Source organism: Dromaius novaehollandiae, chromosome 9 (assembly GCF_036370855.1).
Source record: "Dromaius novaehollandiae isolate bDroNov1 chromosome 9, bDroNov1.hap1, whole genome shotgun sequence".
Classification (NCBI taxonomy): domain Eukaryota; kingdom Metazoa; phylum Chordata; class Aves; order Casuariiformes; family Dromaiidae; genus Dromaius; species Dromaius novaehollandiae.
Genome location: NC_088106.1, coordinates 19,310,144 through 19,454,322, shown reverse-complemented (window position 1 = coordinate 19,454,322; position 144,179 = coordinate 19,310,144). Strand labels below are relative to the sequence as shown.

The 144,179-nt window shown below is 38.4% G+C and overlaps 4 protein-coding genes and 2 long non-coding RNA genes across 12 annotated transcripts in view; 2 read left to right on the top strand and 4 right to left on the bottom strand.

The window, feature by feature from the left end:
- The window catches only part of SLC16A14 (solute carrier family 16 member 14), a 16,667-nt gene extending 4,238 nt beyond the window's left edge, over positions 1-12,429 (bottom strand). The window contains exons 1-7 of one of the 5 annotated variants that reach the window (XM_026109741.2): positions 12,283-12,429; positions 9,962-10,065; positions 6,938-7,086; positions 6,406-6,545; positions 5,852-6,128; positions 4,820-4,963; positions 1-948 (exon numbers count right to left, since the gene is read on the bottom strand). The exon at positions 1-948 is cut by the window's left edge and continues 48 nt beyond it. In XM_026109741.2, coding sequence (XP_025965526.1) covers positions 1-948; positions 4,820-4,963; positions 5,852-6,113 — 1,354 coding nt within the window. In that variant the 5' untranslated portion in view covers positions 6,114-6,128; positions 6,406-6,545; positions 6,938-7,086; positions 9,962-10,065; positions 12,283-12,429. Of the gene's footprint in view, positions 949-4,819; positions 4,964-5,851; positions 6,129-6,405; positions 6,546-6,937; positions 7,087-9,961; positions 11,791-12,282 lie in introns of those variants that run through there. The other 4 variants (XM_026109743.2, XM_064516876.1, XM_026109744.2 and 1 more) reach the window with 4 other exon arrangements.
- Positions 12,430-40,181: 27,752 nt separating this feature from the next.
- Positions 40,182-46,879, bottom strand: LOC135329227 (uncharacterized). The gene is made up of 4 exons (XM_064517179.1): positions 46,215-46,879; positions 44,736-45,833; positions 43,198-43,303; positions 40,182-41,371 (listed from the first exon to the last, which is right to left on the bottom strand). Exons 1-4 carry the CDS (start codon positions 46,877-46,879, stop codon positions 40,349-40,351), a joined length of 2,892 nt encoding a protein of 963 aa, XP_064373249.1. The 3' UTR covers positions 40,182-40,348.
- Positions 46,880-47,029: 150 nt separating this feature from the next.
- LOC112984100 (uncharacterized) lies at positions 47,030-56,671 on the bottom strand. The gene is made up of 2 exons (XR_003259405.2): positions 56,549-56,671; positions 47,030-55,613 (listed from the first exon to the last, which is right to left on the bottom strand). It is a non-coding gene; the product is annotated as an uncharacterized LOC112984100 (long non-coding RNA).
- Positions 55,704-81,605, top strand: ZBTB38 (zinc finger and BTB domain containing 38). Of its 2 annotated transcripts, none has more exons than XM_064516868.1 (3): positions 55,704-56,097; positions 61,457-61,566; positions 75,585-81,605. In XM_064516868.1, exon 3 carries the CDS (start codon positions 75,585-75,587, stop codon positions 79,158-79,160), a length of 3,576 nt encoding a protein of 1,191 aa, XP_064372938.1. In that variant the 5' UTR covers positions 55,704-56,097; positions 61,457-61,566; the 3' UTR covers positions 79,161-81,605. The 2 variants fall into 2 exon arrangements, with proteins under 2 accessions (XP_064372938.1, XP_025957474.2); XM_026101689.2 differs by lacking the exon at positions 55,704-56,097 and adding an exon at positions 56,771-56,991.
- On the bottom strand, positions 67,392-69,785 carry LOC135329172 (uncharacterized). 2 transcript variants are annotated; one of them, XR_010390505.1, is made up of 2 exons: positions 69,538-69,785; positions 67,392-69,356 (listed from the first exon to the last, which is right to left on the bottom strand). It is a non-coding gene; the product is annotated as an uncharacterized LOC135329172 (long non-coding RNA). The 2 variants fall into 2 exon arrangements; XR_010390506.1 differs by having other exon boundaries at positions 69,440-69,553.
- A 2,996-nt stretch (positions 81,606-84,601) lies between the features above and the next one.
- RASA2 (RAS p21 protein activator 2) lies at positions 84,602-137,874 on the top strand. The gene is made up of 24 exons (XM_026101676.2): positions 84,602-84,837; positions 91,296-91,401; positions 96,613-96,716; positions 97,753-97,847; positions 104,808-104,884; positions 112,359-112,442; positions 114,290-114,362; positions 115,863-115,939; positions 117,361-117,459; positions 119,832-119,988; positions 121,088-121,236; positions 122,581-122,695; positions 123,164-123,238; positions 123,999-124,122; positions 125,488-125,594; positions 126,904-126,990; positions 127,072-127,149; positions 127,621-127,694; positions 128,944-129,050; positions 130,787-130,869; positions 131,764-131,972; positions 133,769-133,872; positions 134,476-134,665; positions 135,520-137,874. The coding sequence occupies exons 1-24, from the start codon at positions 84,777-84,779 to the stop codon at positions 135,548-135,550; spliced, it is 2,466 nt and encodes an 821-aa protein (XP_025957461.1). The 5' UTR covers positions 84,602-84,776; the 3' UTR covers positions 135,551-137,874.
- Positions 137,875-144,179: the final 6,305 nt, after the last annotated feature.

Sequence of the window (144,179 nt, the reverse complement as noted above, 5' to 3'; positions counted from 1 at the left end):
TGATGCCATAGGCATTTGCAAGGTGTTTAGTTCCAACTAAATCTTCAGTCACAACAGGCATTAGAGAAAAATAGCCACTAGAAAATCCTATTAGAGCACAAATCACAGCCAGACTAATGTATGTTTGCATTAATGGCAAAATAAGAATACAGGCAACCAGGGTAAAGTTAGCCATGAGGAAGACATTCCAAGTGCTGATGCACGGTAAATCAGAGATGATTCCAAGGATCACTTTACCAAATATATGAACAATGGCTATAATTGATGTCAAAGGAAATATATTATTCTGACTCGATAAATTGTACTGCTTGACTATTTCTGGAAGATGAATAAAGGGAATGACAAAGCTGCTATAGGCAAACAAAGCCCAAATTATAAAGGCCACAAACACTCTGTTGGTAAACAGTGATGCAGCTCCAAAGTAACTGGAGTACCAAACTCCAAACCCCTTCCTGACTGTAACTGTCAGCTGGCTCACTGTCTTAAGAATGCACAGTCCATACATATTCCTTCCACTTCTAGATTTACCTCCGCTTTCTATGCGTTGAACACTGTCAAGCACTTCTTCATTTGTTGCCTCTTCTTTTTTTTCCTGTTCTTCATTTAAGACTCCATTAGATTTTATAGTCTCTGTGGAATGGGACAGAGCTTTTGCATGATTAACTTCACTATTATTTCTCACAACATACTTTTCATTAACAAACTCTTTGGAAGAAAGAGGTCTCATGAGTGCCCCACAGACACAAAGGTTCAGAGAGATCGCACCCTGGATGAACATTGCATTCCTCCATCCAAATTCCACACAAAGGTACTTCAGTAACGCAGTCATTAAGAAAGCTCCAAACCCTGTTCCTGTTGTACTGAGTCCTTGTGCAAGTGCTCTTCTCTTCTGAAAATACTGTCCCACCATGACCACTGCAGGCAGATAAACCATGCCGCTTCCAACACCTAGGAAAATAAAAGTTGAAATCAATCTATCTGAACTTTCTGCCAGCAAGATAAAAAGCAGCAGCAAAGGTCGCATTAACAACAACAGATCAGATTTATTCCTAACTTTTGTGCAAGTAAAATAGTAAAATGAGGAACAGATAATCAATTCTCACACTTTCATTTGCTATCTTGTAGCATTTTCCAAAATTTGAGATATTCATTCCAGTGAGATACAGTACTGCTATTTAACTGCTGGAAAAACTGAAACACACTGAAGATAAAACCTTTATCTCAGTTCAGTGTGACATCACCAGAAAGCACCAGAGATCCCACAATAAGTCAGTGACAGTTAAATACGGAGACAAACATAAATAAACCCTATTTTGAAATATGTATATATAATACTTGAATCTGATTGTATCAGTGATCAGAAATCGCTTAGGGTCACGTATTGTTGCTTTTGCTTAAGTTCACCAGCAGCGAAAATCTACAGCTGATTTTTCTCCTTGCTTTGTAGTTAGTGAGGCACAGTGACAACGAGACACGTATCACGAGGGAGCAGGCGGCTTCCTCACAGCGATGGGACCCAGCGTAGCGGCCAGGTTTCTCTTTGGACACTCCTGAGCTAAAGAAATATAAGGGGTGGCCACACAGTTGCAAATATGATTCAGTAATCCTCAATGATAAATAATTATTACTATTTAATGATATTGGTTATTATTAATAAGCAATAGTAATAATTAATAGTATTTATTAACAAAAAAATAAATCCTCAATAATCTGATTCAATAATCCTCAAAAGGCATATTCTTGAAAGGCATATCTTGAATTTTGTAGGAAGTCTATCACTTGTAATTAGAAAAACAGGATATTAATGGTACTTATTTCAAGCAGAAAGTTTTGAGTCCTGCAAACACATCATGAATTTGCCAGTTTGTAACAGATGCACATTTTTTCTCACAGCAAATCGCTGACATTTATGGAGGACTAGAGTAGTGCTATATGAATAAAATGTTTTCAAATTCACTGTGGTCATAATTTAAAACAGTGTTTTGGGCTTAAAAGTTTTCCTAAAGAGCTGATAACCAAGCCGCAGGATACCCTGCAGGCAAAGCTGATGAAGAAGAGCTGTCATTCCAGCAAAGTCTAAAAAACACCTCAAAATCATCCCAACATACAGGGTCAGAGTTGACCTGTTTTGCCTGCTAGAAGCATTTGTTTCTTTACTATGCAAATACATTGTCAGGTTTTATTTGGCACAAGCTTTCCTGCACCAAATCCAGCCAAAACTTTTAAGGGAACGTCTCTGCCCCCTGAGACTCCCGGCTGGCCCACCACTGACCCACCTTTGCAACACACTGTGAAAAACCAGCTTTGCAGCCTCCTAGTTTCCCACCACCCGGCCTCCTACTTGCATTAATATTTACTGCACTTCCCTGAAGTCCTGAGAAATGAGGAATTCTGTGAATTGTTGCACGTTACTTTTCCACTCGGTGGGCGACGTGGCGAAGCGGGCGCGAGCTGCCTGTGGAGGCACCCCGCGTCGGCGTGTGACCGCAGGGCCGCGGGCGCCTCTGCTCCCTTCTCCTCGCAGATCCGACACTTTGCCCATAGCGGGAGCGAGCCGCCCTTGGCCCCGCCATGGGGCCTCTGGGGACATTTTGCCCAGACAAGGGGGTCTCCCCGGCAGCGGCGGCTGGTGCGGGGCAGAGACCGGGCCAGGCGGCCGATGCGCTGCGGAGAGCGGCAGTGCTGCCAGGCCAGGCCAGGCCACGCACACCGCCATGGGCCGGGCAGCCAGGCAAGAGCCGGAGGAGCTGGGGGAGAGGAGCCCTGGTGAGGGGACTGCGCTTTGGGAGAGGGAGCTCGGGGCGACCACGGGTCTGTGGAGGCAGCGGCCCTGAGTGAGCAGTTGGTGAGAGGAGGGGTGAGAGGAGGGGAGGGTGAGGGAGAGGACGGTGAGGGAGAGGATGGTGAGGGAGGGGACGGTGAGTGAGGGGGTGAGGGCGAGGATGGTGAGGGAGGAGACAGTGAGTGAGGGGAGGGTGAGGGCGAGGATGGTGAGGGAGGGGACGGTGAGGGAGGAGAAGGTGAGGGAGAGGATGGTGAGTGAGGAAGGTGAGTGAGGAGACAGGGAGGGGATGGTAATGGAAGGGGACGGTGAGGGAGGGGATGGTGCCTGGAAGCCTCTCAGAGAGGGAGGCAACACCTCAGGCACCTCTACACTGGTTTTCTGCCCAGAATTACTCTGGTGCCAGTATCTCACTTTTCCATCTCATGTGAAAAATTGCCCCAGATTTTTCTGAAAACATAGTATTTTACCTCACTTTTTAAATTCTCTACATATTCTCTGCCTTTTTGTCCGATTTTTTGGCACGTTCTTTCTGAAAAGCAGCAAGCGCTGAGAAGGGGAGTGTGCTGACTCCTGCCTGCCCGAATGTCGTCCACGTCCACGTACACAGACACTGCCGCACGGGCAGAACCTGGCCTGTAACTGCTGTTCTTTGCCCAGGAATTTAAAGTATGCTGGTTTAAAAAGTAAATGACAGTCATAACTGTGATCCTTGCTAGATTCAATTCTTGTCCGCTCAGAGAGCTACATAAAAAATTACATATAGAAAATCTGCAGAATTCTGTGAAATTCTGCTCAAGGCTTTTTTGAGGGGATTGGAGGGTCCTGAAGCTATTACCAAAATCACGAAGTTTTCTTTCATAGAGGTTCTGTCATATATAACACGGATACCATGCTTCATTTGCAAACGTAACTGGCCATATTACCTATGGAGTAGATAAGATTTCAAAGCTCTTTGAGCTCAGTGTTTCTCAGGTAATAATTAAAGGCCAAATTTTATTTTTCTTATTTGGAACTTTTTAACATTTTTGATTCCTATCTATTAATAGTTTCTTTTTCCAGAAAGGAACCATGAGTAATAGAGTTTACAGCAGGCTGCAAAATTTAGTAAAGCAGTTACCTAGTGATTGTTACAGCTATGTGTGACATAACCAAATAATCAAGTCCTCCAACAAAGCTGCAATAGGAAATTATGTTACCTGTTTCTCCCATCTCTCTTCCACAATCCTGTAGCAAAATCAGTTGTTATTTATTAGTGGTTATTGATCTAATCTGAATAAGCTTTATTAGAGACTACATATGAAAAAAGACTGCATGCATTGTCCTGATTCAAGCAGATCAAATCTACCAACAAGGATTCAGAAGAGAAAACAGACACAATAACCTATCTGCAAAAAAGACATGCTTATCTATTTAGTTTCTTCTTTTCATTAAAAACATAGAAGTTACACCCTTTAAAATGGGTTTTGAAACAGCACATAGTTATCACATTCTGGTATTTCATTAATGTGGAACAGTTCCTGTAGAAAATATTAGCTGTTTCTCTAAATGACAGAGGAGTTAGTTATATATACAGTTCAAAAGTATTTTAAGATCTTTAAATTGTTCTTTTTAGAGTTTTGGTTACATTAATTTTTCTGTTATCTAATATAATCATTTGGGAGAAACTGATAAAAATATCATCTTCATATGGTAGACTTCCATGACAACCAAAGCCATTGGGTCTGATCCACTGAGTAAATACAGAAGTTTTCTGGAAGGATAACAGGCTGTAAAAAGTGTGAAAGAAAAGCTGGAATAACTCCACTGAAATGAAAGGTGTTTCTTATGCCTATAAGTACAGTGGAACGCCAGACCATGTGAGAGCTGAATAAGCTAAAAACAAAAGTTAAGTTACATTACTTAATTAAATCTTTTTTCTTAATTGGGAAAAGTGATATAGGAACCAGTTTAACTTCCCTCTTTGCTCACCAGATGATAACTTCCAAAAGGCATTAGAAATAATTAAAAGAACTTTCAACTGTTAATACAGCTTACCGGCTGTCACTCCAAATGTAATGAAGAGGCAGTGCACATTTGAGGCATAGGCACTCAGTATCCAACCTAGGGCATTTAGTATCCCTCCAATTATTGCTGTCTTGCGGCACCCACACATGCTAATGAATAAACCAATGAAAGGACCTGTTAAATGACATGAAAAAAAAATGCTGAATTATTTTTATATTAATTCTTATCATATTACAGGTTTTAGACAAAATGTTAAACATCAGTCTACTCATGCAATTCGGTTTATTTTCCCTATTACTGTTCAAAATTGCAGAAAGAAAAATTCAACCAATCAACAAAATACTTAGCAAATACTCATAGGACCTAAAATCAAAATCGCTCTGTAATGAAGGAGCAGGTTTAAACAGAGGAAGAAACTGAAACTGTTGTTCCTGATACTAATACTGTGTGAGTGCAGACCTTTTTTACATATAACTAGAAAGTAAGCCTTTTCAGTTCATATTCACCGCAATATTTTAGGTAGACCTAAGCTCAACTTATTCAAAATTAATTTGGGGAGGAGGGGGTGTCTGCCTGTGTCTGTGTGTCTGTGTATACACACACACGTATATACACATCCCTATACATTTTATTTTGGTATGATCCAACCACAATTTAAAAAATAAATTTTAGTTCAGCTGGCAAGCTAAAATACAAATTAGTTCACTGTCCAAATTCAACATGACTCTCCCAGATAGAGTACAAAGAGGACTACAAGCTTCCCAGATGATCTGTTTTCTTCAGTCTACTGAGGCCTTGAAGTCACAAGCATCCTTCCCTGCTTGTGCTGACTCTTAGTCTAACTGTTTCTTCTACCATCTTCCCTGCTGTTTCCTGTCTCCCTCTAACTAAAATTTGTCCCTCTCTAAAATTTGTCCTGGTGACTTTAAAAAGGCAACTCAGGAGGACTTGTTCAGCTTCACTGCTAAACATGAAAACTGCAAAAAAATATTTGAGGGCTCTGAGCAGCAAACATATGCTAAAAATCTATGTAGTTCTGAAATAAATTACACTGGAACATACCTACGATAAGTGTAATGCCCATGCTAAGGGAGCTAACCCACGCTGTTAAGCCTCGACTTTGATTAAATTCTTCCAGCCATTCCATGTTGAGTATTCCAAGGGCCATCTGGGACCCCATGATAAGAATGTGTACAAGGAAAGAGGAAAGTACAATCATCCAAGCCCATCCTCCATCGATGTTTGGATTAGGCTGAATTGTCTTACTTCCATCTTTTGAGTCATCTCCAAAATCATATCCAATATCCTCTCGACTAGTATACATTTTCTCCACAGTATTCTGAAAAAAATACAATACCTTCAAAGTGCATATGAAATGATCGGATTTTGTAGTTTGCTTATAGTGAATAAGATAAATTACAACTATATTTCACCATTGGGTTTTAGTGCAATTCTCAGTTCACTACTGGGTTTTCATTGTTCAAATGTAAAATGTTTAGAAAACTCTCTAATTTATGCACTGCTTTAGGTTCCTTATTACCATGGCTGTCTATGCAGGAATACTTAGGAGTTTACAGGAGGTTGCATCGTTTCCATTATGATATATTTTTACTTACTTGTATATGGCTGAGTGCACTTACTCTTCATGGGTTGTCTGTGGTTACAAAGTAAGACTGGTCTCTGTATATGTATTTCTTCTTTATCACCTCTGCTATTCCAGTTAGATCATGTGCCTTTGTGTTCAGGTTGATAAAGCCTGGAATAAAAAAGGAGATGATGAACAGGCAGGTAGATGAAGTTACCATATTTTCTCAGAGGAAACCAGTTTTGAGAGGTATTTCTTCTTCAGTAGTGGAAGGATAAGAGTCATAACAGAGAAGGATAAAGATTATAAGATTCTTGATTTTCAGAATGCTTTGCTTACATAATTTACAAAGAAAGGATTGTTATTACCTCTCCGGCAAGCTTTAAACTTGTATCAGACTCAATTTGACAAATAGTTTGCTATTATGCCTTCAGTTTCCATAGTATTAATCCAAATAATCCTATTAAAATCAATGAATTCTTTCAAATTAATGCCAGTGCCTATCAAAATCACACCAAGTGGCAGAGTTATGTGCATAGGTATGTAGAAACAGGCCATAATACCTTAATTTGATTACTTCGATTTCTTCCATTGTTACTGCAATTGAAGATTACTACACAATGTGAAAATAGTCTCAAAACAATTTGCAAGCAATTTTTAATTGAGTAACAGCCAAGGTGTAGAACCAAATCTTCCTTCCATCTGATTTATCCTGCAACATATTGAAATGTTACATGACTGTGCAGCACGACAGGGGTTTCCATGGAGACTAGAAATGTAATGATACAAATTACCAGAGATGGTAATTTTTTTGTCTTCTTTCGGTCTCTGGAGAAACAGAAAGAGCCATCAGCTTCACAACAATCAAAAGAGAGAAGGAAACCAACACAGAAATTAGAAGCAATGAAACAAAATTTCTATTTAGTCTTCTGCAAAATTCACTTATTATAGCATTATGATTATTGAAGTAGCATTGAAATAAGAGAAATTAAATCCAATCATTAAGTACATATTTATTTTCTATTCTTCAACAGATAACACATTATTCAAAATTAATTAATGATATGCTAGATAGGTAAAATTCAAATAACATAATGCAATTAATTTTGCCTCAGTCAGCAGTATCCCTGGGTAAAGAATAATTCACACAGAAATACTACCACGCATTGAGACTACCATCCACTGAGGGCCTACAATGTGGTGAACCATTTTAACAGAAGTCAGTTGTAACACAAGAGAAGGCACAGCAAAGAAAGAGTATTTTCTGTTCTAGATTTAGGGAAGCCCTGGAAGAGGTTTCCTCTGTGCTAACTTGTGAGAAACTTCCAGTAAAATAAATTTTAAGTGTTCAATGACTACAGCTTTCGATGATGCCTAGCAAGAACTACTGAAAATGATATAGACCCAGGTGCAGCTATGCCAGACTAAAGGAGGGACAAGGGACAGCTCAGTGCAATCCTTTTCCCCTCCCATCTCTAGATCTGAGCTGTGAGTTCTTAGGATACTGTTTCAATGAAACTAACTGGGTAACCAAGAAGGTCAACTTGGGGAAAAAAATCAGACTTTCTAAGGTGTGCCTGCATGCCTTTCAGAAAGTTCATAGAGGCTAACCTGAACTGTCCAGGAGAGAGGGCCCTTGTACAGATTTTCCTCAATGGCTTAAGAAAGATAATTCTGTAGTGTCTAAATAATTCCATATTCCATTAATAGGTACTAATGAAAACTCTTGAGAAAGCAGCAAAACCACAAGATTTGTGACAGCAAATTACTTTGCATGTTTTTCTTCTGCTGTCTTCCTTTTAAACAAAAAGCCTTAGGAAATACTGTAATAATTGAATTAAGTTATCAAAAAATTTTTTAAAACCTATTACGTATTCTGTGAGCCCCCAAAGGTTTGCCTCATGATATAGGGCCAATTCCTGAATATTATAATTTGGCAGTGAATGGAATAACTCTGATTTTGTATTAACTGAAATGTGAGCTGTTGTCTTTAAATACATAATATTCTACTTCTCTAGTTATCGCCTTTCCAAACTATTTTACTTCTTATTGCTAGAAGAACATACACAGAAGGCCTTGAAGTATTTCATACTAGTATGAAGATGGAGTCAGAGCTGATTAGCCAAAGCCACTGTTTCTTTCACAAACAGCAATGAAAAATTGCTCACATATGTAACCTGTCCAAATGGGCTGCTAGGTAAGTCAGCTTCCAGTGAAGTGCCACGCGTCCCTTACTTGCAGTACAGGCATTCGTGGGGCTAAGGGCAGCTTGAACACCCCTGTTGCTTCAAGAGCACACTGATTTGCCTCATGCACTGAGTTGCAGCTACAGTATGTTGTGCTCCCGGTATAAATTTTTCATATGTGGATACTCCCTGTGGCCTAAACTATCACTAGCCCCAGCTTGGCTGTTAAGGAGAGAAGGGAGGACCTGTTGACACAGTGAGGAAGCACGAGAGCTGCACACATTTAACAGTTGCCCCACAAGCAGATAATCTGGGATGGATGAGCAGTAATCCCACATGTGCCACTGAGCAGGCATACTGAAATGATTTATTCGAGTGGCAGAGAGAAGGGGGGTTATGCTTAGACGGCTTTTTAGACCTCTTCCGGGGTGTTTGAGGCAGGATTGCACATGATGAGGAGAAGGGTAGCAGGGGGATCAGTCAGAGCCATGGAGTGGTGCAGACTTGCTTTTGTACATAAGGAGATAGCATGGGAAGAGCTTAATTAGAATTATATTTCATCTACCCTTTACAGGACTAATGTACCAGGAGCCATATTCCCCATCAATGTAGTTCATATGACTATTTATGGAGGACCCAGCCCACTCACAGGAGAGAGAAGTACTAACTGCATAAAGGTAGTAAAGATGGCGAATAATCATGCTAATGGAAAATAATGAGGAATAGTGCAATGAAGGAAAATTACAAGGTGTTAAACATAGTCTGCATAAGATTAGCAAAAATGTATGATGGATATTACAGTACATCTTAGATAATGGAATACAAAATTATGTAAGAAAAGACTGTTCAGAGTTAGGATTAAACGTGGAGCCTCACCTTTCTCTCTCCCGCTGTTGACTGTTTATCTGTGCACCTGAATACTGATACTGAATACAAAATTTTTCTTCTTTGGATAGGGAATAAATACCTCTTTTATATATTTTAAATAATTTAAATTTAAAATAATTTAAAGCAAAAATAATTGACATTGGGATCCAGAGATATGACACTCATCTTTTTTGCAACAACAGAAAAAGTGCAGACTTAATGACAGGATGAGCTAAGATTGATTAGATATACGTTAATGTCAGGCTCGCATCAACCCCACAAAGCCTGGGGAAATGCATATATTTTCCCTCTGAACAGGATTCTCACTTATCAGTACTTTTATATGATTAACTTCTCACTAACCTCACAAGTTCAGAGTTTGCTCCGTAAATATACTCAAAAGCAGGGAAGGTCATTTCCAATAATTGCACAAACTCTTGGCCACCAGTTAAAGCAACGATTGGATGTCTGGATCCTCTTCCCACTAATGACTCATCACCCCACAGCCTATGGCACCAGGAGAAATGCACTTACCCCCGCTCAGTCGTCGTCCTACACCACGGCACTGCCAAGCACACAGTATCCTGGGAGGGAGGGAAGCCCGGGGGGCTTTTTGCAACTGTGAAATCCTAGAGAAACTGCAAGGAAAATGACCAAAGAGCTGGTTTGTGAAGCCACAGACATTTCTCTCAATGAGCAAGGTAGTGAAGCCCACTCACAATAACAGTGTTTGAATACAGCCCCCCACGAGGGACAGTACTGAGAGACAGGAGAATCTGCTTTCTTGTTGCGTCAGCTAGAGAAGGACTAGATTTCTTTCTTCAGAAAAGCTTTTTATACTGTGTAAGAACTTAGTATGCTGAGCTCCTAGAAAACTGGCCCAAATGTTAGTGTCTACACAGACGTTGAGCTTTTTTGAAAATCTGATTCATGGGAAGAGATGAGCTATTTTAGGGACAAATGCAGGTACAGTAAGAAGATCAAAGTTAGCAGCAAAGTTCCCTGTACCATCAATGGAGTTAAGACTCTCTAGGGTGATGATTTAGAACTGTCTTCCAGTGTGCGATTTTTGCCTGTGTATTCATCCTCCTTCCCTGCAAATTTCTAAATGGATGAGTTTACTGCTTCTAGCCTTTGTATCTGTCATCGTCTGTACTGTCATGAACCGGAAAGAGGAAACAAGAATAGCAAAAGACAGGTCATAAGAGTCATCCTTCCCCGGAAGCCTCTCTCACGCATTCTTCTGTATTTTCCTCCTAAATCCAAAACCACTCTGACTCTTGAGTGACTCAGTTCAGATGCAGCCTCAAAGGTGCAGCTCACATCAAATAACTGCTTGTGCTAGATGGGCTTCATTGTATTTAAGAGGGGTTTTACTGCAGACCTTCTAGGAGTCTGCCTGTTCAATGCAGTGGAATGAGCTGAGCAATATGAATCAGATGAGTTTCACAGATTTTGAGGCCTGTGGAACCATCTAGTCTGACCAGCTACATAATCTCAGGTCTTACTCAGATATTTCTGCAACTAGCACAGTTTGTCGTTGAGCTGGATCATCAGAGAAACAATTGATCTTGATCTAAGAAGTCCATGTGATTAAAAACTTGCATATTCTTTCTCTTCTAGTACCTGACTGTCTCAGTGGTAAAAAGCACAGACCTAAACTGTACCTTAATGCCACTTCCAGTGGGTAAGTCTCAGAAATGCTTTCTAGATACTAATGAGTTTTGCTTCCCATTAAAGACATACGTATACTTATTTGTCTTTTGAAGACATACATAAAAAACATTGTTAAAAACAGTTTATTTTGGGTGTCTGAAGTTCCGGTAGTCTAACTTCAGCTTGCTAATATGACAAGCACTTCTTTCGTCAGTGACTTCACTGGAGCTGTGAATACTGGCCACTTCTGCAAATCAGAGCCCCGGTGCCCGAGCCTGCATGCCCAGCAATGAGAGGAAATCAGGGGTACCTTAAAACCTTCCCAGCTAGTTGCTAGGGTCACAAGCAAGCAGGAAGGAGGTCAGTGGCAGTTCAAAATTCAGGCTGGGGTTGCTGCTCTTCTGCCCCTGAGCAGAGTCCTGCCCCGTCCCTGCGGGGCTGGTGGAGGGACCCTTCTGCTGCCCGGCCCTCAGCTGCCGGGCGGGCGGGCCGGCAGCCCCGCAGCAGCGGGGATGGGCGCCGGTACCTGTTTGTCTCCTGCTGGTGCCTGGGGAATGGGCAGCTTGCATCTAGCGCTGCATCTCCATCGCCACAGGTTACCGGCTGTTACCGGGGAAGGCTGGAGGGGAGGGTGTGATTCCCTCGCCCGCCCCCCAGACCGTGAATTTGGGGGCTTCCCAGCCGGTGCCTCGCCCGGCACTTACACCCAGCTCCGCCGTGCAGAACACCGCCTCGCCGCCGCGGGCCGGCACGGAGGCGGGCGCTCCCCCGAGGCGGGGCGGGCGGGGGTCCCGGGGGCCCCGGCTGCCGGCGGCGGCCCCGGCCGGCGCGTGTCGCGGGCAGCGGCGCCGCCCGCGGCGCACAAAGGATGACCGCGAGTTACCCCGCTGCGGCGACGCCGCTGCTCCCGGCCGCCGCGGGCACGGCGGGGCCCCGCCGCCGGCAGCGCTGCCCGCGCAGCCCCGCGCAGGCCCCGGCTCCCCGCCGCCTACTCACTGCTCCCCGCGCCGCCGCCGCAGCGCTGCCGCGGCAGCCCGCGCCCGGGCGCGCTCGCCCCGCCGCGCCGCACCGCGCCGCGCCGCTCCGCCGCCGGCGCGGCGCTTATTTGCCGCGGGCGCCCGCGGCCGGTGCCTGGCCTTTTGCCCCCGGGGCGGCTCGTCTCCTGCACAGCCGTGTCTCCATCCCGTGCAGTTCCAAACCTCCACGCTCCCTCATTGCTGCGATACCGGCTAATTCTGGTTCGGCGGAGGGGATTTGCAGTCCTCTCACATGCACACTCTTGTGGCTGGATGAAGTTTATTGCTGCACAGGTTATCGCTGCAAATGTACATCTGAGCGAGTTGGATGATATAATCCAATAAAAGCAGCCGGTATCAGGATTTTAATAGCCGTGGGTTTCAGTGGATTATATTAACTTAAGTGAGACTGGTGGAGTTTGTGTGGCAGAACCACCTTAAAAATGAAGCTTGAAAGCTTCGTCATATAGTAGTTTATCAGCATGAGAAATAATTTTCAATAAATATTCCTCCCTTAGGGGAAAAAAGGAGTTGTAGAAATAGACTTCCAACTTTTCAAAGCAATATTTGGCCCTCAGTTGTACCTTTCGGAGTCAACTGTCCCATTCTCGTAGACATTAATGAGGTAGACATTCTCCAACATGAATATTGGAATATTTGGAGTGAATTTATCCAGGATACAGAGATTGCATTGCAGAGGTGCAGCAGTAGATGCAAGCTTCACATTCCCCAGGCACCAAGAGGAGAAAGATATTTATCTGAGCCTGTTCCCACTGTTCTTGGGGGGTGTCCAACCACTTGTAAAGCTGAAGGCGTAACTTTCAGCCTTCTACTTGAAGCAGGACCATGGCCTGTTATTTAAGGCCAGCCATGGCTTTGTTTATCCCTGTCTTGAAAACCTTCACGGTCAGAGACCCCATGGCCTCTCTGGGTAGCATGTTCCAGTGCAACACCATCCATGTGGTCCATTCTGAACCCAGCTTGTGGCCTCTGCCCCTTGTTTTACCATCTGCCGCTACCGAGAAGAGTGTGGCTCCATCATCTTTGTCACTCCCCTTCAGGTAGTTGTAGACTGCTACAATACACCCCCTTATTTTCTTGTTTTCCAGACTCATTGAGCGCAGCTTTTTCAACTTTTCCTCACAAATTCTGTACTCTAGGCCCCTTACCATCTCAGTAGCCCTCTGCTTGACCCTCTCCTGTTTCTTGACATCCTTCTTGAACTGTGAGTCCAAAACAGGACACAGTATCGCAGAGGTGGACTCACTAGCACTGATAAGAAGGGGGAATAATTTCTATTCACCTGCTGTCCATGTTCCCCTCCTAATGCAGCCCAGTTTATGATTTGCTTCATTCACAGTGAAAATGCCCTGTTGGCTGATACTCAACTTAGTGACCACTGTGACAACCACATCCTTTTCAACTGGGCTCCTGCTCAGCCAGCCTGTACTGGTGCGTGGCTCTACTCCACCCCACATGCAAAACTTTGCACTTCTTGTTAAACTTTGTGAGGTTTCTGCTGACCCAGTCTTTAAGTTTTGCGAAGTCCTCTACCCTGAGGCTCTGTTGTATTGGTTGTGAGAACCACCCCTCATAATTTAATATTGTCTGAAAATCTCCTGCGGGTGCACTCTGTCTTGTCATCTAAGTCATGGTGAAGGTAGTGGACAGTACTGGCCCCAGTATTGACCTCAGAGTGCTCTGCTTGCTACTGGCCAGCAGCTGTACATCAAGCCATTAAGTACTACCCTTGAAGCCCGGCATCTATCTGATTTTCACCCCATCATTCATCCAGACCATACCTCCTCAGCCTTTTCCTCACCTTGGGCGTTAACCACTTACTTGCCCTTGTTGCTCAAAATGGCAGCTGTGCTGGAGAGCATACAGAGACCACTTTCAGCTCTTTGAAAATGTGTATTGATGAAAATATAAAGTGCTGATTTAGCTTCCCAGCACTTCTCCAACACTATTGCTGCAGTGCTGATTGCTCTCTTTCCTAAGGCTCTGTCATTAAGTCCCCACCCTGCTTCCCATGAAATCATAGTACTGTAGAGATTGATAAAGAAATAAAGATATGAAATAACAGTGTGGTCACTGCAGCTTCAAGATACAGAAAATAGAAAGCATCTTGCTCTCAGTTTTGTTCAGTCTCTGTACTTTTTACCAGTGCTAGGCATCGCCAAATGAACTGGCTACCCCTTGTTACACAGATGTTGTTAAAAGAAGGATATTTTATGGCATTTAAAGATTTCACCTCCTCTTTCTTTCAGTTGCCCAAAAGAGTTACTGACGAATCCTGTATATTTTGAGGGGCATTTTATGTTGGGCCTGAGTTAAAAAAAAATAATAATAAAACAAGACAGTTAATATTTTCATGTTGTACAGAGATTGCACTGTACTGCAGTTTTCTGATGATGCCCCAAGAGCTTCTGTCTCCCCTTCATTACAGGGACTCCAGCCTGTCAAACACAACTCTTGCATATTTTCTTGTCTTTCCCACTGCCTTTCTGAAGAGGATCCTTGGCATCTTCTGAGGATTTCCTACAGTGCAATATCCTCAAAGAATATACTGGCACGGCATAAACTCTTTCAGCAATCCCCTCCTCCTCCTCAGACGATAGCTGCAGCCTCTTACCCAAGTGGGAAAGACTGTGAACTATCTTGCTATCTTCAAGTTCACCCAAGACTGAATGTAGATCATGGGAATGGAATTCCAAAGTGAAAGAAAAAGCAACATTTTATCATTGCTGGCATGAAGATTACCATTCTGACAACTAGTTGTCTCTTCTCTTTCTTCCCTCCCTGAGAGCTGACGCATTACAGCAGCTACAGATATGGGAGTGAACAGGAGAGTGTCCCATTTTCTTAGATTCTTCAGGGACATCATGTCCAAAAAAATCTTGCCTGTATCCTGAGAAAGATGTGGGAGAAAGCCTCCTGAAGTGTGTTAAAAAGACAAAAGGATGGTTCTCAGCAGATAGGGATGCTGAAAAGAGAAAAAAACCCTGCCCCGGAATGGGATGGCTGTTGATCAGATGTCATGCCCAGATTCACACCAGAGATTCCCCAATAAAACTGAATATTGCTGTTCCAAACGTGAGAAGTTGGGGCTGGGTTCCTCCTGCCACGGGAAGGGGGAGTGCGGCAAGAAAGCAAGGGGGAAGCGGTGGGAAAAAGACACTGAACCTGGAGAAGAAGCCTGCAGAGCTGGCAGAGGGACATCAGGCTGGGTAGGAGTAGGTGACTTCTGCTTCTGAATCGGACAGTTGTCACCCACATACTTTTAAATCCTGCAGGAGCAGCAGTTGCAGCAAGCCCAGGTTTCCAAGGCTTGGATAAGGAAGGCAATGGGAAAATGGCTCTTCTGCTACTCCTGATAGTTAATTCTCTGGTTCGGAAGTCACAGCACAGGGCAAATGGCACTTGCGTACAAAACAGAGGCAGATGCAATGGAACAGTGTAATCTGTGGTTTTCTCCAGGCTCCATCCACTTTTTGCTGTGTCCCACAGTGCACTAGGTGAGAGATGCAAGGACGTGTCCACAATAAGGCTACAGCTGATGTCTGACTTTAGTGCCAGACTCTTAAAAACTTAACTTTTCTGTGTGTTCAAGAAGATATAAGACAAGTACATTGATCACCGGAAAACAGTATGGTATGTAATGTACTCTCAGCAAAAGTTTTTAGAAATCACTTGATGTGCATATGACCTGCAGCCAGGTACTAGTATGGGCATGCCTTGAGGCCCAGTGAGTGTTCAGAGTGTTCCTTGCTCTGTCAGCGTTCTTCATAGAATTGGGGCTTACACTGCTTTTTGTGCAGGGTTTTTTTTTTTTTTTTTTTTTTTTTTTTGGTTTCAGCTTCATTCATTAGCAGTCAAAGTTGCATTTTGAGTAGGTAAAATAAACAATATTATCAAAAAATCCTATTAGTTTTGAGTGCTGCTGTAACACTAACATGTTTTTGCACATGCTGATATCTCACTTCTCTTGTTTAAAATATGTTAGCACAAGGGTGTGGTTGCAGGAGGTTAAACATCACAAGTACCCTAACAGCAGGCAGAGCTCTAAGGCCCTCCGCTTTGACTCACTCCTGTGCCACAGTTACTTCCTCTTCTGGGTCAAACCTCTGTGTTATAAAATACCTCGTAGTGTTCAGTGAGAGCTGTATGACTTGCTCATAGGTTGTCCCTGTTGCAGGTATACCGTATTAATTGCAGATTCCAGTAAGGTCAAATCTAGTGCTCAACTAGTCGATAAAAGTTTAAGTATTGATTTCATTGGTGCCAGGGATTAGTCCTTCGGGCTGTAGCATTCAAATCACAGGATGAATCTCTGTGCAGTAGCTTTTCAAATCTTCACTCTTTAAGTATTTTACTCTAGTGTGGTATGAAGTATTTTGCATATCTTTTGCCTATACCAATAAATTTGTTCTCACTGTAGTTTAAGGAAAGTGTTTTAGGCAAGTTGCTCGGCTTACTCCATAATTTGCTTTATTCTTGTCTTGACAGGCTCTTAAGTCAAAAGAATCTCCTGATATGCAAATAGTTTGAAAATATATGAAACATTATTTATGCTGGTAAACTTGGAGCTGTTCTGGGGTGGATTTGAGTTGTGTGATTTTTTTCTGGTACTCTGTTTATTCCCTGCAGCACTACTGCCAGAGTATTGCATTTTTTGATAAACAGTTAATGAAATACCATAGCTCTTATGAAATGCTAACATCAAAATTTTAATAACTTGAAGTTTATAAAATCCCCAAGCAATATCTTTTCAGAAAGGTATTCTTTTACCACAAAAACTGCAAAATGTAATAATTCATGAGGACAGAGGAAGTAAATGTGATCAGAGGCAGAGACAAGGGGAGACATACCTTGTTCTTCGCTGGAATGAAAGCTGTAAACACTTTAGCTACATTACAGCAGGTAACTTAGGCAGTTTGCAGCTAAACTACATGGTGCCATTAGCAGATCAAATCTCCTGGGGTAGGTATCTGGGGTAGATTCATTCCCTCCATCTCAATAACTGTTTTAATGTCACTTGCTTCTTTTATTCTTTTTTCCTTTTTTCTGTTCATGTAGTACTTCTTATATTTTCAATGGCCATCATTTCCCTGAACAGAGATAAAGGAAAAGACAATAACCCTTGGACAACTGTTTTTCAGTCTTTATTAAACTGCTTCTAGTTCTGTAGAAAATTTAATTAAATACAAACAAGTGTGCAGAATGTGAATATGTTTATTGTATTTGTTAGCATTTTATAAATTTCCAAAGGAAACTCAAACATTCCTAATAGGGAAGGCCTGATCTAAGTTTCTTCATTGGTTTTATATCTTGACCAGTAAATAGATGGGTTCCTTTGAAATTGATAAAAGCACAAAATAAACAATTGTTGCCTTGTACTCTGTCTGTCCATTTCTCAGCATATAGAGAAACACTTGCAGCTTTTCCAAGTCAATCAGAATTTCAGTGCTACATGATTACTGTGCCGATGCACATTGCTCCTTAACCCTCCTCTAGGACATTTCTGTGACGAGCGTTGAGTGCAGCTGGTGTTTTTTGGGGCTGTCGGTGTTTTTTGGGGCTAACAACTTTCGATGCTGTGCCTCCAGCGGTAGCCCCACGGCTACGGGGCCTCCGGTGCCTGCTTTCAAAAAGACCTTACGTGCCTTGGAAACTTGGTCTTCTCCAGTATCTCTAAAGCAGACGGGGTGTCTCGTGCTGCTGCAACCTGGAGCAGTTCCCACGTGGCACCGGTACGAACGATCCCCTGCTCCCATTCCACTCCCAAGTACAATATAGGCCACTTTGTTTCATTGTCAAATTAGTAATAATTTTTTTTATATTATCATTTCCGTTACTTTTGCTGTTTACTGTAGGGTTTTTATTAAAACATTAACTTCCTTGCTTGAAATCAGTGTTGTGAATGGAAGAAAAAAGTATATTAATTGAAACTCGATTGTACATGGGCGTCAAGTTAAATAACCTGTGCCCCATGCTCATTCGTGAAGAGCGCAGCAGGTAATGTGGCAGAGGTGAAATTTTAGATTTCAGGGCTTTAAAATTTTATAAATTACTTCATATTTGTTAATATGGTGGATTAAATTGTTCTTTTTTCCCCAAATTTGATGCTATTACTTTAAAGGATGTGGCATCCGATTGTTTTCAGAATCTGCCTAGCAACAAAAGATGCTCTCACTCCCTCTACTGGATGATAATAAAATAGTTTCCTTTCCCTTTTAGCCATGTGTAAGTAATCACTTAATATCACCCTTTTCTGAATAAGAATATATCATAATTTGCGCTTAAACAATTGTTGCCTTGTGCTTAGTCTGTCCATTTCTCAGTGTATAGAGAAACGTTTGCAGCTTTGCCAAGTCAATCGAAATTTCAGTGCTACATGATTACTGTGCAGATGTACATGTATAATATGTGGTATGTTATATTAAGTAGTATATTATAATAAGAGATATTTTCATAGTACTGTTTTTTCTGCAAGCACACTGGTTTTAGAAGTGAACCTTAATGATGTGATTTGTAAAATGTACATGCCCGTAAAATATTTACAGATAGGTACCTACATTTTGAAATAACAATAAAGGCTCAGCAGTTAGGAACCCTAATCTCAAAAGTAATATACAGCATGCTTAATGTTAAACACAGTAAATGAATTAAGCTTGCTTGTTTTTATTTGCTTGACTGATCCTTGATATAAAAAACATGGGCTTTTTATTTCAGTCCAAATGTTTCCAGCGTTTGTGGTGTTCACATTAAGAGAAGAAGGAGGCTGCCGCAACGCCTGGATCCAATGTGTATCCATGTTTTTCTCAAAACTAGGAAGTGTTATGATCTACAGATTTGTTTCAGACTCCAAACATTTTTTAAAAAAAACTTCATAAGCATCTTCTGAGCACTTAGTAATCTGAAGCTGGGAACAAAGGGCTTATGTAAGCAATGATTTACCAAACTAAGTAATAAGATATAGCATAAGATATTATGTACAAACTATATAATAAGAGTAGTAGAAAATATTTTTTGTATATTACTGATTGGACTTCCAATATATGCCAGTAATTATCAGACTTCTAGTTTCCAGCATACGATAATGAGACCATTGTTTCTAGCCTACATTCCTGTTACCATTTTCAGTGGGAGATTTGTTTTCTTATTCTGCTCCTGAGTTTCTCTTTAACATATTTTTCTATTTTGTGGTTTTATTATCTCACTTTTTGTATTAATATTTTTCTTTTTCTTCCTTGCTGCTGTGCAAAACTTTGCACAGGTAGGTGGAGAAGCTGCCAGTTCAAGGGAGCTTGAAAGGAGACGTGCATGTACTTACCTCCACCGTCGCCAGCTTTTGGGGAGAGGGGCTGTTACCACCTGCAGTCACTGTTTTGCGCTGTGTGTGTCACTGTAAGCATTTTGATTGATTTGTCTGTGTATTTGCTGATCTTACTCTGTGACTAAAGGGTAACACAAATATTTAAGAAGTGTAGGGTGGCAGTTCTGGGTTGCTGCTGTCCCAGTCGAGTACCAGCAGAAAGTGAATCTCTTACCAGATGCCAAGCAGGAAAATATTGCTTTCTCGTATGGGGGAGTGACTCCAAGGTCTGAACGCAGCTCACTGGTGCAGTGAGTCCGGGGAGCTGTAATTGCTACGGGTAGCACGGACAGTTACAGAGCGGGGTGAAGTGGTGTGGCAGGAGCCGGTACAAATGCTCAAATGTACACAATCTTCCCATTAGTGTAATGCAGAACGTAATAAAGATCATTGGTTTGTGAGGCAAACAGTGCTGGGTCCTGGGACAGTCAAATCAAGTTGTTACTTTTGTCATACTTCAAAGTGGAGTCTCCAGCTACTGCTCCTTGTTAGCTTTAAAAGGATCTGGCAGACGTTTGGAGATGCCCTCTCTTTTGCTGCTGACTCCTACAGCAGAAGTCTTATCAAACACACAAAAGAAGAATGAAGAAAAGAGAAACTATTAAATATTCTCTAATTTAGATTAGTTGATCATCTTTGGAGTTGCATTAAGAGGGAATGCAAATGTCATTTTAATACTTTTTTTTAATGTGTTAAGAAAGGAAATTATTGCTAAACTTCAGAAGCTTCATTCTGGAAACACTGGCATCCTTCCCCTCAAGGCAAAAAGGGTTTTCCCCAAATTAATGTGTTCCTGACTTCGAGGTGATGGTTATTTCAGCCCCTTTATATTTTCAGGTGCCCTATCTATGTTTTCAAGATTAAATATTGCGGATCCACTTCTCAAGGTTTCCTTTAAAAAGACACATGCTTTATTCAGCTCATTTTGTTCCTGACCTCACAGTTATCTGAGTTTGTATTTTTAATTAATTTCTTAACAGAAATGTAATGAGAATGTAATGAGGAGCTATAATTGGTATTAATGAGGCTTCCTGGAAGGAACAGTCACCACAGATTCCTAGCATCTATTAAAATAATAAGGTTTCTGCCCCTCTAGTTGCTCTTTTTCCCAGGTGGAGATATTTCTCTGCTAAAAGTCAAGAGTTTTTCCTTCTTTGTCACTGTGCTGAGTGATGCTCTGCTGGTTCCAGCAAATACAAAAACCCTGCAAAACTAGACATTTCGTGAAGCAACATGGAAATGAGGTTTAAATGGAGAGTGGCCTCCTTGTCACACCAGGGGGTGCTGTCCCACGCGGTGAAACAAATGCAGAACAGGATGGAAACCGCAATCATTTTGAAAAAAACCATAGTTGTCCTTTCGGGACGCCTGCCACTGCGGTCTGCACCCAGGCAGCCCCTGGCGACACATTGGCATTTACTAGCGTTGAAATAATTAGTAGAGAAACTGTTCCTGCAGAGTCTTATAATTAAAGATTTTTACCTTACATCTGTTTCTTTCTTTTGTATAAGCTAGTATTTGGTACATATTTAACACTCTTTTCGCATGGATAGAAAAGCAGCTCAGTAGTAATGTACGCCACATGCAGATGTGACTCTTGTCAGGTGTAAATCAGGAGCACTGCCTATTAAGTCAGTGGAATGAAGGCAGGTGATACCAGAATCAGCCACATTATGGTTTCTAAAAGTGTTTATTGAATTATTTGGCAAGGATAATTCAGCTATTTTTAACATTACTTGTAATCAAAATCCTTCTGAAATCAGAAAGTAATGAATTCGATTTAAATATATTTTTAATTTCCATATTAATTTACCTTAAGATTTTTGGCAATTTACTTAGGTTTTGATATGTGATTTAAGTAAAGTCATTACAGAAAAAGTAATTTTATCATTCAACAAAGAGGTATTCTGTATTATTGGAATTTTATAAAAGTTTGTTGCGTTAAATAAGAGGTCTTAATGCTTGTTTAATGTCTTTCATATGCACAAGTCAAAGTGCTTTATAAATGTTTATAATCATCATATCGTTTTACAGATAGTGCCATTTACATCACAGAGAAGTCAACCAAAACGCTCAGAGCAGACGACTGGGAAGACTGGGAATAACGAGTAAGTCCCTGACCCCATTTACTAACTCTGCGAACCAAAAAGTGGGTAGTGTTTGGTCACGCCACCAGTATAGAGAGTATATGTCTGGCCTCCGTGTCTAAGTAAATTATCTTGGTCTTTCTCCTTGCGGTTCTTCTGCAGAGGTGGGGAAGATTCTGGGTCTCACCATTGCCCTTAGCTTCACTGTGCGACAAAAAACTTTTTGGACTAACTAGTAAACATTACTACATGATGAGGTCTTCAGTTTCTGCAGTTTCAGCAGCTTCATGAAAACACAGCCGTTTTTATTCTGTGGCTAGGCAACTGCAAGCCTTCCTTACCGTCTTCGAAGTTAGGACAGAGTCCCGTGTCCTGGCTCTGCCAGAGCGCCCTAGGCAGTTTTAGGTAACTGTTCTCACACCACCACTTGTCAGACCAGGGTTCTGCCTTGCACAGGATCGGTGTGGAGAACAGTCGCCAGCTGATTGCCAAGTCTTGGTTTCAGCAGGAGAGCACAGTAAAAGAAAACAGTTACAAAATCATTCAAATATGAAATTATTTTAACTAATTTCACCCTCAGTTTCATTCATCACTTATTAAAGTTCATTTATAAACAGAAAAATACAACAAATGCCTTATGCATTGATAGAAAATGTTTTATGAAATACTTTATTTATAGTAAATAGGATAAATTGCAAAGAAGCCTGGATTCTGCAAATATATGCACTGAGTCTAAAAATTGCCATTAAGTCTTTCATGGAGTCTCCTAACAGACAGAGGTCTCATTATTGCCTATTTATAAAAGATTGAGTCCATAACCAGTTAACACGATGCTAATCCTGCAACGTGCACATCTGGGGCCTAAATGATACAGATTTTTTTCTGGAGATGTTTCATTCGATTACTTATGTTTAGAGATCTAGGTCTGCATTTTAAGTTGCTACCTATCTTAACTCTCTTGTTTTGCAGGCTTGTAAGTATTTTCATATTTTAGAAGTCTTATGTCTATCTACTTAGTCTTTTCCAAACTTCTGGCTTCTTTAAGATGCTTTGAATTTGACACCAAAAAAGTGGGATGCTTTAATAGTGGTACAGTGTGTTCATATTGTTAAATGTATCTGTATTTATGTGTTTGTTAGTATAGTTAATAATTCATTTTCTTACAGTTAGCTAGAGTGGCCTGCAGCTGCTCCACTGAAATCTGTGGGTGTTTTAGCCTTGATACCAGCATGAGCCTGGCTGTGCTTTAACCTAGAGGCTATGCGGTGTGTGCAGCTGTTTTTTACCCTACTTCGCTGCCTATGATAACATCGCATTAGTCAGAACAATGAGGAGGCAGAGGCGAAGCTAAAACTGAAGTTTAAAGATCTGACTCATTCAGTTTCTGTCACGAGAAGGTGCAAATTGCACTTCCTGCGCTTGCAGCACACCTAGCAAACCTCAGTTACGACGCGGCCCCAGCGGCAAGGCGCCACGCTAGGAAAGGGCCTGCTCAGCGGCCCAGCGTACGGCCATCTCACTCGCGCGTTGTTGATCCCTGTTGCTGATTGTAAGGTCCATAATGGCTGCTTGCAGAACCTCTGCAGAGAGGCTTTGTGTAACTGTAATTCTCCTTCCTGCTTTTGCAGTCTTTGCTCACTGCCACCCATAGAGGGCAGCTCGTAGTATCAGTATCCTGATAATCTTCTGCACAGCAAGAACTTGACAGACGTAGAAGCCTCTGCCCTTAACTTTTGATATTGATAGGCAGAATAGTAGTAATTACAAACCCTACTCATGGTAGTAATAAGCAATATGTTGCTTATTTTTTTCTCAGAAATAGCAGTAAACTTGCTTCTCAGATGTATTAGTTTCATCAGCCAAAATAATTTCATGACTCCAATTCCATATAATTATTTGCAATAAAAATACAGGGCTGACAAGTGCTCTGGGGTCCTGCTGAAAGCATGTTGCAACCCTTTTCAGGTCATAAGCCCTCTACGCAAAATACAAAATAACTGTGATGGGTTGTAGTAATGTAAGTCATATTAAGCTTATACTGTGTGTGCAGATAGCCACGGAATATGCTCAGGAGGAGGAGCCAGCAAAAGGAAATTCTGTCTGGAAATCTGTGGTAGCTAGAGCAGAGGAGGAGCTTTCGAGGGCAAGTCAGGGAAGACTGCTTTGCCCAGTGTTCGTGTCATCACACAGGATGTTTTGGTGCAGATACCCCGCTTGCTGAATGCTGTCTTCTATGCAGCCTGCAAGGTTGCAGCTGGTGGTGAATTTGAACAAAATAAGGCATGCTCCAGCTAACTTTTTCGGATATTTGTACGTGTCCACTTTTGGGGAATGGCTGTTGTCATTCTAATGCTTGGAACCAGAATTTGGCTCAAAAATATGGAGGTTTTGCAGTTGTTTTGCCTACCTTTCCAGGCCATATACATTTTTCTTCCACACTCAGAATTCACTGTGTACATTTGAGATTCTGGAAAACCATGAACAGAGTCCCAGGCAGGAGTTTTCATTAAAGCTAGGTTAGTTGTTCAGTATTGTTACCAATATGTATTTACCTCCACAGCACTTTGAAGGTGCTTTCTTGAACCTCGCTGAGCAAATGGAAGGCTATAAACACCAATGATCCAATCTCAGATGTGATGCAAAAAGTTGAGTAATAAGCAGTCAGAACATGTAATGCTGATGTAGAAGGAGGTGTGTTTGCTCAGTCGCACCTTGTATCTTGTTTATCTAAGCTTACCTCACTGAGTGCCATGACCTTTTAAGAATCACTCAACATACTTCCCATTGGGTAATCTTTTCCATACTCCTTCTCATATTAATTTTATTATTCTATTATTTAAGATGATTTATCTCTAAAATATGTTTATATATTTCTTAGAAGATTTTAAAACAGTTATGAAGATTTGTCTTTGTGCTGGTTAACCTGGAAGAAGGGGCAGGTCAGGTGAACTATATGCAATTACATCACATATATTATTCATGCCATAAAAAAGCTAATGAGAGCTCTTTTTTTTCTAGTCTACCCTGGGGTGGAAGAGAGACTTTGATAAAGCTTTCAGAGAGGAATCCTAGAAAACACATTGGGAACCCAAACAATATTGAGAGAGTGATAGAATTTCCTCTCCAGATGAACAATAAAAAATTGGACAAGTGAATAAGTTCCCTTTTCTGCTAAAGAGAATCAGAGTGGCTCACTTGTGTATAATATGCCCTCGGCTAGTAATGAACGTTTTCCTTAACTCAACTATTTTATTAGAAGTATTGCATTCTAAGTAAGAGCATCTTAATTCTGTTACTTTTTCTCTATATAAAATTTCAAACAATGACAGTAAGCATACAACAACCATGAAGTTATCATATTCATGCAATATTTTTATCTGTATCTTGCTATTATCATATTGGTTGAATCTAAACAAGGGGGAGGTGCTAAACATATATAGATTAAGAGTACAATAAATTTTCATCATGTCCTCAGGTAACTGACTATGTTCTATGTTCTATATCTATCTCCAGATACTTCTACATATGTAAACCTTGTAAATTTTTGAAAATGTCAGCTTTAAACATTACTACTACTGATAGTTTTTCGAAAATTAAAGACGTTAAGGGGTTTTTAATTATATATATATTAAAATTAATTGTCTCCTATAAAGCATAGTGCATGTTGTAAACGCCTAGAGAAAGACTCACATTCTAAATACTTAAAGACATCCTAGCCAGTTTGTTTTTCAAAATAATTTCTTTATTTTAGCTTCTCCTTAATTTCTTTTGCTTCTTCTTTTACAGTGAGCAGTATTTTAACAACACAGAGAAAGGAAACAGAAGCATGAAGTACACTACTTCAGTTTCAACAGAGACAAAATACAAGGTCTGTTAACTGTTTTAAATGTACAATCAAATTACACAATATTCCTTTAATTACCAGATGTTAATAGGCATGAGTGTACTGTTGAAATAGGCATTATCCCTTTTTTAATTTCATGTTTTGCAAATAAAAGCTTAGATATTCTCTGTATTAAAGTCTTCACAATAAAGGGATGAATTATAACTACAGTTTGTGTGGCACTGAAAGCACAAAACTGTAGTCAGTAGCCTAAACTTCAAATCATTGTTCTCAGCAGTAAGAAAAACAATTTCTGGAAAATGTACTTTCATTTTATATTTAAACTGTGCAGGATATAGTTGAAAATTGCTGTTGAAACTCTTGAATGAGTCTGCTTCCTAAAGTTTTAGGATGTGTCTTTAGATATTACAAATAGATAAAAACTTTTCAAAATTTCCTACTTTTGAATTATTTTTAGTTCATCATTCTCAAAATTTACAAAGTTCACTGTGTTCCTATACAGACTTTCTGTATTGTGAAACTTCTCCAGATGATGTTCCTAAATTTCAGAATAGATCATTGGTTCGGAAATAAGATACTTTTGAATATGTTCCATCTTCTTAAATTTTACCTATAGTTAGCAACATTCTTTCTCACAAAACAATTCTGAATAAAGCTGGGACACAAAGCTAGAAAACGTTTGATATCAATTCCTACACTCCCATCACAACCTAGTCTTGTCCCATTGAAACCAGCAGTAGAACCTGTTTTGCTTCAGTGGAAGAGAATTCAGCAGGAATTGTAGGTTATTTTTCTGATGTCGTGTTCTTCAGCTTCTGGTCTAGTTATTTACATTTAAGGACAGTAAAGAAAACAGAAATTCTCCCTTCAAACGCCTAGATTTCCTTTGTTTTTAGTTATAGTGAGGGTCATTGTGGTCCCAGGCAGGGAACAGAAAATCAGATATCAGAAGTTTAGATCATGATTAAGAGAACCTCCTGGGAGCATATGTAATAGTTGTGAGAGGAAAGATGGCATCAGAATGTAATTAATTAGAACACTTTTGCACCATAGAGAGATGACTGTCTTTAAATAGCATGGTGATTGTATTAGTCCTGTATTGCAACAACACATTGTTCCTGCTAAGGTATTGCTAATGTATCATCTAGGTGGCAGAGAAACCTGTAGACATACTGCAAATGTGGATAGTTTTCCAGAAAAGAATTAGATTTGATGAGCTTTATGATTTCAAGAGAAGTTCAGAAGTTCCTTATCTAAACGTCAGTGTGACGTTTTCACAAGCAATGCCTTCCTAGCATCTCACATTGTAACTTACATTTTTCTCATTTGAAATTTATCCCATATTAGGCTTATGATTAGGATTAGGCTAGAATCAGAGCTGCTTATATGGCGATGTTAGGGATGGAATTCCGTTGCCTAAACACAGACTTCTAGCGGCTTTTGAAACACACTGAGCTGCCTAAAACGTCCATATGGGGCTGTCAGATACGATACAGGTCCAACAGGAGATCCTTGTTCTTCTGAAGCAGAAAGTGCTTGCAAGGTGGGATACTCTATAGCTGCCTGGGTTTAGGCAGATGAATCCCCCCACCCTGTCCCCAGCACTCCATGCAGAGCCAGCACTGTCACAGCTACCACTACAGCTGATAGGGGAGCTTCTCCTCGCATCACATAGCAGCACCACTCTGAAGAACCACGTAGTCGTCTTAGAGATGGATGCTTCATCAAGACACTGGCTAAGCATATAGTGAATACCCAGCCCTGAATATCAGATTGGCCTCCTCCTCTCAAGGTGGTGGAGTTTTCTTCTGCTGGGAGCTTGTTCTTTCTGCTTTGTACTACCAGACCACTCAGAGGCTAAATATATAAATATTATTTTAAAAAATTTTTCACAGTGAACAAACTTCACTTTCAGATTTTTAGTTCATTCAAATTATGCAAAATTTGCAAACATGTCTAAGCAGTATCTAGGTAGAAATTAGTACAGACCCTTGAAAATCAATAGATGTTGCACAAAATAAGGGTAATAAAAGATAGTAATAAGAGAGGTTAGAGTGAATGGTAGTCTGATTTTCATTTCCCGTAAATCTTTTCTATTTCATTTATCAATGTAATATCAGTGTAATGCCCTTCACAAATGCCTGAAATAATATGACTAACATCTGTCATGGCTTTATTCCTTTGCATTTGCCAGAAAGTGGAAAAGCTTTGCTTCTGTGGATAGTCAAATTAAAAACTTCAAGTGAAATCTGTGATGCTTTTAAAATCAAGTATAAGCTTTAGCTTCAAATATAAATACTGCTGATGCACAAACATATTTCATTTCGTACCAAATTCAATGTTAACATCTTTTAAGCTTTTGTAATACTGGAAAATATTGTGCAAGAAGACGACTTTTATTCTATACCACATGTACGTACTCAGTCAATAGAACAAACGGGGAGATATAACACTGTAGTTATTGTAGATCAGCACACTGCTACACAAGAGCTAAAGAAATATTTCCCAGAAAACTATCAGCGTGGCACTGACTGACAAGCAATCTAGACTCCACAGTATGTCCTGAAATTGGTGTGGTGAAGGCCGTGAAGTTTAAGTTGGACAAACTGCTAAATTAGGGTAGTCTCTCTCCCAGTGTTTGCCAGGAGGATACCAAAACTGCTCTGGGTTATTTTGGTAGGATAGTCTACCAAATGAGGACAGCTCAAAGGTGGCTTAAAACTTTGGCATCTCAGAAATCCTGTTTCTACAGTCAGACAGGTAAAACCTGTGAGGCTTTGTTTTGGTATTTCTTACCCACATGTAATTAGAGCTAAGCTAATGAATTCACAGTAGTATAAAGCCAGTCCAATCTCAATGAGAGAAAAAGGCAGTGATATCCTTTATGATGGATAAAACAAAGTCCCTGTGCTTGAACTTTCAAGTTTTCAATGAAAATCCTGCTGAAGCTCTGATATGGTATGTCAAAGAAGGCTCTGCCATCCCAGACTGTGCATTTTATCTTGTTTTTTTACACAAAAAAGATTTTTTACTTTTGTGAAGAGTGATATATATATGGTGAGTGAAAAGAGTTCATGAATTTCTAAACAGAGAGATAGTATAAGGACATGTAGCCTGTAAAACTTTCACTGTAATATGACACTGCTGCGTATCTCTGTTGAATCAATTCGAGTTGTTCACAAAGAGATTCATTGCGACAAGACGCATTGGTTATGATCATTCCCTGTTAAGTTCCTTCTGTAGTTGTAGCCTGCCTCTTAACAGCCATCTTCCATCTGAGCACAGAGCCGAAGCTCCCGCTAAAAGCTGACTAAGAACATTACAGAGAGCATGGAACTGCTGCCCACACTGGGTGTGAAGCCCTGCTTTAACATGTTGTTGAAAAAGGCTTGCGTGAACAGGCCCTGTGGCTCTGTCACAAGAGCTGTGAAAATTCATAAATTGAAGTTTTGCAATTTGCCTGCATACCTTGTATCTGAACCACAGATAAGACCCTTACGCTACTGTTTCCTCTTGCCCGTACGTAGGAAATGACCAAGTGATAAACTAATGACTAAGCAAAGCGTATACATGTGGTTAGTTATGCACATATAAGGTTGACTTCTAGGGTCACTGACAACCACAGAAGTCAGTGGCTTAATTTTACTAGGTCTATTCTGCATATTCTAGCAAGAGCAGCGACAGTTTTTTGTTTATTTAAGGCATGTTTTCAATGTGTTCGTCCGTCTACGTAATAAACAGAAGATAGAATGCCTACTCTGTGCATGTATTTATGGCTAAGTAACTAAATGCTCCCTGTGCTAAATAGATTATACTAGGAGACCAGAAGGCTGATTTGTCACAGTGCAGTGCATTTAAAAAATAGCTCCGGACACCATTACTGACACCATTGGTCTGAAGCCATATGACTGCACAGAGCATCAGTGAAGAGAGAAGCTGGCATGTGTGGAATAGTTTGAAGGCTCGGAGCCATAACCTTACTCTAAACTCATGTATTAGTGTTATCAGGCTGTAAGGAAGAAGTTGCTCTGCGTTCTGGGAGAGCTACTGTAGTTGCTGGCCACTGCATTCCCTTTCGCTTAAATAAAAAGTTTTACTGTTTGTCTTTCTTTGGAGGCACACATGCAATGTCTGTCCTTGATATAATCATCAAAATAAACTTCCTATACTCTGTATTTTCCCAATTTTTTTTGCAGCATTTATAGAACATTTTAAAGCCTATCTATATTTCCTCTGTGCATCCAGCCAAAGGCGACATCTATCTATGGAGATTATGTCACATTCTTGCACCATGCAGGCTCAGTAAAGAGATGCTGACTCCACATACGGTCTGTATGCAAAAAGATTCGTGAAGATGACTACAGATGAATTTTGTAAAATGCAGCTACACAGTTTTGTCAACTCAGAAATTATACCCATTAGCTGTGTTTATACCTTACTGTTATCTAACAAGCAACCACAGGCTAGTCTTAGGTATAATAAGAATTAGGCCAAATGTTCTTCTGCTGCGTTCTCAGAGGCAGTTGTGGTAGCCTGGAAACATATTCGTCTGTGGTAAGCCTATGGCTAACAGCTGAGCAACAGCCAGCTACGAGCAAAAGGAAAGCTTGCATGAAAGGCGTTATATGACTTTTGAAAACAGGACTAATGCTCTGAAGTTACCTAGATGCTTTGGAAATGCTTGAGCAGTAGTATCTGTGTACCTAAGTTCTGTCTTAACTGATGGTCACAATGGAGAAGCCCAGTATCTTGAGACCATCTACAGTATCTTCCTTGCATCTGAAACATCTATTTTCTGTTTGTCTCCTGTTCTCAAGAATTAAATTCATTCTTCTCAGTCATATGAACTTTGGATAAATACAGGGTATATCCATTCAAGATATCTGAAGATCAAGCACAAAATAAATCACAAGTTTTCTCAAGGAAGCCCAGCATCCCTGATAAATATCAGAAATGCAGACTTTGAGACTGCTGAACTTCAGTTGGGGACAGATGCATATAACAGAACAGTTTCAAAGACTTTGTGCACATAACATTTGTATTTCTCCTGTGTGGGCTTTTTTTTTAAGGTGGTAAGTAAAGACAATTGCTGGTGACAATTAGCAAATTTAATTTGTCTTAAAATGAAAACTCATATCCTGCTGACAAAAATCGTATATGTTGTTCAGCACTGTGATCTATTTGGATATTTGAAAGCAAACATTCAGAGCAGATTAATTCTTACTAGGTGCTAGATAGAGACTATCATCAATTTACTTTATTTTGCTAGTGAATATTGTACTTGTGAAAGATTCTAGAGCTGCAGTTTTGGAGGCTTAAATATTTTAGCCGTTAGGATTGTTGTATTGCAAGTTGATTTCACTACACACCCATCTACCATAGACTGCAAATTGAGGGACCATCAAGAGAGCTGTTACATGTGTTTATATGCCCATTCCTTGATTTACACTATGCAAATGAACTGATCTGGCTATTGAAATTGGTACTTTTTATGATGTGGATACTTTTCATTTCCAAACTCTGTAAGGTCATTATGCTAAACAGCTATCAAAGGGAAACAGTTAAGGATATGCTTTACAGATTCTGGTATGACATTCTTCCAATCATGAAAACCAATACAGCAAATGTAAAGGTTATAGTAAAATCAGCTGACAAATGTGTGCAGCCAAACCTCTCTTACTGTGAGTAGCTTCTAACTGTGCTTGTGGTGGGGAAAAACAGCATGAAGCTCATCCCGAGAAGTCTAATATCTCTGGGGTTGGGTGGGTTTATTATTATTTTTTTTCTTTAACAGGACCAGGGAGCTACTCTTGAAGATCTTAAAATGTTGAATAACTCAGTGAAACACAAAGTCATGATTTGTGTTTGTATAATAACAATGTTTAAAGCTATTTGTCCATTACTAAGAGAAGGCCTAGAAGAAAGACCTGGAGATATATTCAAAACAGAACCTCCTTGCCCAACTGTGCTGGAACAGCTTTTGCCAGAACAGCTGGAATAGTTTTAATTGTAGTTCTTGTAATTGTCATTGTAATTACCTAATGCTTCTTATGCAGAGAGGGAAAACGCGCTGGTCATTTCAATAACTCAGATGGAAAGGCCAGAAAAACCATCATTATTCATGGACTGCAAATGAGTTTGCATCTTCTGCTACTTTTGATAATAACAGCTGTTGGAAGACACCCTGATAACACTCTTACATTTATCAGCCATTGTTGTTTTGTCATTTGTACAACAGTTTAGCCCTGTGGTTTATGGCCTGCAAAACAAAGAACTGCAAACCAAGCTATTCAACAGGCAAAGACTTAGTTCATTTACTGACCACATGACAAACAGTAATGACCTAGCAGCTGTTTAGCTAACTGAGTTAGATAACTGATCCTAAGTGTAAAACTCTAGCTCTTCCAACTTCTCAGAAAATACACCCATCCCTGCACTGTAAAACAAGCAAGCAAATAAACAAGAAAGTTTTGGACACTCCTGCACAAATTGTTGTTATGGCACTGGCTGGAACTTAAAGGAACTTGAACTGTTTGATTTTAACAATTTTTGGATGCTTGGCCATAGTACTATGAAGCTTTCCATGAAACACGATCAAGTAGAAGATTATGTATGAAATGACATGTGAAAATGCTATGGGTTTTCCAGTGGAGATCTAAAACTGGATTTATCTTAAAGGCAATGCAAGTCTGCTTTCACTGGGCTATAGTAAGAGTCATGACTGTAGGGAACACGGTGCAAGGAATCCAGCTACAGGTAACTTCTTTAAATAGGAAAGTAAGAGCCGTAAAGTGTGTTGGGATCACAACCTTTCCAAATGCAAAGTCAACTTGCAGTAGTAATGATTTTTTTTTTTTAATATTTGTAAAGATGTGTGCTGTCAGGTCTTCACTCATTACATTTAGAATAATGAAGTCTTATTAAGATTTTAGTGAACTTCTACCAACTTTTTGTGAATTTGTCCTTTTTACTGTTGAATTCTAAAGTATTCCAAAAATAGCTACATGTTTTTTTTTTCAATTTAAAGTCTTTGGCTGCTACAGACATTACTCATTGTTGGTAATGATTTGCAAAGTACAATTTTCTTTGTTGGATTTCAGCTAGAGAATTCCTGGCATTAGTTTACACTGCAAGTAGAGAAGACATAGAGGTCATTCATAGCCTGCTTTTGGTCATTTGCTTTCTCACATGATTTATATTCGTCTGTACATTGCTATAGCAAAGACCATTTCAAATTTTGTGGTTACAAATGTGCATTGATGTAAATGTGGGACAATCCAAACACGCATGGCTGTGGTCGTGGGAACTGAGTTCTTAAAAAGGATTTATCACACATGCAAAATATTTAAACATACACTCATTCTAAAATTGTTTACTTTTCAGACAAAACTAGGTCTGAAAGACTTCAAGAAGTAATCCAAGCCCTCTCCTGCCATGTGATGAAATACAAGATGATGCAGGCAAGATTGGCCATATCTAGGCCTGGAGCGGGGAACGCTTTTCTCAACGGTGTTCCAGTAGGCTTTTGAGTCTCGCTGGCAGCTCACACCTTGGTGTTATAGAGTATTGTGTCAGAGCAAAGTGAATAAAGCAGAGTCCAACCTGTTTTTTTGACCTGTGACCCCAGGTTTCCAAACTTTCCGGCTGGAGTGTGCCTCTAAAAGTTCGCAGGACAGGTTAGCATAATTTCCTATTTCTCTGTACAATCACTCTTTCCTTGTGCATTTAACAGTTTTATAGATTCAGAATTCTTAGCAATTATGTCTTTGTCAGTCCAGGATGCATACAGTAAATAATACTCAGCTTTCTGCTCTTTTTTTGGTACTACAAGGAATATGCTTTTTATGTGTGACTTTTCAAATTTCTTTTGGATTGTTTAAAAAAAAGAATATTTTAATAGCTTAATTAAGCATCATTGCTTTCAGATCACTTGCAGTTGTAATGGCTTTTTCTACCAAATGATTCCAGTTGATTTGCAAAGCTGCGCTACTACTCTGTCTGTTGCTGCTGAAGAATTACTATGGCACCCTGCCCAACCAGCTTGCACCATAATATCTTTACATTACAGAGGTAAGGCTACATAAAGGTGGGATTCTAGTGTGTGCTAGCCTGCACAGATCAGCATGGGGAATGATGACAGTAAAATCCATCAGCTTTGCTTTGGCATATGCTAACACATTACAAACCCTTTATAGTCTAGACGTCCTCTGGTTGCAAGCACAAGCTTACATGTTTGTCACTGCATCTCCACTAATGCTAGTTGACTTCTGCAAGCATATACTACACCTACAACTCCGTTATGTTTGTGAATATACCTGACATGAACTCCTATGTAGTATTTCACATAGCAATTTTCTCATTGCGTTTCTTTATATTTTTCATGTTTATTTTTATAATCTTAGTTACCCCTTTCCAAAACAGAGTCTCTCCTCAACGCTGGGATTGTTGACTGTGTTCTCTGTGATATTCGTGTGACTGGTTTGGTACACCTCACACTGTAACAACCTGTGAGGGTAAAGTGATGGAAGAAATCCTCTTCCATACTTCCCAAATGTGTAGTTTTACAGCTGTCTCCCTTAGAAAAAAGCAAGTTGCTTCCATACCTTAGTACAGGCTATCTTGGACAAACCTGTCTTGTTCTATAAACTATCTGTCTCCCTCACTCCTGTTCCCACTCACATGCTACTTTTATCCAGCGATGAGTTCTTCATCTAACAAGAGATGATATATTGTTCCTGTGGCACCTTTAAATGTGGCTGTACTTGAGGGAAGGGCGTACAAATTTTTTATCTCTTGATTCCCCACATCCACTGTATTCCCTGTCTTTTAGAGGGAGATAAAGTTATTAAAATCTTTGGTCTTATTTTTTATTCTTAGACTACCTCGGCATAGAAATTCAAAAAATTAGACTAATTTTTGTTGAATTTTTTTTCAGCATTGCCAAACCTAAGAAACCAAGTCATGAGTAGGTACACCAGAAAATGAAATTTCAGCTTTTAAATCATTATAAAATTAAAGGACAATACATCTGGGGTTCACTTGCCTTTTAATGTTTAACCTTTCAGAGTATGCTTGCTTTTAGCTTTTATATACATCTTTGAGGACTAAAAATTGTTTTAAAATAAACACATTTTAAAATAAAAGCTAATATTCTTCCTAATAATAGCACCTCATAATCCTATCCCATGATTCTGTGATGAAGAAAAACAAATCACACTGTACTGAGGATAAAATCTGAGTAACTGCTGAATCACTATATGATTCACTTTATATTTATATGCTTAACTTGTCGCATTTAAATGTGAAAGCATTGGCCTTGTGTATGTCATCTTATATGTGCTAACAAGCAGCTGAAAAAGAGAAGAAAAAAATGCTTATTTAGCAGTGGGTTTAGATGAACCAATGAGATCCTTGATTGAAACTTAAAGTACAAAAAATTGAGGAAGTATAAGCCCAACCACCTGCCAATTTCTTCTGTGATCAGGAGGAAGATAAGCTGTTTTCAGCTTGGCATTTATTTTACTTTAATATGATAAGTAAGGCACAATTTGCACAGTAACTCAAAACTAAAGCCAGCTGATGATAAGCTCTGCTTCACCAGTTGGGATGTGCCCTGAATTGTAGGTATGATGAGGAAAAAGAGTTTCCTGCCTCGTTGTATAGAGTATATAGGGAGTAATGACCTGAAAAAAAGTGGCCAGAGGTTTGCATGTGTGCTGAGCCCTGCTTGGAGGCTAGCACTGTCTGGTGCCCGGCAGGCCAACCCCGGGGCTGCCGCGAGCTGCGGCTCTGCTGGTGCCGTGGTACAGCTGCCCAGTAGTGCGGGGGCTGGCTCCTCCGAGGAGCCTTTCAGACTGCTCTGGGACTGCTTTCATAGCTGCCTTGTTTAAACTGAGCAGTTAGTGAGGAAAGCATCCTCTGAGGGTTTTTAGGATACTAGAAACATCGCATGAACTCTGAAGTGTACAGCAACATCTACTAAACAGGTCTCCCTGAGCTGCACACATTTCAGCATCACTGAAAATGCTTATGTAAAAACAAAGAAACAAGCTATATGGCGCTACCACAGTTCCATATTAGCAATGGAGTTTAAGTCAGACAAATGCTAGAAAATAAATAAAATCAACAAAAACATATACTTTAAATTATTATTTTTAAAAATTATTATATAATTTAAATTATTACAGGTATTTTAAAAGTATTTCATATTATTATTTTTAAATACTATTTATAATAAATTATTATATTTAAATAAAATTTAAATTATTATAAATGTATTTTAAAATTATTATTTATGTTAAAAATTACTCCAGTGGGAATTTTCATCAAGTAGACAAAAGCTAATAGGGAATGTAACTGAGCTCCGACCTTTTCCCCATATCCTACATGAGAGTTCTAAAATTGCTACTTTTGCTTTGTTGTGTTTTTATACTTTCGCTATTTCCTCCATGTTCTTTCTCTGTATTTGTCCAGACAGAGCTCCATTTTATAGCAGCAGAGCAGCTCGAAGAGCAGAAGCAGCCTACCTGCTTTCCCACAGTGAGTAACCACAGGCCTTGAAATGGCTGAAAACCATATGCTGTGTAGAAAAAGACATGAAGACTGGTTGTCCTTGATCCCTTTCCCTTTGGTGAATTATGATTGCTATTGTTGGTTATGATATAGTCGTATTTTGTTAATGAAGAGGATGTCCTCTGATGAATTTATTCAGGGCTTTCAGAATGATGACATCTTATGATGGGTTATCATTTCAGAGGATGTTGGTAGAAACACCTCAGCGTGTATCTTCGAGCTTGCCTTCGCTACAGATGTTCTACTGTCCTGCAAAGCTTTTCAACACCAGTTCCAGGAAGCTCTCTCAGGCAATGTGGTTTTGCCCACGTGTAAAGATAGGCTGAAAGATTTTACACATGTTGATTGAAAACAGACCTTGAGTTCAAATAGGGTGGAGGCTAGATAGCAGTTTTAAGAGACCAGTAAATCTGATCTCTTCCACAGGAGCTAACATTTGCTGGTAATGACTGCATTTACTGGATTAGTTTTGCACATTCTAGACATTTTCAGGAGTGAGGATGTTCTTATATATATTTTTACTTTTTAGTGTTCCCACTCTGAAGTTAAGCTGGCATCCTGTATATCATGATTATTCTCTCTCATCGCCTTCAAATCAAATGCACTCAGTTTACAGGTGATATGTTTTGTTCCCTGTATTTGCAGACACAGCAAGTAGTGTGGACTCTGACAGTGAAGCAGTGTGCTTTTCACTGCCTTTTTCACTGATAACAGAAATTCTGAAAGTCAGGTTATGCTCTTAATGGTACTTGTTCTTCTAGGTACTTGCTTCCTAGGCCTAGAGCTTCAGTACACCAATGGTAAGGTCATATTGGTTTCACTGAATTTGCAGTGATGTAAAAAATTGAAATCTAGTTTGGGAAAGAAAGAAATCCATTCTGAGCTGGCTAAGGAGAAGCTGTACGTAAAGGATTACTCTCCAAAATAGATTCATGCTCAGTGTTAGGTATTCTTAACAAAGATGGTTAGCCCATTGCTGGCAGAAGAGTTTATGAAAGCATGTTTTGCTTGGATTGTTCTATTTTGTCAGTGTGGTTTGGAACACAAAGACTACTGTTTAAAAAAACATGACTGTTAATTTGCATTCCATTGCTGGGTTATTATATAGAGTGTGGAAAGAAAAAAACAAGCTGATTTTAAAAAGTATGTCTCCTTTTCCCTTCCTCTTCGTGCCTCCTTTATTTAATCTTTCTTCTCCAGAATATGCTCTCTTTGAGACACTGAGCATCCCCTAGGACCAGTAGGTAAATGTAAGTGCATCTACAGCTGTGTCTGTAGCTCATCTAGCAGAGCTATATAAATTAAAAAATGAATTCGACTTACAGAATCAATTCTATAATGATGTCTGTGAGCAGTGACACTTGCAAGATGTCTGCTCTGAAATTAGGAGGTAACTGCAATATGAAAATCCACACCCAGCCTGTTCCAGGTAACTCTGAGTGTATGTCACCAGTGACACAACCCCAGCTTAGAGTGCACTGCCACCAAATAGGCAAGGTCCACCATCCATTGATTCTAAGCCTCCAGCCACGTTCTCCAGCTGCGTCCATAGCCCTTGTGCTAGTGCTCATGTAGCAATGTGGTGAGATGGATTAGTTCACTGATATGACTGAAAGTAACCGTACCAAAAGAGGATTAGTTTTTGGTTGAATTGGTGTGCTGATCTGACTCAATGTGGAGCCCTACAAGCACTAGAGCTAGCATGAGCAGGGTGGGAGGAACACATGACACAGGAAATGGGAGAAGGTAGGACTGTCAGGGCCCTGAGGGCCTGATAAGCTTTAATGGCCATGACCAGCCTCACTTGGGGCCTCACCACACCCACTCCCCAGGAGCCCCATTTCAGTTCAGGCATACCTCTTTCCAGCTCAGTCACAACCATGCCCGTGCTTGGCCATGGACCCTGTCAATCTGAACCCCAATCCACAGGCTGACTTCCTGGCCTGGCCTCAGCCCTGCTTAGTCACTATAGACCTGCCTGGCAATCACTGGGCTGTGTCTGACCTTGGTTACCCTCTCCAGGCCTGATCCTGACCTGCAGATTGACTTCCTGGCTTGACCTCAGACTTGCCTTATCACAAATTTGCAAATTTGCCTGATGATCTGGGCTCTTGGTTGCCTGAGTTAGCCTGCTGTCACCTCTGGGCCTACCCTGCTCTCCTTGCTCCAGTACTGCAAGACACAGCACTGGCTGGTGAAGCCCCTGCCCTGCTGGCCACGTTATCGCGCTCAGCTCTTGGTTTCCCATCCCTTAGTACTGGCCCTTGGTATACCCTGACAAGGACTGACCGCTGGTAGCAATGCGGTCTTAGACTGGCTCCTGTCAGTCTGAACTAATCACAAGCCAGTGTTAAGAGAAGGCAGTAACCATGAAGATGGAGTTAGTTCTTTTAGGAGCTGCTTCCAAAAGAAACAGTCATGCCTTTTCTGCACCCCAGCCGCAGAGACTTGTTCCCACCTCTCTTCCTTGTGCCAGCACAGGTGTTTGTGCAGCAAGGCAATGAACCAGAACAACCAAAAGTAATAAAATTGGTTTTGGAAGAAAATAAGGCATGAGTCTACCCAGGGGCAGGAAGAAGCACCTGCTGTTGAGGGGAATGTGTGAGATGGCTTATTTTAGCAGGCTCATAGCAGCTTGAAGTTTGTGAAAGTACAGCTGCAAGATCACTGTGGTCAGGGGCTTTACTGTGATCACACCAGGTCTTTGCAGGATCCTGGCTGGGAATTTATTTGTGTGATTGGCCTATACTAAAGTGAGTAATTGTATGTATGTTTTCCTTTCTGTTGCTACCAAAACTATCTCAGGGATGGTGGCCCTGCTGCAATTGCATCCTACAACCTGCAATGTAGATATACCTGTGGTTGTTTAGGCCTTTCTTACATACATAAGCAAAGCAGAAAACATTGATCTAGAACCAAGTCTTTAAGGTGCTGGGCATACAAAGTTCATTTTCTGTTCATATTGAATGAGTGGAGGGTCAGGAGCTAGTAAAAGTTTTATGCTTGACTTTGCCAATTGAATTGTGTGAGGATCAATCCATTTAGTACTGGTTAGTTGTTTTTTGAATACATAACATTTCTATTGTTCTTTTCAAATGTCTTCTTCTGTCAGACTCAAAATGAAAGTAATGTCATGACTAGTTTGAATCTGAACCAGGAGTATAGTGTTCAGAAGACATTAACCTCTGAACTCTCTGTCCCACTACATAAAATCCCTGAGAAAAAATTGTCACCCTTGACCACACTTGTAGCAGGAAAGATAGTGATTAGTAAGAAATGGAAACTGAGTCATGCTCTTGATCATTAAGTTGTTCTCTCCAGATCTGGAATTAGGCATGATGAGGAAGCTTGCTCTGCAGCTGACTACTCTGGATCTCCTTAGTGACTTGGTATCCAGCTCTTATGTTATGCTACCTTAATTGTTTTTAAATAAGGAAGGAGGGAAATTTTTTCATAAGAACTGATAAAGCCAGAACTACCCAGCAAATAAAAAGTTATGTTCAACATAAGCAAGTAAGAAGCCTTTAAGAAGATTTATGAAGACAGAAAATAGTAATCACAAAGAATTTATTTTTAATACATTTCATAAATAACTCCTTACTCATTGCTGGATATTCATAACAGAACATTTGCTTTCTTCTCTATTAATGCTGAGGAATCTGTTAAGGACTTAATTAAAATGATTTGCTTTAGCACTAGCAAGATATATTTGCATCAAGATTGATTTATTTTAGAAACTTCTGCAGTTCTAGAATATGTCAAATATCATGGACATATCTGGAATCAGTGAAAGGGCAGTCAAAGAGGTAGCAGAGCCAAGCAGGCATGTGAAACCAGCTGCCAGCGTAAGTAAGGAGCGAGTGATGAATGGAATCAAAGGCAGTAAAAATAAGGACTGTGTTCATCTGGAATAGAGTCCCTGCTGCTTGGTCAAAAAGAATCTGTTGTAGATCTTCTTGTGAGTGAGTTATACTAAGTCAGATTGAGATAGTGCCAGCTAAAGCATTTTCCTGGATATTCAGGAAGAAAAGGAAGTCCAAACAGCTGTTAGATGGTTTTTCAGGAGTTTGGAAGTGATGGAGAAAGAGATGGACTGCTCCACAGAAGGACATATGTTGCCTTTTAATGCGCAATCTCCCGTCCGTCTGAGACGGCACGGAGGCTCCTCCTGCCTCCGGGCCAATGAGCACTGACACCAATATGAGGATGCTACAAATGGCGTTTATTGGACGTATGCATTCGCTTATATACCTACAAGCATACTGCTATCTCTGCGTCATATCCTTCCTCTTTCCGTGCCATCGCGAGATCTTCCGATCGCCGTTCCCTACATCTCCCCCTCCCCATGCTTTGGCTATGCTATTTGCTTTAAATTGCCGTGTCGTGGGTTAAGCGTTCATAATGTGGGTGTGGGCGGGACCACCCCTTTTCTAGCAGTTGTCTTACCAAGCATCTAAACACTAGTTTACATGCTAATATGCCTAGCACGAGCATCAGCAGCAGGCGCAACCCTTCTATTAGTAACTGCCTGGCCCATGGTCCTAGCCCAAGCCAATTACCAAACCAACTATCTAGCGGGTTAGTCATTACAGTAATTTTATGCGTGTGCTCCTTTAGCCATTCTAACTCACTGTGTATTGACCGGCTGTGCTCCGTCAGATTAAAGCAGCACATGCCTTCCACATCTTTACACCCATGACCCTGGGCTAACAGCAGAAAGTCTATGGCTGCTGTATTCTGCAGGACAGCATGTCGTAAGCTATCCATATCTTGTGCCATTTCATACAGTACTTTGGTTGTTACGTTGCTCTGCTTCACTGCCCAACAAGCTAGCTTTCCCAAGGATGCCAAGGCGTGCGCTGTACCAATCTGCGGGATGATTGATGCTCCGATTCGAGACGCCGCTCCCCAGATCTCAACCTTATCATCACACTCGGGACCCAAGCTCGTCAGACTGCGGCGCCTTCGACTCGTTTGATTTGCCATGTTTATCACAGCCGTTAGATTGGGCGCAAAGATAGTTAAGCTGCCTAAGTAACAAGGCCCCCCTACAGCACGTCTTGGGATCCTGGGCCACGCCCGGTCCCCACATATCAGGAACATTCCATCAGGGAGGGCCCTAGCCGTCTCATTTACCCAATGGGTCGGCCCTCCTCCTTTTGTTTCCGCCCCCAAAGAGCCGTTACAGTACGATTTTGCGGTATAATCAAACCCCGGTGTGCTTGAGGACACATTGGTCCACCCGGTCCAGTTAAGGTTTCTATAGACATTTATCCCTTGTTGATTATTCCCAAAGTGCACGCATGCCGCACCGGTGTAGTTAATTGGTGCTACCGAACCCAGAAGGTCAAGCTCTTGCGGGTCCCAGGGCAATGATGCATTCAGCGTGTTCTAGCAGTTACTAATATTGCTTGTGTTTGTGCAATGCTCTCTCAGCTTTGGTAGGTTTACGGTCAAATTCAATGGGACCCCTATTAAGCATGTCTTAAAAGGCTGCCCCGCACCCGCCAGCGTCAGGCAAAATTGCTTATTTGCTGTCCGGTTTGCCCAGGTGAGCCATAGATTGTTACTACCCCATTTCGCTAACGTTGGTTCGCCTTTCACCCCTTGGAGTCCCAGTCCCAGCATCGCTACGAGGAGAGCTACTTGGGTTGCTCCCCCTGCCATCTTCTCGGGTTTTCTGGTTACGCGTTCTTCTTGTGGTTTCACGCGCCTTTTCTCATCTGTTCTTCTTCTCCTGTCTGCTGTCTTTGCTGCTAGGAGGGATCATCGGCCATTCAGGGTGGTCCTCCCCTGCAATAAAGCTCAGACATTCATTAATTCACCTGACTCTCTGCTTCCTGTCTTGTCCTTGCCCTGAGGTCTGGGCGCACCCACTTTGCAGGGACCCATCTTATCACTTCTCCCTGCCTGACCGCTGCATACCCTCGTCCTTGGGTTACCAGCTGCCACCCCTCTTCCCATTCCCCTTTTTCCGGGATTCGGACCTTTACGTCTGGTCCCTCGTGCATTGCTCGGACCGCCCAATGCTTTTCCGCTGGCGTCTTGTTCTCCTCCCCCCTGGTGAACTGGTTCAGACCAAATAAGGCCCGCATAATTATTTCTGATTGTTTGTGCGCGGGGATCCTTTGTGTATATCCTTCCCCCTCCCCAAGAATCTCGATCCTTTGCTTTAAAGTGCGGTTTGCTCGCTCAATGATGGCCTGACCTGTGCTATTATAGGCAATACCGTGCACTAGCTTAATTCCCCACTGTACGGCCCATTCTTTCGTGCTTTGCGCTGTGAAACACGTGCCGTTGTCTGTTTTAATAGTTTCTGGGGCCCCCAGCCAGGCCATTGCCGTGTGCCAATGCAACTGTGCCGCCCGCGCTGTGACTCGTTTATGTTGGGTCGCCACGATGATACCGCTGTGTGTGTCCACTGTGACAGCCAGCCAGGGCCGTGGTCGAAGTCGCTGGCACATTGTGAAATCCGTTTGCCATATTTGGTTTCCTTTCAGCCCCCTGGGGTTGATGCCGGCGCCCCACAGGGGGTTTTTTTGGCAATACGGGCAAGCCGCAACCACTTCACGAGCTGTGGTGAGGGGGATGCTGCAGCTTTTTGCCAGTGCTTTTGCACCAACATGGAGAAGGTCGTGCACCTGCCTTGCTTCTGCGACTGTCCACACACCTTTGGCCGCTTGATCGGCTTTCTTGTTGCCTTCTTGGTACACTCCTTGGATTGCCTCATGACTCCGAACATGAATAACGGAGGCAGTGGCCCGCCGCTGTTGTAGGGCTTCTTCTAGCATTAGCGCAATGGGCGACCCGGCCCATCCGGGATACGACATGTTGTGTAACAATTTAAAGACGAACATGGAGTCTGTCACTACATTCAAATGCTCTTCTGGCCACATTTGCAATGCCTGCGCCACAGCTCGGGCCTCTAGATGCTGTACGCTACTGTCCGGCTCGCTGATCTTCACTCGGTGCCATTGGGCCTTTTGATCTTGCCACACAACGACCACTGCCCTGGTCACCGATGACGCGTCGGTGAACACTGTGCGCCCTGGTGCAGGTCGCTGTAGCACTCGGGCTTTCAGATGGGGCCGAAGGACGGAGAGGTGTGTATACATCTCCAGCACAGGCGATAATCTGATTGTTCCCGGGAATCCTTCTAAAGCTGTTGCTATGCTATCTTGTTTCTGGACCACGCTGTCCCATTGACTCCTTTTTACCGGCAGGTAAATGGACTCAGGCTCCTTCGCGAAGTGCCGAACGGCGGCGGTCCGTCCCTTCTGTATCATCTGTGCCAACGCTGTTACGATTGTGACGTATGCCGTACTTATTTGGTTCGACACTATCCACCATACGACTTCCGGACGCTCCGGCGCCCCTTGTCCTAGAACGCCTATGGCTCCTGTTCTTGTAACTGCCACGTACAGATTGATTGGTCTGGCCGGGTCGTATCTCGTTACTCCGCCCTTTGCCATGAGATCTTCTATTTTTCGGAGGGCTTCTAACGCGTTCGGTGTCATCTGCCTCGGTTCCCATGGTTTGCGGCCCTTGAGCAACTCGAACAGTGGCTCCATCCACTCCTTGGGAATACCTGTCAGCCCTCGTAGCCATTGGAGAGCTCCAACCAATTGCTGTACATCATGCAACGTCCGTATCTCTCTATTGAGCTTTATCGGCTGTGGGACCACAGCTCTGGGGAGGATGGTGGTTCCCAGATAGTCGACAGATTCTCCCCTTTGCGTCTTCGCTTTCTGGACGTACAACCCCGCTTCATTTAGGCAGTTAATTACTGCCTGTTCTGCCTGATCGGTTTCTTGCTGGGTCTCTGCGGCTATTAGGAGGTCGTCCATGTAATGGATGATAAGCGCGCGCGGGAGCTGTGCCCTTACCGGCTGCAATACTTTAGCCACTGCCGCCTGACAAATCGTAGGTGAATTCTTCATGCCCTGCGGGAGGACGGTCCATTGATATCGCGCTGCTGGCTCCTGCAGATTCTCTGAGGGCAGTGTGAAGGCAAATCGAGCTTTGTCCTGAGGGGCTAATGGTATAGAGAAAAAGCAATCTTGGATATCCATCACCACCACTGGCCAATTCTTTGGTATTGCTGATGGTAGTGGCAACCCCGGCTGGAGGGCACCCATCGCTTCCATCTGCTGATTTACCGCTCGTAGGTCATGCAGTAATCGAAATTTAGACTTGTCCTTTTTGTGTATCACAAATATAGGAGTGTTCCAAGGACTGTGGCTTTCCTCCAGGTGTCCCTGCTCTAGTTCTCTACTTACTATTTGTTGGGCAGCCGCCAATTTGTCCCCTGTCAATGGCCACTGCTCTACCCACACAGGCTCATTGGAGCACCATGTCAGCGGGACAGCGAAATGAGCCCCGAGGAGGTAGGCAGTGGCCCTTACCCTAAATTTGTCAGGTGAAAGCCGCTTTGCGATAAGGCATCTCGCCCTAACAATGGTTCCCCTATGGCAGTTATGTACGGCTGCACACGGATGATCTGAGCAGGCCTATCCGGGTCCTCCAATACAATTGTGATATCGGTTTCAGAAATCATAGCCTCCGCTCTGCCTCCCACTCCATCTAACGAGCTTGCCACTTTTGCTGGCCAACTCGATGGCCACAACCACGAGGGCACACATGTAACATCTGCCCCCGTATCTAGCATCATTATTAAGGGGATGCTAGGAGGACCCGCCCCTGGTGGGCCTACCAGATGCGCTCTCACTCGGGGTCTCTTCTCACACCCTAAGACCAGGGCCACGCGGGGTTTCCCTTCGGAGTTTGGTCGCTGGAGCTGTCCATCAGCGGTGTGTTGTTGTTGACGGGGGCTACTTGAGGCCGGCTCACCGGGGAGGGGTGGCCCCTTACTTGCCCTCCCCGCTTCTCGTTTCCCGGCCGCCGACAATCTCGTGCTCTGTGTCCTGGTTTTCCACAGGCCCAGCATGTGAGGCTCCCCATACCCCCTGTTGGGCGCGCGTAACTTCCCTTATTCGTGCACTGTGCTCTCAAATGGCCCATTTGCCCGCAGCCAAAGCATGGGCCTGCTTTTGGACCTCCTCTAGCTCTAACCTCCGGCATTGCCATAACTGCTGCAGCAATCTGTAGGGCTGTGGTCTTGTCCCGGTGTTCTAATACGTACTTGATCGTCTGCCCTAGACTTGCTCCCTTAGGCGCTGTTCTTAGGATTTCTTTTGTCAACTCGTTGCCCTGCTGTTTGATACATTCCAACATCACCGCTCCTTTTGCAGTGTCTGGTAAAGATGCAAGTTCTACTGCTGCCTGTAGTCTGTCACAAAACTTGTCAAACGGCTCTCCCACTCCCTGCTTCACAGTCGTCCATGGGTCTGCCTGTTGCACCAGTGGCCCAATGTCATCAAAGGCCTTTCGAGATGCTTCTGTTGCCACCAGTATCTCCCGAGGTCTCAGGCCCGCTGCCTGCTGCTGGGACGTAGCCATGGCCGCATCATTTCCTCTTAACCGCGTTAGGGTGGATTGGCCCAGTGGGTTCTGCGGGTCTGCCTGCGCGGCCATCAACGCCTGCTGCAGGCGCGAGGTCCACGCCTCTTTCCACATAAGGACCATCGTGGGCGATAAGACCAGTCGCGCGAGGGTGCGACAATCCCACGGCACTAGGCCTCCCGCGTGCGCCGCGTCCAGCAACGTCTGTGTCACCGGGTGTTGCAGGCCCTGTTCTTGCACTGCTTTCAATAGCTGTTGTACCGTCTTCGGGTCGAGGGGCACCCATTCCACTGCCCCCCCCCCGGGGGCAACTCGTACTGGGAAGGCCCCTATTGGCGCACGAAACTTGAGGCCACTCAGGGCGCATTCCGTCGCTATCAGTTTCCAGCCCGTTAGGGGAATTTCTTTTCCCCCTCCCGCTTGGGCGGAACCTGCTGCCTCTAATAGCCCTCTTTGTTTAGCTACTTCCTCTTCCAGAGCTGTAAGCAGCATAAACATCTGCTCCATATCTCTTGTGACTTTCTTCCCCTTTTTTCCTTCCGCATCTGACTGCAGCGGGGAACTCCGCCCTAGTTGCTGCATCTTCGTCGTTATTCCTTCTAAGGAGTCAGAGTCTGTGCCTGAGTCTTCAGTCTCCTCCTTCCGCAATGCTGGTCGACGCCCACTCCTCTCTCGGCCAGCACCATCTTTCCCCGGGTGCAGCACCCTCGGTCTTTCCCCTGCTTTTTCTCTTCTTTCGTCTTCCCACTGCACCCGAATCATGGCCCCCGGCAGCCAGTCTCGGGGATCATCCACTATAAGCGGTCTTTTCTTTTCTTCTGCCTCCTCCACTTTCACCTTGCCTTCTTTTCCACTACCTGCCACTGGCTTTCTCATAACTCGGTCCCCATAAAGGTCCCCTGATTCTCCCCTTTCCATCGCCCTCATCTCTTTCCACGGGTACCGTGGGGGTGGTGGCGGAGAAGAGGGTATTACTGGGTATGCCTCTGGTGTTTCCCCCTCTCCCCGCTCTGGTTCCTGATAAACCACCTCCTCCGTTTCCACATTCTCCGTTCTCACTTCATCCCCTACTATTGTCTCTCCCTCTATCACCTCCGTTCGCTCCTCTGCGTTCACTGCTGTCTGTGTCGCCATTTCCGCGGACATGTGCAGCGCTGCGCGAGCAGCCTGCCAAGTCTCACGCTCCTCCTTAGTCCTTTGTAAAACGGTCATTACGTCTCCCCATGTCTTAAGCTCTGCGGCCTTCTTCGTGGCCATGGCTCTCTGAGCGAGCGCTCGAGTGCATTTCTCCCAGTTAGAAGGGGAAAGAATGTCCCCTGGTCTAACTATCGCTCCTTCTTTCAGGAGCCGCCTGACGCAGTTTGCAACTGCATCCGCTCTCATAGAGAGCCCCCATTCCCGGGCACCCACACGTACAACCTTGACTACCGCGTCCATGATCCGGATCCTCTCGACCGCCTGCGGTCCGCCGTCTCAGCTGTCACGTCGGGGTCACCACTTGTTGCCTTTTAATGCTCAATCTCCCGTCCGTCTGAGACGGCACGGAGGCTCCTCCTGCCTCCGGGCCAATGAGCACTGACACCAATATGAGGATGCTACAAATGGCGTTTATTGGACATATGCATTCGCTTATATACCTACAAGCATACTGCTATCTCTGCGTCATATCCTTCCTCTTTCCGTGCCATCGCGAGATCTTCCGATCGCCGTTCCCTACGGACATGTTATCTGGAATTTTTATTATTTTAACTGTGTTTTATCCTTTTGTCTATATCCAGCTTGATGTTTTAAAGAAAAGTGGATGCAGTCATCCTATCCTTTTCCTTGAAGTCATAAATAACATGAATGAAACAGATGATTGATCCAAACCTAATGGCCTAATGGTCACTTAAAATATCCTCCACTTTTAGATAAAATAACAATGGCATCTTTCTATCTTTAGCACAGATTGAAACTCTAGCACCTGAGCAAACCCACAAAACCAGTAAGAAATTTCTGGTGCTTGTGAATGGTGCTATGAAAGTCCAGTGAGAATTACAAAATAGATGGATGTTTGTTCTGCGGTGCAAACTTCTGGAAAAGGTACTACCAAAACAGAAGGTGATAAAATTGAAGCAACTCCTACTTGTTGATATTTACTGCATGGATGATAACAAAAGGTAGACACCACCAAGCTGTTATCCATAAGAACACAGTATAACACCAACACGGCGACAATTACAATGCAAATCTTTCTCTCTACCCTTAATGTAACCCTAGGCTTTGCCATAGGCAAGGAACCTCTGCACTTCCCCAGACGAAAAATTCTCAGTGGAGAATTCCTTATGCAGCTCTCGGTCTCCCTTGGCAGCCCATCTCCAGTCCCAATCCAACTGCAGTTCTGAGATTTCTCTTCCTCTCAACCTTAACCCTATGTTGAGGCTTACCGAAGATATTTCACACAGGTATTATGCCTTCTAATTTTTTTCAAATCCTTCAAGAGAAAGAAATTCACCTGCTGTTGGTCCACAGCAACACTATTTTCTTTTCTGGTGAGCACTTCCTTAGAGTAATTATAATGTGGTTTTGTAAGCCTTTTATTATGTTTGTGTCTGATATTCCACTTCCATTTGTCTGACAAAAATTCTTCTTGGTTGGGATTACCCATTCGTGCACGTGGTTCTGGGTTCTGTTCCTAAGTGAATCACTTAACCTCTCTGTCTTTCTCTCTCTCCATCCATAAAATTAGCATAATAATGCTAATTTATTGCAGGCTATAGTTAGGCTCAATTAATGTTTGTAATGATCTCTGAGATTGTTGGATAAAACATGCTGTAAAAGTGTATTATTATTGTTAATAGAGCCTTTTGTACAACTGCACTCTAACAAATTAGCACTACCGTTGCTCACCAGCTTTAGTCCTAAAATTTCATTGGAATTCCTAAGGATTCAATGGGAGTTGGGATACTGTCAAAGGAAGAACAGTTTCACTTTTGGAATATGAGAGATCTGCAGTGTTTGTGTGAAGAGAAATTATGTAATTTTCATAAGCAAAATGAGAATGAGAGCTTTTTAAAACAGTTAGGGCCTCATCTGCACTGACTTCAGTTGCACTAACGCAGATTTCAGAGAGCTGCAGTCTTTTAGAATGGGATGGCCTGGGCTGCGTTAGGAAGAGCATCCGCGGCAGGTCGATGGAGGCGATCCTCCCACTCTGCTCAGCACTGGTGATGCTGCATCTGGAGTGCTGTGTGCGGTGCTAGGCTCCCCTAGTCAGTGCAAGAGAGACATGGACCTACTGGAGTGAGTCCAGCAAAGGGCCATGAAGATGACTAAGGGACTGAAGTATCTGTCATACCAGGAAAGGCTGAGAGAGCTGGGACTGTTTAGCCTGGAGAAGAGAGGGCTTAGGGGGGATTTTATCCAAGTGTATAAATGCCTGGTGGGAGGAAGGAAAGAAGATAGAGCCAGACTTTTCTCAGTGGTATCCAGTGAACGGATAGAAGATAATGAGCACAAATTGAAATATAAGGAATTCTATTTAAGCATAAGAAATAACTTTTTTACAGTGAGGATGGTCAAGCACTTGAACAGGTCACTTAGGCTGTGGAGTCTCCACCTTTGGAGAAAGTCAAAACCCAGTTGGACCCAGCCCTGAGCAACCTGCTCCAGTTGATGACTCTGCTTTGAGCAGGGGGTTGGACTATGTCATCTGCAGAGGTCCCTTCCAAACTCAACCATTTGGTGATTCTGTGATTAAACAGTCTTAACCATGGCAGTGAAGGCAGTGTAAGAGAGTGGTGGTAGACAAATCTCAAACTATACCTTGAGAGGAAGCGATCAGTAGTCTGGAGTTCATAATGAATACTCTTGGTTTTGGATTACATATACCAGGTTAACAACTGGAAGACAAAATGGATAACTCCCCTCCCATCTGTCAGGAGCAGATGAAAAAGAAAGGAGCAAGCTTCAGGCCTGGACTGCTCTGGAGAAAAGGTTAGAGCAAATCTACTGCTTGGGCAGCATAGAGTTAGGAACATAATGGATAGCTGAGCCTGCGGAAATAAGCTTGATATCAATTTTTTTGTTGCTTTCATTCTACATATGTTTTTAGACTGTGTTTGGAGCTGTGATACACTCATCTATACACATGGTTTTTAGGAAGTGTGATTTCTCTGACCTATTATGTGACATTTGATTTTATAACTATCAAATGCTAAACAGTTTTCTTGGTGCTTCCAAAACATTTTCTTTTCTGCTCGCATACTTTAGCTTCCTACCCCTGCTTGCTCTGGCACTCATGTTGTTCAAAAATAATTTCCGTATGTTTTTAATAATGAGGAATGCTTGTTATTCTCATACTGTCTGTTTTCCAAAACAGCTGAATAGTTCCTGCTCAAACTTCATGAAAAAAAAAATCAATGTAATGGGGCAGAGACTATGCCCCCAAAACTGATCCTGCCTAAAGTCATCTGTTTCAGAAATCACTTTAATCAGGAGTTTATAAAAGGAATTTTTATGCTGCTTTACCTCTAGGGCAAGGTAAAATGACCTTTGGGTTTTTTTTCTGCAAAGAACAGATTTTATGTATGCATCCAAACATATTTTTCCTAGTTTTGTTAGTAACTAAAGCCAAAATGTTGAGTCCCTTGACTGCTCTGAGAAATTTCCTTTTTTTCAACCTAATTCTTATTGCCCTTCTTGCCTACCAGCTAGTGTTCATAAGAATGGCTTGACTAAAATGTCTGTATCTCTATCTGGGATTTTGTATGACTAAGCGAAAAAGGAACCGCTTTCCATATTGGATCTTTGAATCTGTCACTCTGTAAAAGTAATGTCTGGCTCTTAAACCCAGAGGAGAGGAAATGCATAATGTGTAAGTGGAAATGCTTATCAATGTGAAAGAAGTACAGAAGTGTAGGTGTGCGTGTCAGGCTATTTGTGTCACTAAATACAGAGAAAAATAAGATTGATAAAATTGATAATAACAGAGTAAAAATACAACACCTAAATTCACTAACCCGGTAAATTAGCCAGGAGTGATAGGAGATAGAAATCTGAAACATTTGGTATACCTCTGGCAGCAGCTTACAAAGCAAATAGGGTCTTAGGAGGTATAATTAGAGGAGATACAGTGCTCATGCAACAGAGGTCATTAAGGCACTGTTCAAAGAAAAAACAAGTCAAAGCCACTTGTCGTTATTGCTAACTGTTTTGAGCATCATGTTACACAGAAAATACAGAACTATAGCCTGTAAAGGTGCATGCAAATATCTATAAAGATATAGCTTCCTTCAGATCCTGTAGATGGAATTATATTTTTTACATAAATTCCCTTTGCCATTTGTTTACAATGAATCCCAGGAGTTCTAATCATTAAAAATGATTTTATAGTTTATAGAGTACTAAGCGGCTGTTAGAAATGTTTCACAAAAAGCATATGTAGCAGCTCTTTACCTTACTATACCTTAATATATGACTTGTCTGTGATTGTTCAGTTTAGGCAAGCCCACAGTTTTCATAATATATATACATTTCATAATACATCGATACTATGCAGTGTATCACAATACAATACATAATACTCAGATACTTGCTGGGTTTTTAGAATCTCAATATTTATCTTTTTTAAAGAGCAATTGCCTTCAAATGCTCCTCTGCTTTTAACTTAGCAGTGCTGAAAAACATCCCCACCTAAACAGGAATAGCATGAGTTTGAACTCACTCCTGCCCAGACCACTTGGGTATTATTTTCATGGCCTGTTTATGTAAACATCGCGCTTAGGAATGGACATCTGTAAAGCATGTACAGGAATAACTGAGAGCAACTATTTTCTCACCAACCATCCTTCACTACAACAGCTCTTTCTCTGTCTCCCTATTATATATTTTTTTAATATTTAAATTAGGTAGCAATCACAGTCACTGGAACTTCTGGGAATATATCTGTGATTATTTTCTCATTATTAACACAGCAGTTCTATACTTATTTCACAGGAAATAATGGAAGAACTTGTCTAGCCATACAGACAAACATAAGGTGTTATGGGAAAGTCTGGGAAAACTGTCAGCACTCAAATGATACAGTCCGCATCCTTCGGGCAAGTTTGGCTAGATGTGAACACAAACGAAAGTCTAGGGCATGTCAGCTGGAATGGATATAAAAGTGATATACTTTGGCCCTAGAAAGGCAAACTGATGAAGTTCTATGATCAGTCCTCTTCCTTTGCCCTATTGTTTCTAACAGCCCGACAGCAGCTAGCCAGGGTTTCTCTACTGAAGGAAGTAGCTTCTAAATCATGTGGTGGTAGGCATCTGGAGGAGAAGGAGTTTGACCTGAGAGTTGAAAGTTTGGGCAGGCATATGGGGATGCTTTTCTGAATGTGAGGGTTAGGTTGAAGAAGTTATTCAGGATCAAGGGAGAATTTTACTTTTTCAAAATAACTCTAGTTTTAAACTCGGTATTCATCAACAGTGTGTTTTTTGCAGGGGCACTAGCAGAATGAGGAGGCAAATATAATTGATGCAGCTAAATTCAGAGGCTGAAACAGTCATTGCAAGTGCAGATTTGTTAAAAGGCCATAGCCAGCTCTGGTATGTGCTTTCAGAAACCCCCACCCTGGATTCCCAGCTGTGCTTCATGTCCCCTTGTCATAGCTTTGCAGGGATGGGATCACAGGGCAGTTGACTACAGTTTCTTGAGACTGACTGATTCTATGCTTGGTTTTCTATATCTTGCTCATTTACCTGATAAACAGTTAAAAAAATACAAATGCTGAGGTGGAAATGAACCCACATGCATGAATGTCTGTTCATCCATTTATCTATTGTGAAGCATAATTCCCACATCCAGGGTGCCCTCTATAGCTAGCAGGACAGTTTATTCTCTTGGTCCTGTTTGGGCCCATGTTGAATAAAGACAGGAGTGAGCTGATCCACATAAAACCAAGTGTCTGTCACTTTTTTCTCAAAGTCTGCTAGTCTTCCAGATATTTACTGCTACAAGTTTGGTCCTTGGCAGAGTTCCCAGTCCACCAGATTGCCCTCTTATACTTCCCCCTTGGATGACAAGGTGTAGTAGTACTTTCAGACAAAAAAAAGTACAGTTTTGGGGACTTCGTGTGAGTCTTTCTTCCCTCTATATCCTTGTGCTTCGATTCCCCAAATGACCCATCTGGAGGAGTAGGACTTTTCCTCTGCCAAACGATATACCACAGGGTGGAGACTGCAACACAATGATACTAGGACTCCTCTTTCCTCCCCAACTTCAATAAGTGATCACATGTGAGGGGAGATTAGGTGTTACCCTAGAGTTGTGATAAACAGAGGGACATGAAGCATGTTTGCAAGCAGGAAGCTTCAAACTGGAGAAGATTCACGACACAAATGGCTTGTGAGAACCAGTGAGGATACTTGAAATAGCCTGCCTTTAAGCTGATTGAATAAAGAACCGACACAAGCTCATGGCATGGGCTGACATACTCCTGACCCAGCTGAGGTGTGAATTTTGAAACCAAGTATCAGGAGAGCCACTGCCTAGGCTTGGGACTGTAACAGTTTCGGTGCAAATCAGGTTAGAGCTTAAACCCCAGTTTCTGACCCAGACATGACATCCAGTGTGAATCTATCTCCACCTGGAAAATTTGGGCCTACTTTGTGCAACCTGCAAATGCAAATGTTCTCAGTTTATTTACGAAGCTGTACAAAGGCCTAGAATGTGATCTCTTGACTGAAACGATGTTGAGTCTGAAGAAAAACTACCGCAAATCTAAGCCTAGAAAATTATTACTAAGCACAGGAAAAGGCTGATTAAAACAAGAGGCATGCATACGGGTTTTGAAGAAGCTCACTTCCCTGTTCAGTGTGAGATGTTTATTACTCCGCCATGTTTGATCCTGGGAGGTTTTTACTACTCCCTGAATCCAAAACACCTTGCTGTCTCTCTGGCAGAACAGTACTTCTCTGTGAAAATGAGAATGCTGGCCCCAAGAATGAAGGACCAGAGAGATTTGTTGTGAGACCCTGCTGAAATCTGCCTTTTGCAGAAAATCATTGCCCTAAAGCAAACATAGCATTTGGTTCGCAAAATTGTACTGTCACATTTTCTTGTAAACCGTTCAGTAGACAGCTACATGAGGCCCAGATCTTCCCCTCTTTATATGAACTTTACCATGCTTTTAAAATGGGCGTGAGTGGGCCTATCATATACGTTTTGCTAAGAGATGAACATTAAAAAACCTTCAAATGAATTCATAGTTAACATTTTTAATTTAAAGTTGATATATAGTGGCATCTAAATAGTTAGACAGCTTTAAACTGTAAAAAGCTCAAAACAAACAAAAAATTAAAATAAATGATTGATAAAGTCCTAACTTATTTTGTAATCATAAATTGGAATAGCAGTTGTTTGTGTTGGTCTAGTCTCCCTTTCCGCTGGCTGCGTTCCATTTCTGTGTGACAGATGTGCTATTTATGGAAGGGGATTCTGAATATTTTAAAGCACTGACTGTTAGGATCAGCTCATTCCCAGCCTTTAAAACCAAAGAGAACAGAATGCCAAACAATTTTACAGAGAAAAATCTCCAAATTAAATATATATATACTTAGTCATTTAAAAAGAAAGAAGGAAAAAAAAATCTGATTGTTTATTGGGTATAAGAAGAACGTAATTCAAATATAATATGTACATGTAGCAATCTTAAGTCATTGCTGTGCAGAACTTTCTGATTTAACACAATATTTATTATCACTGGTTTTCCCTTTTAAAAAACAGGCATTGTTTTAGGAAAAAAAATTAGTGAGATACATAGATTCCCGAGAAAGAATGTGTTTCTGAAAATTTGGCTGCTTTCTTTCCAGCTGTATTGGCAGGTCTAATGAAAGATAGTGCTTCTCCATAAAAATCGTGCCTCACAAGTATCTATATCTATTTCAGTAGCTGGTCAGAAAATATTTATATTCACTTATGCATAAAGCAAACAATATTTGCTTAAAGAAATCTTTCAGTGAAATAGTTTCAGAGCTGGCACATTAATGTTTACCATTCTGGCTACGTGTTGGATATCTGTTTGGGGTATTTGGGGTAGAAAGAAAAAAGGAAGGTATAAGAAATCATTGTAAGTGTATGGGTGGGAAGGATTCTCTATAAACAGATAGACCTTAGGGTTTATTTTACTTCACCTGATAGTTTAGCCTTTTGGGAATGTAATTCAGCTCGTAGTAAGTTGTGCTACGGTGTTCTCATTCTCCCTTTGGAGACATACTGACAGTGAAAATAAAAACAGTTTTGCCTATTAGGCATTTTAAAAAATTCAGATAAGCAGTTTTTAATGCTTTTTTCTTTGTATATTTTTCATTATACATGTCAAATATTTTATTGTAGTTTTAAGTTTTCTGGAGAATGAAGCATTTTTTTTTAACATTTCTATCTACTTATTTATAAAAATTTAATTCCCGCAGTTACAGTCCTGCAATCGCTGCAGAGGGTGATACCAATTTAACGTATGCAGCTGAACAATGTACATACTATTAATCCCAGAAGGTAAAAGAAAGATGTTAAGCAGGTGATGTGACATTCATTTTTATTATTTTTGCAGCTGTGGTTTGATATTCCAAAATGATTTTTTTCTTCAAAAAGACGACAGCACTTTAGTAGCTGCATTGACCTCCATGATGTCAGAATGTCATTGTGCAACCGTAGCTAAGAAAAGCCTCTGAGAAAAAACAAAGGAGCTTTGCATCTCCCACTAACATGAGATGTGCATATACAGTACGTAGCATTTTGGAATTCATACTGTGGTAGTGAGCTGTTGCTTTCAGTTTGATTAGAGAATCATTGTTTCGTTTTTCCTTGCTTTGACAGTGAGTATGCTTGTTTGCTGCTTAAGTCTTCTTAGTGCTATCTAGGTCAGTATACTTAGGATAGCTTTTATGTTCTGTAAGTCAGACAGATTCGGTGCCTAAAAAAGATCAGCACTAAATTTTCTTTTATTTATTATATCTAGGATAGAAAAATATTTTATAATTAATCAGAATTGTATACCACATAGCACCTACCATTTCTGCATTGCAGATATATTTAGCTCTAACACTGCTTGTGGTTAACAGGGTGTAGCGTAGACACAGACAGCTGATCATGCAGTCAGACCCTGTGCTTGTGTGGTTTGTCAATACTGCTCAGGATTTTGATGGACTGTAAAAGAGGAAAAAAACAGAAAGGAAAGAAAAAGAAATGTTTTATTTGCATGAACATTAGATCTTTATTTCTGATATTTTTCCTATAATTGTCTTTTTTTTTTCTTTTTAATTCTGAGGCTTAAAAATTAGGAAAGCACAGCAAATGCATCCAGGATCTAGTATGTGCTGTGTGAAATCTTTCTTCATCGAGAGGATGTTACTGTAGTCAATCCAGCCTTTCTCCAATAAACAAGAAGATTGTTTTGTTTTCATCGGCAGGCGGACTCAGCTATCGCACAGACAGATTTTGATAAGAGTTTGAAATGCCTACTACTGTATCATTGTAGAATTTGGAGTTTGCTAACAGTGTTAGTGACTGGAGCTCATCTTGCATCACCAGTTGATGACAATTTTCTTTGTTCCCTCCCACCCAGTTGAACCAAGACTCTGTAGCTGATATGCAATGTCACTTACAACATTAATCAGATACTGCATTTAAGGTGAGCTGTCCCTTGCCTCCTCCCTTACCAGAGCTGTGCTGCAGTATGTATCTTACTCCTGCAAGCCTAAAATGGCAGGCAGGATTAACGTTGCTTGTGCTGTGTGCATGCTGTGTATTGAATTCATTATACCGTGCCTAGTATCTCAAATGTGAGTATGTAAATGGTCTGTGTGCCATATCATGCAGTAGTGAAGACTGGTTTCTGCTTCATTACAGGCTTAGATATTTGAGCATCACCTTAAGAATTCTTTTTCATTTGCAATGTGGTGAGCTGTTAGCTTGTCATCACATTCAAACTACGTTATTAGCCCTTGGAAAGAAAAAAAAAAGAAGCAAACTGTGCTTCCAGATGGTGTCACCCTTTTTCTTCTTGCATTTACTGTAGTTTAAATAATGTATATTGTATTGTTAATTAATGTGAATATCGAATTAAAGCACTTGAAACTTACATATTTATTATGCAGGTAGGAGGCACGTCGAATCTATTTTTAACTCTTACGCAGTCCACGTTGTGCAATGGGCTTTGGTTGTCGAGTTTATATTTTCAGCTGTGATATCAATAGGCTGATTTTCAGTAAATGTGACAAGTGGCCTTTGCAGTGGTCAGCTTCGAGCTGTGAACCCTCTGAGGAGGAGAGGAAAAAAAACCCTTGTCTTGCAGTTTCGGAAAACCTTGGATGAAGACTTTTTTTTTTCCCCCCACTCCTGCTTTCCCTATTGATAAATTCAGTTCTCCTGATCATGGTCTATTCAAGCTGCTTCCCATCTGATTTTTGACAACTGCTTCTAAAAAATTATCAAGAAGACCGAGAATTCCGTGTGTCTCCATCGCTTTACATAAAAATGGCTGGGTGCATTGCCATGCTAACACTGCACTAAGTGGTACACGCAGGTAGGTTGAGATTTGCATGTTTTACAGATTTGTTCGTCAGTGTTGCAAGAACATAAAATGGGCTTTAGAATGTAGCTTTCAGTTTAAAAAATGCATTGAACTGTTAATTGAAACCAGCATAATATTAAGTTGTTTGGCTTCACATAGTGGCATGACAATTGTTTTTACCTGTTTAAAAAAAATCTATTGTGAAAGTAGAGCAATCATGTCTGTTAAAATAATCATATGTACTAAGGGCGTGGCAACGCTTATGCAACAAAAGAATTTTTGAAAACCCTATTGATTCAATTACATTTTAAAGCTGACTATGAGCATTACTGAGCTTGCAGTTAAAATGCAAAAATAAAAATTAAGGTAGATAAGAAAAATGAAAAATATTTAAATTCTGTCGTAAGCGGTTTCCTGTGCGTTGTGCGAAATCTTAAATAAAGATTGATATGCTTTAATACTTATATTTTCAGTACTGGATACAAACAGAAACCTGCAGTATTTCTTTTTATTTTAAGGCAGAAGGATTTTAAAGAGAATGATTGATATAGATGGCCCTGTCAGCTTAAACTGAGTATCAGTTCACTGAAGTGTGTTTTACTTCAAACAAAAAAGGTTATGAAATTAAAACTAGGCAGCCTCAGGTACAAAAGCCTGAATTTGAGCATTAAGTATAAAAAGAATTACGATTATTGTACTACTAACACCAACTTCTGTAATATATTTGTTTGAGATTAATACTGGGCCAGAACCAGTTTCCTTGGCAACCAAATCCTTTTAAAAGGTGCAATAGTAATGGTGTAAAAGAAGTTATTCTCTTTAATACCAATACCACAATGCAAATGGAAATTTTGCAGTTAAGTTTCTTTTCAGTTCTAAATGAGAATCTGATCTCATTTTATGTTTCCATGCGGCTATCATTTCCTAAACGATGCCATGTTTATAAAGCTGTACACAACAGAAAACTGTTTTTTTCCTGTTTTGCATTGATTGTTTCCAGAAACGCATCCAGATTCTTTTTTTTTTTTTCTAATGTAGCCTAGTCTTATATGTAGGTCAAGGTTTGTGCTGTGTGTATATAAAGCGATAGTTTCATTATCACCAGGATAAAAGTATCTCTAAGACATTTAGCAGCTGAGAAATGTAGAGAATCAGAAGTATGTTTAAGCCCTCTTTCACCTTTGCTGAATTCTGCCACAGTAATGCTAATAAAGCTTTTTTAAATCGTGGACGCATTCTGAAGTTCAGCTAAAGACCTGTGTTTAACCATACTGGAAAAGAACTTGTCAGATCTTATAAACAAGCCTTTATACAAGCTCACTTGTGGTCTGCGGTAATTTGCAGACCTCATACATTTTGCAAAATTTAAGTATTATGATTCCTTATTTCCATTTTTAGGTAGCATTTTGAACAATATAAATAAAGTGAAATCTTGTGTGTATGCCAGAGTTAACAGCTTATACAGTATTAAATGTTACTAAATGTCTCCACTGAACTTATAATGTAGTGTATCTCCTTACAACTCTCCTTTGTACATGACTTGAGAAATTGTCACTACTGCAATGAGACTTTTGCAGCACGGTAGCCATTTTCCTTTCATGTCCTTGACTTTAAAATGACTAAGTATATTTTATGTGGATGAGGATCCAGCATTGAAAATCAATGCAAAAGGTGTATTAGAAGCACAGCCAATTATATTAATGATAGCCTTGACAGTTTCAGTGAGACTGAACTAATTCTCATTTATTTTTAAATATATCAGTTCAGTGTATTCCAAATAAACAGTGTATAACTGTTCAGGAAGATGACTGTTGTCATCTGTCTTGATAGGCCAATGCTTAATAATGATAATAAAACCTTTTGGTTCGTAATTACTAGATTAGTTTGACACAGTGCAATCATATTTCCCCACTCCACAGAAGGAAGCATAACTGGAAGCATAATAAACAGCATCTTTCAAGTGACGTATTAAAGTTGGTATTTTTTCTGTAATTTGATTTTTCTCCAGTAGCTTATCTCTGATATATTGTTTTTCAGTCTGAAACGTTATCTGAAGTACGCCCTTACACGCAGTTACCAAAATTGTGTTTCTTTGTTTATTTCTTGTGTGGTTATTTTTAAAGGAAGTTGCTGAGCTAATGCTATGCAGTAGCAATCTATTTATTGCTATCGATATTTATCTTTAGCAAAGAAGTGGCACTTTTAGTTAAACTGTTTTTATTACATCTTTGTGTTCAAATATATGCACTCAAGGCATTTAAAGAAAGTGTAGCTCCATGACACAAGCATGCTTCACTACGGTTTTAAATCCATTTGCAAATTCGCTCTTTTGTTAGAGGGTGCAAGTCCTCTTGTAATTAATATGACTGAATTCAAGTGCTTTCATAGTTCTGGAAAAACTCACTGGCAGCCTGTGAGCGGTAATTTCTTCTAGCTAAAGAAACTGATTCATTTATTAAGGAGGATTCTAGTAATTAGCAAGCTGTTTCCAGTTTGAGTCTCATACGTCGGGGGCTGCACGTATTTTAATGGTAGTTAAATCTCGCTAAGGCAGGGTGTCTAATGTCAAAGCCAGAGGTGCCGTACGAAATCTCGTATAAACTTTGTGCAGGTTATTCTCTTTGGCTAAGGGGGCTAACAGGGGTACCTAGGAACAGGCGCAGTTTCTCACACCTCAGCACAACCTGTCAAATGTTAGTGTCGGGGGGGCAGGCTGGGGGTTTTTGTCCGGTTTTATTTTAGATGCCAAATTGTTGATATTCAATTCCCCTTTTTATAACTGAAATCTATTATTTTATGCATGCAAATTCCACTTCTGCCAAACAGAAAATCTACACAAAACTTGCGTAGGCACAAAATCAAACAAAAAATTATTCAGGCGGACACTATCCTGCTTACTTTTAAATGACCTTTTGGGTTAAGGTTACTGCTGGCTCTAAACTCCAGTTTGATTTGTGGATCTCCCAGTGTGAAACTATTTCTGTTTAGATAATATTTGTCAGACTATTACACTCAGATTCTGGTAGTAATGAACAGATACCAGTTAACCCTTTTGGGGCATCTAGAGTGTCTGTTTTATTTTATGATGTACAAGGTTTTATCCGATCTAGGGTTTTATTATGTATTAAAATTGATTTATTATGTATAGCAATACATGTGAATTCTAGCATTATCAAATTTGGGGAGTCTTTTAGCTTTGATAAAACCCTTTACTTGTTGGATTCTTCCAAGTCTGGTGTTTACGCTTCCCATTCACCATAATCTTTGACAGTGACTTATGAATATAGATGGGCTTATGACTTTACTGGTATCTGAGATAATAATGATGGCTTCATAAAATTTGCTTTCTTGCAGGCCTTTGTTATGAGCAGATGCACATGCTATAGACTATTTCAGTTAAAACAAAACAAGTGATGGATGCTGTAGTTATTGTATACGGTTATCTATGAAATTATAGTGGTATATTTGCAAATGGAAGATGTATCTATTTATTCTTAATTGCTGCTCTTTAAATGCCTATCAGCTGAGTCATGTGGCCTTATCCGTAAGATTCTGCAGTTGCTCTATGGAACAATTTGATTTGGCTTAGTATCTTCAGAATAAAGCCTTGTTCTAAATTATTTTTACAGTATTATATAATAAAGTTATTAGGATGTTTGATATATAGTAACATAAAATTTGGATGTTTGAAAACAATGAAGCAGAGAGATGCAGAAAGCCTATTCCAGAGGACAAGAGTTGCCTAAAAAGTCTTATCTGTGATAAAAGCGGTCAGAACAGAAGTGGCAGGATGGAAAGAAGAGAAAGAAAAGGCCCTTTGAGAGATGACAAAAATACGTGGAGGCTTTAAAAATAAAAGATAACTTTTAATTGGTTTCTGAAGTTTATGTGGAGTCAGGAAGTTGCCTAGTGATGAAGATTGTTTCCCCCAGTACCATGATTTGTTTTCTGAACTGGCAAAATCTGGTAGCTAATCTTGAATACACTTATTTTTCACTGACTTTACCTTGTGAAACTCAGGAACAGACTGACTGAGAAAACTAGGAAGCCTCCATTACTGGAGGTCTTATTAGATAAACATGTCAGGAATGGTTTGGATGTAGTTGGATGACGGAGGGGAAAGAAAATACAGCTGAGGCCTGCTTCTAGCCTAATTTTTCCAATAATCCCAATAAAGAAATGGTTCTAAACTTCGGTTTGAAAATGTCCTTAGATTTCAGTCTAGAACACATTATGAAACATTATGTTCTGTTTGCACTACACAGGTTAAACCATAATGAAACAATGCTGGCAGAAGCAGAATTTATAATGCTTTGATTAACAGTACTGTTTTATTGCTAATAAGTTGCAAGCCTTGCAGATCTAGATTTCAAGCCCTACAGCATTCCAAAGAAAGTGTAGATGAGTTACAAATATACCTGGAAATTAGTACTTGTCTAATGATGTAGTTATTAAATTTGGGTTTTCCCCTTTGCAGGCTGACACACAGTAGCCACAGAGGTCACACAATTGCTGAGATGATTTTGCCGAACATACCTGTTGACACCACTTTAAAAAGACTGTAACAGGCGAACAACCTGATTCTAGGTGGGTAAGTTTATGGGGTGATTATAGTAAGCTGCAATCTCTTTAAAACTTGCACAGAAATAAAGCTGAAATATTGAATGCTTTAAAAGCACATTATATGATTTTCTTCAATTAAGTATCTACCTTTTTTTAAAGAAACATTTAAGAGTTTTTTTCACTATTGTACTGCATTACTATATTCAAGTGTCAATATTGTTGTTTTTTTCCATCTCCTGTTAGATTTTTATTGCCATAGAGGTTGGAGAAATAAAATCTTGCAGAATAGACCCTTGAAACAGGTTGTTATGGCCTCCATGAAACTCCCACGATCTGTGCAAACCAGACATATTGGCAGGCAGGAAGCAAACCTCTTGACCTTGCCACAATGTTAACTCAGGATGCCAGTATTAGCAACCATTACAAACCCCTGCCATACAATAAAGGTAGAGGAACTCTATTAGTGCCCATGCCCAATTTTAATCTTGCTATTTTGACTGAGTTTTTTATAGTTCATCTCATAAAAGGCTAATCTCTACCTTTATACATGACTGTAATGAGGGGTAGTAAAAAAACCCTTGAACTGTGAGCTGCAGTAAGCACTTAGGAAATTCAAGCACGGTATTGTGATATCACGATTTTCCAAAATACAGTTTTGTGTTCTGCATGACTTTTTCAAATATTAGCAGTTTCCTTTCTGTCTTCTTATTGTGAATTCAAAATAATCATCTTGGTTAAAATAAACATGTCTGGTATATGTGCTTTAGCTTTGAGATATGTATGTACAAAATGAAAGAATCTGAAATCCTGATAATTCATTACTTTTGAACCTGGCCCTTTGCATCATATAGTGTAATTTGCATTGTAGCAAGGGAGTAGTTTCATTGATTTCAGTGGCACTATTCACACAAATTTCTGTAGGAAATGATTTGTGTGCTCATAGTCATTAATGCTGAAATATCTTAAGATATAAATGGGTAATTAAGGATACCAGTCAAAATGTAAGGTAAGGAAGCATTTACAACACACATGCACACGCACACACAAAACATCAAAAAACATTCTTTATGTTTTAGAATATCTCAAAATATTATCTGCTGCTAAGTTTACTTTTAATGCACAATGGTCTATGATGTACAGATAGAAAATGGTAACATTTTCAGAGAAAACAAGATTGCATTGGTAGTTTAAATTAATCAGAGAAACATTAAAATTAGATAAATTGAAGTTACCTGGACTTATAGAGCAATGAGCTGCAAAATCTGAATTCTACCTATTTTAAGTAAATGATCATAGAACAGTTGCTCAGTATTTTTTAGATAGAATACTGGGCCATAACCTGTTTCCTTGGCAACTACATACGAATAAAAGGTACATTAGCAAAGCTGCAGATGTGTGTCAGTGAATGCTTATTAACCAGCCCAATGCATTTACATAGCATGTGCTCCTAATAATGCATGCATCTTGAAAATCACCATATAAAAAGATTTCTGGGCATGGCCCAAAATGGGTTTTTAATACTCAAAAATTTTAACCTAAAACCTAATGTTTTCAATGGAAATCTCCCCATGATTTTTCATTGAGCTTTAATTTGGACTTGCAATAACTGGACAATATTTGTGTGGCAGGTTTGGTCTGAAAACCTTTCTCCAAGATTCGGAATACTCATAACACTCCTTTAAGACAACAAAATATGGAAATTAAGATATCCGGCATCTTTCAGAAATGCTCAGCCATTCTAAATTTGAATCTTGCACCAGCATTCAGAAGCAAATATGATTATACTGCTTGACACAGTGACAAACTAAAGCCACTAAATAAAATTGAAACTTCTATTGCTTGTAGCACCCTCATTCTATCCAACATACCCAAGCTAAAAGATACAACAATAAAGTGCTGTCTTTTAACAGTCAGCAATAGAAAGGGGGGAAAAAAGCAAGAGAAAACTGCAGAAGAGATCAAAATGGCAGCTGTTCATGGACTTTCAGAATAAGATTTTGATGTAGCATTTAGGCAGTATTCACACTTTCTGTACACTTTCTGGATTTGTATAGTATTATTTTGCTCTATATTCCTGCCTTTAAAAGGAGCTTAGATATATATTAGATCAATTTTGACAAATTTCTTTACTGATTTGAGCTAAGTTATGTACATTTTAGCCTGTCTTCTCAAAGTAGTCATTTTGTATATAAAATGAAAGACTGTATACCTCTCTCCAGGTTAATTGTATTACCCCAAGATGATGCATCTTTAATAGTTAATAAGCAAGTCTAAAATGTGAATCTTTAGAAGGACAGAAAGGAAAAATGGGAGACTGCAAGTCTTGAGCTTAAATTCAATTGGTGTAATCTGAGAAGAAGTCGTTTATGTGACCAGTAGCCTAATTAAAACCCTCTTCAAATCAATGAAAAGACTCCCATTGACTTTTTTTGGAGTATGGCATTGGAGAGAAGGCTTCATAGATAACAAGAGTTTTAGCAAATGAACATTACCCTGAAAATATTTCCATGAACTCTCAGCTGTCAAATACACAAAAATCTAGTATCAATTTGAGGTAGTGTGAACAATATCATATGAATCTGTTCATGATCCTGAACCATAAGCAATATTATTATATACCATCAAGTACTGCAATACTACTAAGCCTTTTCATTGAATAAGCATTCAAGGAAGTATTAGGGAGATGCAAGTCAACTGTTTTTTCTATTTTTACTATCTTTTGCTCTCCATATGATCTGAGCTCATAGTCAGGCCAGGATTTGTACCTGGGTAGCTCACATGGTGGCAGGGCTTGCAGTGCAAGTCAGAGCAGGAGCCACTGAGATTCTCTTCTTACTGCCAGTTCCCCCAGAAGATCTGGATCAGCTCTCCCAGCACAAACCTCTCTCTCAGCTGCTTCCAAGGTCAAAAATTGATCAACTGAATTGGCATGTGAAAAGGCCTTCTCCTCTCCAGTGCTTAGGTGAGGAGACAACAACCTGCTTTCTGCCACAGTCCCTCTTCACTGCTAGAGCGGAGAGGCTCTTCTCCAGCTTTCAGACTGGAAGCATGCAGCGAGATAGAAGGAGAAGGAGAGCAGGGCGTGGGTGGGCAACGTAGCTCAGCACAGAGCAGAGCCAAAGAACCATAAGATACAAGTGCTTACAGTCAAAATTGTGTTGTCACAACAAGTAGCCACACTTAAGATGATTCAGAGTAAAAGTTATCACTTGTGCTAGCATTTAGGACTTTTAGCATGCTGAAACTCATCGATATAAGAGCAAAAATATAAAAATATTTTGCAGTTTTAAAGAATGTTGGAGATCAGTGGTGGTCAGCTAGCAACTTGAAGCTTCTAGCTTTTTGAAATGGCTGTGCCTAGCTATCTAGCAGGCAAACTAAATCAGGTTATTGCTGTGCATGTGTTGCCAGGGGAAGGGATGTAGCTCTATTTTGAGTCTAGCAAGATTTGTTACCTCAGCTGCAGTAAAGGGCAAGAATGGCTGTACTGGCCTGGTCTCCAGCACACCTGGCTGGGAATAACAGCGGCCTCCAAGCATGCAATTTGGCTGCTGCTCTTGTGGATGTTGATTCACATATTCAAAGGATGTTTCCTCTGAAATTGGAAAATGAAAGGCTGGACTGGACTACTTTTATTTTGTCTTTCTGATAACTGAATAGACAACAGAATACAGCACAGTAATTGCCCAAAATGAACAAAAATTAAATACTTAATTTGCTACTTTTGTTTAAAGCTATTGAGATATATCAATTACTACACTTAACAGTCAATAGAAAAAGGGAAAATACTCAGACTGCAAACATGGTTTCACGACTGTGATTGATCTAAGCTAGCTAGGACTACGATGCGTCCCAGAAGTGTAGGAGGCTAGAAAGTGGCTTGTCAGCAGCACATGAAGTGAAGAGTTAAAATGGAAATAATATTGCAGTTGTTCATACAGAGGCAGTAAGATGTAAAGTGAACTGATTTTTAGTAGCAGTACAACATAAGCTTCTAAATTTTGTGCAGAAGAGAATTTCAATTTATGTCAGTTATTTTACTTGCTTGGTTTTCTTCTTTAGACTGGTAAAGAGAGAAAGGTATAATTATACCATTAAAAATTACTTGTATTTGTTTGGTTTAGTGTTAATGGGACTTACATTAGGTCATGCCTAAAATGAATTGTACAAAGCCAACATAACTTGGGGAAAGGGTCGTTTGTGCACATGTGCAGCTCACACAGTTTGAGAGGCAGGTGAGTCCCCGGCTCTCCTCTTTCCCATCTAGCCCAGGATGAATGGGCGGCTGCAGCAGGTCACTGTATCGCTGGCTCCTTCCTCTTTCTTCTCCCTCTGCTGAAGGATCTAGAAGAGGAGGAGGCCTAAGCAGAGGAACTATTTCCCTTGCTCCCATTACAGAAAAGGGAGTGAGGGCACTTTGGGCTGCTGAGTCCTTCCTGCTCCATACTTCAGAGTGAAGTGCTGGTCTGCTTGAGGGGTTAGACAAGCCCTGTTTTCCTTCTCAGCAGCCTCACTGGTTGCTTGGACCCCAGCACTGAGAGCAATAGGGAAGACAGTCCATCCAAGTGGTTTTTTTCATGGATAGACAGGCCTTCGCTAGGCATTGAGAAGGAAGGAAACCATCAAGCCCTGACCAAAATCCTGTCACTCACAAGAAATTTGCACAAGTTGGTAATGCTATATGTATTGTTTCCTGATATTCTTTAAGAACTGAAACTGCCTAACTACAGAGGAATACTTAACATTTTTTTCCTCAGCAGTTTGAAATACCCTTAAGGAAAGAATACCACATGCCACGATTTGCAGAAGTGAGATTATCAGACTTCAGCAAAGCATCCAAACACCACCGCTTCAGCAGCCACTTTTATACATTTTGTTTTTCAAAAGAAATAAAGCTTGCTGATATATACACACATATATGTATAGTACCTTGCAGTTATACCATAAAAGAAGTGATCCACTTTTAAACCACTCTGGACTTATATTTAAAGAACAGAGTATTTGTGTGATGTTATGCACAACCGTCTATATGTTTAATGGGAATTGGTACACATACACTAGCAAGATTGCTATTTCTGCTAGTATATAATGCATATTGTGGCTTATACTGTGAAATCAGGCCTGCAAGTGTAGACAAATCTCCTTGTGCAACTTCTCATTGAGATTAACAGATACTAATGTAGTCAATTCACACAGGTCTGATTGCAGCACCAGTTTCTCCATTTTCTTTGCATGTAAATGGTATTACATGAAGCATTATAGTGAGAATGTAAAATCTTGGGTGCAGCCAAGCCAGTCTTATAAAGAATTTCTTACTATGAAGTATATTTTCAATATACAAGTGGTCAATGAGACTGTGAATTCCAAATAGCTCAGGTTCATATATGGAAATTAGTACCGTCAAGTACTATCAGTCAGGAAAAGTGACTGAGCTAAAGTTTCCATAAGAAGACACACTATTGATTTAAAAAAAATCTATTTTCTGCAATTCTGTTATATGACCTACAGATATGGAAACTGCCAGGACATGAAATGGTCAAGCACAAATAGATTAACATCTCTAAGTTGGGGGTATATGAATAATGTGTTATACAAATGACAGTTATTCCTCTGTTTTCAAAACAACTAAAGAAAAACAAGTATAATTAAGGTTTAATGAGAATTCATAACCTAATTTTCCTTAACGTTGTTTCACATAATCTAAAACAATACTTGTATTTGTTGCTGCTCAGTAATGCATAGTAATTTCTTTCTTTTAAAGGATTATAATGGTTTTAATTTAATCCATATTATTGCGTTCCTACTAACAACACATTCTTCACAAATACTTCTGAGGGCACTTTTGTCAGAAGTCTTCATTAATATGTACCGATAGGCACATCTAAAACAATACAGAAACAACAGTAAATAAGTAAAGTCCAGGATTAAAAGTAACCTACACATGATCATGAAACTCTCTTTCTCAGTTACATAGTTTGGAACAAAAAGAAGGTTGTGATAATCTTGCTTTTGTTCTTTAACTATTTGTTCCACATTTGGTTACCAACAGCTACTGATAAGAACACCTCAGTTTGTGGTGAGATGAAAAAAAAACACTTTTGGGTAGTAGGGTGTCCTAAGTTAAGATATACATTGCTTCAATAGTGGAACTTTTAGATGGGAATTTCAGTAATCCAGGAGTGATAATGAAGTTCTCCACAGACATGTTCATTATTTCTCAGCTGGACTTTTAATATGGATTGTGTAAAACAGTGGGACGAGGGAGAAGTTTAGATTAGTCACGAAATTCTGACAATCCCCTGAAAAGAAAAAATATATATTTCCATATCTTTCAAACAACCAGGAAATCATATGAGAATTCCAAAATAATATGCCAAAATTCCAAAATAATATGCTGAAAAAAGACCATCCCTTCTTAAGATGAATCTGTTTATCTAATGTTGATATTAAATTATTCCTTAGATGATAAGCAGCATTTATCAGGGAAGTGAGTCCTAGCAACCGTGTAGCTTCCAACCTACCAACGGCGATGATGACAAAAGGGTTCACGCTTCTGGAAATTTTGTGTCTAAAATGAACCAGTTCCTACTATTCAGTGCTTCTAACTCATAGGTTTAGATTTTAAAACAAATATCTGTCCAGCAACAGTCCATACATGGTAACTTGTAAAAATTAATACAGATTAATGTTTGTCAAAATTAGTCCAAACTTTAAGACAAAAGGAGAACGTCCTTTTGCCTAAATGGATGCTTCTCACCTGACTCAAAGCCCAATTTTTCTCCAAGTTTCATGATTACAAGTACCTGGAGAAACAGGCTTTGCAATGTATTTAAAATCAGGGAGAGATAATATATAGACAAAATACACCAAATATATTGGAGCAAATAAAATGCTTCTGGCCAAATAAAATTACACTACTTTCTTCTTTGTTTAGGCAAACATTTGTTAGCACTTCATAAGCGCTAATAGTAATGTTGCACTTGTTTCCTGAGGCAGTAAATATTTTGATGAAATTAGAGGCTAAGACTACTGCTTAAAATAAACTTCCTCATGGTACCCTATGGATTTTTATGTATGCTTAAAAACAAGAAAGATAGTATAATCAGATAAAGAAAAGAAAATAAATGTGAATGTACTTCAAGATCTGAACCAAATTTATTTCAGATACTATTATTTTGAGGAAATATTCCATCTCTCTCCTTTTCAGTGGGAAGTTGCAGAATTTATGTCCTGAGCTATGTATCTCCATAGATGCTTTCTCTTCTCCATAGGAGAAAGGCTTTGAGAAAGAATAAGGTAATGAAAGGGTCATTTGTTAGGTTTAAAAGGAATATTAAATAATGTGAATTAAACTGCGTTAGTGATCATAGAGCAAGGGGTTGGATATAGGCAACACTGTATTTCCCCATCTTTCTGAGCTCGGAGAATTCGCGTATAAACAACCTGATATCAGAGAAGAGCGTGTTAATTTAGCACACAGCATTTGATACAAGATAAGTATATAAAAATACCACAGCAGTTAGTAGGAGGAAAAAGGGAAGCCAGGGCACCGAGAGCAGCCTGTATTTCACAAGCCACAGACCCATCTCATTACCAGGGATTATCAAAGCAAAATGGCTGCTGCGCTCGCGGTGCTGTCTCGCAGCTGCGGCCCTCGCCCTGCGCCCGGCGTGCAGGTCCCGGTGCTGGCAGCCGCGCCGCTCGCCGAGGCCACCGGCCACACGCCGCCCCAAACATGGCACCCGAAACGTCACCCTTCGCCGAGGCACCAGGCGCGCGGCTCCACGCAGCTGCTGCCTTTGTCTTCCTCCCTGCTAAAGAAAACCACGAAAAATCCATTTTAATTGGCACATAGCTCAAGAGCAGTGGCTTATTCGACATTTGAGCATAAAATTACTTAAGCATTTCTGCTACTGCTAGGAAAATTGTATCCTGGGTTAATAAGTGCAGCTTCCTCAGCTAAAGATTTAATTTCGTCCAGAGTACAGTTATTACCCATAAACAGGAAGCGTCTTCAAGTTATCTAGACAGTTGAAGAGTTGCCAAATGTTTGATGTCTCAAGAGGCTCTGTTTCAAGACAGACAAATATACTGAAGTTAACGTGCTGTATCAGCAGCTTATATTTTATGTAATTCACACAGGATTAAACAACAATTGCATTTTAACTCTGCAGCAGCGGTTTCCATTACTGTGGCTGCGAAAGCCTTCATTCCCCGTCTTGCTTTAGCAAGCAAAGGGGACAGGGCCTTTCTTGCATGCATCCAGCTCCACCTTGTGGGCGAGAGACGAGAATGAGCTTTCACTGAATGCGCAGATGGACCACTTCTCTCAGATGGACCACTTCTCTCAGATGGACCACTTCTCTCGGCTTTCCTGGGTGTTACGAACTTCAGTGTTTCAGTTAATTAAAAGCTTCAGAAGAGGCATGGAAAACGGCGGAAAACGGCTGACATGAGGAAGAACTAGACATGCAGTGGCAAATGTATGTTTTGAAAAGATTATTTTTTAGAGCCAGATAAGTTACAGAGTGCCAAATCTCTCCACTGTTACAGGAGACACAGAGACACAGCATTGGTTTTCACAGTGAGACGCATAACTGTAAAGAAGAGTGTAAGCCCTCTCTGAGCACACTGATAAGGTTTAAAGGCTGTTTTCCTTATGATGAGAAACTATGATAGAAAGTCTAAACCAAGAAGTGAGAGAATGAATTAGGTATGCTAATGATGAGAAAGAATTACAAGTCTTTCAGAGTGGTTCATCTGATGACTGCAGAGATCTGCCAATATTAACATAATCTTCTCACTTTAAGTCCCTCATCCCCTGCAATGGTCTGAATTAAAAGTTAGAGGAAATTATATGAGGCTGAAAAAGAATGATTTAAAGTCTATAATGCTTATGAGGCTGTAACAAATAGAAAAGGGAAGTGCTATTCTAAATTAACAGGGAAGGATGGCAAGAAGCAACAGTCTAAAAGAGAAAAAATGTAAACATACTTACAGAAAATGATGTGTAGCTATGTAGCCTGTAACAATAAAATACAAGTCTTTGCAAGCTATTAAACATAATTAGACCTCATTAAAACTTTGCTGCATGCCTGGGGTTGTAAGGAGACCTAAGGAAACCCGTTCCAGGCAGCCATCGTGCCCAGAGGGAATCAGTGAAGTGTTTTCATAAAAAACTGAGCTACGACCATGAAAGTGATAGTTTGGCACTTAGCTCTGAACTAACAGCTACTTGGGTGTGGAAGGATTAGGATGGTAGAACCTGGTATTTTGGGGGGGTGGTAGTTGTTTTTTGTTTTGTTTTGATGCCTAGCCCTATTTTTGCTCAAGAATAAAATAGTGCGCTTTAGGAGAGTTAGGTACAGAAGATTCCTTCCTTGCTTGAGGAAACAGGCTGGAAAAAAAGCAGAGGTATCCTTCAAAGTATGTTAACAGAGTGTAATGAAACTGAACATAGGAAAACTATGGAGGGAACATGTTTCCATGGTACATGTCGGTAAGTACCAGAAGGATACTAACAGCTCTTTTTAAAATCTCAGTAGAATGTGGGGAATAAGAAAACAGAGAGAGAACTGTTATTGCAGTTTATTAAGTATCTTGTCATTTTTTATTTAGCTTGGGTACTGGCAAGTCTAACTGCCATGCTGTATTTGTTGATGCTGCTAGCTTCTTTTTCAAGCTTAGGGGACAGAAATGGAGTAACACAGTCCCTTCCTCGTATGTAATGGGTGCACTTGCCTGGCAATGGATTTCAAAACTTTAGCAAGAAGAAAAAAAGATTCATAGACTGCAACTGTTCTTCTTCAGTAGTAAAAACTTTAGTACTTGTTATATTTGGTATTTATAACCCAGTAAGACTTCTTGTGATCTCTTTCCTCACTTCAAAGTAATGTCAATATAAAGGTCAGCAGTAGCTTCTTTGCTCTTCAGTGTTCATGTAGAGTTGGCTGCTTTAATATTTGTAACTAGCAATATCATCTGTGAGGCATAACTAGTCAAATTTGTATTTGGATGTGTTGATCTCTGATCTTCCAGGTAATCTTTAATATCATTAATTTTCACTTACGGCTGTTGTCCTGGAGCAGTACTCTGTTAATGCCAAAAGAGGTAACACTATAGTTTAATCGAAGTACTGAACATTATGCTTAAGATCCAGATGAATGTGTAAATCTTATTTCTGAAAGTGATTCAAAAACTTTTATGACAGGTGGAGTCTATTATTGTTTTTCCAGAAAATCTGCAAGTAGTAACACCCAACCTAAAATTTTGCTGTTCAGAAGCTAGATATCTATAGTTGCAAGATATACCAGGAAGGTGCCATATTGATCACAAAGAAGTTACTTTTGTCTGGACTAAGTGTAAAAAAGTATCAAAGTAACACACTAAAACTTGTAAAGAAAGGATGACTTAGTAGCCTGAAGAATTTAGCTGACCTTTTAATAGGTCAAATAGCCAGAAAACCAGACTTAAATAAGTTTGGGGCAACTTTTGATAAATACTAGAATTTCTTCCATGATTCTATAACAAAAATCAGACAGAAAAATAGTAATATTCCAAATGGACTTTCCAGTGTTATAATAGAAAATGTATAATAAGGATTCATCAGAAGAACCTGATTTTTATGTATTTTAGTCTCAGCAGGGCATCCTTGGGAACTAAAGAGATGTTTGCCTTTTACAGTACTTCCCACCAACTGCAAACAGAATGTGAAATGTTCCTAGTATGTGTGCTAGGTAGGGCATTCTGATCTTATGGTATTTCACAAAAAAAATTCACAGATACAAGAGGCAAGACAGGTAAAAGGTAGTAGAGAATCATTATACACATGAATAAGTAGACTATTTGGGGAATGTATCAGCTGAGACAGATAAGCAAAAAGTGCTGGCTCTGAAAATTGATTTGCTCCAGAGTTCTTCTGTATAATCTTTCAAAGAGATATATAGCAGATGGTTTAGTACACAGGGAGAAAATAGATGTCCAAATAGCAAAAGATAGTTTCTACTATCTTTACACAAGGAATCTAGATTGGTATTTTACTGAGCATACTACAATATCCATGATTCAAAGACTATAAACCCAGCAATCTACTGACATGCAAGTAGAAATTGAAAATACCTACTTTTCCCTTAAAGAGGATAAATTTTGAAATAGCTAGTTGAATAATGAGACTCCTACTAAAAATGATCAGGTAACAAGCTGTAGGCTTTGTGTATAAATGCCTCTTAGAATAGAAGTAGCAGTCTGATATATTTAGCAACAGTATGTTGGATGATATGTCTTTGAACTAAAACTAGCTGTCTACTACAAAGAAACAGAAAAAATACAGGCAACTGTCTATGGGGGAGTTCATTGGGAGACAGAGTTGACAGCATTTATTTCCTATACTCAGGAAATAACTCTATCAATAGCTTCTTTTGTGAAATGTTTTTTATGTCTGAGAGTTGGTTTCTAATACCACATCACATGAGCAAGTCAGACGTAATCTCAGACACTGTCAATGGGAAAAAGAATCAGCTAAGGGATTGTGGCTACTTGCTTGAAGGAAAGTGTTCTTGTCAGTATTCTTTATGTAGAAGACTTGATATACTAGAAGCTGTCTACAATTACATATGGGTTTTCAGATACTGAACCAAAGGAGACAACCATACTTAACTACTGTGAACTTCAGGTCATCATTCCAAGTGAATCAATGTTTAATACCACTTACCTTAAGCCAAGTAAGTGTAATGAACAAACCCATCATAAAATATGATTTTAAGATTTAAAGACACAAAACAATGCATCTAGATTTACAGCTAGTGTAGGTGACCAGATAATCAAGATAATATGCATGTCTACATTTCTGTCACAGTAGTACTGATGAATTTGTCTCTTGATATCCATGGCATATTTATGCATCAGAGTTATTTTGCATGAATCACAGCTTGGAGTTTTCTTAGTTCTGTGTATTCACAGTTTTCAGTCATTAAACTGCATTAGCAGTTTTGTCCATCTGCGTAGATAATATTGGTCTTATAGAAACAGCGGCCGTGTTGTAAGGTATAAATTTTACCTCTAACCTTCATCCATAATGTACCAAATTATGGTATTTTGCATAGAGCATTGGGTTTGTCTTCATAGTAGGATTGTCATTCTTTTTTGTATCATTTAATTAGCAGCGAAGTAGTCAGTGGATATTTGCTAAACTGTCTAAAGTGTGAACTAGACTAGGGTCAAGAAGGGTATGTGTCGTATTACTTACCCTGTGATAAAGACCCCATTTTCAACAGAGTTACTTCCTAATAGCTTGGACGAGAGAGCCAATGTGTTCTAAATGACTATTGTTGTTTGCTTAGTGAATTTTAATTTACCCTTTGGATCTGACCCACCTTAATAAATATAATTAACATTTTTAATGTAATCTTTTTGACCATAAGGGCTAGATACTAAAAATTTTTAAGCCTAGCTTTTAAATTTGGATGAAATGTCTACAAGGTATTCCTAACTTATTACATGACTACAGCATGACACTATTTTAACCTCAAAATATTTGTAGTTGGTCACTCTCTTTAAGGTGCATTTTTGATTATATGAGTTGAAAGAAAAGGTCTTAAATTAATAAATGTGCAGATATTTTACTGTAGTGACCATAGGACAACTATTTCTGGTTCTGATGACTTATGTCAGAAAAGGTCAGCAATATTTGAAAACACCACTCGGAAGAAGAGGAACAAACCTCATGCTGTGGTACAGATCTGAATTTTAACAAAACAAAACAAAAACTCATCTGGTTAAGTCAGAGATTTTCTCTAGATATATTCTATCAAATACATCTATTATTTTCTTCAGTATATTTTTCAATTGTATTTTGCATCTTTTATCTCAGTTAAGTAAACTAATATATTCAGCCTGGCTAGTCTAAACTATTTTCTCAAATCAACATTAAACCTCATTACATAAATTAGCAGTTATTTAACAGCATTTATTATTCCATTGAAATCTTACTATGTGACAGAAATTAAGAACAAACACATGCTATCATATTACAAACTGCGAACATAAATAAATCTAAACTATAGCTGAAGAAAAAATTACTTTTATTGCTCTCAACTTGTGGTTTTACTTGAACTGGAAAAATTCATAAAATTCTCTATCATTTTAAGGTAAAAGCTATGTAAACTATTTATCTAATAAACCCTAATCACTATTTAAAAAACAATAAAGGAATTACATAAATAATGTTGCACACACTCCACTGTTGTTTACAAAATGGTGGTGTTTGTGCATTCACTTGTTTATGAAGCCCTGTCCTGTAACTGAAACTTCATTTCACAGGATCTCTGATTCCTGTGTTCAGTGTTATCTTAATAAGGAGATCAACTGCAGTTGTGTTGTTACGTGATTACACACCGCCTCAGAAAACAAAGTCCTCGGCATCCACAGAACCACAACAATTCAACCTTCCCCATAAAGGCCACCAAATGACTCAGCTGTGTGTTGGGGGAATCACTTTGAGGGTTCAGCGAGTCCCTTGGTGTGAGCTGCATCGAATGCACCCACTGGCAAGTCAGAATGAGGTGGCTCTAAATCCCAGGGCTGGGTGCCAGTCAGCTTATCCAAAAAAGGCACAGGTTTGGCTACCGGTCCACCTAGGGATAGGTAAGAGCCTCTGGCTCCTACTGAGGAGCTACAGGAGCTCCTGCTTCCTTGACCTGTACGTAAACATTTATTGAGAAGTTAGCACAGCCCAATGAAATGGGGCAGAACATGCAACCGATAGACATGATGATGCATCAAAGATAGCTGTATTAGCAAGCTGGGAGTAAATAATTTGTACCTAGTGATCACCTTGTGTATAAATCATATCTGCTAGCCTGAAAAGCCAGATACCCTCAATATTGTTTGCATGAGTGAACCTAAAACTTCTACCTTAAATTATACAGTAAAATTGTATTTGTTCTTAAAACTTAAATATAGAACTATAAACTCAATCTGTCATTGAAACGGATATAAAATGCCTTTAAAAGATGCTCACATTATTTGTTTCTTTTCTCTTGTAGATGACAGTCATGTCCCATTCAAAGGATCTCAAGGATGACTTCCACAGTGACACTGTACTTTCCATTTTAAATGAGCAGCGCATTCGGGGTATTTTATGTGATGTCACCATAATTGTGGAAGATACCAAGTTTAAAGCCCATAGTAATGTGCTGGCAGCTTCAAGCCTTTATTTTAAAAACATTTTCTGGAGTCGTACTATCTGTATTTCAGGTCATGTACTGGAGTTAGATGATCTCAAAGCTGAAGTGTTTACAGAAATTCTTAACTACATCTACAGTTCCACAGTAGTTGTTAAAAGGCAGGAGACTGTAACAGACCTTGCAGCTGCAGGGAAAAAACTGGGAATATCATTTCTAGAAGATCTTACAGACGTTAATTTTTCAAGTTCCCCCTGCCCCTATGCATACTGTATCAATGAAAAAGGAACGGTCAAAGAGGAAAAACACGAAAAGAGACATGAAGACTCAGCTGTCACAAATGGACCACGAATTACAAATGCATTCTCAATTTTTGAAACTGAAAATAGCGTGTTTTCTCCACTTGATTTGAGAGCAAGCTTTAAAAAGGTATCTGAGACAATACAAACACCCAACATCAGCCTCGACAGAAGTGACGTTTGCAAAGATGCTGAATCAGCCAGTACGTTAGCTGAACACTCCTATGCAGTTTCTTCAGGGGGAGATATTTTTCAAGGAACATCTTTTTTTGAACAGGACAACAGCCCGTCATATAAGATGGGCGAAGAGCATTATGAAAATCTCAAAGCTACACCACTCATTCAGCCAGGAAAACAGAACTGCAGCACTCCTAAGACAGCCTTTAAGTCCCAGGGTACTGGTTTGGCTATAGCAAAAGCATCAGCCTCTACAGTAACCAATACAGAAGTCCAACATGAAGCTGTTACTGATCAAACAATTATTTCTTTTCCAAAACCTCAAAATAAAGCAGATTTCCACTTATCCAGAGAAGAAGAAAACAAATCTGCTAACATCTCTGTATCTGTGACAACTGTAGTTCCACCTGTTTACAGCTGTAACTGTTGTACAAAATCATTCAATGACAGAGCTTTACTTAGTACTCATCTTCAGCTCCATTCAGAGCACCAGGAAACCTTCATATGCAAATACTGCAGCAAACAATTTGCAAATCTAAATATACTGGAAAGTCATGAACAAGTCTGTATGAGATCAAGTAGTTTATCTGTTCACAATGGAAACGAACAAAATTTTTCAGATAACTATACTGCTACGGATGGAAGGAATGGAAGTTCATATGCAAACACAGAGCCTCTATTGGCTGAAAACAGCATAACTGATTATTCTAATGCAAGCTGCACTTTACCAGAAACAGATCATTTAGTTAAAGTCGTTGATGGGCAGATATTATATACTTGTATCGTCTGCAAGCGTAGTTACGTAACATTGTCTAGCCTTCGAAGACATGCAAACGTACATTCATGGAGAAGAACATATCCTTGCCACTACTGCAACAAAGTATTTGCATTAGCTGAATATCGCACCAGACATGAAATCTGGCACACAGGAGAAAGACGATACCAGTGCATTTTCTGTCTGGAGACTTTCATGACTTATTATATACTAAAAAATCATCAAAAATCCTTCCATGCAATTGACCACCGTCTGTCAGTAAATAAAAAAACAGCCAATGGAGGCTTAAAACCAAGTATGTATCCATATAAGCTTTATCGACTTTTACCTATGAAATGCAGGCGACTACCTTATAAGTCCTATCGAAATTCTTCATATGAAAACGTTCAAACAAGCAGCCAGGTTAATGAACCTACTTCTAGTAACTGTTTCATTCCAAATTCTCTTAGTTCTGAGTTACCATCACTGAATTTTCAAAGTAATATATTAGCAAACAACAGAACTCTTGCCTTGGATACATCTTCACGTAATGATACAGCATCCTCTACAAATACTCAGAATTCTTCCTCCTGGGGAGTGGGTATATTAAATTCTGACCTGCAAAGTGACTTTTTCACTGGGGAAAAAACAGTTTCCACTGCTGCAAATGCTTCTGGTTCTCAGGAATGTGATTCCTCAATTGTGTCTTTTACTAATGTGAAGGAAAATTCAACCTCTGTCATCAGTTACAGCAGTTCTGCACCCTCTGTTATAATGCACAGTAGCAGAGTTTCATCAGTAATAATGCATAGTAAAACAGTCACTTCTGTAGAAAACAATAAGGCGGAATCTTCAAATAACCTACCTAGTCAATCTGTAAGTGATGACTGTAAATATGGGTCAGATAATTATGGCAAATGCATTACTAAATCAAAAACTATTAAGGAGAAAAAGAAAACACTGCTGTACAACAGAGCAGAAACAAGTGAGGATACGCAATACATCACAGGAGTCGGAGGTTCATCTGGCAAAACAACAAATACTGTTCAAGAATCAAGTAAAACCGAAACGTATATTGCAAAGCCTGCCTTACCTGGAACATCTACTGACAGTAATGTTGCTCCTCTTTGTCAGATAACAGTAAAAATTGGTAATGAGGCTATTGTGAAAAGGCATATTTTAGGATCTAAGTTGTTTTGTAAAAGGGGACGAAAATCTAAATATGAGTCTAAACAGGACAATCTAGTCGAGGAATCGGAAATAGAGACAAAAGAAAGAAGCCCATCTCGGCTCTATAGCTCAGAATGCATGGAGCTGACTGAAATGTGTGATGATGTAAGTGACCAGGATTCCAGTGATAAGCCCTGGAGACCTTATTACAATTACAAACCAAAAAAGAAATCTAAACAGCTAAGAAAAATGAAAAAGACCAAATGGAGGAAAAAGCATGGAAACAAGAACACCATTACAGAAAGTCACAACACATGCAATCGAGAGTATGCACTCAGGAATGCACCTGAGGAAAAGGGGATCAGTCAAGAAGAAAACACAGAGATGCCCAGTCTTCATTGTGAGCTCTGTGAAAGAGACAAATCTTCCAATGCAGAAAGTCAAGAACACGTACACTGGCATGTAGCTACTTCAAAGCTTTACATTTGTGAATTATGCCAAAAACAATTTCAAAGTCCATCCACCTTAAAAATGCATATGAGATGTCACACTGGGGAAAAGCCCTACACCTGCAAAACCTGTGGTAAATGTTTTTCAGTTCCTGGGAATCTACAGAAACATGAACGTATTCATTTGGGTGTCAAAGACTTTGTCTGCCAATATTGTAATAAGGCATTCACTTTAAATGAAACACTCAAAATACATGAAAGAATTCATACTGGAGAAAAGCGCTACCACTGTCAGTTCTGCTTACAGAGCTTCTTGTATCTTTCTACCAAAAAGAATCATGAGCAAAGGCATGTACGTGAGCATAATGGAAAAGGATATGCTTGCTTTCAGTGCCCCAAAATTTGCAAGACAGCAGCTGCTCTGGGAATGCACCAGAAGAAACATCTATTCAGAAGTGCAGGCCCACAAGATAGGAAAGAACATTTTTGCAATGAAAGTGCTAAACTTCTACAAAATCAACATTTCCTTGGCTCTGAAGGGAATGAAGTGAAAAATATACAAAATATAACTCCAGAAGTTATACTCTGAGTGACAGTTGTGCAAAAGAGAAGAAAAATCCAAATATATATATTGGACAAAATATAGATGCATTGAATGGGGAAACTTCTCCACTCAAATCAGTCTCATTTACAAAAATAAAGATCAAAGTTCTTCATCTAAATATATGTCAATATATGCAAAAGAAGAAGGAAAAAAAATCACTGAAAAGAAAAACTAGTATTTTGCAATAATACAAACTTAATGTGAAAGAGAATGAGAGTCTGACCCAAAATACTTTTGCCACAATAGACTCCTAATATATGCATATATAGAAAGAAGAAAACAAAAAAGGACCCATCAAATCCCTACTACTTAGCATCACAATAAACTAGCCACTGAACTATTTTACAGTGCTGTTGTTGAGTCAGAATCATTCTGGACATAATAAATATGTAGGTTCAAAGTATACTCTGTAGAAGGAAATTGTGCTGCAGAAACCATATATTGCATTTTTTTAAACAAAAAACTAATGTGTTTATAAACAAAATAATTGTGGTATAGTGTATTCTAAAGTGAAGGTGGGAAATGTTTCATGAATTTGAGTATGCTGAAGTACAGTTGAGTGCTGGAATGCTTTTCTGTAACTCAGCATTTACAAAACATACAGAAGTATAAATTTCTTTACCCGTCCATATTCAATTTTGCAGTTACCATGACAAGCATTAAGTCTCTGAGTGTAGTGTGGAAAGTAATGCAGATTTATCGTATCTCTAAGACATGTAATAAAGATTCAGTGCAACTTATAATAGTCAGTCTTCCAAATTGCATAAATCCCAAAAGATTCAACCGTCGATGGCCTGGTAGGGCTTTTCAGGTGCTCTGTCTGAAGAAAATCCTCATGCTCTGTTCCCATAGTTAGAAAGTTATGAAACCTCCCAGCTTGAAAAAATCATGTATATAAACTTCCACCTCCTGGTAGGTCTGCAACTCCTGCCTGTTAGAAAAACCATTCTTCTCAGTCAAAGAGGAGGAGATTTAGACAGTCTCCTTCCTCCTCCTGGAATAATACTGGGACAACAAATGACAGAGTTACTTCCAGTAAATTTGCTTTTTTGAGGAGCAGGTAAATGCTCAGATTCTTGCTTCCATACATATCCCCGAGGGAGTCCCTAAACAACTGGGGATAGTTGTGGAGTTCCTCATCATCCCCATGCCTTAAATACAGCATCTAATGTCCCTATATCCCTTTCCAGTGATCCCTCTAAATATGCCAGTGTCTCTCACCCCACTCGAGCTTCTGCAGAGAGTCCCTGGTCCCAGCACAGCGGACCCATAGTGGAGAGGTGCCAGGCACTGGTTCCTACAGGAAGAAGTGTTGGCCCCTTCACCTCTGTCACCCTGCCACACCTGAGGTTTATGGTGAGCCTTATGGTTCAGTATTTTGCTAATAATCGGGAGAACAGGCTTCTGGAAGACATCACTAAAATAAACCTTACCATTAATATTATTTTGTGAAAATATGATTCATTTTAAATGAGATCAAGAGATTTAAACAAAATCAAGGAGGATATATGCCTACAAGTTGCATTTTATATGATAGGGCTCTGTTGTACTGTATCTGCATTTCCAAGTAGTCATGTACTTTCATCTCTATGAAGTGTTAAAAAAAAAAGCCAGGACAAAGGTTAGTGAACCTCAACTTCATTCTATGTGCAAATATGGTAAACTTTGTTTACTTACTTTGTTTTCTTGAATATTAAAAAAAACCCTATAGCTTGGGTATGATAAAACTACAAGTGAAATGGTAATACAGTATTGATTTAAGTAATAATATAGTCCACTTATTTATTCTATCATTGGTGAATGCTATGAACCCAGGAGAAATTTTTGGTTTCATAGCAGCTTTGGTTCCATTGAAATAAGAATACAGAAGAATAAATACAGGAAAGTACGGTGATGTTTCAAAGAAAGTACACGGGAGATATTTTCCAAGTGGACTTGTATGATGTTAATTATAGACCAAAGCAAATAAGGTAGAATATTTATACATATAAAGATAATTTTACAGATATTTTATATAACTGTATAGTTCATAAGAAAAATATTGATAGCTTGTGTTAGGTTTGGGGGGGTTTGTATATTTTGATAAAAACACAATGACTTTGTAACTCTGTATATTCTCTACAATTTATAGCAAAGCAGTTTTAAGATGGCAATGTCATGTTTATTGTGGCACTTTTACTACAAGTAACACGTTGCAGTAATGAGTCAAGTATTAATGACCAAATTAGAATTAAAGTAAGTGTAAGAGATGGTAAATACTATACGTTGTCAAAGACTGTACTTTGCTACATAATGGCATCTGTATTTTTTTGTTTAGAAGAAAATATTAAATGCAGATGTTAAGGATTGATAAAGAGTCTAATTTTATTTTTAGAAAGAGTGATTATAACCCTGTTTTTGCTCGATTAAAATAACCTCTTCCTATTTTTCTGTAAGTCTCTCCATTTTTTAAACCATGTTAATACTTTAACAATCTATATAATCCAGAGATATGTATCTTCTAATATGTATTTCATTATAAGATTAAGCAACACAGTCACCAAACATTCCCTTCGTTAAGGTCAGAACGATGAATCAAGAACACTCCAGATCTCCAGGGAAGTGATGTTATCTCCTGGCATCGTACCATTAAGGGTGAATGCACAGTGCTGAGGTGAACAGAATCTACCTGCCCAGTATCTCAGGGGACCTGGAAGACAGGTGAACTACTTTTAATGCTTTTCAACAGCTTAAACATGTTTTTATGAGGACCCCAAACTAACAATTTTAAAAATTCTTATTTTTCATTTAAATGCTGATGGTAACTTTGCAGTATAGATGGTATATTTTACACACTGTGCTTCAAATCTTTTGGGACTACTGTCAAGACATGGTTTGGAATGCAAATATCTAATTTGCATAATAAAACCTGAAGATATATACAAAATAGAAGACTATGCGTATTCAGAGTACTCCCCTCTTCAGCTAGGTGTCACTAGTCATGCTTTAAAAATTAAGTTAAAGCTAAATTATGTAGGTCATTTTGGGATGGTCCTCAGCAGAGATGTCTAGCTAAACAAGAAAATTGCTGAATTTTGCTACAGATATTTTCTCTCCCTAATTTTAATACTAATAAGACAGACAAATGGCTCATCACAAAGTTTGTGCATCTAGACAAAATGTTAGTCAACCTTCATTTATGACATATGCAAAACTAAAACAAATACACTGAACAGTACTGCTGTCATCTGTGAAATGAAATAATCTGATATGGATAAACTGCAGGCAGAGGAAGTGTTTGAAGTAAGACAGTAAGTATTATCATCTCTCTTGTCTGTTCTAAATTTCCTCAGTATAGCATTTACCATTGACAATTCAACACCTTAGCTAATGTCAAAGGTTATCTCACAAGACCAAAATGCCCCTACTTACACCCACATTTTTAAATAAATAAATCTTTGCTCTAAGGTTGCGATTTAGCACACCAGTCTTTGCCTTAACTTTGTCCTTAGCTGAGCAGATCTACCTGTCACGGACACGCTCTTAAAATGTAACTTCATGAGAGTGGCCAAAAATGAACATTATGCAATCAAAGTATTCTGAATATAGAGTGTTAGATCAAAAGGTGGCACTTTTAAAATAAAATGGATTTGCCAGCAAGTGGACAACAGCAAAACTAAAAGTTACTTTGATAATGTTGATAGAAGGCCTGTGTTTCAAAGGAAACTGATGTAAAGTTAAACAGTAAACTCTAGCTGTAATCATTTGAGATAACTTTTGATAGAATATCTAAGAACTAGAGGTAGAGTTATGTGATCTAATTTTTAAAATTTTGCAATACACAGTTTAACCATAAAACTTCATTTTCAGAATGCTACTCAGTTACATTTTCCAGATGGAAGCTTTAACTCTACCTGGGCTTGTCTCAGTCTGCCAAGCACACATCGGTTAGGGGTGCCAACCCAGTGGAAACCAACTGTAGATAACCAAATTCTCAAGCTATAGTATAGATGAAGCTCTCGTTTCTAACAGGTAAAAAATTCAGCTCATGCAAATGGTTTCTTTGTGCAGATTCGGGGTTTGCATGCATGCAAATGCCCCTAATACCAGCATGATGAAGGAGCTTATTCCCCATCAACCCCATGCCCTACACATAGATCGCTCCACCTTGATACATGCACCTTTCTTCCCCCAGCCAGGTTGGGGCACGTGTGCATGAGGAAGTAAGCTCACAGCTGGGGATGCAGCAGCAATGGAGAAGTTGGATGCAGGAAAAGCCACCAAGCAACAAGATACAGCAGTTATCCGTACTGTTAGATTATATCATGGATGCAAGATCTGCAGGAGAGAAATAACAAGTGGTCAGGGAACCATAGCAGAGGATGTAGTAGAGACAAATGACATGCTGGCGTGAAAAGCTCCAAACTTTTTTTTTGCTTTAACAGGGAGTTAGACTGAAAAGACTTTCCAGGCCTAAGGTGGAAGAATCCCATTCCTCTGCTAAATTACATTCCAAAACAGGTTTTCTCTCGTCAGCCAACTAAGCTACCTTTTGTTTCTAGACTTGTGTCAGTGACTAGACAGTTCCCCTGACATAGCATGTGTGAGGCCTGGAGGTCGATGGCCTGCCGGCGTCCACCCACGAGTTTCGGTGACCCGGGTGTGCGGCCTACAGCAGGAAATTTGGTGGATTATGCAGATGTAATGAAGCCATCCACCACGGACCCTGGGATTGGGGCGATTCCAGACACAGGCGATACCTCTGAGAACTTCAAATTAGGGTCTTGTGTCTTTGGGAAACATCACCATAAAACATGGTGTAAAGGCCTTTTAATTCTTGGCGAGGGTAGGCACTTTATTTGTAGTGTACTGACATGTTCGGTTCATTTAGGACTCTAGTGACTTAAGAACTACCCATTTCACTTCATACAGAGTCACTATATCTGTTTCCTCAAGAAGCACTGAAAGCTGAACCAGTTTCTACTTGTTTAATGTTATTTCTTGTGAGGTTGAAAGTGCAAATGTAAATAAGTAACAGTAGGAAAAAAAGAGATACAACAGCAACCACTACACGCATTGCATAAATCCTGGAGACCTGCGCTGCAGTACGCCAGCAATCACAGCAACGCCGCAGCTCATTTCAGGTGCTCTCTGAACAGCTAAAACCCCCTTTGTCTCGTGTAAAGGACAAAACCACAGCGAGCTGTGGCAGCGGCCGAGAAGACCAGGCCGTGGGTGGGGGTCTGTCGGGTGAAATAACCACAGACGACATCGCCCCCTCCCCCAAAGCGCGGGGGGGGGAGGCCGTGGCCCCTCAGCCGTTGGGGGCGGGACGCCCCGCGGCTGCAGTAACGGCCGCCTGGGCACGAGGCGCTGTGGGGGGGTGGGTTGGGCCGCCGCGCAAAGGCCTGCTGGGAGGGGGGCGGGAGCGCGCATGCGCGCCACCCCCGCCGCTGCTGACTGGGCCGTGTCCCCCAGACGCCGCGGCCGGCGGGAGGCGAGGCGGGGCGGGGCGGGGCGGGGCGGACGCTGCGTAGCGGGAGTGCCGGGGCGGCTCGAGGGTGTGTGGAGGCGCCGCTCCCCTCCCCCCGCAGCGCAGTGCGCAGGCGGCGGCGCGGCGCGATGGCGGCCGAGGACGGCGGGGATGAGGTCCGAGTGCTGCAGAACCTCCGGGGCAAGATCTGTAAGTGCGGCGCTGGCGCCGCCATCGGCCTGGGCCGCGCCGGGCCGCCCGCTCGCCCTGCCCCGGGCCGCCGCAGTCGGGTGCCCGCTGCTGCCCGCGGCTCGTTGGCGGCGGGCGCGAGCGTTGCGTTGCGTTGCGCTGCGTTGCGTTGCGCTGCGCTGCGCTGCGCTGCGCGGCGAGGCGGGCGGCGGCGGCCGTTGGGGCTGCGCGGGGGTGGGGCCGCTCCTCCTCACGGAGCCCTCGGCGCGGCGCCCGGGGGGCTGCGCGGCGCGGCACGTGCTGCCGGCGGGGGCGCTGGGGCGAGCGGCGGCCGTGCCCGTGCCTGTGCCCGTGCCCGGACGGGGAAGGGCGGGCGGCCCGCGGCGGGGGGGCAGCAGGGGCTGCGGAGCATCCGCCGCTGCGGAGGCTCTCCTGAGTCAGCCGGCGCAGAGGTGCCCCCTCCCTTCCCAACCTCAGGCATGGGAGTCTGTTTGTCAAGCAGCAATTGCGAAATGACTGATGTTCAGGAAGTCGATGGTAGAAGGGCCGTGCTGGAAACGGTCATTAATGTTTCTGTTTCTTTGTGCGGTGTTTGTGTGCGAGGGAGAGGGGCTGATGGCTTTTTTTCTGGTGGTGGTTAGGAAGCACGGACTAAAAATACCTATACGCTGAGCAGCATGGCAAACCAAAGGGTGATCGCTGTGATGCATTTGGGGAGGAGGGGAAGAGGAGGAAAACAGATAATGTGATGTGACTTGCAAGGGCTTCAAAGCGAGTAGGAGAAACAGGATGTGCAGTGGCTTCCTGAAGGGGTATCAAAATACATTCATACAATTCAGATGTAACCCATTGATTTCCTTTCTCACGCATTTGATCAACTTTTTTGAGAATGAGATGAAACAAGCTGAGTTTGACATTGTGCTGGGACTGGCGATCAGTTATAAACACCTCTTGAATGATCAGAGCTAGCTGAGAAATGAAATCATTTTTACTTACATATTATGCCATGTCATATAGACTCGAATTTATCCTCAGTAAATAGAAGACTAGGTCATGAGAACAGGAGATGCTGGTAAACGTAGCTGAAGGTATTCTTCATCCTATGTCAGCTGTAGAGAACTGTTGCTCATTGAGCAGGCAGACTGAACACCACTTTCTGAAATTCCGTGTTGTACATTATTTACTGACTCCATTCTGCATCCTAATTTTATCGTAAGTGTTGTATCACCACAGCAAATCAGAGTTTTAAATTATGTGATACTTGAATGAAAATTTCTGTTAAGTATTAGAGGACAAGAAATGAATTTCTTAACACTGATGTTGAAACTGGCTTTATTGCGTCCCATTCATGAGTCGTGCATAGACTCTGCAATTGCATTGTAACTTTGAATATTACCACAGTCAATTACCTGGCAAAAGTAATGGTAGACAGGATTACGACCTGCTTCCTAGAGAATACGTAAAGAATTGGTTGCCAAAAGCATGAAGGGACTGTAGGAGCACATTTGAAAAATGAGTGGAAGTAATAGCTAGGATAAAAGACATTTCTTGAAACAATGTAATCTTTTTGTAAAACTACTTGTTTCTGCTAACAAAACAAAAACCATTAAAAGAGTTTTGTACACTAGAGTTAAACAAGAGTCAAACATGCTGAAGAAGCTTTTGATCGCTCAAATCCCTAGACATTCTACTGACCTCTTTACACAGTATATAATGTTTTATTTTCACATCTTGCTAATGTTTTACTAATATTTTTTTGGGGGGGGGAAAACCCTCTGAATGAAGAATAATAATTAAATATAATATTATAACCCCCCCTCGAATCTGGCATTTACCAGTGGCAGACCTTACATCTGTAAAAATTCCCTATAACATGCTTTTCACAAGTAGAATAAGTTTCAGTGCCTAAGTTTTGTTGGCATATAAACTACTACGGGACTTAACATGAGTCATTTTGTATACATTGCACGAGTGATCTTAATGAGGAATGTCAGTTCTGCTTAATTCTACATATCTAGAAAACGTGTATCATCTGTGGTATTCTTATTTATGCTTTTTTTAACAGCACATAAATAGACAATAAATCTTAGTAAACTTAGTAATGTTATACAAATTGTCGCAAGAGATTTAGAGTTGAGGCCTGTACTTAAAGATGGCTTAAGTAGCTATTACATACATAGCAATGAAAAAATAGAATAGGAATACATCAGCAATCCGTGGTATTATATATACTATGTGGGATACCAGTGTTTGTAGACAGTCTCCTGCCTCTGGCTTTCAAGTATAAGATGCAAGGTGAAGACTTGATCTAAACTAAACTAGTCTAAAACCCCATAATTTTTTCTTTGGAAATGGCCCCTTAACTATAGTAGGTATATGGATATCTTCCTGTAGTTTTTTTAGGTGTATTCCATAATTTAGTGTTCTAAGTAGTATAACTAGCTTCTGTTTTCTTTTTATAACATGTAGTGCGTTTTTATGTGGTAAGTGATTTTGGTTACTTTAGTTTTTTTTGTTATGTTATGTTAGCTGAAAGCCTGTCCGGGTGGAACACGCTGAAAATATGTCTAATTTGTCATCTCCCAGAACTTCTCATTGGGTAAAATTGAGAGTGCATTATATTTCAGACCTTTTTGTTATATATAGTTAACACCATGTGGTTATCTCAGATTATGCTGCACTCCTGCAGTGGATGTAGTTGTTGCTGTACGGCATGTTTAGTCCCCGAATAGAAAACTTTGCACTTCATGGGCATAAGCTTATTTTACATTTCTCGGTTTCAGGTTCCTGTCAAAGGATGAATAATAACTGTACATTTGTATGCCATTCACAATATCTTCTGTTGAGTGAATCTATCCTACTTGCTACTTTTGTTTAGGTTCTGATGCACTCTTAAGTGTGAACAAGGATTAACTTGATGTTTTCATGCTGTATCTACATTTAACAAATGCTGTACAAAATGGTGGCAAGTGACAGGACTGTCGTGTTTAGGCTGCCACACTGCTGTCTTTAGTAACTTTCATAACGTTATGGTAATATGGAGAATTTAATTTATTAGATGTTAAGCACCTGAATTCTTATTGCTCTAACACTTGTGTTTATTAGCATCATGGTTCTTCCTTTTGCTTAGATTTGATCTGATCTTCCTTATTTTGAAGTGAGATTTTTTTACTAAGTATTTGTATAGGGAACCTAAACAATATTTTATAGAAGTATTTTAAAATCCAAACTAATATACCTAATTGGCCAAAGTGTTTTATTTCTTCTTGTTTTCCCAAAGTAAGCACTTGAGTGGCGATGAAGTTAGTTTAAAAATCACATAAATACAAGCAATTATGAATATCTATCTTTTCAAAATAGAAAGGTTGATATTTATTATTTTAGTGATATATTTAATGCTTTTTCTGTTGAATTAGGCTCCTGAAGGTGTCATGTGAGAATAATTTCTGTTTTAGGTCAGTTCAGTGACTGAAACGGGTGAATTGATATGGTCAAAACAAACGTCTAAATTATTGCTGCCATCTGAATCCTTTTATGTTTTTCTATTTGAACTGCAAGGTTTTCTAAGCAAGTATCACATTATCCTTTTTTAAATGATGGCCACTGAGAAAAGGTTTGAAATACGGTTCCACAGTTAAAGGTAAAACTGTTTTCATTTCTCTCTTCTCCCCAAAACAGTTTTATTTGGTGTTTCTGGTGTTCCTTCTTACTACCTACACTTTCTAAACAAACCCTTGGAAAACACTGGTGTCAATTTCTTTAGTATACTTCTCTTTTGCTTCTCTTTATTCTTGTCTATCTTTTGAACAGTGGAACTTATACTGCCTTCTGTTTACCATCATTGTCATTCAGAATTGCATACTTGATAAATTGAAAATCAGAAAATTCAGGCACGTGTGGTGTTCATATTTGATTTTTATGCAGCCGTTATACACTTAGGTGTTTTTGTTTTGAGAAAAAACTGAGACTCACCTGCAGCGTAATCAATTAGAAACTTATGCTTTTTATTAAGAACGTAAGGTGCTCGAAAGATTCAGACCATTATATGGCTGAAGGGTCTCCCACAATCCCACATGTTAAGAGGAGTTTGGAAAGATGTGAAATCTCATGCTCTGTACTTCAGCTGATAAGTGATAAGAAGTTATCTTTACCTCAGGATAGAGAATTTCTGAAATTATTTTAAATGTAAAAAAAAAAAGATTTTGAGTTTGTGCATGCTTTAAAGCTAAACATTTGGGCTACAAAATTCGTTAGAAAATCAGAACTTCTATTTCTTTTATTCCTTTGGGTAGTAAAGTTCCTTTTAATACTGAAAGACTGTAGTATAGGAGGCATGAAAATTGTGAAGGTGCATGTGGAAATAGTTGATTTGTATTCTTTGAAGAAAACAGAAAGCTAGTATTTGTAATCCCCTTTCAAAGTCCACCATACTCTGGCTTTACAGTGGCATTAAAATAATATTAGAGCTTAAATATTTTATGTAAAAATAGGATGATTAAGCTACAGAGTATTAATGAAAAATTAGAAGGTCCTTATCTGGAATAACTGGGCATATGCAGGTCATGCACATTAATTACAAACCACAGCATCAGAAGCTCTCTGAGGGGGAAACTATTTCATATGTTTATTAAAATAGTATATTTTAAGGTGATGCTAAATCTCTGTTGCTTTTCTCAGTTCTTCCTACGGTATCTTGCTTTAAGTATAATTTTGAGTTTAGTCTCTTTTTGGGGGGTCTAGTGGCATTAAAAACCAGTTGTGTTGATGTCTCTTAATCTGTCAACATTAAGCATGACATTTAAAAATAATATGTTTACTTCCTCCTCACCCACACCCAAGTTGATGAAAAGCTCATTGATGCTTCTGAGAACAGAAGTTTTAACAGTGGAAGTTACTTAAGTGTCTGTTCATACTTTCCATCAGTGTACATAAACCTCACTGTGGAAAGGCCGTGCAGAAGTTCAGGCTCTGTTCCTGTTAAACCACCATGTTCTCTGCCGGCATACAATTGTAGTAGCCTTTGAAATGTCAGGCGTTATTTAGTTAATATTCAAGACTGTCAATAATTTATTTAATTAAAAAAAGAATTCTGATATTAAATTTTAATAACATAGGCAATGGAGTTTGTTTTCCACAGTGCTTCATATCTGCATTTTATAAGAAAGAACAGATATATGACATTTCAAATACAGTTTTAAGCTGTGATCTTTGAAATCGGAGGTGATGTGACACTATTGAGAGAAAAGTAATTGTAATTGCATACTTCATGTATTTTTAGCCCTATTACCCTTTTATACATTATAATAGAAGTTTAGATAATTCTGCTTCTATGTTTTATTAGGAGAGAGATTTCTAGTAGAAATGCAAGGATGAATGCAATTGTAAAAGCTGCTGCTTAAGACCTAATCTGGAATACTTTATACAATTCTTGTTGCCGGTGTTTAAGCTAATAATTAAGATGGAACAGGTACAGAGGGAAGTGTCTCAAATGAGAGAGGACCAGAAAAGCTTGTCTTGTTTCGTCTAGCAGAATAAAAGCTGAAAAGGGTATGAGTGCTGTCTACAGAGACTTTCAGAGGGGAAGGAAACACCATAGAGGAAATAACTATTTAAGCTAAAGGATAGTATTGCCATAAATAAATGTAGATGTCTGGAGCATTCAGATTCTCAAGAAGCTTTCCGATTTGAGTATTGGGAGCTGTTTTTAGCAGCAACTACTTAGAAGTAATCATTTCCAGAAAGGGCTGTCTGATGTCCAGTGCGTGTTATTGCAGTGGGCTAGACTCAGCATCCAGCAAATCTTTGTGTTCCTGTGCTGACAGTCATCCTGGCTCTTCACAGCCTTCCTTTTCAGCTTGTCTTTATCCATTTTGCATTTAGCCAGTAGCTGATTTTTGCCTTTCTCTACTAGACCAAACAGTTTGGGTGGGGGGAAAAGTACTTGTAACTGAATCTTAGAGAATGCATCATTTAAGTTGAAAACAACTGTTTTTTGTGGAAAATGAATAAGAATGTGATGCGTGAGATCTTATTAATCAGTTTCCTTTAACCTAAATATTTCTGGAGAAAATACTGAGTGAACAATAGCTCAGTCAGATCATCGCTTGGTCTTATGACCTAATGCCATATCACCTCAGGCTGCAAGCTTCTCCGATTTAGCAAGCTAGACAGGGTCAAGCCCAAGATGAGACCTCTCGAGGGAAAGTGCAGGTGCTGCAGGAAGTGGTGTTAGTGAGTCAGTGTGCTGTTGTCTTCCTGTCAATTTCTCATCCCACATGAAGCTGGGTGTAGCAATTCCTGTGTACATATTGGATCCTATGAAGGTTACGAATGAACTTAATAGGTGAATGGAATGAATGGGTGAATGAATGGAAAAGTAAATTTTGGACGCTTGTTCAAACTGTACAATTCTTGTGCCTGATACTTTGGGGGGAAGGGTTTCCCTCAATATTTATAGTCTTTTTTTTATTTATTTATAGGTGAAGCCAAACATTTAGTACCCAACAAAATGAGAGATGTTTTCTGTACTATAAACTTGGACCAAGAGGAAGTTTTTCGTACGCAGGTAGTTGAAAAATCTTTAAGGTAAGCTTAATTTTTAAGTGGAGATGGTGAGCAAGACCACCTCAGTCCAGAATGAAAACAAGATACTTATCTATGTGTGCATGTGGTTTTGCTGAGCCTCCTTAAAATGAGAGCTGACTTGTGAAGATTACTCAGAAACACCAGAGCAATGTATAGATCTTGAGAGAAATTGGAAGAAGGCAAAATTGAGGCTCATGAGTAGTACAGTGCTTTTAAAATGAAACATGTTCAAACGTATTTCACCATTACTTTATTCTGTTCCTTTGGGCCCCATAGCACACTTTTTCTTGCCAGGTTATTTTCAAGGGAGAGGAATCTGCCTGATACTTGTTCTCCTTGTCATTTCCTACATCTGACATACGTTCTGTAGTTGGTCTGTATTGGTGGAATTCTGCTTTTGGTGTCTGTCTTGTAAAACCTGTTTCTAGAGCGAAGAAACTGGAACTCTTCCATTTATCAGAGTTTCTTTTGGTGTGGGATATCCCCCTGAATAGGCCTCATTCTCTCTTGAAATCCCTGTTTTGGGAACTGTAACCTGTACTAATGCAGAATGGCTTGCTTTGCCTCCCTGAGTGGTTAGCTGTTCATTCTGCTACCACCTTAGAGCTTTAAAAATAAAAAGAAAACAGTTTTGGTAACATAGCTGAAGTAGTACAGGCTCTTATACATCTTGAAATCCTAAGTTCATTGTTGACCCATACTGAAGCACTATAACAGCTGCATCCTCCAGGATATCTAAGTGACAAGTTTGATTATAATTAAACCCTTCTCTTAAAATCCAGAAAGCCTTGAAATTTGAAGTTTTTCCTGACTTTTGCAGTTTCCTGCAGTTTTGTTTTTAGTGTTTGTTCTTGAGCCCCCTCTCGATGCTTCCTATCCAGGAAAAATAATACCGTTCATATGGCAAATTTAAATAGGGAATCTTTACTTTTTCAGAACATCATTTCAAAGCCTCCTTATGTCTATGCAAGAACAGCAAGCAACACATACATGGAACCAGTTAAATCCTGAAAATGTTTGGATCTGACTACAGCAGTTGCAGATTAAATTGCAAATTAAAAATGAGATATAATTGTCATTCCTGATTGCTACTGATTAATTGAACTTAGAATTAAAATTGAATACCAAAATAGAATCAATTGAGCAGTCCTTCAAAAAAATGTTAGAGACTATATCAGTAATGCAGAAATTTAAAATTTCCCCTTCAAGTACACAGGAGTTCCCTTTTATCCATCAAACTATATACTTTTTTTTCTTTTAAAAAAAAAAAAAGTTACAAGAACAGTAATAGCAAGATTGTCAGATGCATCATTTTCTTTTCTTTCTTTCATGGAGCTTACATGCGATGAGAATGATTTACTGGCATGCAGTTTTAAAGCATTCTCAATATGTGTATTTTTTCATATTTGGAAAAAAGATGTACGAAAGTTCTTTTTCAGTTTGTTGGTACGGTCAGGTTTTTGACATGCTTAATAATTGACACTGTAGAGATTAATACTGTGTTTAGAAAAAATGCCCTTCACATTTAATTTTTATGCAAGCATTTCTATTGAATTCCGTTTAAAAATAATAAAATATATCCATTTTAATCACCTGACCACAAAAGAGCTACTAATTGCATAGTAAGAAATTGATAGAATAAATCACCTTTGATTAATCTGAAATTTTTTAAATAGTGCTGAAGTATAAATGAAATACTTAAATGAAAACAATGGCATTTGTATGTTGTAGATCAAGGAAGAAAAATCTCACAGTAACAAGATAACAATTCTGAAGGTCTTAAGTGCACACTGAGAAAATTTCCAGGCAATATGAAAGTTATATTCCTAAATGGAGAATGTTTTATTAGCAGTTAAGAGTCAAAGTGTTCTGAATTTTCCTTTCCCCATAGGTGCCTTTCTCTTTCCATTGACTATGGAGGTCACTCTCTTTGATCCTCTAAATTACATGTTTGACTAGGGCTCCATACATTGGTGAAATGTAATAAAATAAGTCATCCTCTAGTAGCATTGACCCAAGTTGGATGCTTCCTCTTAGATTACTAGTGTGTGTTATGAAGGCTAAAACTTGTTCCAAAAACTTAATTATACCATCCTGTTGCTTATTATTGTGTTAGTGTAGAATGCCATACTAACCTAGAGGTACTGGAAAGATGAATGCTCTGCTGTCTTATTAGTCTGAAAATTTTATAAATTGTTTTCAGTAAAGTGTAGTACAGTATATTTTCAATCATATCTCTGAATTTAATTGTTCTCTCTTATTTGCTTGCTCTTTCTTACATAAACTATTCACAGTCTGTTTCGGTCACTGTATTTTCGGATGCTAATTTATACTAGTTGCTATACTCCCACAGATGTTTTACTAGAGGATATTTGTAGAATACAGTTGAAGTAATTATCACTAGAGTTAAAGTGGTCTTTCATTCCAGTGATTGAAAACTAATGAAGAGAATTGTTTTAAAAAAATGTGTGAATAGATGTGGGCTTCCACTAGCACTGGGCTCATGAGATGTGAAGCAAATGACAAAGTTAGAAAAACATGAATTAATATTGCACTGAAAGAACAATATTCTGACTAATGACTCAGGAAATGTTCCCTAACACTGTAGGGAATTCCAGTAAGTTTTGAAGAAATTGTGTGGGTTTTTGGGTTTGTTGTTGTTGTTTGTTTTTCAGTTTTTTGGGGTTTTTTCCCCCTGAAAAGTTTAAGCCTCTTCAAAGTTCCATGGTCAAATAGGAGGAATCAGGGAGGGCGTGTGTGTGGTAGTATATATATATGTGTGTGTGTGTGTGTGTGTGTGGCGGTTCTGTTTTTTCAAACTAAACTTTGTGCAAATGCAAGGTAACAGCAAGAATTGTATCTCTTCTTGATATAACCATTCTTTTATCAAACGAGATCTAGGTGTATTGGTCAGTTTCTGGCACTGGATTCCCAGCTTAATATAACAAGGAAGGGAAGAGCAAATGAGTCAAGCCATACATTTCAATTTAATCTCTGGTATTACTCTAATCCAAAGACCATGCAGTTCTTCTTGTATGACAGTCTGGTCTTCCCTTGAATTAGCACTATCTTCTAATTTTGTATCCATCAGTCTTCAGAGTTCCTGCATCAAAGTTACAAATGAAAGTGCTAAACTGTCTGAATCCCTGAGGAACAGGTTGAGGAAGTTTTCCATCTTAATTGTTCCTCATCGGTATAACCTATTGCAACCCTTCAGACAGTTCTGTATCCACCTTAGAATTTCTTTATTAATCCTTTGTATTCTTCACCTTAAATTTTCTCTCTGTGCCTAATGCTTTGCTTAAAAATAATCAACAACTGATTCATAAAGTGATCATGTTAATCCATGTAAAAAAAGCATGTTGACACGATAAAAAGTTTTACCTTTTATTTATGCCCATACCTGCTCTTTCTTGAGCTGTATCATCACAATTGGCTTATGTTAAAAATAAGCTTTTATTCAGTCTTCTTTCATCTGGGTTATTGTGTCATTACGGTTAGAATGAGCAGCCGAGGTGATAAAGAAATTGAGGCTGCTGAAGATAATGCTCGTAAATTTATACCTTTAGTGATGGTGCTGAGAACAGGAAAGAACTCAGTTTCCAAAGTCAAAGCTGAATTTGATGGGCAGGGGGGGAGCTGAAAAAACACTAGTAAGTCTTTCAACTGAGAACTCTTAAACAGATTATTTGTAAATGTAATACAAAAGCTAATATTGATTTATATGTCTGCTTTGAAGCCTATTATAAGAGTTCTGCATTTGAACACAGTAAAAATTTTCACTTGAGAAGTTCCTCATAGGAGATTCCTGTGCTTAAAGCTTGTTATTCTAAAAATAAGTTTCTGAATAGTTGGATTGCTAGATATTTCACCTGTGGGTTTTTTGCATTCTTTACACTAGTTATTAGCTTCTCTCTTATTTTTATCCTAGTGAATTATTTGTCCTTGAATGTTTGGGTTATGTTTTGTAATTATTTTGGAGGGAAGAGAGGAGGCATGTGTTTCCTGATATCCTTTTAGGCAGGAAATATGCTTATATTTGAAATGACCGGTTTAATTATATTTGTGCTAGTTTAATAAACATAAATATTGTAAAAACACACAGTCAGAAGCATACATTATGAGAAAACAAAAAAGCCAACCTTGTTTTGAATTTGTTGGTCCAGCTGTCATTGCAATACTTTTCTGTAGAAAGAAAGTAGAGACTAAAACCAGTGTCATGAAGCTGCACACCTTTTCCTGGTGATGATAATACTGCATTGTAAATTAAAGTATTTTAAGTCTATAAGAATTCAGTAGTTCGCAAAAGGGAGGAGTTTTGGTGGGCACATTTGTTTTTTCAGAATTCACAACTTGCAGTGATGTAAATAACAAAATGGTTGTTCAATCATTTGAAATCCAGGCTTCTGACTGCAGGCTGTGATTGGGTCAGTAAGTACTCCTTCCTTTGGTGGAAGCCTGCGTTCCTTGAGAGTGAAGATACACATACACATGGACATGTCACGTGGTGTAGTTGGTGTCTGTTACACAGCAGTATCCAGTCTGTTTATGTGAGGTGCTCTCTAAATACTTCTTGCTATTTATTAGTACAACTTAGATGGTAGTTAAGTACAGTGAACTGTAAATACCATATTGGACTTGATTAGCTGGAGAAATGCAGTGACCAGTTCAGTTTACAGGAGAAAATAAGTGTTTGAGAATGACACTTGTTTCTCACTGTTCAATGTTGTGATTGCTAAAACTTACAGCTCTGTTTTTCAGGCCTGAATCTTTGAATGTCAAATCTGGGACAGAAGTTAGATCTAAACAAATGCTGGCAGTTTAGTGAAGTAATTCATAATTTGTGCTTGAGTGTAATTTAACAACCTGCAGAATCAAAAAGGAGAAACATAAAACTTCTGAGTTTCTCAGGAAGCCATATGATTAAAAAGAGGATGGATATAGAATGAAGTGGAATAATTTAAAGTGGAGTAACTTAATTGTTTGTGTTTTGTTTGTTTCTGAACACACGTGAAGCATTCTAATAAAATTTTAACTTGGTGTTACAGTATGTTTTGTAATGAAATTGGTGTGTGTACTTCTGATAACGTACTGGACGTAATATAGTAAGGGCCAAGGTTTGACTGCAGTAAAAACACTGCTTTTCAGTATTTGTTCTGTAAAAATTATATTAAGTGTTTTGCTATTTTAACTTTCAGTTTTTCTTTTCAGCCCTTATTTTGGGGAAGAGTTTTACTTTGAGATTCCAAGAACCTTCCAATGGTTGTCCTTCTATATTTATGATAAGAGCGTTTTACAAAAAGACCTGCGTATAGGTAAGTTGTAGGATATTCCCTACATCTTGCATGATTCCAAAAATGTTTAGTTATTTTCAGTATCACTGTCTGTAGTTTAATGAATACAATTATTAAACTCATGCCTATTTCAAAAAGGTGCATAGTGCACTTAAACCTAAATATTCCTTTAATGTTTGGGAAGCAGAATTTTCTTGTCATATCTTTAATAGATTAATCTGTTATGTTAAAACATTCTTTTTTTTAGGATAATAGAACACTTTATGGTCTTATTCAACATATTTTTTTTTATTGTGATCGGGAGTTTTTTCTCCCCTTCTGTTCTAATAGAATATTTGAATAATTGTCACTACTGGTAGATCTGTACAGAACGAGCTGATTTTTGCAGTTAGAATAATTCTTAAAATTATTTATATTGTTTTGATCTATGCCAGTGCAACCTGTAAATCCGATGACTAATAAGTTGCTGCAAAATGCTTTATATAGCTTATCTGAAAAGTTAAAGAGATGGAATTTCTTTCAATGCATACTTGCCCTATTGCAGCTGCTATTTGGATATAGCTCCTATAAAAGCTCTAGTTAACAGTCTGCTATGGAAGTAGGCCTCACATTATTTGAATTGAGGAAGGAAATAATTTGCACCAGGATGCCAGATAATTTGGTATAATAACAGCTTTCCAAATAACAATCAGAAGAGCAAAAGGCGTTTACCTTCAGTTTCCTATTTAAACATTCTTCGACACCGTTACTGTTCTCTCAGAGCTTTATTATTTTACCTTACAGCCACAAGTGTGTTCTTTATTTTATCTAGTCTTATTATTAGTGATAGCCAAGATAATGCATCGTAATTAGCTTAATTTGTCTTTATATAAGCTCTTTTGCTGTTTTACTTCCATGTTCCTAGTTTCCTGTTTCCATAAGCTTTTCATATAACGTCACCAGGTTTAAAAAGTTTTAAAAAAAATCAAGACCCCAGATGTCTTAAACTATTTGACCTATTCACATGAAAGTGGTATTTATGCCCCCACCTTTTCTTTCTCCCTCACCCTGCCCCCAGGCAAAGTTTCAATCAGAAAAGAAGATTTATGCAACTACACAGGCAAAGAGAACTGGTTTTTGCTTCAACCTATTGATTCTAATTCAGAGGTTCAGGTAAGTACTAGATTGTACATTTAAGTTTTAAAATTAAGTATATGTAAGTATATGTAATGGTAGAACTTTATATTGAACTATGGCAGAAAGAGATGAGCCTCTGTTTTATCTTGTGAGTCAATTGTCTTTCAGCTTGATTAAAGAATAATGCATATTCTGCATTTCTAAACTAGCTGTATTGTTCCTTATGATAATTTCAAAACTGATAAAATACTTGAAGCAACTGTCTAACAGTATGATATTGTGTTATCAAAAGTCTTTGGAGCAAGAGGAGGTATGTCCTTGAGATGGGTGAAAGACTTGGGAAACTATGAATCTTTTTTTAATCAGTTTCGGTGTTACCATCTGAAATTTGCTTATGTAGTATGAAATAGTAAAGTCTTCAAAACTGGAGTTATTTGGTGCAAAGTCTTAGACTTGGCAGTGTTTGTATTTTCTTTTGAACTTCCTGGGTAGAGGGAATCCTACCTACTTTTATAAAAGGTGAATGTGTGGGCAGAATTAACCAACTGTGTGCTGTAAGCTTAGAATACAACTGTTGGGGTATACAAAACAATATCTGCGCTAGTATCACTTTCTCTTAACTATGCCTGATTTTCAACAGATATCTCATTCTTCTTCCAATTCTACCATCTAATTGTGCCAAATATTCTAGAAAATCCTTTCAAAATATAAGTTGAAATGCCATTTCTGCTTTGACGTAAGGGTCGTCATGTGTGCTATAATTTTTTTCCTTATTAAAAGCTTGCTTTTGTCATGTTACTTATGAATAAGACTAAGCTTGTGAAAGTTCAACTATACTATTTCATATAATAGAACAATTTTCTATGTTTTGGAAGTAAAATTTTCAATTTTCCATGGCTTTGTAGCTCACAGTTGAACGTAAGCTCTTATCGATACTTTCCTTTGGCTGGCACATGTCAAACACGCTTCTGCATAGCTTTTCCAGTAATGAATGACATTTTGCTGCTAAGGTGTGAGCTCCTTATGATAATCTTTCCTTGGGTTAGGAATTTTTTCATTTTCATTTCCTTTCCATTTGCACATGTCTCTCCTCTGTCCTGCCTCCTTTTCCCATGGAAATTTGTAGGAACAGAGCTATTTCTGAGACCTGTTCATGTCTGCTAGGTTTAGCTCAAGTCTACTACTTGGTTCAGAAGTGCCGTAATGTACTGACACTTAGACTTACAAAATTGTTCCAGTAAGGCTAAAAATAGTAGGCTTTAATTTCACAGAAAAAGTGCACAAAGGCTTAAAAAACTAAGTAATAGTTTGAAAAAGAAAAATAATTTTCAAATACGCTGTGCCCTTTACAGGGCTAAACACCTAGTTAACGCTTTTTTTTTTTTTTTCCCTAGTTTCCTCCACATGAGTCTTTTCCCACATGAGTCTTTTCCTTATGATGGGTAGAAGGATGGCTTTGAAGTATTTTATATTCCCTGGCTATATGCAGGATACATTGCAGTTTCTTTTAAAGAAAAACTATTTCTTTCAAGAAAACTGTGCTTTATATGTACCAGGAATCTATTTTTCATACAGGCAAACTTTGCTCTAAGGAGCAACTTGTATATCAGATGCTTTAGTGGTTGTGATGCATATTCATTTTGCAAAGAACAAGTTGCATATTGTGGTATACAGCTTGCAGATGTATAAAATCCAGACTGACTCAGAAAGTGCTTTGGCATTGGCTGATTTATTTCTTCCAATAAGCTTATCTCGGATTTTTTTTAGGTTTTTTGTCTGTTTTTCTTTACACTCCTAGCAATTCTCATAGTCTCCATAGGAAGTTGTAGGCTATACCTTTGTAGGACAAATGAAAGTAGCATCGTAAGAGATTTGAGTTCATTAATGAACAAATCTAGACAGTTTATAGAAAAACTTAAGTGCTTTGAATGCAGCGTCTAGTTTTTCCTGGAATTACTTGCTGATTCTTTTAAAATTAGAAAAATGGGAGGGGAGAGAGACAAACAGAGCAGTCATTTCCTAAAACCATGTTATCTATTATAAATTTAGGACTTCTCTAGGGTAGAAAGCACAATGCAGTGTACTGCTAATGCAAAAGCTGTATACCTATCATCTTACATTCTAGTTTCACAGCTCTATATTAATGCTGGTAATCTGAAGTGGAAGGTCAGCAAATTAAAGGCACTACATGCTTAAGTTAACACAAGGTTTTGGTTTAGCCTAGCATAAAATGATTACAAAAACAATAAAAATCTGTCCTGAAGTTAATAATCTGTCTTGGGTTTATACAATTACTTTTCTTCCCTCTGTTTTTTGTTCTTTGCTTTCCACCCTTCCCAAAATAGAGATCACACAAAGATACTGCTGTATGAGTTCATATTATTATCATCTGGCTTTCTGCTTTTAACCACTCTTATTTAGATGGTTTGATTTGCTGTGTGGGGTACACTGCTTTTGCTGATGCATAAAGGTGTGCCAATTAAACTGTCAGACTGAACTACTTGAACTAAATACTGTGGTTCAAATATATTATGTCGATGGATAAGTATCTTTGTATTTTAATAACTGTATTGGTAGATAAAATTGCATCTGATGTAATTATGCCAGTGTAAAAACTCAGTAGATCAGATTTTATGTTTTTTTTTTTAAAAACAAAGTTAATATATAGCTAGAACTTATTTTATCTCTTTTGTCTCTTCTAAAAAGGAAGGGGGTGGGGGTATTCAATGGGAGAAGGAGGGGGCTTTCCCCAGCAATGGGAAGAGTGTCTAAAACTTATTTGGCTTTGACTTTTAGTAAGCATCTATTCTGTAGGGGAGGTGTTGCTGTGTTTTTGGGGGTGCTGCTTTTCTTTTTTTTTTTTTTTCTTTGCCTCTGGTTACAATATTGAGAATGGATAGTCACACTGTTTTCTTAAAACTTTTTCCTCTGTGCACCACTTCTTGGAAAGTAGGCATGAATGAGAGAATAGTAAGCAAATAAAATAGTGTTCAGAAAGTTGAGTGGAACACGGTATTTAATCACAGCTGGTACAAACTTTTCTTTAAAAAAAAAAAAAGCTTTTTTTTTAATAAAATGAAGATAGCCTTAGCATGCTAATAAAATTGTTAGGATTGCATTTGTCTTTTTCATAATCTTCATTTAATTAATTTGAAGTGAGGTCATATTGTTAAACACAGTCCATTATGCTATGCATAATGTGAAAGAAATATTTTGTAGAGGTTTGATCTACACTTGTGAAATATATTGACAAGAGATCTCTTGTGCACTTTGAAGATTTTTGAAAGTGACACTAGTCTTTCTTAAAATTGATAGGTTTTACATTATTGAAATAATGTACTTCTGATAGATTCAACCTGGTGTTCATGTCAGATGCCTAAGTTTGTTTGAAAAGATTGAACCTAAGGCCAGTTTGTAGATTCAAACAGCTCAAATCTGTAATCCTAGGAAAGAAAGGTCTGGTGTAGAGTAAACCTTGCAATAGGATCTGGGTTGAACATATTTTCCTAACAGTATGGAACTGTAGGCCATTTCTTTGTGCTAAGAGCTAGGTGTGGGAGACAGTAAAATGTAGTACACTTCTAAAATATGGTGTATGTTTGCTCTAACTTAGAATAGGAAGCTGGAAAAAAAACTGATGAAAGCAAAGAAAACCTCTCTGGTATGTATAGAGTTTTTGCAGTGAGTATGCACAATTAACTGTTGTGTGCCATACTAAATGTAGGATTATTGTATAATTTATGGAGTGTTCTAGAGCCCCAGTTTTACTTTTCATATGCTTTAAGGTTTACCTGAGGTGCTGCTAAATAGATAACCTGAGTTTAGTTGTTTTTTTTTTTTTTTTTTGTATGAAAATTCTCTAGGTTTTGGCTTAGTTTTTTTTCCTCCTTCTATTTAGGTGTTAGCATGCTATGATATATATTAAAGAGCATCTTTCATGTTACTAAAAATTCAATAATTCAGTTGTGGTATTTTTTCCTTTGAGTTGAGGGAAGTAGAAATAGGACAGTCTAGCAGAGATACTGTAATCTAGCACTTTGGTTGCTGAGGGAGGAACTGGAGAGTAACTGTTAGTTATAACGAGAGATAGATATAGATATAAAAATATATATCCCCCCCCACACACACACCGCCCCCAAAATAACCTTCCCAAACATAGACTACCTTTCAGGCAAGAGATTGTGCATCTCCTCTTGAATATAAAGGAGAGAAGGCTTTATGAAGAAAACTAATACTGTCGAAAGTTACTTTGTGGTATACTTGCAACAGTAGTGTAATTCAGAATATAGGCATAGTATATGAGTGCCTATAGGGGTAAATGTTTAAAATACAATTGTGAGCCTGGTTTCCACTGAAGAGCTTTAGAAGCCTTGTACTTAGTATAGGTAGTTGCAACACTTCACAATGTGGAAATGATCCAAACATTGAAAGTGTGGGGAAGGGAAAAAAACCTCTTAAAATACTGTATTTAAATGCGATAGCAATTATAAAACAAAATTGTGAAACTAAATTGGTTTTGTGATTCTGATGTTTAGGATAGTGATTTGAGCACTTTATCTTTTGGCTTTTCTGGTAACCTGCATGTGAATCTCAGCCACAGAATCAACAGCTCTGTCTCCCTCTTGTCAGCATCAGGCAACATAATTGTAAATCCATTTACAGAATGAAAATGGTACCTGCCTGGCTTTGTGAACTGCTTTGAGATCAACAGATCTGCAGAAGTGCATTCGCACAAAGAGTTGTTCTTATTTGTCCTGATTTCTCTTGATGTTTTGGTCTAAAACCAACCTGTACAACCACATTTAAAACCAAGTTACATACTTCATTTGAAGTTGCGATATAGATCCATATATCAGCTGCTTTAGGAAACCATCACGCTGCTCTCAACAAATAAAACAACAATCTGCCTAAAACTGTCCATGTTTGTCAGGGAAATACTCACTTAGATGCAGCCATTTTGTTATAGCCATTATGGTGATGAGTTTGGGGCAAAATACAGGTACAGATAACATTCTTAGGATCAGTAAACTTTCTATTGTACTGACTACTGCAGAAGAATACATGACTTGTGGGGTTTGGGCTTTTTTTGTTTTTCGTTGTTTTGGTTTCTTAAGAGCAAAGAAAGGCATGTTTAGGCCATTCACAAGGTCTGTTTACTTCAAGCAGTTAAGCCAGCTATTACAATTAATACTGTCTCTTCATTTGTCATTCAAGAACTTTGCCTTGTAAGGCTGTTGGCTTCCTTCTCAATATCCTGTTTTTAGTCTCTAAATCTATTTTTGTAATAGAGTTTCTCTGCCTGACAAATATTTTCTTAATGTACCTGTGTTCCATTGCATGTAGTAACAGCTTGCAAAACACTTGGCAGGCATCCCAAAATAGTTACATTTAGAACTTCCTTAAAAAAAGAAACTTCAGGTCTCCTCCCATGTGATGTACAGAGAGAAAAATACAAGCCTTGCCCCAGGGGATTTACAATAAAAACATTTCAGTTTTACGTCAAAACATTAATGTTTTAGAAATGTGCACAAGGTCAGCTAAGGGTTTTATTTCCATTTAGGGTCGTAGCAGCAAAGCTGTAGTTCAGGTTGTTGCTTGCTCCCTTAGTAACACTTAAAAGTTACCTTCCCTAACTCGTCTGTGATTAGGATTTTTCTTCAGCCAAATAACAAACAGGACCCGTGTCATCTAATGTTCCATTTAGCAACTATAAAAATCTAATAAGAATAACAGTACTGTATTAGACTGAAGGTCTGTCTCGCCTGGTGTTCTGTCTTGTGACAGTTGCTTATAAAGGATCTGTAGAGAAGAGTTTAAGGATTGAGGAATCATACAGCAATCATTGCCTGAAGTTTTTCCAGCCTCTGTTGGTTTGTGGCTAATGGACTTTGTGAATACAGGTGATGCAGTTGTAAAAAATAAGTCTTAACTCTGAACTATTTCACTTGGCCAGCAGGATCCATTGAAGCTGTTTTCTCTCTTTGCATCGTTGTGCAAACACATGAGTCTGTGTGGAGATGGTAACGCATCCCTCCAGGCAACTCTTTAGTCTTTATCTGCATCAGTGTCTCTTACATTTGATGTGAAAGCTAGTACAAATACTCAGGAGTGGAAAGGAGTAGGAATATTGTCCAGGCAGATGTTTGGAGCAAGGTTGTAGTACAAAGCTTTGGACATCCCAAGAAAGGTGCGTGGCATGGCTTGGAGTTTTTGCAGCCTTTATTGAGATGGTAGAGTAGGCTTGTCCTTGCTGATTTCCAAGCTTAATCTATGCCATGCCCCAACTTACGGATTCTTGTTTCTAACACGTTTTAGCAAATGCCAGATGTCATCCTACCATCTCAGAAAAAGAGAAGGAGGAGGAGGGCAGGTTTAGATATTTTTATCACCTTTTCTTCTCCTTGGATTGTATTTACTGTTCCATCAACGCATCAGCAGATTTCATGAGAGTTAAAAGCTGCACTGGGATAAGGCTTCTGAGGGTTGTTGAATTTGGTGGAATGGACTGGATGTATTAAAAGTTATTGGCTATGGCTACCCTATGCTGTTCTACTTCTTTTATGTGCATAATTGCCTTGAGATTCCAAGTTCATGTTAGGACTTTCTCTTGAAACCCTTTTGAACTCGCTCTTCATTTATTCATGGGTTCTTCCAACACTTAGGACAAAAAGATTGAGAGGAACTTTTCCGCTCTGTACTTCCTCATGCTGGAAAGAAATATTTTTTTTGGCATGTGTTAGATCTGTAGAAGCTTGACCAATTCATGTGCTGTCTGCAGTTTAGGATGACGATGCATCTCTTAATCATTATCTCTCCAAGTTCAAAATACATTTCACGTACGGTCCTTGCAGGATACACACTTTAGACTAAGTATCTTCTTGAAGTGGATGTATTGGAATTACCTTAAAAGTTTTTTTAACTATAAACTATATTGTCTTAATCACTACTTTTAAAATAAAGGCTTTTTAAAATATTTGTATTTCTTGTTTTTTTCAGGGAAAAGTTCACCTTGAATTAAAACTGAATGAACTGATAACAGATAATGGATCTGTGTGCCAGCAGCTAGTAGTACAGTAAGAAAATATATCCATCCTTAAATTTTGAGTTTGTTACAGCATGATATAATTAGTCCCTTTTAATACTGAATGTCTGCAGAGCTTGGTACCAATAACATTTTTTTTATATGGTGGTGGTGGGGGGGCAGGTTGTTTGGCTGTGGGAGTTTTTGGGGGAGGGAGGTGCCTTGTTGGAGGGAGCAGGTATATGCTTAGGGAACTTCCTGCAGAAGTTTTTAGCAACTGCTTATCTCTCTAGTTCCCAAAGCACTCACTTCTATTAGGACTCAGCATGGCTGTTTGATATCAATACCTTTTAAGCCCAATTGAAATGAGTTTGGGTGAGGAAGCTAGGAATGCCAATTGCAGCTAATGGCTAGAAATTGCAGTGCTGCTGTTACTGACAGAACTGAGCTGTTGCTGGTGTTGGTGGGAACCTTCTGAAACTTTTTCACTAGTAATGTTTTGTTTTAAAATGTGCAGGTCTGCCTTCATGTTTGCTTCAGAATGACTTTTTCATGGTTAACTATGGCAAGGAGTGTCTATGAAGAAATAAATTACAGGTGGTGCCTTTTGGGGAAGCATAATGTTGCCACGTTTCAGTAAAATTTCTTAGCAACAACTTAAGGACTTCCCACTACCAAACTTAAATTTGACTCCAAAGTGTAAAGACGTTAGACCATTCACCACCAAAAGCTGACTGGAGTTTGATGACCTTGTGCTATATTCCCAACTTAACTTTTTTTGTAGATGTTAATTTTATTTATTTGATTTTTATATATCCATGCACTTTAATGTAGTTTAGATTAATTTTTCATGTTTAAAATGCTTTGATTTTGATACAGTGAAGAAAAATTGTTTTAGAAAGCTACTGTTGCAGATTGTAATTTTGAGTAGGAAGTGGTTTACTCACTGTGCGCTCTTTTAGGATCTGTTTATGACGGAGATAAATGATCAAAAGGAAGCTAGGGTTCTCTCGTGGTTGCTGTACTCACCGCTGAGTGACATGTGGAAGAAGATTGTGCGTTAAACACTGCAGTATTACATCAGCACTCTTGTCCTCATCTGAGATTATGAAATGAACAAGGGTTCCTTAAACTAAAGCTAGATGTTTATTAGTACGTTAGCAGACTTGCTGGTAGTCTTGAAATAATTGCCTGTACATGAAGTGCATCATACATAAACATATTCTTGATTAATGTGTGAGAATGAGAAATAACAAATCTCTTTCTGGATATAGCTTTATAGAAATAGATGTGACAGCATTTTGAGACCCTCTTGATTTTAAGGGAGTGTGAGGACATTAGAGAATCTTGCATCTGTTTTCTTTAATAGAAAGCTTTAAGTTTGGGGTGAGTTTTTTAGTCTATTTTGTGTATTTCCACAAGGTAATAGTGCTGCATTTATTGCTGTTGGCCAATTACTAGGCCCCGAGAAGTTACTGTATTAGGAAGTCCCATAGCAAAGCTGAAAGATAGCAAGTAGCAGAGCTGTGGTTGAATAAAAAAAGACAGAATGGACATGTATGTACACTTTTCTCCCCACCTCAGTCTGTACAAAATTCTGCACAAGTATCGGCACAAGCAAAAAAAAACAAAAAAAACAAAAAAAAAAACTGTCTTGACATAGGGACTGTAACACTTGCCTTTCAGAACCATGTTTTACTTCCTGTTCACATTAATGATCTCTCAGTGTAATGAGACAGGGAATTTGTTAAACATTCAACAGACACATTTTTGTAGGATTAGAGAATTCGAGATGCTTTTGCTGGCTTACATGGCTATATAAGTTTCTGACAGATTTTCAGGGCGCATCTCTTGAGAATGCGTAAGTTCTACAAAGATGAAGAATAGTAGCCGTAACTTTCACAGCACAAGGTTAAAGATCATATTAAGCACATGGACGATAGCAGGTAGTTCATGGACTATGATTCTGCAGCATTATCTGGAGTCTGCCAGTTACCTTTTATTTGTGGCTGAACCAACTTAGCGAGATTAGACCTGACTAGAAGCTTGGTTCTTCTTACTATGGTTATGTTGACATGCTTGTTGAAGCTCTTTTTGTTTGCCTTCTGGATGGGTTTTATGATGAGGCTCAAGTTAAGAACTGGTTACAGTAGAAAGTAGCTCTTAACAGAGTTTGGGATTTAGCCTCTCAAGGCTGATGCTGAAAGGAGGAAGGCATCATTTCTCATGTTAATATAGGTAGCAATACCTGCTTTTCCAAGCAAGAAGTGATTGGGAAAGGAACATGTGACTTTAGAAAGACAGGTGCTGTTGCATCTGAGGAAGGGATGGTCAGTTGTCATATAAAAAGACCAGGAGTTAGATTCTTCATGTTTTTCTTTTTTCTTTTTTTCTTTCTTAGTGTTTAACGTAGATTCTTATTTGGGCTGCCTCACATGACTCTGTGTAAGGGAAGTAAGTTTTAGGAAGGACAAATATTAGTATCTCTGATTGTGTTTATACCAGAAAAGCTGTGAATAACAGTCAAAAAAACCCCAAAAACTCTCAAAAACTGGAAGTTGCTTTTTGTCAGCTTGGATAAAAGAAGGAAGTCTTGGACAAGAAGTACCACAGGTTAATGATTTGGTCCTGATGAAGCCAGGGAAAAAGTGGGGGGGGTGGTGGCAAATTCTGTAAGGTGGCACCTTCAGAAGCCAGTTATGGCTTTGAAATTGTATAAACATTTGAAAAATTGGATATTTGATGTTTGCTTAGAAATCTAAAGCAAACACATTTTAGTCCTTTCTGAAAATTTTGACTGAACCTAAATACGGTGTATTCCCTTTATCAGAGCAAGTTGTTGAAATACATCACTCCCTGGAGAAATAACACTTGAAATTGCCTATCTCATATCTGTAAAGTCTTTACACCCCCCCCTTTTTTTTCTTTTTTTTGAAATGGAAGCTTAAACTTAACCTTCCTCTGGTGAAAGGTTATCTTAAGGAAAACTTAGAGTGGACTAAACCCTGATTTGATGCACAATTTTTGTATTAATTGAAAACTTACTGTTAAATTTGATGCAGATATACCCACAGACCATTTCTGAATTAAAATTTGTTTTGCCTCTTACACTACTCATTTCCTTTTCAAATGTGTGAATGAGGAGGGGGAAAAAGATACTGCAACAGATTAACTGCTGACTCAATGCGGGCTTTTTTTTTCAAAACCACAATGGCATGTATAGTAGCATATTTCAAAAATACATGGTTGCTGCTCTCCTTTCTGGGAGTCTGTAGAAAAACAAGTTTGCGTGACCGTTTTTGCATATTTGCTGCTGCTGAAACTGATGATACTTGAGCACTTTTTTGCCAAATTAAGCCATTGGATGGTAGTACTTGCCTTCTCTGTGTGTAGCATGGCTTCAAATCTAAAATAAACACTTGTATGTATTTACAATATTAACACTGTTGAAAGGCCAGAAATAACTTATTACAGCTAGATTTTTGCTTTTTTTGCATTTGCATGGTCTAAATAAATTGTACCCTCTTAATCTTAATTGTAGGTTTGTTACTGTATCAGCCATGTAAATCCTTAATAAATTTTATCTGCTTCCGTAAAGTCATTATGGGGAATATAACAATTTTTAATGAAATCTGCAAAGCCTAATGGCTACAGCTACTCAGTTTCTGTACTTGGAGGGCTTCAGTTGATTTGAATGGTGGATGTACAGAACCCATCAGATGTTATTGGGGGGAGGGGTTACTGAGCGCTGTGTCTTTTTAAGGACTTGTTTCCATCTCACAAACTGAATATATGCCAGTTTGTATATGAAAGGCTCTTTTTTCCTGTATGAAACTCGTTTTACAGACCAAATTATTGAGATGTGAAGCAAAAATGAATGTAGTCTGAAAGGTCTTTAAACCATGAGCTGCAACTGATCAGTAGTTTGAGAAAAGAAAAAAAGTCCTTGCTACCTGTTGCTTAGACTTTACATAAAGATGTAGTAAACTAAAAGATAAATTTAAAGGCTTTTACAATCCTGTCTACTTCTACTGTAGGAGCTTCTGCCTTTTAAATAAAAATTGCTTGTGACAGTCTAGATAGACAAAAGCATGTCTCAAGGCTGAAATGCTTACTATAAGCTGAAATGTGTTTAATACAGTTGTCAGAATAGGAATGTATATTTAGTGTTACTTTCTCTTTTAATTAGTCAGTTTTTTGTTTTTTGGTTTTTTTTTAATTCTAGAAAGTTGCAATTCTGGCACCTTGGTATCTGATTCGTTGGGGAAGGCAGTGTTCCCTTGAGATTTGGTAGCTTATAAGCTTCATCAGGCTGTGCCTTTCTATTTGTTAAGTCTACTCTTAATTGGGCCACCTTATATATTTTCAAATTTTTTTATGCATATTTACTGAAGGCTGTTGTTTAGTAGGTTAAATAAATGTGCCAAGATTTCAGTCTTCTGTATGCTCTCCCTAGGGAGTGAGAATCCAGTTTGATACTGCTGAGTTGATTTAATGGCTTTCTGCTCCTGCTACTTTCCCTGCACTGCCTGTGGAATTTGTAGGATCTTTGCATGGCTAGGTTCATTCTGGTTACCAAATTGACTGAAAACTGGCTCAAAACCCAAATGGCTTTCTGTAAGATAAGCAAGCAGAATCATCACAGGTGATGGGTGCAAGACAGGGGTAAGAGGAGGACGACCACCACTTTGGTTCAGTTAGGTTGACTTAGCTGTACTGTTAAGTCACATATCTAAGCAGACTCTAGGCAGCAGTAGTTGACAAATGAAGAGGTGGTTGCAACTGGCTAGCTTAGACTGAGAATTGGAAGGAAAGGAGGTTGGATGAACTGGGAACAAAGTCTTGCACTTGCTGGATCTGATAAGGAAAACTTTGGGGATACCAGAAATTGATAGGTAGACTGGGCATTGTTTTTTGGGATGTTGGAGCAGGATAGGCTGCCTAGGCTAGCTAGAACTTATTGCTGGCAACAAAACTAGGACTTGGGCAGGAGATGAAAAGGGAATGCTACAACTGCCTACATGATGAGGCTGATGTAGTATGAAATTAGCCTGAGGTGACAGGTCTGCGTGATGAATCTGGAGATTCTAGTTATGCTGCAGGGTTGTGTAGTTGTTGATGAAGTGTTTTTCAACTTGCAGGAAATCACAAACAAGTTTTTCTTTAATTTGTCTATGTTGCAGTCAAGCTATCAAAAGAGAGCAGAGGCCAGAACAAGCTGTTTGTGTAATCCAAAGAAATGCATTGTGATCATTTTTCAGTGGTACAATCAGGTACATGTTTTTCCACAGGATCCTTATCTGCAAGTATTATGTAGGTCATACAGAGACCAGAGAATGAATTAAAACTTCTTATATAGTGAAAGAAGATGTTTTCTCTAGGGCCTGGGTCTGTTTGGTAGAGAAATCTAGAAGCATGGTGAACATGAGACAGAAGACTGTAGGAAAAGAAATTATGTTCTCCTGGTTAAAATACCAGATAGATTTGGCTTGGTCCATCTGCTATTAATTTCCTATGAGATTCAAGTTGAGACTAACTTACAGGTACACTCAGTACTTACACCTGAAACTGAAAATTTTTGTGAGCTGCATTTTGGTATGTTTAGTGCTGCATAATGCCTGATAGTCTGAAAAAAATCAAGTGCTAGCTGTCTCAAATCAGATACCCCAAATGACTGAACAGTCTAGACAGTTTAATTTTGTCACCACTCTTCTATGTCACAGATGTGTTGGAGGAGGAATCAATTAATGCTTATGAAACATCTGAGTGCTTCAAGGACCCATTTAAATCTGTGGGCTTGTAGTCGTTGTAGGGTTCTCTGTGATTCAAAAATTATTAAAATGCTCAAGGTCACATGCTTAAAAACTGTAAGAAAAAATACCAAATGACTGTGCAGTGGCTAAGCACTAAATGTTCCCTGAACTGGCGAAGACAAGGGGACTTTTTAGGGGGAAAATAGAATCTGGTTTATAATAGTCCACACTCCAAAGAGAGTGAAGTTCAGGCAGCACTGGAGTGTTATGTCTGTTGTTTCCCAGCTTGTGAGTGTTTGAGTTTAGAACCTTTTGTTATTCTTCTAATGTTGTTTTTCTACAGTACAGAAGGTATTTACTTAACAACTTACTGTTCTCTTGCTGCTATGTAACTTCTTAAACTTGTTTTGCTTTCACTAATGTCATAAACTACTGTACAACTTACTCTTCCAAATCATAGCATTTAGAAAATGTACTTGATTATGGACTTAGCAAAAAAGTCTATTTTCTCCTTAAGTTTTACAGACTTAGAGTTTTATTCAGATTAGCTAATTATGGCAACCAAAGCTTATTTGCATCAATTTAGTTAAGTTCTTGCCATAGATTATTTAAAAAAAAAAACAAACAACAAAACAAAAAACCAGGAAAATAACATTCAGATCTTGTCTTATTTGCTTATGAAATTCATAATCTGCTAAATGTTTTTGGATTTAAATACTATTGTGTGCATGGCAATATTAGAACACTACTTTGCTAGAAAGCCTGGGTTCTGCCTAAAGTTTACAAATTGTTCCAGCTGTTTTAATTCTCATATTTGGGTATTACCTGAAGATTAACCAGCGTGGTGTCCCAGCTGTGCTGCTAGGTTCGTTCTGGTTCATTCAGTGTTGTTGCGGTGGTGATTCAAAGAGATTGCAAGCCTTCAGCGAAGATCCAGAAAATGTGTCTCTGTCCCCAAGAGCATTTTATAACCATCCTATCTCTTTTGCATCAGGAGTGGTGAAAAGTATGCCTATGTACCTATTTGTCCTCAGCTTACAACTTACTATATGTTATGGAAGAGAACAGTATTTTTCAAAAGGGCAGTTTAGCCCTTTTCACTCATGTACTATTGAGAAAAGAGTTTGGAAATAATGTTTAAATATTATTTCCTAGGTAAACTGACATTTCTCCTGTGGCCGAATAGTATGGAGGGAACCAAGGCATGCTTGGACTATACACTAGCAGTTTTTGGATGTTTAATTTTAAATAAGACTTTAGGATATGACTTTGCATTCCTCAGTTTACTCAGTTTAGCACCTTGCTTAACTGAAAAAAATTTTTTTTAAATCCTTTTCAGTGCCTTCCAATTTCAGTTGTTGTCATTGCAGATGAAGTCCAATAGCCTTTTAGATCTCTGAGAAATCAAATTTAAAAATTAATGAAATCTACAGTTTATTCTGACTTGGGGGATCATTTTATTTAGTATTTCACCATGCATTTTGTGGTTGTGATACTGGAATATTTTTCATCTTAGCGATTCCAAGAATCTTGTTCTCACCAAGCTGCCTAAGTCTAAGTGTATACTTGAATATTACCTCATGCTATCATCCAGGAATCTGTAGTCATGATCCACATTCTGTGCATTCGTCATGTTAGGTCAGAATGTATCAGTGTGTAACATGGCAGGACATGCTTAAGAAAGGATAGGATTGTTAGGGATTCTTTTGGTGTGTCTCCCCACCCCATCCAATACACTGATTCACTGATATACTGATTCCCTTTTCATTTTAGCATAAAGGAATGCCACGGGTTGCCTCTCATAAATGGACAGAACTGTGACCCTTATGCAACAGTCTCTCTCGTGGGTCCTTCCAGGTAATGTTTTCAGTATAAAATAAATGAATCTAAAATGTTGTTATCTTAAACTGGAAAAGAGAAAGACAGTTTTTAAGAAAAAAGCTTTGAAACACAGAGGTGTTGCATTTTGTTTCAGAAGAACAAATCTTAGAATGCCTTCTGCATACATCACAGACTCAGTTGTCACTGTTCGCTCCCCTTCCCTACCATACTCTCAAGACTGAGTGTTTGGTCTGCTTGAACAGCCTGCACTAGTCAAGGACCGCTTGTCACTCAGTTCCTTCTTACTCCTCAGATTTTGCACTGAATTTTTTGATATCTTCCCTTAATTTTTGTCAAATTAACTTATAGGACAATGTGGTTAATTGCCCGTTCACCACCACCTTTTCCCTGGTTTTCTTAATGCATCAAGTTTTTTGCAGGAAATGTTTAGGGATTGGGAGAAAGCAAGGTAGGGGAGGTTCTGGTGAGACCTTTCTAATATTGGGGCTTCAGGACGCCACCTTCCAAAGTCCCCATAGCTTAAATGTTGCCTGCCTTTTTGGATCAGTAATCCTGAATAACTGTTGGGATTTTTTTTGTTTCTTTGAGAAAATCCCATGTCCCACCCATACTGACTGTCAGATAGCATCTGAAGTAAGTTAGGTTTAAATTGTTTCTTTTTTGCAGCCTCAAACATAAATCCATCAGCACTTTTCCTGGTGGTTCTGAAGAACTGCTTCTTTGACCCCAGTACCAGAACCTCTCTAGTAAACTTGTATGTTTTAAAGACTCTGGCAGAATTGTCCCTGAAGAAGTTCTAAGTGGAAGAGGCATTTTTCCTCCCTAGTAGTGGACAATCAAATTTGTTTAGTGGAGTTTTCTTTGTTTGCTTATCTGTTTTTAAGAGGATTCTGTCATTATACCTAGGAAGCATGATGTTGATTGCCAAAGGAAGCAAATTGACATATATTTGCTATTTGAGTCCCATTATACAAAAGGAACTGGGTTAAGGTTCATCTCATACAAGTATTTAGTATGGGATTGTATGTGCAAATCTGAGAGAAGCTCCTCGTTAAGATTTTTTCAATATCATTCACCTGTGACTCATGCACCATGAATGGAATATTTATATGGCTAATGCCTCCTGAAAACAGTTAGTGGATGTCTAGGATACTTTTTTTTTTTCTTTTCCCTCATCTGTTTTTCTTACTATTTTATACTTGTTTCTTTTATAAAACACTTTTATACTATGAAAGCCCTTTAATAGCTAAGTAAGAATTAATTCTTTCAGTATGTTAAATTTCAAACATGTTCTATCTATGTAAAATACAGGGGAGTGGGGAGTGTTTATTTTGTTTGACCATATGATGTTTGGCATCTAGTGTAAGCTGTGATTTCTCCCAAAGAAAACTTTCGATGCCTTGATGTTAAGCCTCTGTCTGTAAAGAACTAGTGGGTATTCTCCCACCAGAAAGGGATGGGAAAATAAAAATTGGCAGTTGAACAAGACCATGAAAAATCTGTTCAAAACGTGCAGGCAGTGGTTATGAAATTGTTTGCAGGTTTAAATTTGAAATGCTTCAGAAACTGCTGTTTTATTTTACTTGATATATGTTTGTTATGTTTGTTTGTGAGCTGAAATATAAACTTAAGGTTGGACGGGTGCACATTTAAATAGATGCGGTGCTTGAAATTTTAACTTTTCAAACTATATTGTGAAGACAAACTAGTGTTATGTTAATGTTTTCCTCATTGATTGAAGTGACCTCTAAAATGACAAAAATTATTTTAACTTAAATGCATGGCCCCATTGACAATAGAATGTCTTTATAATTGTGTGTTTAAGTTGTCTATGGTAAAAAAATTTTACCACATTGGAACAGGAATGACCAAAAGAAGACCAAAGTAAAGAAGAAAACAAGCAATCCGCAGTTTAACGAAACATTTTATTTTGAGGTAACTTTTTGTCAATGTATAGCCCTAACCTTGTGTGATGTTCTGCCTGTTTATCTGTTTTATGCAACCTTTCAACTGTTTTTAAGAAAGCTTCATAGCAGTACCTAATGCAGAAGGCTCTCTTCCAACAAACCAAAGAGCTATAACTTGCCCCTCAAATAGAAGTAAATGGACACACGTACAGTGCGGGGGACTGTTGGACAACAGCATTCCCCTTCAGTTGCCATATAAAAATGACTTTTCCTAATCAGCATATATGTGAGAGAAATTTGTTATCTTGAATCACTTTTTACATAGCGTCTGTTGCCATCAGGAGGAGTTCTGAGAGAAATTGAACCTATCCTGTGGAACTCAATTTAAATATTTTTCAAGAGCATACGGCTAAACGAAGTACTTATTTCCTTAATGCAACAGTGTAGCAGTTGTATCAAATAAAGGCTAATTTTATGATTTGATTAAAATAACATGTTAACTTTTTTGTTGCTTAGGATTTGTTTTCAATTCCACTTGGGTTATCCTACGTTAATGAAACTATAAGTTTGAATTCTCATCTGATTTGTCTGTAATGAAAATTAATATGCAATTTGGTTCCTATTCTGCTACAAAACATTCTACTGGACTAAGAATTTTAGTTCAGAGTGTGGAAAAACTGCCAGAGATATCTAAATATTCTTTTGTGCTGTTTTGTCGCACTACAAAAGATGTAAGGCTTCCAGCTAAAATCAGCTATACTGACAATGATACAAAGGAACAAAAAACCCTGAAAACTGGCATTTACACAATTAAATGTAAGCATACTCTGCTGTTCAGCTGAGAGTCATAGTAGTAAAAGTATTACACATAGCTCAAATGTATTATATTTTACTGTATTTGTATAGATCCTGATCCTGCTGTGTGACTTTGGTGAGAAATTGTTCCATACTTGCGTACAGCGTATCAAGTGTGTTTCAGTTGCCATGTTCAAAATACTGGAAATGATTTGTTGGGAAGTAAAATACCAGGATAAAAATGTGATTAAAAACATTCCAATAATTTTATGACTTGTAATTTTTAGAACTTAAACTGACGATGCAGTCAGTCAAGAAGTGAGAAAGAATGAAAAATAAAAGGGCGCAACTGTGGTGTAACTAGGGCAAGAGCAGTGGACTTCTTATTTGTTTTTTCCTTAGGCATCTCAAGACTGGTTTTAATACTTTCTTGGGGCTTATGCTGAAACCAAAGAAAGTCTTGCCAGTTTCATATCATACTTTTTCTTGTATTTCTAATAGATCTGTTATAGCTCCCTTAGATCTCAGTCCTCGTCAGTCTCCACCGTCAGGCTTTCTTGTCCCCTTTTTCACCTGTTTTGTGTCAAAAGGCAGCTTGCTTGGTGAGCTAGACTTTTTCCTTTGAAAAGAAACAGTAACTATTTGACAGTGTTAATGATCTGGTTTTCCTTGTCTGGTTGACTTATTTAATAAGACAGTAAAAAGTATGTTAATAGGAAGATTTTGTTTCCAGGTAACCAGGTCCAGCAGTTATACCAAAAAGTCCCAATTTCAGGTGGAAGAAGAAGATATTGAGAAATTGGAACTCAGGTAGGTTATGCAGATTAGAAAGTGATTTATTGCATCATTAATAAAGGTTTCAAGATAATGAAGAAATGTTTTATTGTAATTAACTCCAGAGAATTAATGGTCAGACTTGTAGAAAAGATCTTTCTAGCTTAGAAAATCATCCAATTTTTGTTGTGTGTTGCTTACCAAAGATGGAAGCTACTCTTATTTTTTTTAGTAAATAGTGATAGTGTACCTAGCAGCCTAAACTTTTTTTCCTGTACCTCTGAGTAAAGAGGCACAAGGGCCTTCTGTCCATATATACTAGGTTGGACAGATTATTGTTAATAGGACTTTTACTGAAGGATGACACAGGTTGCTAGTCTATGGTTTCAAATACGATTGGCTGTTTTCAAAAAGTAGAGAGAAAAGCCTCCTTTAATAGCTTTTTTATGGTTTGGCATTGCTTTTTAGAAGGCCTCTTTTATGACCTTCTTATGGTTTGGCGTTGCTCTTTAGGAGAACACATGCATGTTGCATCTTTTTCTTGCAGATGCAAAGAGTACTTCATCGTGTAGTCTCCTTTTTCCAGTCCTTCGCTCTTAGAGCAGGTCTGTCTATGCTACATAGTTAAGAGTGGAGAGCCCCTACACTCAGCTTTTCTGAAACATACACACACATGTGCACATGCGCACGCACACACACCAAATCTGGAGAATGACAGCAAATCTTCAAAGCTAGCATATGTTTTCCAACAGACATCAGAAGAATTTAGTGTTTAGTTTTAATAGCTGTTATAGAACTAACTTTGTATGTGAACTTTTGATTAGCTTCATAAGCATCTTAATTCGAATTGTGTATTTCATTATAGATGCAAATAGATTTAGAAAAACAGTCATGCCCCAACAAATCTAGTATTAATTTTTTTTGTTCTTCTTAACATCTGCTGTCTGTCAGAAATGTCAGAGAGGTAAGAAGTGATAGAAGAAAACAAGGTGCATGTCTTTGGAGTGTGTGATTCCTTTTAAGGTTGTAAACATGAGCTGCTGTTTGGAAAAACAAGCGCATGTGTTAGTGTGGCATTGCCGTGTGCCCAGTTTTAGCAGTAAGATATAAATATGTAAATATATTGGTTAAAAATTTCACTTAAATTACTTGTGAAGAAATGTAGGCAGTTTTGGAGATGAAGACTGTTCAAAATATGTTTATATTGCCAATATCACTTTTCTATTGATGCGAGATCTGTGATTCTAACTTTCACTGTTTGTTGCTTCATCTAGTCTTTATTGGTTAATAAGCCATTTGTTTGATTCCTCTTGATTTAATTAGAATGGAGTGAGATTTCTAACATTTCCTGCCTCCATGCATGTGGATTAGTGCTGTGAGACAGTTGCTGTTAACTTGAAGATTTTTCTTCGTCTCTGGGGGTAATGTTCTTATTTGAGTAATGTTCTTATTTTCAGGGTTGACCTATGGAACAACGGAAATTTGGTACAAGATGTCTTTCTAGGAGAAATTAAAGTTCCTGTGAAGGTCTTAAGAAACGATTCCTTTCAAGCATGGTGAGAAATGGCTCAGAAGTGAACTTGATTCTACCTTGCTTATCTTCTCTTATAAAGGCCATGTTTTATTACTGATTAAAAATGTCTCTCTGTGTGAGCTATTCTAGTCTCGTTCATCTGAATAAGGTTAGAATTCTGTACACGCAAGGCACAAAGCATAAAATGTCTTTCTAGTGGGTTTCTCTGCTCAATGAATTAACCTTGCCAGACTGCACGTGTAGTTCTCCCCTTCCCCCAGTCTGCCCATGCACACAAAATAGCTAATGTGTTTGAGGGTAAAGTGCAGATACTGAAGAAAGGGAAGTTAGGAGGAAAAAAACCCTATTTCCATTAGAGAGAATAACAAGCTCTCACACTGAGCATAACTGTCTCAGTCAGCTTGCTGAATTTTAGTGAATCTGTGGATGCTTTTCAGCTTTAACCAGCAATCCTGGAATTGCGTTACTTGTATTTAAATTACTAAGACAGACTTCCAGAACAATTGATGAAAGGTCTGCAACATATATATGTGTATGTATGTAGCGTTTCTTTTTTCCTGGAGAGGTGGAGGAAGTGTCTTCTGGGACCAAGCCTATGTCATTTCAAGAGAGCTGACATACTCATTTAGAAGCTGGAAGTATAAGGTATGAAGGGAATTTAGGAAGAAAACCCTCTGCTTATAACATCGTAGCAACCTGTCTTCCAAAGTTTTTACAGGCAAGAGCCAATCTCCAGCCCCTTTACTATCCCAACTGCCTAGCGTTAGAAATGATAAGCAAGACGAACTCAAAGGCCTTTAAGTGTGCAAAATATTCTATTTTTGGTGAACCCTTCAGTATGGAGAAGACAGTGGAGGAAGGAAAGAACCACAGCCCTCACATATCCGTATAGAAAACAAATAGGAAGGAAGTGAGGAAACAGGAACTAAATGGAACATGGGTCCCAGCCAGGATCAGTTATGGCTGTGCTCCACCTACCCCTCTCAGCCAGTATCCAGTGGTCTTAGACATGTAGAAGTTGAACGCTATTTGCTAGTCTTAATGTTTTATTATGTCTTATTGTTATATTTATAACAGATTATATTTAATGTTTGTGTCAGTATCTTCAGTCTTTTACCCAGTTTATTGCAGACAGCCACAGGCTTGTTCTGCCTATGTTCTGAGCTGATCAAAAGCCTTGTGGCCATGCTAATGTAATGACATGCTTCAGCAACCTGTTAAGAGAGGTTCTGTGAGCATGGACTCATTACCAGCATGTTGTGTTCATGTAGCTTTTGAGTTGTGTCTGGCTCGTGTCCAGTTGACAGGAAGTATGGATAGAGAGGTTTGTGTCTGCTAATATACTTTGTAGACATACTTTGCATGAGAAAATCCTTATATCCAATAACGATAAATTTATCAAAAGCAGTTCTGTGACAAAAATTAGTGGTTTTTAGACCTTTAGTAACTGCATAAAATGTTTTAGAAGGATCTTTAGAAGATATCTGGACCAGAGCAGAAAAAAACGGTATTACTAGTACTAAATACTGGGAAAATAAGCTTGAGAGTCCTAATGTCCAGTAGAGGCTCTCTTCTAGCAAAGAAGATTGTAAAAGTACAAATACACTTTTTTTTTTAATATATATATGTAGTTAAATATATATGTGTGTGTGTGTGTATATATATGTGTATGTATATATATACACACATATATATGTAGTTAAAAAGAATACTTGAAGATATGATTTCAGTTTGCCAGGCTGAATGTTGAAACTAACCTGTGACACAAATGGCTACTTAAAAGTTGTTAATGTTTTTATAGGGCTGCACCTCCTGTTGGAATGCAATTGAACTACAGCAAAGTCAATGAAGAATTGTTTGATATATTTTGTATTAAGAGTAGAAGAAAAAGCACTTTAAAGCATTAAAAAATTTTTGTTGCCTTTAATTTTACTTCTTTCTCAGCAGTGCAGCCTGCTAATATTATGTATTTTACAAGTCTCACTCTAAAGCATTTAAAGTCTTGATTCCAGATGTTCCATCTGTAATGTCTGACACTTAATCTAAGTATAACCTAGATATAATATGAGAAGGTCCAACATCATGTCTGACTATTCCTGTTTTCCCAGTTGAGCTACAATAAATATATCCTTACTTCTCTGTTGGGAAAGATATGAGAAATGAATATATGTTCCATTATGTGCTGAAGGTGCACCAAATGTTGCTACTTCGTTAGGAATAAACAACAACTTTTGTTTCTCTTTTTTTAATGTGAATTTTATCATCAGTTTTCAGACTGAGTTAATGTACGCTGAAGTAGTTAAACGTGATGATTTGTTTTATTGTAAAATTAGATAGATTAATGAGATGTAAATCTTAATGCTGTATTTTAGAATTGTCCTATTGTGCTTTCAGGTACTTACTTCAACCAAGAGAAAATGGAAACAAGTCTTCTAAAACTGATGATCTGGGATCACTTAGATTAAATATTTGCTATACTGAAGACTATGTACTTCCATCTGAATACTATGCTTCTTTAAGAAACTTGCTGCTAAAATCATCAGATGTTCAGGTACTTCTGTTGAAAATTTCTCTCAAAGATTTAAAAATAGATCATGCCCTCCTGTAAGAGGCTATGTGTGGAAATAAGTATAATTATAGTATTTTTTCATTCCTTTGTATTAACTATTGCTGTCACAACAAGGTGAGCAGCTTTTGGAGCGTTTACTTCTACTCCAAAATAGTTAACCTCTGCTCTTGTTTTAGAGGAACAAGCAGAAACAGTGAAGTAACCTGTGCTGTGTGAATGGCAGTGATAAAACACTTTCTTCTTGTTGTTTGCTCTTTTCAACATTTTCTTCTGGTACTGGCTGTTACTGGCCTCCCTGAATTTAGTTGTTTTCCAAGGACATTGATCCATTATTGCCACTGAAAGGGAAGATATTCACCATTGCCAAAAATGGTCTGCTTCAGAACTGGTTTCTAATTCCGCCTCTTCTGAATTTCTTCTGTCTTCCCCAATGTTATTCAGCGTGCCTGGATTTCTCACTTGGGTATAGTGACAAAGGGAAGTGTGGTAGATGGTTAGCATAGCATTGTGCATAAGGAATTAAATCCATAGCAAATATGGGTTTATATTTCTAGGTCTTTATAGCATTTCTTTAACCTACATGAAGTGTCGGCAGAGGAGAAGGCAGGTAAATGGGAAACAGATTTTGAATAAAATTTTTGCTAGCAATACTCAAATACTACTTTACTGTAACTCAGGAAGAGCTGAGTGTATCTAGTGGCAGCGTTAGATACTGTCTTTTTGACTTAAGTCCTATAAAGACATTATGTTATGGCCATGCAGGTGCTTGCTGCCTTTTATTTGGATTTGTGACAAAGCCGTATTCTAATCCTTTGGGGAAAATGGGAAGCATGAGTAGATGTTGAATTTCATAAACACTTAAATGTCAAGTATGTTTGACTAGATAATATCCCTTTTCAATTATTTTTTTCTATAGAATGGAAACTTGTAATTGACATGTTATACAGCAAATTCTATTAAAATTTTCTGTGAAGAGGTTATGTCTGTAGTTTTGATAGATACAGTTCAGAGCCATAGTTTGCCAAACATAAGTAGAACGTTCAGTTACTTCATTTGTGATTTGTCTTTTGCTCTCTCACAGCCAATTTCTGCATCTGCTGCCTACATTTTGAGTGAAGTGTGTCGAGACAAATATGATGCTGTTCTGCCTCTTGTAAGATTGTTGCTACACCACCATAAGCTGGTTCCATTTGTCACTGCAGTGGCAGAGCTAGATCTGAAGGACACTCAGTATGTATTTCATGCTTAGTGATTTCATGCTATTTTTGTTATTCTTAGAGTTTCAGAGGATTTCATGATACAACACTGATAAGTAAGCATGTTAGATTTTCTTCCCTTAGTATTTAAAAACTGATGAAATACACTCATTATAATATTGATTTATAAAAACATTTACTAAAATTACACTGAAGCTGGGGATCAGTTCCTAATTAAGTGTGCTCTTTTAGATGGAATCTTTTGTCTATAAAACTTTCTTGGAGCTAGTGTACAGCTAAACATAGCAAACTAGAGTTGTGACCAAGAACGCATAGTTTTTTGTTTTAGAACATCAACTTTTGACCACTCTTCAAATTTTGCTGGCCACCAGATTGATACTTAACACTTTTTAAATTGCTAAGAATCTCATGCTGTTTCCTTGAGTATGTGACTTAAATGAAGAGTGCTCTTTTTTTCTTCAAAGATGTCCTGTAAGTAAGTCTGTCCTGTCCTATATGCCTTGAAACTAGCACCACAGGAGTTTTTCCACATTATTAGATCTGTAGCAGTATATGGTCCATGGATTAGCAGCTTGTGGTTAGAGAAATGAAGCAGGCCTAAGTAGTGCCCACTGAGGTACTGAGTCATGTCCAGTGGAGCTGTGGAAGGGATTTTAGCATCACAGGGTGTTTCTTTGCAAAGTTGAGTTATTCCAGATTTAAATAAGGTGAGACAACTGGCTACATAAAAAGAAGTGACTTGTATGGAAAATAACTTTTTGCACTGCATTTTGGTGCACACATTCCATTATATTTGCACTGTACAAAGATTACAGTAAATGCATGAGAGTAGAAAGACTTATTTTGCTATTGAATGTACAGCTGACTTAATTTTCTTTGACTACATGGACTAAAAAGCACAACCCTAAATTAAATGTGTTTTGGTTGAAAAGTGCCCGAGTTTATCAGTATGGTGCAGCAGTATGCTGTTTATTGTAGCTGTAATAGTTTTCTTGCCAGGAGCACTGGAGTAATAATACTACTGGTCAGCTACAAGTCTTCATTACTTTGGAATTTTCTCCAATTGTTTGTTTCTCACATTCAACATTGGATTACAACATCCTTTGTCATTAACTTGCCAGACTTTTTTAAATGATTTTATGTTACTGGTTTTGGAAATAGCTGTAGTAATATTGTGGGTTCTCCCCCCCGATTCATGGGTGCCATTGCAACCTGGATATCTAAGTTCTGAAATTCCTGATGTGTTTTAAAACAAATTTGTTTAATAGTGAGATAAAATATTAATAAGATTTTTGTGACTCAGCTCCTTAGGGTTCTTTTTCCTCCCATTCAAGTAACATTTATTCTTTTCTTACAGAGAAGCAAACACAGTTTTCAGAGGGAACACATTAGCAACTCGATGTGTAGATGAAATGATGAAAATAGTGGGGAGGCACTACCTAAAAGTTACTTTGAAACCAGTTCTTGATGAGGTAGGTTATCTTGTTGAAACGGTTTGCAGGACAGTTAGCCTTCTGGGGTATGCTGTGCCTTTGGTAGGCAGCCTTCTTGTAATTCCCTGTATCATAGTAATCTTTCAGAAAGAGAAATTTTAGAGGAAAGTTAAGCTGAGCAATAATTTGGTAAGTTTAGTGGGAGGGGTTGCTTTTTGTTATTTGTGTTCCATATACTTAAAAATAAATAGTCAATGACAGTTGCTCCACCCTCTAACACATTGCCAGATTTTCCCACATAATGCTTGTGTAATTGATCTATGTGCAAAGGTGCACACACAGAAGAGTGAGAATGATTACTGCGTGTTGTTACAGATTGTTCAGACTCTATTTATGGTTTTTCTCCCTAGGTCTAGGACAGAATCTAATATTAAATAGGTGTATTTCCATGCATTCTGTCAAAAAAAGAATTTAAAAAAGGAACTTTTAATTTTCGTTTTGTTTCAGATATGCGAGTCTCTAAAACCCTGTGAAATAGATCCCATCAAACTAAAAGAAGGTGATAATGTAGAAGTTCATATGGTGAGTTTCCTATTTATTTTCCATAATTTAAATTTTCTAAAAATTTGGTACAAAGACACTTTTAAACGCAGCTCTGTGTAACAGGAGATGAGTAACTTGATCCATTTATGTCAGCAGTGTCATTCCATAATGACTCTGCAAACAAAGAACAAAGATGAATTTTCATATCCCTGTATATGAAAATAGCAATGGAAAATTAAGTTGCTAATGGGCCAGGGAGGAGGAACTGAGCAGAGGACGACAGTCTTCCTTACCAATTTGTTGTGTGTTGTGTTGCCTGGTGTTCCATACTCTGCATCCAGGTGATAAAGTAGCTAATTAGCACTGCTTTAACACTTTTTACTGAAGATTCACTTGACACTTGCCTCTTGCTGGAGGATGACATTAAAAGCAATAGTAGCTGCAACAAATTAAATAACACTCATTAGGGATGCATGGGAAGTTCTCCTTCATTGTAGCATGTTGTCAAATTACAAAAATCTATTTTAATAGAGGGCGATATTTTGTCAGAAATTGCTAGTGTACTTTCAAGATGCCTTCTATTTAAAATTAAGCAAATATCATCAAATTACCTTTTAACACCAGTAAACCCATATAGATTATATGAGGCTTTTTAAATATGTATTGTATTTTAATACATGTTCAGATATTCAGGGAATATTTTATAAAGCGGTATTGTAGTGTTATGTTTGTGTTCAGGAAAAGGGATCGCAATGCAAATGTTAACACTCTGAAAAAATATCTTTTCCTATAATTACAGGAAAATCTACGCTATTATGTAGACAAAGTATTCCGTGAAATTGTGCGGTCAAGTATAAGTTGTCCTACCCTAATGTGTGATGTTTTTTATTCTTTGAGGCATCTGGCTGCCAAAAGGTTTCCAAGTAAGTGTGCTCTTACTTTTGAAAATGGTGTTGAGAATGAACTACTTAATGCTTATAGTTACCTTATAGAGATTGTTAAAATTATTGGTTTATCAGAGACTCTGCCTTGAACTTTTTAACTTGGCAATCAGGCATTTGATTTTTCTATCTGTCTGTGTGTTACACTAAAGCATTGTGGTCAATCGGCAAGAATTATTTTTGGATACAAAGAAGCAGCAGGTCAGAAGTGCTGCAAGATGCTAGCAAACAAGAAACCAAGCAAAAAGATGAGATACCAGAAGAAAAGCGGAGGCAATGGGGGATGTGATTTAGTTAAAAGATGCTTAAAATTTGGAAGACCTGGAAGCTGTTTACTGCTTCTAAATAAGAAAGATAATAAAAATGGAAATAAATTTGGTATTTTCATCTAACTATATGAACTACACCTCGTCACTATGACTAGCGCATTCATGACGTGAGTAGTAGAGCTCTAACTGGAGACTTAAAGCTCAAGCTTTGTCAGGGGGACTTTATTTCTATATTAAAATCATTCTGGAAAAAGTGGTCTGATACTGGTTACATTTCAAATAATGGGGTGTGTCTGAAATACACAGATACTTAAAAGTCAGCTAAAACCTAAAATGTTATGTAATAGGCTTATGGATGACTTTCTGGGGCCTTCCTCCGATTCATGTTTGTCACTGGGACTGAGGCCATAAGTTCTTCCAGTTAAGACATTCCTTTCAGAATAGCTGACTTCTCAGACAGAACAGATTGAAGTGGTCATTAGAGTAAGAATGTGGTCCAACTCTATTGCCATGTATAAAGGTGTATAATACCCAAAATAAATGTTAGATGAGGAAATGTTCAGTTACAGCATCAAAATTACGTAACACCATGATTTTATGATGCAGCTCAGGGTTGGGGTTAAAGTTGTTCGGATGTGTTGACTGCATTTGTTGTATAGCTTTAATGTATTTCTATTTATCAATAACTAACCTTAAGGGTGAATAGCCTGATAGCCTTAATGTGTAAAGCCAGCTACTACTGTATTTTTTCTTTCAGTTCAAAATGCTTAGAGCCCCATGTGATCAGCACTGTGTATATAAGTGCTTGTGACAATCACACTGTTACTAGTAGTGGAGCTGATGAGCCAGTTCTGTGAAAGCAGAGCTTCTTTTTAAAGAGACATAAGCTCTCCATTATAAACAGAACATTTCTTACCATGGTCACCTTTCTCATTTCATGCACTTCATTGATTTCTCTATTCTACTTTATAGTATAAATATCTTCTCTGATGTTATCTTCTTAAAGATTTTTATGTTGACTGTCTTCGTTGTTTCTTTAAGTTTAGTGCATGTTACATTTCATGGTTTTTCTCTGCAGATGACCCTCATGTACAGTATTCTGCAGTGAGCAGCTTTGTGTTTCTTCGTTTCTTTGCTGTAGCCGTAGTCTCACCTCATACTTTTCATTTACGACCTCACCATCCAGTAAGTTTTGTAAAGTATTGTTCTGTTTTATTCATAATTTTCAGATCTGTGTGTCTGGGAAGGCATAAGTTACTTTCACTGGCTCTGTAATTGAGAAATAAAATAAGATTACTAAATGTCTGTAGGTTGACTTTTCTGTTTTATACTCCACCAAAGGAGCTAAGACTTCTGCTGTTCAAATGATGTAGGAGAGCTATTGCTATTAAAAAGGATAAGCTTGCAGGGGAGGCACTTCATTAGAATGGCAGCATGACTGAGGGCTTTTCAAGGCATATGCCTAAACTGCATTGATTCCTTCCACCATGGCTGTTAAATATCCAGATGTCACTTTTACCTTTAAGCATCCTTTCCTTTGTGTGTTAAATGGAGGTTGTGGAGTTACTAAATAACTGGTCTGTACGTTTGTTCTGGACTTCACAAGTTGTACTGTCTTGGCAAATTTTCAATATACAGTAACAAAGTTAGTAATCTAATAATCCTATTATAGTTGTAATAATGGACACCGGCCAATTATGTGTATACAAAATCAGATTGAAGTTTTCTATTTAGGTATGTCTAAGGCTAAAAATAAGAAGATAAGAAGTACTGTATTTTCACATAAAATAGGGGAATATGTATGAAACCTTCCCATCCTGAGGTTATTTTTATTTGCTTACTTTATCTACTTATGTGTAGCATTTTCAAAAGAAAAATCTAATTACTCTGACATTATGCAGTTTGTTATAGTAAAGGAAGATTATCATCACTTGAATACTGAACATCTTAAAGGGATCAGCAAGGTCTCTCTGTGGCTGTTTATAATCCTGTGTTAAAACACAAGAAGGATAGTAGTAAACAAATTAGGCAAAACTTTAAAGACAAACTTTTAAGTGTGGTTTGTATTATGAAAATTTCCACCATTCATCAGCAGCAGTTCATTATCTTTAGTAGAACAGTTTTGAATGTTTCAGAAGCATTAGATATGCAGTAATAATTTGAGGGGGCTGATGAGGTGTTTTATAGGGAAAAATATTTTTCCGTTCACTAATATTGAATTATAGAGATAATGAATAAAATTTTAAAAATAAAACACTGTCCAGTAATCTCTAATATACACATATAATCACAAAGCATAGGAAATACCATAGGACACTGCTGCACATGCCCTTTTTCCCATAGGGAGAAGAAGAAAAGAAATGAATACGTGTGTTAGACCTTACTATGTTTTGTAGTATAATCATTTTTGTGAAATTTTCATTTTTAAATCAAAGTATTATCTGAAGTTATCTAAAAATGTAATGTAACATCTTAATCTTTTTTTTTATTCTAGGATGCACAGACTTCTAGAACATTAACTCTTATATCAAAAGCCATCCAGACTTTGGGGAGCTGGGGAAGTTTGACCAAAAGCAAACTTGTAAGGCCACTAATGTTCTGTCTTATTTCATAGACTACATTCTTGAAAAGTTTATTTATGTCTGTGTACCTTTTTTTTCAGTCAAGTTTCAAGGAGACGTTTATGTGTGAGTTTTTCAAAACATTTCAAGAAGAAAAGTTTACTGAATCTGTTAAAAAGGTACCTTTCTACTTACAAATTTTTTTGTATGGTTGGTGCATTTGAATACAGGGCAATCTCAGTAATTAAAAGTGTGGTGTCATTGTTCAGTTTTCTACTAGAAATGCAAAAATGTTTTTGTGGTTCATTCCAGGTGTAAAAAATACCATCAATGCAATAGAATGCACATAGGACTTACGTTGTGGACTTAGTTCATTTAGTTCAGAAAAACCATTTGTGTATTAAATATAAATCACTTGGAACAGGCTTTATTAGATCTGCCGTTTAGGAACTAGTTACAGAAATCTTCTGTGATTTATAGACATCCCTTCATACCTTGTTTCAAGTCCCTGCAATATATTTTTTGTTTCATCTGTTATCCAGAAGAGCTGTTCTGTACTGGGAGAAACTCTACGTATGCATTTTCAGAGTAGGTTTAGTTTGTTCTGTTTTTCAAAATATTATATATTCCGTTTGTATTTTTCTTTTAAGTTCCTAGATGATGTTTCCTCTACTGAAAGTAAAGAGCCCAGTGGTCTGAGTGAGCCAGTACATCTAAAAGAAGGGTAAATACATCTTAAATCTGTACCATGAGAAACAGAATTGACTTGTCTGTTTTTCATTTATGTCAACATTAAATTGTTGTACACTAAAATATAAATGTTTGATTTCTACTATAATAATTATGATATTACTTATTTGTGATAATTCTTCATTAGTTTGCAGAGTTTGCAGCTTTTGCTGGGAACTTTCATAATTCATCTTCTAAATATTTTAGAAAAAATTTAAAGATAGTTTAAAACTTTTTCAAGTCTGTCCGCATTTCTGCTATAATTCAGTGTGTGCTCTGATTGTTTACTCAGAACTGTTAAAATGTATTTTAAGATAACATAAAATTTATTTAATTTAGAATTGCTTTGTGTGATGTTTAAGCCTAGTTGGGCAAAATGTTCTGCCTTTATCATTGGGGAAAAATATCCTATAATTGGAATATTTAATGGAAAATGATAGAGTGCTTTTATAAAAACTGTGGCAAAAATGGCTGCTTCTAAGAAATGAACAAACTGTCTTTTTTGATATTGGTCAAGAATACCTGGTAAATTCAAACAATGTTGCGGGGGGGGGGGGGGGAAGAGTTGTGCTCGCTTGAGAAGAGATTCATAGCAATTAAAGATTCCTCTATGAAACAAGGATCTGAATTTAAAACAATAACAAATGTACCCCTTAGTAAAATACTAAGTAGAAATGAAGGAGGAAACAGTGGCAGTAGGTCAGCATTTAAATTTATCAATTTGGAAGCTAATCTGTATCAGAAACTGATGGCACTTGCTCCAAACAATAGTTTCCAGTGAGTATGCTTTAAACAGTACTAAACACAATTTGTGTCTACTTTTGCTATTGAGTCTTCTTCAGCAACATTTCTTTTGTATTCAGTTCCTGATCCAGATAAGGGCAACTACACTCACATGTAGAAAGTGGCAGGAAAGAGAGGGAGAATATTGTAGCTGTATACACCTTACTGCCTTCTGGGAAAATGTGTAGTTCTGGATCTGAATAAGCAAGAACTCTTCCCAAATTCACTGCTACAAACAGTGTCTGGATTGCATGTTTGTTAAACTCCTTTTAACCTTTTAATGGAGCCCTGTACATGGATCACCATATGGGAGGTAATCGTGAGGACCTGTTTTGAATAACTGATTAATAGAATTTTTATATGACTGCATGACAAACAATAATGTGTTATCTTAGATAAGTGATTTTGAAAGCTCTTTCAAAGATTAATGGCAGCATTTTCATCTGATTCTGTCTTTAAAGAGAAATGTACAAAAGAGCTCAGGGAAGGACTCGGATTGGTAAAAAGAATTTCAAGAAACGGTGGTTCTGTCTAACAAGTAGAGAATTTACCTACCACAAACAACAAGGTAAATTATGTTTATTTTACAGGACACTTCTATTTAATTCTATTGCAAAAATGTGTTTGTGGCATGTCTCTTCAGTGACTTCATGTTTTGTGACTGCTTACTGTACAATAACAAAACATAATAATTTTTCTTACTTAGCTGTTACAGTTGGAAGAATTCTCAATGTTTTTAAGTATTTGCATCTGATTTGGGCTTTTTTAATTCTTTTTTTCCTTTTCCTGAAGTATACAGTGTTAGTTACCTCTGCCCTGTTCTCCAGATGCTGCTGATCTGTATCGTAGTCCTACTTATCTCGCAGAAGGCTTCTACAGCAGAGTAGCTGGAATTTAGTCTATGCAGCTAAGACTGATTCTCAGAGAGATCCAAGACCTCAGTCCTTCAAAGGTCCAAACTGTGGGAGTGAGTCTCTTAGCTTCTTAGCAGAGTTTTTGAGAACTTCCAGGCTGGGAAAACTGGCAGCCCGGAGAGCCTTACATGAAACCAGGGTTCTTGGAACTGCCAGTTCAGTGGCACAAACTAGAGAACACATTTTTCTTCCTCCTGCAGCAAGGAATTTATTAAATGCTGATGCTGGATGTGTTGGAGTTACTATTGATTTTTGAAAGCCTGAATAGGTTGCGTAGTGAGCTGGCAGATAAAGAGAGGGGTTTCTCAGGAAAACTGTTATCTACTTTGGTGGAAGTTAGCTGAAAGTTATTTCATAGAATGTTTGGTTTTGACTGAATCAGCATTCAACTGAATCAGTGCTTTCAGCAAAACCATATTTCATCAGACGCTTTCTATTCATTTCTGTTTTATAGACGTTACTTTGTGTGTGTGTGTGTATTTACAGTTAAAATTTTCCTTGAAAATAAATGAGACTTTCATAATTTCTTTAATACTAAATTGTTCATGTACCTGTGAAATACAGAAATATGTACAGAACAGTCAGGTTCTTCATCTCTTTGATGCTTACTTTACTTTACAGTTTATTCAAGATGCTGATACAGCAAATCCAGAAGGAAGTCATGTACTGCAGTGTCTACATTTACAGAGAAATCAAAGTTACTATTTTTAAAAATAGAAGAAAGAAATTTTGCCTCTGGCTGATTCCAGAACTGCCAAAGTTGATTCATATTCTTTAATACCAAGCACACAAGATAGACCTGTAGACTGTCATACATGATGGCTGTCAGTATTGGGTAACAAGCAGGTTTTTGTTGATGCCTGCATTACATGAACAGGCATTTTACTCATGTTTCCTGCAATAATCTGGTGTAGTCTCGATGTGGTTCCTTTGGGTCCTACATCTGGATCACTGGAAAGTGTTTTGGTATTGGTTGTACTACAGTTTTGATTCTCCAGGATAGTCTTTCGACAGCCACTCTCTTCTCGGATGGTAATGATAAACTATAAGGTTAGGCATGAATTTGGCATTTCAGTCTTGCTTTTACTTCTGTTTTCTAAATTAATGGGAGATATAATTTAGGGGAAAAAATTAATCTTGTGTTTTATTTTATTTAGAAGAAGAAAACATGCTAAGCTTAATTTCTTTTTTTTGTGGGTCTTTTAATTGAAAAAGTGTGCCTTGCTGAGTGAGTTCTTCCATTCTCTCATCATTATAGTCTTATTGATGTACCTTTTCTCAACAATTAAAAAGCACGTTTTGAGAACTTATCATATAAGTGTCCTGAGTTTATTTTAAAAAAAAATACAGCCTCTTGTTTCACTCACTATCCATTTATGATTTTTTGCAGATAAAGAACCAATTTTCACTATTCCAATCAAAAACATCCTTGCAGTGGAGAAGCTTGATGAGAGCTCCTTCAACAAGAAAAATGTGAGTTAAGTTACTTGAAATTCTTGACATGTTCTTCAAATAGAGAACTTTTATTAGCTTAGTTTGCAGCTGTAGGTTTACTTAAACCCTCTTACTAAACATTTCAGCAAAAAAATCTTTGATGGATCAGGGAAAAAAAACAGCTATATGCAGTCTTAGCTGGTACTCTGAACATAGCACTTAAAATCTGGAGATTTGGGTCTTTGCCCTGTCTTGTCTCTGATTTTGACTTGTGCCTCACTTTTCAAATTTGTAGAATGAAGGTTAAAACTATTGTGACCTTATCACAAATCACTTTTACGCAAGCTATTATTAGTATGTATTATACTATGTTATATTAGAAATGTAATACTACCAAACTTACATTTATTCCTTTTGATGAGGAATACCTTTCATCAGTTTAGAGACAATTCTCTTCCTCAAAGCCTCATTCTGGACCTGTAAAACATGAGTATTTCTGCCATTATTTTAATTCAAAATTCTTAGGCAGTGATAAAAGTACAGCTGTTACTTAGGCTGAGGATGGCTAAAGGAGAGGCTTTTGGCAATCTTTTACTCTTAGGATGTGAGGCACAAAGGCATGTCACCTTTAGCTATGTGAATGAAGATGACAGAAAATACATGATGTCCTGATTCTTTAAGCATTCTTTTTTGAATGAGGAAATGGTGTAGGCAGAGCACAGGGAGCTGTCTTTTTTCCCGAACAGGGCTGTGTAGTATAACTGGAGAGAGCTGTTGGCAGGAAAGGAAAAGTCTTTCTCCCTTGTCTCACTTTTTGTCTTAATTTGGCTCTGATGAATTGCCAGAGATCTCGGATCAATTTTAAGATATTCAAAATTGCTCAGTAACTGGACTCTTTCACTGGGCAGAATAATGTTGCTTTTCCATCTACAGATGTTTCAAGTACTACATGGAGAGAAGCCACTCTATATCCAAGCAAATAACTGTGTGGAAGCTAGTGAGTGGATAGAAGCTCTCTGCCGGGTAACGAGATGCAACCAGAAGAGACTTAGTTTTTACCATCCTTCTGCTTTTCTGAATGGGAACTGGCTTTGCTGCAAGGCTACTGTAGAGAACATAGTCGGCTGTGCTCGTTGCACTGCGTAAGTTACTTCTGAATTAAAAATGTGTGTGTTTTGTAGGAGGAAATCTGTTGATTCACTATAGAACTTGAGAATCTGAAGGCAAGGATTTCGCTGTTCTAGCAGGCTTTGCTACTAAAAATGCATCTTATTAAGTAAGGCTTGGAGTACTGGTTTTTAATACATCTAGTACTTCGTTAGTCATCATATGAAATATTAAAGGTAGTCAATTCAGCATGTAAATCAGAAATATTGAATGGTTGATCTCTTTATTTTTATGCTGAATAATCTATTTTATAGCTGATTCTGCTGTAGATACTTGGATTACCTTGTGTGCTACTACCATGTCAGTACTTGATAGAAATCTCAGCAGTGCATATGTTCCCCCCTCTGAGTGCTCTGGGAGAGACCGTAACATTTCAGTCTGGTTTTATACCACGTTGTGGTATTTCTTCTCAGAGTAGAAACTTGATAAAATAAAAGGGTTTTGGTGCAGTGCCTCTCTTGTCATCTGTGTTCTGAACTATCAGTAATTGACTCTTCTAAGTTGCATCCTGGCTGTGAGTCTGCATTGCACCAGTGGCAGCCCAAGGCAGCTTTGAAACTAGCATCTTCCTTGTCTGTCCTTTTGGCTCCTAATGTGCCTAATGAGCACAGAGCATGGTGTGAGGAAGGCATTTGATCTGGGGTAGCTACTCTGTGGCAAACCTTGACCCGTGACAATTCTTCTTTGAGGGCTGTTGCTTCTAGTGCGCTTAGGAACAGAGATGAGTTTTCTAAAGTTTATTCGGATGCCAAGTTTAATGCAGAAATGTGACACACCTAGGTCTTTTATATGAGGTTATTGAAATAGCTTGCAGCATAGGGCTTAGCCTGAAAGTCTGTCACTTTCACTAATGACTCTGTTTTGTTTTACACAAACTGTTTTTTCATTTTAATCTGACTGTTTTTAAACACACTATACTAAGAAAACAAGACAGTCTTGGATGTAGATTCAGACAGATCATTTGGGGAGTTATTTTGTTTGGCTTTTTGTTTCTTTTGGGGTTTTGGGTTGTGTGATTTTGTTTTTGTTTTGTAGGTATGTTACCAAAAAAGCAAAACATCTTGTAATGTGTTAATGCCTCTCCTTAAGCTGCTAATTTCTTAAAGAAAAAAGAAAAAAAATAATTGTTTTTTAAAATAAATTTGTCCTTAATTCAGTTTATGTCCTTAATTAGTTTGCATAAATTACAGATTAAAGGTGGCATTCAGTTCTTGTAGAGTATAGCTCAGATTAAATGATATAAGTAAACTTTCTGCAAAATGTATTATAATTCTTCAAGGTTACTCAGTTCATTCATATATTGGGTTTCTCATCAGTTCAAAAGATTGCCATTCCTAAATAACTTTTTGTTGTTTTCATCTTTCTGTTCCTTCAAGCATTCTGATAGAAATAGAACTTGCCCTTCTCTTCTGGTCAATTTCCAAGTATAGCAAATTTTAAAAGCATCATTTAGTTTTGAGTTAGTAACACTTAATCTTTCTTTGGCATTTGGAATGTTCTTGCTCTTGAAGTACTGAATAATATTCTATTGTAAAAAGACTATTTTTAGTACTGCTTTAGACTTACTCCCCTCAAAACTTTATATTCTTGTTTCTGTAAAAAACTTACAATAAATGCTAAATTTTGTGTAGCAACTGTGAAGTTTTCTGTGAGTGGACATTATAAAAGGCTAAGTGTATTGAAACAATCAGTTTTTATTTGCTTTCAAACCTTTTAGAGAATGAGTTATATTGACTATTCATGTCTTTTTTTTTTTTTTCCTTTTAATTAGAGGTGTTCCTGCTGATACTCAAATTGAGATTGATGGAGATAGAGAGACAGAGAGAATTTACTCACTTTTCACCATCAACATATCTAAACTTCAGAAGCTGGAAGGTATGTAAATAGTAATTTAGTAGAACTATATTGGTACTAATCAGCTGTAATTCCTTAGCCCCATGATATCAATTTGATGTCTTAACATTCTACCTGAATATAATAGAGACTACATAGAGTATATTTTTTGAGTCCTTAGTGCTCTGGTATCAAAGAGCCTTCAGTAGGCATTGGGTATGCACCTTGTTCTAAATGAATTTGCAAACAGAAAATCTTAGCAGTAGTCTGAATAAGAGGATACCTGCAAATACAGCCAGTTGCTCCTCTATCTTTGCTCTCCTTTCTCCTTTTCCTGCCTAGGGAAAGAATTATATACAGCATGTTTGAGTTCTGAGAAAATGTTGGTCTTCTGGTAACATGAACAGGTCTAGATGCTAAAGATAAATACACAACCAGTTGAGAATTAAGCCACAAAAATGTTAGTACATTACATACATAGTTGTACAGTACATACATAGCCGATGCTCTTTCCTGTTTTTGTCTTAATCTGCTTTATGTATAAGCTAGAGTAACTTTCATATTTCAGAATCTCCACTTACATTATAAGAGGTCTATTTATTAAAAGTCAAAATTCTAATCTGATATTTGTGGTAATTTTTGTAGAGGCTTGCGGAAGTATAGCAGTCTATCAAGGTCCACAGAAAGAACCAGATGACTATTCTAACTTCACAATTGAAGACTCCGTAGCAACCTTTCATACACTTAAACAAATAATAGATATAGTAGAAAAGCTGAATGACTCCCATGAAAAATATCGAAAGAAGAGATCATCTAGTGCTAAATATGGCAGTGAGTAAGTATCTTACATAATTTTGACATATGTGAATACGTGCAGAAAAGTCACAGTATGAGATCAGGCTTGTTGAGGTAATGATGATTTAATCTAAAGTTAGATCTTGACAACACAGAGACAAGAGGAAGGTAAGGCTCATTGATTTGCTGTATTTGTAATGAAACTTTTTACAGGTCATTAGATAATACAAAAAGTTGTTCTGGCATGGGATTTGTCTGTGTTTGCGTTGGGATTCCCATCAGCAGGTGCAATGGATCTGTTTGCTTACAACTTAAATTTTGCATGAGCTTCAGGTGTCACTCCAACTGTCTGCCTTAAAATGTAAAAGTTAAGAAAGAATTAAGATACCAAGTTATATAAAACTGTAAATTATACTGCATACATATCTTTCATGCAGTACTTGTATTGTTTTTTAATTCACTTGCTATATTAAATGGTAAGGACTATTTTTGGTGAAGTTCAAAAAATCCATTCTTTGGAGTACGCAGCTGCTCCAGAGCTGATTCTTTCATTTCTCTTTGATCTCAGCTAATATCTATAGAACAACACTAGTCAGGTTTCTGCTTTCTTCTTGGCATCAGGAAGACTTGATTTACCAGAAGAAAGAATGCTCTGACATCTATTTGGTTTGCCTAGTTTTAATATTTGACCTGAATGTTATAGAAAAATTGACATTTGATTTAGAAGTTTCACATAAAAGCACGTGAGGTTTTCAGCAAACCATGAAATTCCACAAGTAGTGGTAGAAATTGTGCAAAGAATATGTTTGCCTTATAAGTTCAAATTACATGATGAGAATTGGAAAGCATATACTACCCTAAAAATATCTACATGTGATACTTTATTTTTTCCAGAGAAAATCCAATTGTTGGAAAAGTTTCCTAACCAAAACAAACTGTGGCTTATGTGGATGAAGAAGAAACTGGAAATGTTCCTGGGTTGTCTTTAGTTTTTTGTTTTGTTTTGTTTTTTATTCATTACCTACACTTTTACAAAGTATTTAAGAATGAACATAAATGCTAGTTGTGTTGACAATCTATTTAATATTTAATAGAAAACTTTCTGGTCGGAAATCTGGTCTTAAAGTTTATTCCCATTTTGCTGAAGAACTTGAAATTCCAGGTTCTTGAAGTAACAGATGTGAATAAATCTAAATGTTTTTCTGCCATTGCTGTCTAACAAATAAGCTTTTTAATGGAAGAAAATCAATACAGCAGTTGTTGATTGGATTACATCTCTGAGTATATATACTGCAAACTTGCATCAGTTTACCATGAATGCCTGCCCTGCTGATATGGATCTTGAAATCGAAATCCTGAGATACTTTGACATGGAAAAAATCTGAAGCTTCATATTCAATTCATTTGACTTTTTTCTCACATTAGGTTTTGTCAGGACTTGATTTGACTTAATCCTGGAGTCTTACAAAATCATGCAGTATGTTGCATACAATCTGGACAGCAGATACCAGTGTTAGTTTTTTGGGTTTTTTTTAAAGTACTAAAGAAGAAGAAATCAGGGAACGTATATTGTGCCTTGTGTTTACATTTGGGGTGAGTAATACATGGAGTGACATTAGACCACTATCTGTTTTCTTTAGGATTTTTTTAAGGTACAGATTTTTTTCTTTATTTTAATAAGAAATGCAGGGTAGCAACATCCCTCCAAAAAAGTTTGCCTACAGACAGAAAAATTCAAGTGTGAACAGATTGTGGTTGAGAAAGTACTGATCAATTTACCTGATCCCACATATGATTTTCTTTTTTAATAAAAAGTAATAATTATGCCCAGTTTATCTTTTGACTACAAATCTACTAAATAATGCATCTCTAGTATAATCACTCAAAGCACTTTAGATATCTGGACTATCCCAGATTATTTTTAGATACTTTGTAGTATCTGCTTGTTATGATCAGTTGAATGATCAATGTTGTTTTGTCAATGCTTAAGTGATATTTTTGTGTCTTTAGTTGTATAGATTCTTATTTGCCAGTTAACACAATTTTAAACTGGCATTCTTGACTTTTGGAAGATTAATTTTTTTGCTCACTTCATCTGAGAATTAAGGTTGTTATGTTGAAAGAATATATATGTATAGAACCAGGAAGAAGCAAAGGTATTACTGTGGCAACTTTGCTTCAGCAGTATTAAATGCAATGGTACTCCTTGGATTTTTTTTTTAATAATAACTGTCTATGTGTGGTACTTCTATTTTTGGAGCATTTACTGTGGGGTCTTTTGTTTTTTTTACAATCATGATTTGCCCAAAATAATTAGGAATGTAATTTACCAATAGAAAGAGTAGAAATTCACAATACTTGAAAACTCTAATGTACACTCTACATTTGCAATACTGTTGTAGGGAGGCTTTCTACAGAAATACAGCCCAATTGGCAAGACAAGATTGAAATATCTTTTGAAATGAATGTAACTATTGAAAAATGAATATTTGTTTTAATACTAGAACAATTATTAGAGAATATCTGGAATTCTGAACCAGTATCTGCAGTGTCACAATCACTTAATCACGTGCCACTGTTTTTGCCTTTTTTATATACATTTATATTCTAAGGGACTTTTATTTGACATCAGTTGAAATTGGGGGGGGGGGGGGAACTTTATTAATGCCAGGAAATGTGTTTTGCCAAAGTCAGGTGTGTCTGATGAATTGCCATTAAAAAGCTGCCATTAAAGTTGAATGCTATTGTGTGTCAAAGTTAAGTTTTGTGTATTGGCCAACCCTGTTGCAAAAGGTCTGTTCCTTGGAGCCATTTTCTGTTGTTTTCGAAGTCAAATTTATGAAAAATTAAATTGTATGCTATTGCAAAATTTTTTGAAAAATATGCACTTTTTATTTGCTTTGGTACTGGAATATCTAGAAAAAACAAAGGCCATTTGATATTTGTGACCATTCAGATTTAATTTCTCATTTAATAATTTTTAAAAGGCAGTAGATGTTCTAGAATTTATTTAGGTACAAGTAGGATGATTAATAATAAAAGTTGCCTTCATTTCGATTAGTCTAGAAAGAAAACATTATTCAGTAATTAGGTCTATTTGGATTGTAAATTATCATTAGTTTTAATTTGTATTATGATGATGTATTGTTGAATGTATTTTTATTTAAATTTTATTTTCTTATCAAGATATTAAAATGTTTTGTAACATTGCTTGAGAATAACTCACAAATAAATTTGCAACAAACTTGATCGGCTGTGTATTTGCTGTGAGGTCTGGCTTTTTAGATTATTTATCATTATTCAAAGACTGAATTAGATAGGGATTCACATACTGTAGTCGGGTATAACAAGATAAATCCATTTGACGGAAAAAGCATAAAATTAAGTTGAGGGATCTTGCACGATCACCCACAATATTTTTGGTCTTTTTATCTCACCTGTTCTCAGTCCTGTGTCTATGGGTTTTTTTATAAGATAACTTTGTAGAAACATGTTTCAATGTCTTGAGATGTTTTGTTTCCTTGTACAGAAAACTGAGCATGGGAGTTCTTTAGTAGGAGTTACAGTGCAAATCTTCCAGCTGTTCTGGAGTTAATTTTGATTGATTCTGAGGTAAGCTGTATTAAGGCCCAATCTGGTCATACACTCATATGCAGAGATTCAGAAAGCAGAGGAAGTTAAAGATGAAATTGCAAGAACAGGAGGAATTTCTCTATGGGCACTGTATATATTTTATTAAGGATTCTGTGATCATTATAGCAGAGTGATCTAATCTTCTCACTACTAATATGCCATCTTCTCTAACCATTCCATTATTCTCAGTTTTTTCTAAATCATGACATGGAAGGGCGTTACCACCAAAGATCGGTAGCTTCTGTGCTGATCATATTTTGGGCTAGGCTAACAACCATAGGTACATAATGCCTCTGTAGCTAGGAAGTTCTTCCTAGAACTCTCAATTTTTTGAAAGTTAGTGTGCTAATTTCTCATACATACATCTCTACGTCCCCCATTCTACATGCAGATAACTGTAGTGGTGAGAGAAGAAATAAAATAAATATGTGTGTGTGTGTTTATGTATTCATACAGTCCATTGATAGACTATATATAGTCAATAGAAGCAAAAATATATGGAAAATTTTACAAGACATTATCTTTCATTTCTGCTCGTTTATGTATTTTAAAGTACAAAATTTGCAACACTTACTCACATGTGGTAAGGACTGATTCAATATTTTTTGAAAAAAGCATACATACAGAATAAAAATCAGGCCAGTATGAATCAACTTTCAGTTGATCCTTATTTGGATTTCTAGGAGAATGGAGAAATGCATATAGTTTCCTTCAGGTACTTATAAATACTTACAAAAGTATATTGAACTGAAGTTTTCATGATTATGCATATTAAAGTAAAACAGGAGTCCTTTAATAGGTGTAAGGAAACTACATCGATATTACTGTATTCAGCCCTGATGAGAGTGCTCTAGGCATACTTAGCCTGTTCCTGGGATGCAGCAATACAGAGCAGCTATTGACAAGCTGAAGAAGTTTTAGAGTAGACCTACAAGAACTGGGAGGAATGTAGACTGTAATTTAGCTAAATTATTTAGTTTAGAAAGAAAAGTTTAGGAAGTCACTTTGTGTACCTAAACCAGGTACAGAAACAAAACTTGATTTATCAAGTTCTCTACAGCATAGCTGAATACGGTTTAACAAGATCCAGTGGCTGCTCTATGTTTTGTTTTGTTTTCGTCCTTAGAAAATACATAGGTTTTGTAAGCATATGTATAAAAAAAAAAAAAGACAACATTGCTGAGCTGTTTTTAAATATTCTTTACATGAATTTAGAAGTTCATGACAATAATAAAATTCATCCATATATAAAGAGACTTCACAATCTAATCTAATTATGATGTACCATAAAATTGTAATGACCAAACATTTTCACTGCTCAAGTTCATGGTTATTTCAGCGTAATTATTATTGCAAATGTTGTAGCAGTTGTATATAAAATCTAGTTAAGTTTCACAAAAAAATGAGAATTTCCATTTTATGAACATTATGTATGTTGGTGGTTTTTTGTATCCAAACAGACAATTTAGCTTGCTTTAGAAATTCCACACCCCCCCCTTCATCTATTTTTGGTCATTTTTCCTGCACAGGAAAAGAAATGGAAAGAGTGATGGAACAACCCAAGTAAAGTTACTGTGAGACTTGAGACTTATAAAGGTAAAAAAATAAAAAATAAAAAAAAATCTTACCTGATTCTTCAAAAATAGCAGTACAGAAGATTTTGGCTTTGGTTTCTCATAAAATGCAGGCTGTCACCAGCTCTATTCCAGATTGATGTTTCAGTGACAAATTCAGCTGTGTCAGGGAACAGACAGAAAAGTTGTGGTTTTTTGAGGGATATATGTATAATGACAGAAGGCTTCAAAGCTGGTCAGACTCGTATTCATGTAGTGTTTTGCTCCTCGTGCCTACTGAAGGGTTACTCCAGTAGCAGGCTGAGACGCGTAGGGGTGGGAGCTCCTTGTGATTAAACACCCCCTGCTCAGCCTTCTCTTTTCCTGGACATGGGGATGCTGTTGCTAGGTGATAGAGAAATGGAGATTTCCTAAAGACAGCCAGGAGGCTGCAGAGGTAAAATTAGTAAGAGGAAAACTTGTGTAAGAATCAACAGTGGCACTCAGACCTGACATGTGTTGCACCTTTCATACACAGACCTTTGAAGTACTTTAGGAAAGCAGGGTAAGTATATAGTTTGGTCTCCTCTTGCCCTCTGTGGGGTGGCAAGGTGCTGGGTGTTACATAGCAATGCAAGAGAGAGAGTCCAAGAGAAAGGAGTGTTTCTTCTCTCTAGTTTCTGTAACTTAAAAGTACTTAAGTGTTGCCACATGCAGGCACAGTGCTTTGTCAAATGTCTGGTCATTTTAATCATCTTTACTTATGGAGTGGCACCTTGGGGTGCCAGTGGAAGCTGAGAGGGTCACACAAGCATGTTGCCCATGTGATGATGATGCGATAGCTTACAGATTATCTCACAAGTTTTATTTAGTCTTGTACCTTTCCCTCTCTCACCTTTTCTCCTAATATTGCTGATGTACACTAGAATAAATAAAAGGGCACTGACCAAATGTGTTATGGATTACCTGACTCATTGTAGAGGTATCTTGAAATACAAGCAATCCAAGTCCTGGATATATGAGATGTTAAATAAAGCATCTAGCTGTACAAATTTAAAAAAAAAATACAGCAGTACTGGCAGTCTGTAAAAACTTTTTTTGAACGTACATTATATACGATGATTTCTTTAGCAGCCAATGTAATTCATTTAGCTTCCTCAGGGGTAGTTGGTTCAGATCCCTGTCAGATCTTCCATACCACACCATTCTGTCATGTTTACAGGGCTGTTTTTTAATGATCAGACTTGAATTGCATGTATATATTCTGGCACTGCCTTGCCAAAATCTAAGAGTAGAAAACTGTCAAAGACAACAAATCTGAGTAAGCTGTATGGCCTGCAGGACACAATGTCTGCAAATGTGGATGAGGAGAGCATAAACTTGGCCTGTGCAATACCCTTGTCTAATTTAAACATGTGAGCAAGGGGGGTTTCCATGAGGTGTGTTTTCTGAGGTTGCCCTTGCTGAACTTCTCCCCATGTCACCCCAGGATGGCGGGATTTGCCAACCAGGAGGATCGTTTATAGGGTCTCCTCATGCTGGGCTGCTTCCATACAGCTGTGAGAGGGCAAGGCACTGAGACAGGCTGCACTACCCCACCCAAACTTACAGGAGGCCCCTGTATTGCAAAAGAGAGGATGGGTTCCCCTGACAAAATAACAGCAAAACAAGTTACTTGGGTTTTCTGTTTTCAGTTCAGAATGGAGCTCCATTCTGAAACAGCTAATCTCAGTTAAAACATGCCTGATTTTGTCTTCACAGTTAAAGTTGTTTAAATTAATCAATGGAATATGAGACAAGCTTCTAACTTGAAAATCCATGCTGTCAGCAGGGAATGATAATAACTGAGCTCTACTCCAGAAAGTAAAACAACGAGCAAACAAGAATCTAACGTAGAATTAATCTTTTGGTAAAGTAGCCTGGGGCTTTTGTGTAATTAGCTTTAAGACTTTGCTTCAAAATGAGGGATGGATGAGCTTGCGTGTTGCATGAAGAAAGGAGAAATTTCAAGAGTGTATAGAGTTAATGAAAATATTAAGCAGCTCAGCAACAGTCAGTCTCTTGTGAGACTGAGCTTTGTCAGTAAAGGAGAGAGGTTCCCAGAAGCCATTAACATATTTCATAAAACTTCTTTAAGGAATTCCCTTCTATATGCTTAGATGTAGTGAGGCCCGATTGTTACACTGAATATGAGTAATGCACAATTCATTTAAGAATCTGATTTATTCTTAATTCTGTCTTTGAACTCTCACCTGGACTTCGATAATTGTCACATCATAATCACGTATATATGCTGCAGTATAGGGAAAATGGTAGGGATGTGCAATGTGTGTTTTTTAATTCCATTTTCTGTTCTGGGTAGCAATGTATTTCTGTGATTTCTTCATTCCAGTCTCCCCTCCAGTAAGATCTTCCTGGTGTAAAAGCAGTATGCAATTTATTCCAGGGCTCTTCAGCATAGAGAACACAGTATGTTTCCAAAACTCCTGTTTTGGCTCGGTTTGATTTTTATTTCTGCATGCAAAAACTGCAGGTACTAACACTGAAGTCTATTTTCCATTTTGGCAATTGCATCAGGCAGATTTGATAAAATCTTAAGAACTACTACAGCTGCTGTTGTCACAGGTGCTAGCCACTACAGTACCTATTTCCTGCACTGTCTTCCCAGGCTCTCTATCTGCCTGTTACTGAGATCTTGGCTATAACCACAACTGTGTTACTAGTACTGGCCATTAATAGCACTGTTAAGCGTATTCCTACTGGTAAAACAGCACAGAGAGGCATAGATGATCTAGAGTTTAAGAAATAGTTTTGGCACAGAACTATGCTGACAAACATTACCTGCATTTTTAGATGACTCTATATTCTTTTCTTTGGCAGATAAATTAATTTGACACAGTACTTGAATGTTCTGATATATGTTATCTATTGACAGAGCAAACAAGTGTAATAATACAACCCAGTACATGCATTAGTTGGCCAAGATACACACTTACATAACTGTTCTTTGCATTATCATAAAATCAACGTTTCCATAACAATTTTGTTATTAGTAAAAATAATGTTGGATTCTGTGTTTCAGAGAAAGCAAACTGTGGAAAAAACAACAAAAAAATCTCAAAAAGCTGTATAAGGAAAGAAGAAAGGAAAAAACAAAAGCCAGGTCATATCTAGAACTCTCCCTTCTTGCAAGATTCATGAAAAAATCTATGAAAGGCATTGTACGTTCTTCCAAACCACTGTCAGTGCAATAATCAGTGTTTAAAAAGATGCTTAGAAAATGAAAATGTTCTTACAAAGGTAAAGATGTATCTCTATATTCATTCGAACTGGAATTAGGAGTATGAAAAGAAAGCAGCTATTAGGCAATTGTGTAAGTTTTCTCTATTTTGAAGATAGGTGTCGAACACTTGGAGTTTGTATGAGTGTTCTTTGACATAAAATCAGAATCCAGAATAAATCCCTACTGAATTACACTGTATTTTTACTCTGAAATTATTGCAGAAATTTATATAATTTATAATCAATTAATATAAAACAATTTTCTAAATTTGGATACCTACTATTATATACATTACCATCTACAGTTGCCAAACAACTTTTTTTTTCCTATTCTATAGCACGCAATAGGCTGAGCAGCTATAATTCTAGCTGAACAATCATTTGAATAATTGAAAGAAACTTAGTTCAAGTTCTATATTTAGATATTCAAGTTTAGACATTTTCAGTAAAGTCTGAATGAAATGAGCAGATGCAGTCTTCCTCTCCTCAGTCTGAAATAATGAATTTCTATTTGCAGATAAACACAGTGGAAAAAGTACATAGGGAAAACTCACTGAAAGATCTGTCTTATTCTGTGCCACTCTCTTACATGCAGCCTTCTCGATATCACGTGTGCAACAGGAGTCTGTAGGGAACAATTGAATTTTAGAGTGCCAGGACAGCATTTTTCCAAAACTCCTTGGATTTTTTTTAAGAGCTCTTTAAGTGATAAGCCAAGAAAATAAAATAGTAGTTTTTCAGCTAATAATTATTCTTATAAAGCAAGATACATTCAGATATTAAAGGTATCTGAATCTTACTTGCTCTACAACTTTCACTGGTAATATGAATTCTGGCACTGCACAGTAAGAACATGTTGGTTTATTTGTGTGAGTAGACAAAGTGAGAGGAAGCTAGTCAGGACGTAAAAAATTAGAAGTTGCCTCCTTTTTATTTTGAAAAAATATTAGTTTTAAAAATACCTTCTTCATCCTAATTATTGAAAGCAGTGTCTCCCTCTCTGTCCCTCTCTCTGTCTGTCCCCCTCCCCCATTTCAAAGGACATCCCCGTCTTTCTGGACAAATTCAGAGCTGTACCTCAGTTGA

Excerpts from the sequence above, each read along its gene's own strand:
- LOC135329227 (XM_064517179.1), bottom strand. The coding sequence starts at position 46,879 with ATGGACGCGGTAGTCAAGGTTGTACGTGTGGGTGCCCGGGAATGGGGG. Across the intron at positions 43,304-44,735 it reads GGAAACCCCGCGTGGCCCTG|TACGGCATACGTCACAATCG; the intron begins GTCTTAGGGTGT and ends GAACCAAATAAG. Across the intron at positions 41,372-43,197 it reads CTGAGTCCATTTACCTGCCG|AACACGCTGAATGCATCATT; the intron begins GTAAAAAGGAGT and ends AGTAACTGCTAG.
- RASA2 (XM_026101676.2), top strand. The coding sequence starts at position 84,777 with ATGGCGGCCGAGGACGGCGGGGATGAGGTCCGAGTGCTGCAGAACCTC. Across the intron at positions 117,460-119,831 it reads AACGATTCCTTTCAAGCATG|GTACTTACTTCAACCAAGAG; the intron begins GTGAGAAATGGC and ends TTGTGCTTTCAG. Across the intron at positions 131,973-133,768 it reads GGCTGTGCTCGTTGCACTGC|AGGTGTTCCTGCTGATACTC; the intron begins GTAAGTTACTTC and ends CCTTTTAATTAG.
- ZBTB38 (XM_064516868.1), top strand. The coding sequence starts at position 75,585 with ATGACAGTCATGTCCCATTCAAAGGATCTCAAGGATGACTTCCACAGT.